General features: G+C 32.1%; 5 protein-coding genes and 1 non-coding gene across 7 annotated transcripts; 4 read left to right on the top strand and 2 right to left on the bottom strand.

The window, feature by feature from the left end:
* The first annotated feature begins 25,322 nt into the window (after positions 1-25,322).
* ICK5 (Cyclin-dependent kinase inhibitor family protein) lies at positions 25,323-27,524 on the top strand. Of its 2 annotated transcripts, none has more exons than XM_090313693.1 (4): positions 25,323-25,961; positions 26,386-26,435; positions 26,602-26,781; positions 26,921-27,524. In XM_090313693.1, exons 1-4 carry the CDS (start codon positions 25,605-25,607, stop codon positions 26,988-26,990), a joined length of 657 nt encoding a protein of 218 aa, XP_090169819.1. In that variant the 5' UTR covers positions 25,323-25,604; the 3' UTR covers positions 26,991-27,524. The 2 variants fall into 2 exon arrangements, with proteins under 2 accessions (XP_090169819.1, XP_038888351.1); XM_039032423.2 differs by having other exon boundaries at positions 25,324-25,961; positions 26,380-26,435.
* A 14,091-nt stretch (positions 27,525-41,615) lies between these two features.
* On the top strand, positions 41,616-54,141 carry LOC120077841 (B3 domain-containing protein Os06g0194400-like). The gene is made up of 7 exons (XM_039031908.2): positions 41,616-41,894; positions 41,992-42,093; positions 42,369-42,400; positions 42,484-42,646; positions 42,772-42,978; positions 53,352-53,778; positions 53,960-54,141. Exons 1-7 carry the CDS (start codon positions 41,763-41,765, stop codon positions 53,968-53,970), a joined length of 1,074 nt encoding a protein of 357 aa, XP_038887836.1. The 5' UTR covers positions 41,616-41,762; the 3' UTR covers positions 53,971-54,141.
* On the top strand, positions 54,097-58,048 carry LOC120077840 (Tetratricopeptide repeat (TPR)-like superfamily protein). The gene is made up of 2 exons (XM_039031906.2): positions 54,097-54,236; positions 55,812-58,048. Exon 2 carries the CDS (start codon positions 55,836-55,838, stop codon positions 57,618-57,620), a length of 1,785 nt encoding a protein of 594 aa, XP_038887834.1. The 5' UTR covers positions 54,097-54,236; positions 55,812-55,835; the 3' UTR covers positions 57,621-58,048.
* Positions 58,049-62,260: 4,212 nt separating this feature from the next.
* On the bottom strand, positions 62,261-63,343 carry CML30 (Calcium-binding EF-hand family protein). Its single transcript, XM_039032253.2, has one exon. The coding sequence runs from the start codon at positions 62,943-62,945 to the stop codon at positions 62,388-62,390; it is 558 nt and encodes a 185-aa protein (XP_038888181.1). The 5' UTR covers positions 62,946-63,343; the 3' UTR covers positions 62,261-62,387.
* A 20,972-nt stretch (positions 63,344-84,315) lies between these two features.
* On the bottom strand, positions 84,316-88,393 carry LOC120077042 (Leucine-rich repeat (LRR) family protein). The gene is made up of 9 exons (XM_039030880.2): positions 88,097-88,393; positions 87,454-88,009; positions 85,964-86,427; positions 85,653-85,788; positions 85,453-85,524; positions 85,295-85,363; positions 85,138-85,209; positions 84,658-84,726; positions 84,316-84,511 (listed from the first exon to the last, which is right to left on the bottom strand). The coding sequence occupies exons 1-9, from the start codon at positions 88,197-88,199 to the stop codon at positions 84,505-84,507; spliced, it is 1,548 nt and encodes a 515-aa protein (XP_038886808.1). The 5' UTR covers positions 88,200-88,393; the 3' UTR covers positions 84,316-84,504.
* Positions 88,394-88,422: 29 nt separating this feature from the next.
* TRNAR-CCU (transfer RNA arginine (anticodon CCU)) lies at positions 88,423-88,495 on the top strand. The gene has a single exon. It is a non-coding gene; the product is annotated as a tRNA-Arg (tRNA).
* Positions 88,496-110,217: the final 21,722 nt, after the last annotated feature.

Raw genomic sequence — 110,217 nt, 5'->3', positions numbered from 1 at the left:
TTTCACTTATATAGTCATGAATACTTTGGGGCTAAATTATTATTATTTTTAAAATCAGGTGTAATGGTTAGTTATTGCACAATTGGTATAGACATGACATGTATCTAAAGATGTTCCTTTATCTCATGAAGGCGAGGCCCCGATGGGACCTACTCTAAATAGAGAAAGAAATTTTCACTTTACACAGGAAATGAGGGAGGGAGTGGGAGGATTTTTTTTCCCATGGTCTAAATGGGAGTAGGGGTAGGAATTATATTCCCTATCCTCGTCTTTGCCCCATTTTCCGTCGTCCGTCCTTTTCTTTTTTTCTTCCAATTTTTATATATTGTCCTTTAAAATGAGGTTTGAATGATGACGGAGTTAGAGATATCATTTTTCAATCTTGCTTTGTCCTGTCAACATATCTACATAAGTCATCGACTATGAGGGTTAAAGGTTCCAATCTCTCTCCGACATGTTTGTTTGACTTAAAAATAATAGTAAATGAATAAGACCAGTGATTAATAGGTTGCTTAGTTATCTGTGATTACACATGAGTTACAATAATGCTCATTATTGATGATACTTAAAGATAAGATTAGTCTTAAACATTATTTTATTAAAAATAATGATTTAGAAGTTGATTTAAATGTATGTTTTTTCTTTCAATGCATGTGACTCTAGATTCCTGTCATCAGAACAAAATGTTGTCACACCCATCCATTATTTGTCATGTTGAATTCATATTATTAATAGAGGGATTACTCCTAAGTTTAGTAGGAATGTGTGTTGAATTTTAATCAAAATTTAAGGATGATTGTAACTTTTGGATTTGAACGAATAAGTTGAAATTATGGTTAGGTATAGAGAAAAAAAATTGTATTTAACTATATTTTAACTATTTAATTAAATAGTAACAAAAAATATGTTGTAACATCACTTCATCTATCTTAGCTTTTTATATATATGCAATCATATGACCTATTATGTGATGATAATTTATCGATAAAATATTATTTTAGTCCAAAACTTTCTCATTTCATTTTAGACTTTATATTTTCAACTTTTCAAAATTAGTTACTATTTTATCAAACTTGGTAAAGACAGGAATATTTATTTTCATTCTAGGAGAAGGGTAACAGAGACTTTTTTTCCTTTAATTTTTAATTTTTATTTTAAAAGTAGGTACTAAATCACTTTTTTCTAACATTTACTTTAATTTTAACTTTTAGAATTTATTGAAATTACAAAAACTAAACATAAGTTTCAAATAGAGAAGGAAAATATAATTGGGTTAAATTATGAGGTTGGTTTGTTTGGACTTTATACGTGTGTTTAGGTTTTTAAACTTAAAAACAGCAAATGTTGAGGGTTCCTCAAGGCAAGACTCAAAGGTCACGAATGCACCCAAGCCCATACAGTATTGGGAAGATGCATAGAAGAGCACGTATTCTAAAAGGAAAATGTTAACACCTCGAGATTTAGGTTGAACTTCCGAGTTTGTGAATATATATCAATAAAAAAAAATTACTGAGTAGGACCTAAATTGATACCTTGCAACCTCAAGTGCCGTAAACGTCTTTGACATTGTCAACGTTACACTTAACCAGAGTCATACGTGGAAGAATGACCTATAAATAGTCTCATTCGACCACTCTAAGGAAAGATGATAAGTAATCTTCAAATAATACCGGGTACCTTACCATACTTTCGGTACAATGCTTAGGAGTAGGTTTTACATATCAAACACATGTTAACATCATAAAACAACATACTTATCAAGCTTACGAGAATTGATTTAGGAGTTTATAATTTACCTTCCCTTTAGAGAAATTTTGTCCTCGAAATTTGCTTTGAGCTTATCATGTGAACAAATGTTGATACCTATTTTTCATCTGTTCCTCAGCTTCCCATGTGGCTTCCTCTACTCCATGGTTTCTCTATAAGACTTTAACCTACGAGATAGTTTTGTTCCTTTACACTTACTCTTTCTTGTAGGGGTGTTCAAAAAAATCGAAGACCCGAAAAAATCGAGCAACCCAACTAAACCCACCTAGTTTGGGTTGGTTAAAACAAAAATTTGTTTGATTTGGGTTTTTTCTAATAAACCCGAGTAGGTCAGTTCGATTTGCGGGTTATAGGGTAAAAATTTGGTTTGAACTGAACCGACCTAAGAACCACAAGGCCCAGCATAAATACAAATAAATAGTAAAATACCTTACCTTCGGCTTCAGTCTTCATTCACATCAAGTTCCAGCCTTTCAACATCAACGACATTTCCTTTTCGACACATGGCCCTTGAAAATTGAAAGTCATGAGGAAAGGAAAGTTCAGCCAATCAGCCTAGCCGTTTGGTTTCCTTCCTTTCAACATTTCGTTTCAACTTCTCAAATCTCAATAGGTCAGTGTCGTTTCCTTCCTTTCTGTCTTTTGACCGTCAGACGTCCTTAATCTCGAATCCCATTGGCTTCGACCGTCAGACGTCCATTATCTCCCTCTTCGACTCTCCTATTCGTTTCATATTCCCGAATCCTAGTCTCACATGTCCTTGCCATTGTGTTTCCATCTCCTCTTCAGTGTCTTTTTCATGTCTTCTTCTCTTCAGTCATTGCCTCATTGGTTACTCCTCCATCAGTCGGCTGTTTCTTCACCATCTATTCTTTATCCTCCATCAGTCGTCGTCATCTTCATGTTGAAATCTCACACCGTCACAGTCACATTGGCTCATCGGTTACTGGTTCACCATCTATTCTTTATCCTCCATCAGTCGTCGTCATTTGATAATATTGTAGATGGAAAATAGTGAGTTGATCGACACTGAATCACCACCTATAAATATTCCCAATGCATGTTCTAAACCATCGGAAATGACAGTCATTGGCAAGAAAAAACCAACTAGGCCATCATCTTCATGTGGGATCACTTTACAAAGATGGAAAGATCTAACACCGAAGGTATAAGATGCAAATGTAACTATTGTGATAAAGATTACGCTTGTGGCCCTTCTTCAGGTGGAACTAGTACCTTATGGAAACATTTGCGAAAACAATGCAAATATTATCTATTTAGAGAGCCACCTAAAGGGCAAACCATACTAAAATTTCAACTGAATGAAACTGATGCTAAAGGTGCTATCAATATGAATTTTTTGTCTACTTCCTTTAGTCAACAAAGAGTTAGAAATGCATGTGCTAAGATGCTAGTATTGTCTGAGATACCATTTAGATTTGTAGAGACAAAGGGGTTTAAAGAATTTTATAATATTGCATGTCCTAAGTTTGACATTCCTTCAAGAATCACAACTGCTAGGGATATTTATCAATTTTATGTGGATGAAAAAAAAATTGTTGAAATCAACTTTAATCAAAAGTGGTCAAAGATGAGCCTAACAACAGATACTTGGATTTCCCTACAGAACATCAATTACATGGTTCTTACTGCACAATTTGTTGATTCTGAATGGAATTTATAGAAAAGAATATTGAATTTTTGTCAAGTGCCTAACCATAAGGGAGAGATAATTGGTAAAGTAATTGAATGTTGTTTATTGGATTGAGGTATTGATAAAGTTTTTTCAATCACTGTTGATAATGCAACTTCAAATGATTCAACAATCTCATATATGAAGAGAAAACTAAATATTTGGAAGTCTCTTATTTTAGATGGTCAATTATTGCATATGAGATGTTGTGCTCATATCATGAACTTGATTGTCAATGATGGATTGAAAGAATTGCATGATTTGATAGCTAGTGCACGAAATGTTGTAAGATATGTTAGATCTTCTCCTAAGCGATTGAAATTTTTTTTAGATTGTATTGGACATGAAAAGATTGAATCTAAAGCCCTTGTTTGTCTGGATGTGTCTACAAGATAGAATTCAACATATTTGATGCTTGATCATGCTTTAAAATTTGATGCTTGATCATGCTTTAAAATTTGAAAAGGCTTTTCAATGCTTAGAAGAAGGGGATGAAGATTTTGTACATCACTTTACTGAAGATGAGAATGGAAAGAAAAGAAAGGGACCACCGACCTTAGCCGATTGGAACCATGTTCGAACATTTGTCAAATTTTTAAAGATGTTTTATGATCTTACATTGAAGGTTAGTGGATCAATTTATGTCACTCATAATACATTTTTTCATGAACTTTGTGGGATTCAACGACGTTTAGTAAGTTGGAGCCAAAATGTAAATAGTGTGATATATACTATGGCTTCCAATATGAGAATGAAATTTGATAAGTATTGGGGATCTCTTGACAAGAAGAACAAACTGTTGTTCTAGCTATTGTGCTTGATCCACGATATAAGTTGGATAATGTGTTGTCCTTTTGTTTCATAAGTATCTATGGGGATGGAGTTGCTAGAACAATGATCGATGAGGTGAAAGTTAGTTTGATGCAACTGTATGAGTTTTATAAGACAAGTGATTCAAGTGGTCATGCTTTTGAACAACCATGTCACATGGTTGAAATAAGTGAGGACTGTGATGACATGGAAATGGATTACAGTTGGAATACAAACGAAGAAGAAAAGAGAAAATTTTGAATGAAATAAGAAATGATGTGGAGAGATATTTGTCAGAACTTAATGAAGATCTGATAAATTTTTTTGATATTTTGAATCGGTGGAAAATAAATACTCTTAAATACAAAGTGTTATCATAAGTTGCTCGAGATGTCTTAGCTGTACCAGTGTCAATAGTTGCTTCTGAATCAACATTTAGTACAGAAGGTAGAATACTTGACTCTTTTAGAAGTTATTTAAGTTCTAAGATGGTGGAGACTTTAATATGTACACAAAATTGGCTACGTGCGAAACCGATGTTATTAGATCTTATTCCACAAACCGAAGAATTGGAACTTGTGATCAAGTTTTATTAGGTAATGTTATCTTTTATATATTTACTTTATAATCTATATTAATATATTGAAATTGTGATAATATTCTTATATAATTTATTGTTTAAATCTTGTTTAGGGTTCTTCAAGGAGCAAGTTTTGTCAGGATCATGGATGAATCGTTCAAGTCTATTGGATTTTGAAGACTTTTGTAGACATTATAGTCTTACTTATGGATTTTGTAGACATTTGAAAACATTGTTGCCTTTATTTTGAATTTTGTAGACATTATGGTCTTTCTTGGAAATTTTGGAGACTTGTTTTGTTATAATAGATTTTGGATATTGTTATTGTGGATTGTGGAATCTTATGTGTGTTTTTTATTGGTGATTTCAAGCTTTTTTTTTAAGAGAACCGATGGAACCGAACCAGCCCAACCCAGTTTTTACTGGTTGGTTTAGTTTAGGTTCATAATTTAACAGGGGTTAGTTTGGATTAGAAAAATACACAAACCGAAGCATAGGGTTAGGCCCAAAATATCCCTAAACCCAACCCAACCCAACCCAACCCACGAACACCCCTACTTTCTTGTCTAAAATTGTATAGGTTCTTCTTCATATGATAAATTTTCCTTCAATTATACTGGCTGATCTTGGAGAATATGGGTAGGACCGAGAACCTATTTTCTCAATATAGATACGTGAAAAACATCATGTATCCTGGATAACTTAGTAGGTAAAGCTAATTTGTAAGTTGTTGACCAACACTTTCTATTCTCTCATAAGGTCCTATATATCTTGGACTTAACTTACCTTTCCTACCAAACCCGAGTATCCCTTCCACAGAGATAGCTTTAGAAACACTCAATCTTCGATCTCGAACTCGAACTCTCTTCTTCGTCTATCCGCATAGCTCTTCTGTCTATCTCGAGCTATCTTCAAATTTTCTCTTATTAACTTAACATTTTCCAACGCCGTATGTACCAATTCTTGCCCTATCAACTTTCCTTCACCAACCCCATTCTAGCAAACTGGAGTTTAATAGGGTCTCCCATACAAAGCTTCGTACGGAGCCATACTAATGTTGGAGTGATAATTGTTATTATAAGCGAACTCTACTAACGACAAGTTTGCATCACATCTTCCCTTAAATAGTACACAAGCATTCAACATATCCTCTATGTTGGGATTGGTATCTTAATTCTTTCGGAGTCTCGTAGTTTGTAATATATACGTATTGTTATGAATAAAATAAGAGTTATTTTATTTGGCATTTACTCATATTCAATAAACAAAGCTCCATGGTTATCGTATGTAAACATAAGCATGTATATGAGATATACAAGTGGATCATGCCTTAAGTGATAACCTAAATAGGTCTGTAGTATAAGGATTAAGGAGGGATACCTGATCCTTGTGACACTAAATAAGTCTGTAGTATAAGGATTAAGGATGCGCTATCGTATAGGCTCTGAATTACCAAGCGATCGAATACAAAACACTCTGTGAGCTATTAAGCGCGTTCTTTGCAAAATGAAAACAATTTTCATTCTATACTTTAGTTATGAAAACCGAATTGAACTTCCCACTATCATATGGTTACAGAGAAAACGCCTGACAATTATCCCATAACTGTTCAATTAATAAAATAATAAATATAATCATATTATATTCATAACCTATAGTTTTATATCATATATCAACCATAGTATTTTCTACTCCACTAGATATCAATCATATTTATATCCAATTTCCTCTAAATTAATGTATCTCATATATAAAATTAAGTATATTATATATAATTAACTGGTTCAATTATATCATATATAATCGAACTCTCTCTTGTCAATTTGAACATTTCAAACTGACCCAAAGACTAATTCTCAACTTGTATCCAAGCTACCAATGGGACCTTATGAACCTATGGCTCAAAGCTCCAACGGTACGTGAATAGCTGACTAAACTCTATAGCCACGAGATCCACTATTCGTTAATTGCCAGACATTCCACTAAAGACCGACAATTGAACTCTTCTTACTATAGATATATTTCCGTGTCCATCGGATATAACCAATCATGAGTACGATAACCCTTCACATATGCTCGTAAGTACGGTTGGACCAATTTACCATTTTGTCCCTATAGTTACATCTTACTCCTTAAGTACCACTGATCCCTATAATGAACAATATAACATAATCCTACTATGTGTGAACACCTCTCGGGCTATAAGAAGATGTGTGGCGCCATATCGTTCAAGCCATGGAATCAGCCTTTAAGAGAGCAATCTATCTACTTACCCCTGCTTCGGGGAAGGAGTGAATTCCATCTTGTAGCTGAGTTCCCAGCTCCCAAATCATATGAATCCCTAAAGTGGTAGATTTGAGTCGACGACCTGGGTACTCGCACCCATGCAAATCAAAGAATCGCCTTCAATGGCAAGAGTTCCCAACTCACTCAGGATTGAGGTCATGTTACCTATGGTCATCCTAGTGAAGTGAAGTCTCTGTCATGAATGACGCTATATAACAAGACGTTAACACTTCATGGTCAGGACTTATACAAACTCTTTGTATAGGACACCCCACTCGTATATCCCCACACGAATGATCAGGATAGACTATTTGTAGTAAGTCACAACACTTGTAACTATCCCACAAAGTGGGTCGCATCCGTAGCGTTACCTGGATAAGGTTTCCCTTCTATATCCATATACTACAGACCATTTTGGTTATTACTTAAGACATGATCCACTTGTATGTCACCACATACATGCTTAAGTTACATAATGACAACCAGAGATTTTAGTTTATTGGTTTGTGGTAAAACAAATAAAACATCTAATATGCAAAGTCAAAGAGTGAAGTAAATATCATATATTATACATCACAAGCGTTCGTACAAACTGTTTACAAACTGCAGGACACGAGACTTTAGGGCATCATCGCCAACATGTATAAGACTGAAGCACGAGATGACTAGTCTCTGTATATAATGCTATTGATACTGAAGACTTATATCTCACCTAAACGACCATAGGTGACATGATCTAAATCCTGAGTGTTTTAGGAACTCCTGCCTTTAAGGGCGATCCTTTGATTAGTATGGGTGAGATTGGCCAGATTGCCAACTCAACATGTCTACCTTTTTGGGGACTTTTCTGATTTGGGAGTTGGGAACTCAGTTACACAAGATGGAATTCACTCCTTCCCCAAAGCAAGGGTAAGTAGATAGATTGCTCCTTTAAGGACTGATTCTGAGGCTTAAACATTGTGGCCACAACTTCTCTTTGGAAGAGAGGACTAAATTATAGTAGGACTATGACTTATGTTCATTAGAGAGATCAACGGTATTTAAGGAGTTAGATGTAACTATAGGAGCATAAAAGTTATTTGCTCAGCTATACTTACGAGTGATCTGTGAAGAGTTATCACACTGTTGATTGGTTAATATGGACACATAATATATCTGTAGTAAGGAGAGTTTGGCTCTCGGTCTTTAGTAGAGTGTTTGGCAGTTAACGGATGGTGGATCTTGTGACAAAAGAGTTTAGTCAGTTATTCACGTACCGTTAGAGCTTCGAGCTACAGGTTCATAAGGTCCTCTTGGTAGCTGAATGGATTCAAGTTGAGAATCAGTTATTGGTATTGATTTGAAATATTCAAATTGACAAGAGGTAATTCGATTATATATGATATGATCGGTATGATGTATGAGTTACAACAAGTGGGGGATTAGTGTAAATGAGATTTACATTAAGGACCATGAAATAGAAAAAGAGCTATGGTTTATATGTTTCATGAAATGAAATATTAAATCTATAGTTTATAAATATAGTATGGTAAGTTGGTTATCATATATATGTATAATAATATTGATTATTGGATAATTATCTCTTTTTCTCTAATAACCAATTGAGTGGGAGGTTGTTGGTAATTTCATAGTAACTGTGAGATAAAAGGAAAAATGTTTTCCTAAATTTAAAAGTTGATGATTGAGAGTTGCTATTCTCAGAAATTACTCACGGTGGTTGTCAAGTGAATAGGGTTCGCTAAACAACAGCTGAAGAGAGACTAGACGATCGTGGAGTGACTCTATACGATAGTCACTCAGCTGGCCGATTAGCTAAACGATCGGGAAGATTTTGTTAAACAATCACAGAGTTTCTTCTAAACGATTGGGCATCGTCTATACGATAGACTTTGTCATCTCCCACTTGCTCAATCGTTTACACGATTGTTCTTCCTCCGGTCTCATTCTCTAACCAAGTCCACATAGAGCCCACACTTCTGGATTCTCACACCGAGAATACAAAGGTAGCTATTGTGGTGGTGTCGTACTGAAATCTACATTGTCAAGGTTTATTGGAGGTCGTTCGCTGTGTTTGTGGTCTTGGAGTTCGCTGTGTTCATGATCTTGAAGATCTCTGAGTTTGTGGTCGTTGTGATCGTGCAGTGCAACGATCGTAGTATTCGAGCGTTTGTATTTGTAGTCTTACTGATTGTTCGAGTGTTCATGATCAAGGGAGATTGAAGATGAGTCTTCAAAGGTATGTGTAATTTTTCCCTTGATCTTAGTAAAACATGTTGAAATTTCGTTTTGTGCATAGCCTGTATGTTTCCATTTCGTGATTGTAATTGTGTATGTTCATATACGAATGAAATTTGGAACGATTATTCCACTGCTCATAGAAATCCTCATGTTCGATTTCCTTCACTCTAATGTCTAAATTTTTTGCTCTGATTGTCCATCCATCTGAGGATGAAATGTTGTACTAAAATGCAATTTAGTACCAAGCGCCTTCTGCAAACTAGGCCAGAACTTCAAGGTAAATCTCGGATCCCTATTTGATATAATGGATACTAGAGCCCTAAACTGGCTCACAACTTAATCGACATATTTCTTGCCCACCTGATCAAGGGTAGATGTGGCTTTGACGGGCAAAAACTTTGTCGTCTAAGTCATTCGGTCTACAATTACCCAAATACCATCATAACCACTAGGCGTCTTGGGTAGACCAAAAAAAAATCCATGGTCACATGTTCCCATTTCCATTCTAGTACTGGAAGTGGGTTAAGTAACCCTGCAGGTCTCTGACACTCTGGTTTAACTTATTGACAAATTAAGCATCTATTTACATAACCAGCTATGAATTTCTTCATTCCCGGCCACAGTAAGACCTCTTCAATGTCCTATATATTTTGGTGCTACCTAGTACATAGCATATGCAGAACTATGGGCATCTTCTAGCACTGCATTCTTCAGTGCTTCATCATCAGGAACACAAAACTTGTCTCCCTTCATCAAAGCTCCATCCCGTCTCAAAACATAATCTGATCTCTACTGTTGACTAACCTCTTCAATGAACTTCCTGAAATTAGAGTTTGTGGACTGAGCTCTGATAATGTCATCTACTAATATAGGCCTTACCTGAAAATGAGCTATCATTTCCTCCCAAATGGTCAACTGTCAGTGCTGCATTAGCTCCTTCTAATTCCTACAATAACCTTCCCCTTAGAGAACTCAACATATCTCTGGGACAGCTTGACTTCCTGCTCAAAGCATATGTTACTACGTTAGCTTTACCTAGGTGGTAGTCAATGGTGCAGCATAATCTTTAATAATATTTTTCCATCATATTTGTCTTAGATTTAATTCCTTCATATCAAAGATGTATTTTAAACTCTTATTATCTATAAAAATGCGACATTTCTCACCATATAGGTAATGTCACTAAATCTTTAATGTTAGCACTACAGGTGCTAGTTCTAAATCACAATTAGGGCAATTCTCTTCATGCTTCTTCAATTGTCTGGATGCATAAGCTACTACTTTACCATCATGCATCAATACACATCTTAATCCCTGTCTCGATGCGTTAGAATAAATCTAAAACTCCTTCCCTGGAACTGGAAGGGTTATGATTGGTGTAGCCACCAATCTTTGCTTCAAGTCTTAGAAACTTTATTCACATCTATCTGTCCATTCAAACTTTGCATCATTCCTGATTAGACTGGTTAGTGGGAGAGCTATCTTTGAGAAGCCCTCTACAAACCTCTTGAAGTAACCTGCAAGTATAAGAAAACTACGTACCTTCATCATTGTGGTAAGACGCTCCCATCTAACTACAACCTCAATCTTCAGAGGATCAACGCTGACATCTGCTGACAGCCACAATGAATAATACCGAGCTCAAGCCTATTTTTGCAAAAAATTTCTTCATTCAAAGGCTTGGTAAAAATATCCAATAATTGATTATTAGAGCCTATAAATTCAAGAGTAATATTATCATTTTGCACATGCTCTCTAATAAAGTGATGCCTAATATCAATATGCTTAATCCTAGAATGATGTATAGGATTTTTAGTCAAATTAATAGCGCTAGTATTATAACAAAATATAGGCACATTATCAAACTTTAATCCAAAATCACAAAGAGTTTGTTTCATCCAAAGAATTTGAGCACAACAACTAGCAACTGCAATATGTTCCGCTTCGTTAGTGGATAAGGCAACCGTTGCTTTTTACTAAACTAAGAAACTAAGAAATTACCAAGAAATTGACAAGTCTCACTAGTACTCTTACGGTCAAGTAAACTACCCGCAAAATCCGCATTGGAATATCCTACCAAATTAAATTCAACATTTCTAGGATACCATAAGCCTAAATCAATAGTACCAAGCAAATATTTAAAAATTCTTTTAACGGCATGTAAATGTGATTCCTTAGGACAAGATTGAAATCTAGCACAAAGACATACACTAAACATAATACCGGGTCTACTAGTGGTTAAATAAAGTAAAGATCCAATCATACCTCTATAAATTTTTATATCTTCATACTTACCTTTTTCATCCTTGTCAAGCTTAGTGGATGTGCTCATAGGAGTTTTTGCAATTTTACCTTCATTGAATTTGAACCTTTTGAGCAAATCCCTTGTGTATTTTTCTTGACTTATGAAAATACCATCCTTGAGTTGTTTGATTTATAGTCCAAGGAAGAGGCTAAGTTATCCATCATACTCATCTCAAATTCACTATGCATACACTTAGAAAATTCTTCACATAAAGATGGATTAGTAGAACCAAAAATAATATCATCCACATATATTTGTATTAAAAGCATATCATTTTCTTTAGTCTTAATAAAAAGAGTAGTATCAATTTTACCCATTTTAAATCTATTCTCAAGCAAGAAATTACTAAGTCTATCATACCAAGCTCTTGGAGCTTGTTTTAAGTCATAAAGAGCTTTTTTCAACTTATAGACATGATTAGGAAAATCAAAACTTTCAAATCCCGGAGGTTGTTCTACATAAACTTTCTCCATGATATAACCATTTAAAAATGTATTTTTCACATCAATTTGATACAAAATAAAATTCTTATAAGAAGCAAAAGCAAGCAACATTCTAATAGCTTCTAATCTAGCAACGGGTGCAAAAGTTTCTTCATAATCTATTCCTTCCTCTTAACAATAACCTTGAGCTACAATTCTAGCTTTATTTCTAATGATATTTTCATTTTCATCCATTTTATTTCTAAAGACCCATTTAGTTCCAATTATAGAAGCATGAGAGGGCCTAGGGACTAACTCCCAAACTTTATTCCTTTCAAATTGATTTAATTCTTCTTGCATAGCTAAAATCCAAAATTAATCATTTTCAGCATCTTTAAAATTTTTTGGTTCAATTTGAGAAACAAAAGCAAGATTATTAAACATATTAAGAGAGGAAGTTTTCAAACCTTGTTCGGGATCACCAAGAATTAATTCTTTGGGATGGAAAGGAGCATACCTCCACTCTTTAGGCATGGATGAAGAACCAACTTCATTCTTTTCGATTAAGCTCACCTCTTGCTTACTTGAAACAATTTCCTTGCCTTTGTCACTAACAAGTAAATCTCCAAAATTTCCTTCTAAAACATCACTATAAATAGGCTCATTAGAAATAACATTGCAAGATTCATCAAATACTACATGCATAGATTCCTCAATTACTAAAGTTCTTTTATAGAAAACTCTATAAGCTTTACTAGTAGAGGAATAGCCAAGGAAAATACCAAGATTTGTTTTAGAATCAAATTTTCCAAGTTTTTCTTTATTATTCAAAATAAAGCATTTGCAACCAAAAACTTTGAAATACTCAATATTTGGAATTTTGTTATGTCAAAGTTCATAAGGAGTTTTATCCAAAGAATGTCTAATTAAAACTCTATTTAAAACATAACAAGGGATGTTAACGACTTCCGCCCAAAAGTATGTAGGTAAACCATACTCATGCAACATTGATCTAGCAAATTCTTGCAAAGTACGATTTTTCCTTTCAACTACACCGTTTTGTTGAGAAGTTCTTGGAGCTGAGAAATTATGAGAAAAACCATTTTCTTCACAAAAAGTTTCAAAAGCATTGCTATCAAATTCTCCTCCATGATCACTTCTAATTTTAGAAATCAAAAAACCTTTTTCATTTTGAACTCTTTTTGCAAAACTAGAAAAGCTTTTCAAAGCATCATCCTTATGTTTTAGCATCAAAACCCAAGTAAATCTTGAAAAATCACGAACTATCACAAAGGCATAATAGTTCCCTCCAAAACTAGCAATTCTAGAAGACCAAATAAGTCTATGTGTAATAGTTGAAGGGGTCTAGTTGTAGATATTACATTTTTAGATTTGAAAGATGACTTAGTTTGCTTACTCATTTGACAAGCATCACAAACTTTGTCTTTTTCAAATTTAAATTTGGGAAGACCTCTAACCAAAGAATTCTTGGAAATATTTGAAATTAAGTGCATGCTAGCATGTCCTGGTCTTCTATGCCATAACCAAGAATCATTATGCAAAGCCGATAAACATTTATCATTAATAGGACAATCATTCAAATCAATAGTATAAACATTTTCATCTCTATTTCCAACAAATATAACTTTTCTATCACTAGCATTTTCAATGATGTAATTCTTTTTATCAAACATTACTCTAAAGCATTTATCACACAGTTGACTAATACTAAGTAAATCATGCTTCAAACCATCAACCAAAAGTACATTTTCAATTAAAATAGAAGATTCATTACCTATACTACCTTTACCAATTATTTTACCTTTCTTGTTGTCACCAAAGGTTACAAGACCTCCATCCTTTTTAGAAAGAAAGACAAACTTGGATGAGTATCCCGTCATGTGCCTCGAGCAACCACTATCTAAGTACCACTTGTTTTTCTTAGAGGCTTTCAAACAAACCTACAAATATAAATGTTCAAGTTTGATTATTTGGTACCCACACTTGTTTGGGTCCTAGATGGTTAGCATTGACAAACTTGGGAATCCATTTCATTTTTGCATAGACATTGAAGGCGTTGGATTTAGACAAGTAACAAGAATAAGTTGTATGTCCAAACTTGCCACATGAGAAACAAACAATATTATGCAAAGATTTATCTCTTACAACAAATTTTTGCACTCTACTTTTCTTGTAGAAATTATTCCTTGGAGTATTGTGAAACTTTGCCCTTTGAGAAAAATTTCTTCTTGGAGAAGTAGTATGAGCATATTTCAATTTAAAACACTTAGGTCTAATATGGCCTTCAACACCACAATAATGACATATAGGCACAAAGTTAGATTTAACATGCTTAGACACAACCTTAGGCATATTAAGCTTAGGCATTTTATGAGATGCTTTAACAAAGATAGTTTTAGAACTTGAAAGAGTAGAACATTCATCAATATAGTATAAACCTCTTTTATCACCAAAAGGCTTGCCTACTTCAATTATCTTGTCTAATCTTTGAGCACCTATTGTCAACTTTTTAATAGATTCTTTAGCCTTATCAAGTTCTTGCAAAGCACTAAATTCCTTTTCTTTGAGTAATTTAATCAAATTATCTTTTTCACAACTATCATGCTCAAGAAATTTAACTTTGTCAAGCAAGACATTTTTCTCATCACAATCAAAAGCATGCTTGTCACAAGAGATATTCATTTCATCAATATGCATAGCATCATGCTCATTCTCTTTTAAGCAAGCAATTTCTTCAAGTAAAGACTTATTTTTACTAGATAAAACATTGTATTTCTTTTTAAACACAACATACTTAGAACTAAGTTTTTCTAAGTCGTTTTGCATATTTTCAAAAGCTTCGAACAATTCATTATAAGAAAGAGGTTCTAGAGTTACCTCATCATTTTGTTCATCCTCTTTGTCACTATGAGCCATGAAGCAAAAATTGGCCACTTCTTCATTATCACTCCCACTTTCTCTTTCATCGCTATCATCCCAAGTAGCTTTCATTGCTTTCTTCTTGGATTTCTTGGATGATTTGAGAAAAGGACAATCGGTTTTAATATGACCCGGCTTCTTGCATTCATAGCATATTACCTCATCTTTTTTGCTCTTTTCACCTTTTGATTCTTTTTGGTTGGAGAGATGCCTCTTGAATTCCTTCTTTCTCTTGATGAAATTCTTATACTTACGTGAAAGATAGGCAATATCATCTTCATCAAGGTCATCTTCATCTTGGGAGTCAACTTCTAAAGAGATGGTCTTTAAAGCTATACTCTTTTCTTTCTTTTTCTTCTCATCCTCCATGTTTTTTTTTTATCTTTATCTCATGCGTCAACAACGAGCCCATGAGTTCATTAATGGAGAGAGATTTAAGATCCTTTGCCTCTTGAATGGCAATGACTTTAGGCTCCCATTGTTTAGACAAAGACCACAATAGCTTCTTTATCTTCTCAAGATTTGAGTACTTTTTCCCAAGTCCTTCTAAAGCATTGACGATATTAGTAAATCTAATAAACATATCAGAAATAGCTTCATTTTCATCAATTTTAAACATTTCATATTGATGAACTAACATGTCAATCTTTTTTTTTTTTACTTGACTAGTTCATTCATAAGTAATTTCTAATTTATCCCATATCTCTTTAGTGGTTTTGCAAATAGACACTCTATTATACTCAACTTCATTCAAAGCACAAAATAAGCAATTAATAGCTTTGGCATTTAAAGAGCATGCTTTCTTTTCATTTATTGATCATTCTTCCTTAGGTTTTATAGTGCTAACACCATCAACATCTTTTGTTGGAATTTAAAACCTTCCTCAACAATATCCCATAAATCATAATCAATAGAAAGTAAGAAAAATCTCATTCTATTTTTCCAATAACTATAATTAGTACCATTAAAGAAATGAGGCTTTGTAATAGATTGACTATCGGTAAAAGGGATAAAACCTAAAGGTGTCATAGCTAAAAAAACAATTAAGTTTTTCAAGAAATAAATATTTCAAGAAGAGCAACCCGCTCTGATACCACTTGTTGGATCGATATGGCAACCCTAGAGTGGGTGAATAGGGTTTAATTAAACTTTTTTTTCTAAATTAACCCAATTAAACTAATTAATACACTTTTTATAAATAATAAGAAAAATTCAAATTATGCAACAAATAAGATGACAAAAAATGTGATAATTTAATTCTATCAAATTTTAGCAAATAAATAAGAACAAACTAAAACATACAATAGATTGCTTAAATTAATTGCAAAAATAAAAAGGAAAGAGTTAAAGAAGACACCGTAATTTTTATAGTGGTTTGGTCAAATTCGACCTACTCCACTCTCCAAGCGCCTCTTGGGAATTTGAATAAAATCTTTACGACTCTTTTCATGGATTAGAGCTCAACCGTTACACCACCGCTCCTTTTACGGGTTCAAGAGCAAACCCGATCCTTTCCACGATTTAGGATCAAACCGTTACAAATGTTGGAATTTTTGAAGAACACAATACAACTTTCACTAAAGTGGATTTACAAGTTTAAGCACTCAACAAGTTTATCCTCAAAATACAATAACACTCTCTCAAGAATAAGATGAAAAGAGAAAAAAAAAAATTGGGAACTTAGAGAGAGCAACAATGGAACTTTTGAGTTTTGGAGGATTATGAAATGTAAAATTTGTTTGTTGGTTTATATAGAGATGAAAAAATTTTTAGAAACCACAATTAATTTGGACCATTGGATTTTGGAAAAGAAAAATCAATGGTGGAGATTTTAAACTAAACTAGTCTTTAGATACAAACAAAATATAATATTAAATTCCTGTTCTTTTGAAATTCATTTTCTTTTTAAAATTAATCCAAAAAATAAAAAAAAAACATACCATGTGTCAAAAACTAGCCGTTAAACACAAACATAAAATAATATTAAATTCATTTTTCTTTTAGTTCATTTTCTTTTTAAATTCATTCTCTTTAAAGTCAATCCAAAAATAAAAAACATACAATGTGTAAAAAAACTAGCCATTAGACACAAACATAAAATAATATTAAATTTATTTTCCTTTTAAATTTCTTTTTTATTTCAATTTTTTTTTAATTTTAAATCAATCCAAAAATCAAAAGTCTATCATATGTTAATCTCTTAATGATCCACCATTCAACCAATATGCTACCACATGTCTACATGCAAATGGTCTAGTTATGCCACGTCATCCACCACAGTATTTTCTCTATAGACTTGTTTCGGTCATATCGTCTTCGTTTTAGCTCCGATTTGAGTGATTCAAGAGGTGTTGGAATCGTTATTCCGAGCTCTATACTATGGATATATTAAAACACTAATATTTTCAGTAATTAAAAATTGAGTTTGTTATCATCAAAACATCGATTGATTAATTAATTAAAATTAATTAATTTGAGATTAAGGGCCAAAAAGCCAACATTAATTAGGCCAAATGACATAACCAAAAACTCATAATGTCCATATCTAGTCCGAAAGGTTGTTTTGGGAACATCCGCCTCCCGAACCTTCAACTGATAGTAACCTGATCTCAAATCAATTTTAGAGAATACTGATGCTTCTTTCAACTGGTCAAACAGGTCGCGAATAAGGTAACATATACTTATTCAATATAGTTACCTTGTTCAACTGGTCAATCAATTACATGACTACCATTAATAATTCAAGGATTTAAGATAAGACCCTTCAATTCATACAAGAGCATAAACATTCTGATATAATTAGTTTGAATCAGTTCCAGGTGGTATTTGATAGCACAACAAACAAAATTAAGAAATGTAGAGGTCCAGTGAATGATAGTATATGGAAGTATTGAAACTTATTTGAAAAATTGAAAGTTATTGAACGATGATATTATAGCTATGTGTTGCTTATATTAGTCATCTGCTCAGACTCTGAGGTCTTCAACTGTTCTTTCACTTTGTTGATGGAAATTTCATGTGGTTTATCAGATTTATATTAAACTTTTTTTTTTCTCAATTTCTCACACAAGAAATTACCAGTCAAGATTTTCTTGTGGTTCCTTTGTGACCACACTCAATGATAAAATTCTTTAACGATTCATTATATGTTTATAAGCCCAAACACACTATATCATTATAAACACCCCTTTTTCCTTCTATTCTATAAACTCAAAACTCCTCGCAACCAAAACCAGTGAGGTTTAATTTGTTTTTTCCCAATAGTAGAGATTCTGTTGAAGAAGCTAATGTATAATCATTTCAAGGTTTGCTTTATGTTTATTAGTGTAACGAACCAACCCCCTAGGACTTAAGTTAGACCGTTACTAAAATACATGCATGCATGACACTTAAAACGACGCTCCTTTATGTTGAAATAAATGCTAAATAGATAAGGAAGTTCAAAAGTTCTTTATTAAATGCAAACGTTAAAATAAGAATAAGGTACCCATAAATCATAAAGGTTAATAAATAAATATGAAAAAACAATTCTTACTAACAAGTTTCAAACATCAAAACTAACATTAAGAGAAGTATGAAAAGAACTTTAAATCTCATTATGCAGAAGCGTAAAAAGTAGTCCTACTCGACCACGAATTCCGCTTGTCCATCGCTGGTGCATCTCTACCCTTACCTGAAACAACAACATGAGAAAGAATAAGTATAAAATACTCAGGCTGGGCTTTATGTCCTCTAGATACCCATCTATGGCACATATACATATGAAACAAGAAGGAGACTGAGTCCTATCCTGCTGTAGTTAAGTATGCCCACTATCTCTAGTGAATCCCGAAAGAGACACAAATTGGTGAATCCCGAAGGAAACACAAATTGGTAAATCCCGAAGGAAACACAAACTGGTAAATCCCGAAAGAAACACAAACTCTAATGGGCATCTAACTAATCAGTACAAACATTCACATAGTCTCAACATCAAAATCATCACCATACGAATCTATGACATACATGTAAGCCTCGATACCATGACTCTACCACATACACATATACCTCAACAACATGTTCTACTACATTCATATATACCTCAACATCATAGTTCTACAACATACATGTATGTCTCAACATCATTAGGTCAGATACAATTATATGGAAACACATACCATCTTATACTAGCATTCAAGTATCTATGTGTAAATTTAAATAATTCAGATCTCGTTCTAGAACATACTTTGATTCAGATCACATTATAATTTATCATGCTAACATTTACCATAACATACACTTATAATACTAGCATACAACTAAAGCCTGGCACGTAGGCAGTTCCAGTAGTAAGATTACTTACCTTAATCGAAATTTCATAGATAAAATCAGACAACCAAATGATGACTACGGTTTGAAGTAACGACCCTAACATACGAATACAACCATTAAATTTCAGTCCAACAATAATTGCGAAATCTCATATTCAAATCCACAATACCCAAAAGCTTACCCAAAGAACTTGATCAACAATCACTCCCAAGATTTCGACTCCAAAATCTCCTTTTAACAGATTTTAAATCCCAATGGACGACGATTTGAAACCTTAAAGATACAAGGGTTAAGCCAAACTTAATTCAATATCAAAGCATGCCCACAAACCAACAATAAGAACCATAAATTTTACCAAAACTCTTGCTGAACGCTCTTAAATCCGCTGGACAGTCGCTGCTGTGATTTCTCAAGCTCAAATCTAAAATCAAAATAATGCGACTAATTTAATCTTTAATCCAACTTAGTGGGTATCCAAAATCTTTCAAGAAACCCAACCACCAAAATAGATCTTACCAAAATCTAAGAGTCAAGCTGCTGGAAGACGGCACGGCACGCGGCGGTCAGGAGGCTGGATCGGCGTTGGCGTGTGGTGGTTAGGGGGCTGGAGCGGCGGTGGCGAGAGAGGTCGTGACTAGCAGGAGAAAAATTTGGGGGAGAAAGGTTTCGTGCATGAGGGAGAAGGGATGGGCTTCTTTTTATTTTATAAAATAATAATAATAATAATTACTAAAAGGAAATAGTATAATTACATTTAAATCATTTCCTTAATCCGCTTTATACTATGTATTTCCTTTCCTTTTGAAAAGAAAATTAATTCATGCCATTAATTTTCAAATTGAATTTCAAAAATTGAATAATTTTCACATCAACACTTAAATTCCCGCACTTATACTTGAAATCCAAAATTCCAAAAATGCACTCCAACTAAGGACAATTACTGAATTTCCAACTAATAAAGTTACTGAAAATTACATTATTATTAAATAAAATGTGCGGGGTGTTACAATTAGTATGTCAGCCATAGACTTCTACTGCTCAGTTTACAAGGTCAAGGGTGTTTATGGGAAGAATCGTGCTGTGATAACGTTCGATGGTAAATATTTGCCCTACACTGAGCAGGGTAGTCTTCCTTTCAACATCCATGTCCATTACCCTCAATTTTTCATGAAAGGAATATAAAACAGAATGGCATCAATTACATAGCTGTGTTAACTTCTCATGGATTCTCATTCTAAATTTACCTATCTTTTTATTGATATGAATATGTAGAAGATAGAGCACATGATTTCCAAACGACCGTCGTAGGAAAGTTGAACGAGATTCTAAAGCCTGCAACACACTTGCGGTAGGAATCTACTCTTTTCCCCTTAGCAATATAATTGCTTTACATCTTTCATCTGAAAATCTTGTATCATTAAATGTGAAACTGCTTGTTTTTGTGTGTGAAAGCATTGTATCCACGTTCTTTTGGCTTCCAAGTATTTGTATATGATCGTGTCGTGGCCAAGTTTGTCCTAAAAAATTTTCAGGGCTGCTTGTGTTTAGTAAATGGCATGTCTTATAGTATCTTTATTTACATTGTCAGCTCTAAATTGATTGTCTATCAGGTCATGGACATGAAATTGTCTCTTGTTACCAAGTCAATGAAGGGTCGTTTAATTTTTTAGAAACATTGCCTACAAATTGTGCATTGTTGAAGTTTTTAAAGGAAAAAAAGAATCAAATTTTCATATTTTTCAACGAAAATAATTTGAAGTTTGTTAGATGGGTTTTTAACATTGTTTGTGTTCTCTGGTGGTGGTTGGATGTTTGGACAAGAAGAATGGTCTACCGGTGACAATATCTACATGGCACTAAAGGATAAGACTAAGGTTAGAAGTCTCTGTTTTCTAAGATCACTTAATATTTCTTGTTGGCATTCTAATTTTTTCTTTAAAGTATTTTTGTTGTTGAGAGAAAACACAAAAGGAATAACTGCTTCGAAGTTTTAGTTTCTTTTTCAATTAGGTAAACAACTTCGTATTTTCATTTCAATCTTTCTTCCATGTGTAGAGGCTTTTTTTCCCATTAGGCATTGATTCTTGTTGCTTGCAAGTACTGCTCGACCTATGATGATTAGTGTTTGGAATGGGAGTTTTACCTTACAACCCATATGTTAAAGTGTTAAAGATATCCACGGGGCGGGGTGGGGCCGGGGATGCCATTCCCCATTTCATTCTCCATCCCCGTGAAATTCCGTACGGGGGTCAGGGTGGGGATTCTCCGCAGGGAGTTCGCGGGGATCGGGTTCTCCATGGAAAATTTTTTCCCGTTACCTTTTTTTTTTTTTGTAAAAAGCCAATTAATTTAAATCATTAATGTCAGTGAATTTTAATTAAATAATTAACTTTATCACTAAATTGTTTATTATGTTAGTTTTAGATGACAATTTGAATTTAAAGATAAATTACCCAAATTTTGGCCTAAAAAAGCTAATTAATTTTTTAGTAGAAAGAAATAAATATAAATCAAATTATTCACATATTTAATCTAAATTTAAACATATTCATTACTTTTCCCAATAAATAATCAAATTTAAAATTTAAATGTAATATTTATATAATAATAATAATAATAATAATAATAAATAACATTAAATAATTATACTAAATAAATATGTAAAAGCTAATCGGGACGGAGTCGGGGCCGAGGGGCGGGGGACGGGGAACGTCCCCATCCCCGTTTAGCTCATGGAGAATTTTTTCCCTCACTCCCTCCCCCATTCCTCACCTAATCGGGGAATCCCCGTCCCGTTTGGGGCGGGGCCCATGGGGAAAATTGGACATCTCTAAATGTAACGTAGACACTTGGATATATGGTTTGTCGGTATGACAAGTTCATAGTTTTATGGTAACTTTGTGATTATGAAAGTTTGTTTTTTTTATCAACTTAAGAATTAAACATGACACGTTTTAAGCCTCAGTCACTTTGGTAATGTAAACAGGTCAAGAGCATTATTTAATTCTAAAAGGTGGGATAAAGACAAGGTATGAGTTCCTACTCCATGTTTATACAATGTAACATTTATAGTTGTGCTGCTTTCAATGATGAGGTAGTTAAGATAAATATGATATGTTACTTATTTGTAAGTTTTGAGGCTATATTATTTGTTTTGGCTTCTTTCTTAGACATTTGGATGTATAATTTGTGGGTGTGACATGTTTATAGTTTCGTGGCGACTTTGTGATTCTAAAAGTTTATTTCCTTGTTTCTGCTTGTTTGATCCATTGGTCAATCTTATTTAATTCTGATATAAACTTTGGAATTCTTTTTTTGTTGTGCGTTGGATTTTGACCATTATGACTTTGTATTGATTGTGTGTTTATTTCGCATATTTGGTAGGGAAAAATTGATGAAATGCAATATGATATTATTAAGATTAGTAACTTACACAAGACGGTAAGACAACTATCATCAGGATTCGAAGATCAAATCTTGTTATCATGGAATGGGTTACTGAAGATGATATCTCTAAGTCTAATTTTCTAATTCTTTGAGTTAAGACATTTAGTTTTGAATTTTGTTTTGCTAGACGTGCTTTTGGCTGTGTTCAGGTTTATGAGTAGTAATGTGGTCTACCTTAGACTTGTTTCACTTTTCATATCTAATATTTGTTTCAATATTTTCATATGAGGATGTACTTAAGTCTTTTTTTTCCAGCAAGGGTTTGGTCATTTGCCTAATTGTGAGGGTTCAATTATGCTCGTTGTTTAATGCTCTTTGTTCTACAGTTTGTTTGAATTTAATTACTGTTGTTTGACCTTTATCACTATTCTTGGCAGGTTTATTAGCCTCTTGGTTAATGTGGAGAACTAGTATACATAACAAAATGATGTTCAGACTTCGGAATGGTCCAATAACCCCTTAGAAGGTGATGGTGTCCTTTGTAAATATGGAGACCCAGTCTACAGAAAAAGATGTCATCCATAAGTTGCAAAAAAAATTTTTGAGGTAGTCTACTCTTACGAGTTCAACCTTCTTCATTTCTTGTTTTTAGGCAATCCCACACAAATATAGAGCAAAAGCTAATGAATGTGTGGATTGTAGGCTTCCCCAAGCATTTAATATGTTCGTGAAGATGTGCAGAATTCCCCAAGCAAAAGCTAATCTCTGCAGCCTAGTGAATTATATATTAAGTTTGTGGAGATTTGCAACATTGAAGAACAGATGACATATTTTCCTGATGTGCAACATTCTTTAATATGTTTTTATAAGTTCTTATTATATATTGTTTGCTCATTTTTCTCTGCTTGCAGGAAGTCATGCTTTTGGTTTAGATTAAATCTGTGATGGATGGTCGAGAAAACATAACGAAGGAGCAATTGAAAGACTATTTGGAAAACACTATATAATGACAACAAGTGTTGATTACCTTGGTTTTAGAGTTAAATTATCATTTCCAATTCCTCTTTTGTACCTTATTATTATGGATTTGTGAAAGCAATTAAGAATTTATTTTGTGCATATACAGGTTGATTACCTTGGTTTTAGGGACATGTCGTTTTTAACTTTGTGACCGACATTAAAATGGATTGGAAATAATTATATCGAATACACGGACAATAATTGGAAAAAAAAAAAAACAGACATGGTATTTACAAAAAATAGACAATAATTGAAAAAATGGACAATAATTATGGCCTTTAATGTTGGTTGACAACCGACATTGAAGATCATGTTATAAAAGGTCTTTAATATCGGTTTTAAATCGACATTGTACACCCTCTTCAATGTTGGTTTAAAACCGACATTAAAGGGCTTTAATAACACTATCTTTAATGTCGGTTGAGCCAAGAATTCTTGTAGTGAGGGTTGTTTTCAATAGACCTTCATCTTCTACAGGAAAGGAGTTGAAGTGAAATAGACAATTTTTTTAAGAAAAACAACATGATTTATTTTTTAAATTAAAGGCTTAAAAATGTATTCTACTTGCTTAATAGTTAATATGCACTTTAGTCAAGCTTATTTTTGTATAAGACATTATTCTATTGAAAGTAACGAGTTTATGAAAAAAAAAATTACATTTTTAATTTAAAAAATTAGTGAATAAATTGGTTGGAATTGAACCAAGGATCAAAATTGATGAAATTAAAAGTTTAGGATCTGATACAATCTGACAAGTTTAGAGTAAAAATTAATATTATCCCTTCAAGACATGAGCGTCTAGCATTTGACATAATTTACAAGGTCTTTAACAATTGAATTATTTTTAAGTACTTCATATTTTTATTCTAATTTACTTAAAACCTTATACATTATATTAATATAATGAAATAACTCACAATTCTTTTCCATATTTGGAAAAATATTGAAGATTCAAAGATTTTTCTAATCACAAGTAGTTCTTCTAAATCCATTCAAATATCTCATCTCAAAAAACTCACCTTAGTTTAAAGAAAGCTTTAAATACTGTATTGGTTTTTGTATTTTTGGCTTTTGTTCATTTTGGTTTATGTACTTTTAAGAGGTTCGTTTTGATCCTATACTTTCAATTTTTGTTCATTTTGGTACCTGAACTTTCAAAATGTTCATTTTAATTCTTGTACTATTAACTTTTAGTTATTTTGGTACTTGAACATTCAAATACGAACTATTTTGACCTCTTAAAAGTGAAGTAAAAATAAAAATAATGGACCAAGATGGTTACTTTTGAAAATCCAATGGTCAAAACGAACATTTTAAATATACAAAGACCAAAATGAATTAAAATTGAAACTATAAGAAGCGAAATGACAAAGTATACGACTAAAACGGGGTCCAGTTAAAAGTATAAAAACCTATTTAAATCTTAAAAGAAACTAATTATAACATAATTAGAAAAGACTTTGATTACTTCTTGTCTTACAAGCTAAATTTAACATTATTTTATTTTATCTTTAAATTTAAATTTTAATCAATAAAATTACCTTTTTTAAAAAAAAGATTGAAATTGTTATGATTATGAAGTTGGAGGATTCGTATTTCCAAAAGCTGCCCAAAATCTTCGCAACGACTTCGTTAGAAGCAATAAACAAAGTAAAATTGCCGCTTCGAAGATTGACGAATCTCAACCGTTGAAACAAGATCGCCGGTTCTCCGTCGCCGTCGCCGGTAACCATATTAAGCGGCAACTACTTCCCCGTCTTCCTCTCGGATCTCTTATTATTACGCTTTCTCTCGCTCTAGTTTTGTTTCTCTTTTTCTCTCTCTAAAAATGGTTTTGGAGCGGCCATGAAAGCAGAGTTCGAGCTGGAGGTGGAGACGGCGATGGGTGATTGCAAGCGCGTTGTGGTGATGACGGCGGCGAATAATGCAGGTTGCATGTCTAAGAGAATGAGAATTGCCGGTTCGTCGGAGAGTTTGCGGCCGTCGGCGTCTCAGTCTGACCTCGGCGATCGTTGTTTGTGGTTGGAGAATGCGACGACGTCTCTGTCGCGTTTGGAGAAGAAGAATTCTCTTGGCATTGTTTCTGGAGGTGAGATGAGTCATACTTTTTCAGAGGATGAGTTTCCGGTTTCTTGTAGCTTCAGTAACGACTGCGGGAAGGCCACCGCCGTGAAGGACGCCGTGAAATTCGAAGATCTAGAGGTGAATTTTGAACTCTTGATTGAGGAGTGTACTTTCTTCTTCGCTTGTGATTAGTTTTTTTTTTCTTCTGTTTGTTTGGAATTTGGAATCTAATTTTGAGTCTCTGTTTTTGGTTAGCGAGAAAACGGAAAAGTAGAAGAGAAAGTATTATTAAATTTAATCGGTTCATAAATCATGTAACTCTAATTTTTTCCGTTGAAATTGAAATTTTAGATGAATTGTTCTTCATATTACCGGTAACTTTTTCCTGCAAAAAATTTCAGTGATGAACAGTTCATGATTCGTTTGGCCCTTCGTCGTTTTATTGAATTCGATTCTACTCCTTATTGCGAATGTTTCTACAAGATGTTTGTTTAGAATTTGTTTATGTATCGATTTTCGATCGTATTTATTGACATCTATCTTCAATGCGCCATAGCTGCAGACCAAGAGCTTCGAAACCGTAGAGTCGATTCGTGTTAACGGCATTCAAAGGTGCATTGCACTTTACGATCTTCCTTTAATTTCCCCTAACGAAACGGATTCTGAAACGCTTCGTCTTCTCTTTCGCCAGTTCTCACTCCGTTTAATGTTTAATTTCTGTTTCTTTGTTTTTCCACTAATTTTAGTTTCGATACTAATAATTTGAGAATCTCTTCAGAGAGAGCACTCCAACGAGCAATCTCCTAGGAGATTCCGACGAAATGGATTCTCCGGCAACTAACTTCTTGACTGAAAAACAGAAGCCAACGGATCGTCCGATGAAGACGCCACCGATCTCTGAGATTGAAGATTTCTTCGCCGAGGCTGAGAAGTACGAACAGAAGCGTTTCTCAGAGAAGTGAGTACAATTTTTCCACGCGCATGATAGTCATCTCTGATTCGGCGCCCTTTAGCCAAACATGAACCTAACTAACTTTCAACTTCGTCTTCTTCTTCTTCCTCCGACTTTGAATGATTTCTTTTCCTCTTTTGTACAGGTACAACTTCGATATAATCATGGATGTACCATTGGAAGGCCGATACCAGTGGATTCGTCTGAAGCCATGAAAAACCAGCTAACCTCCTACGGAATCTGGATTTCTCCGATTTCCTTCACATAATTTTCCATAAATATCGAACTCTTTCCTTTTGGAAGAAAACACTCTGTTAATTTCTTCTTTTTGTACAGCTTTCAACTCCATAAAAGGATCCTCCGAAACTAAATCTTTTCAGTATACACACACACTGCACACACACACATCCATAGAACCCGCCGCCGTAAGCCGCAAGCCGCAAATTAAACCACCGCCGCCGTTCTTTTTATCATTTTCTTTCAGGAACTCCCAAAGCTGTGTTTTGTGTCATTTCATCCATAATTAAGCACAGATTTCTGTAATTCTCACCTTTAATTTACGACAAATGTTGGCCATGTTCATCACAGTGTTCCCCTTTGTTTGTTTGTTTCTTTCTTTCTTTTGTCACTTTTGGAGCTTGCGTTTTGTGTAAGAAAAGTTTGTTTTGTTTGAATGCTTATTTTCTTGTCAAGCACAAAAAAAGGGGAAAAAAGCGGGGGGAAAACGTGTAATTCCCTCCTTTTGCATATTTCTGAAATTTTTTGTTATGGATTGGATGTGCTGTTAAGATCTGAATGCTGTTTGTGGAATATTCTTTCAGAGTAAAAACAGGATATGATTCTCTTAGCTTAAGCTACCTTGATGAAGAACAAAGAAGCAAGAAGAAGAAAAGAGCAAGCAATTCTTTGGGGACCATTCAGAGGGTTAATTTGGTTCATCATCCCCTTCAACACAAAATGGTGAAAGGTAAACAAATTCTTTGTCCTTATGCAAAATTTTTCTCTTTCAAAATCTAAGCTTTGGGGCCAAAATTTTCACTCTTTTACAGTAACTGGAACTTCTTTTGTCACCTTCTTTTGTCACCTATGATTGTGTTACATTTGTGGAATTGTTTTGCATTTAAGCTTACTTAGATAATGAAATATGTTATTATCATCTTATATTAATATTCTTTTATACTGGATCAAATTTTTTCCTAAAATAACTTTTATTGCTGACCCAAAAGTTTCTTGTGGTGTTGATTTGGGTAATTGTCTATTCTTTTGATATCAAATGTTTAAATGAAAATATTATTTTTGCCCTTATATTAAAATTAGGGAGTCAAAACTCTCATCCTTTTACATCTTTTTAAGTTGTGAGAGAGGAGGAGGTATAAGTGAGGTGTAAAGAGTGGGTATTTTTTCTTATGAAGTATCATATTCCATGATAGAAAACTTAGCAAAGGATGAAATAGTTTGCATTAATTCTCATAGGCTAGAAAGCACAAATGTTTCGTCCTTGAACGTTAACAATTTAATTCAATTTAATTTAGGGTGTGTTTGATTTAATTTTAAAAATAAGTCATTTTTTTTTAAAAAAATAGCAATGATTTTTTGAAAAAAAAAATCTACTCAATTGACACTGCTCTAACAATTTTGTTTTTTATTTTTTATTTTTGAAAATTAAATTTATTTCCTCTCCATTTCTTAGTCGAATTTCTTTCCAAATTTCAAAAAAAAAAAAATCAAGTTTTTAAAAGCTACTTTTTATAATTTTCAAATTTTGCCTTGGTTTTTAAACCATTAGTAAAAATTAGATAACAAATTAAGAAATTTAGAGTTGGAAGTGGTGTTTATAGGCTTAATTTTCAAAAAATAAAAAATAAAAAACTAAGATCTCGTTCGTTAACCATTTTGTTTTTTTATTTTTATTTTTAAAAATTAAATCTGTATCATCTATATATATTTCTTATAATGATTTGCATTTTTCTTAACAATAATGGTTGAATTCATTTGGCTTGATTCTTTAATTCATTGATAAAAAGTAGATAACAAATGAAAAAAAAAATGGAGATGAAAATAGTCTCATAATAAAAACAAAAACAAAAAACAAAATGGTTACACTTATAAAAGTTTATTACTTGAATTTTATTGAGTAGCCCTTTAGTAACTGTATTTTATAATTTGTAAAAATATTATTTTGATTTAATGAAATCTTTTATATATGTATATTGATAAATAATCGGGATTAAATTTGTTTTATAAAGTTTTAAGTCACTATAAATTAACACTTAGTTTTGAAGAGCTTTTCTATGATAAAAAAAACTAAATTGTAGTAAATTTGAAAATATAGAAATTAAATGGTTGAAACTAAATTGGCGAAATTTATGGATCAAAAGTGTGTATTTTAATCCAAGTCAAAATTCTAGAGTTTCTTTGGTTTTTTTTATAATTTATTAAAATTTGGGTTACTATTTACTATTATCCATGTGTGGGTGGGTTATTTGGATTTCAGAATCCCAATATAAAAAAATATATAAAATAAAATAAAATAAAAAACTTTGCAACATTCCCTAAATTTGCAGACATGTTAGATTAGTTTGAAAGTAAAATGATTTTTTAAAAAAGATTTTCTGTAGTAATATAAGATAAGATTTAAGGGGCTCAAATTAATTGTAGTAAGTATTTATTACTGTTTTATAATTTTCATTTTAATATACACCAAAGCAGCTTACTTTACAGGGTGGATAATGAAATTGGCAGAATTTGGATTGTGGTGTTACACATGTCAAATCATAAACAAACTAAGAAGACGCATTTATCTTTTCAAGTTTCCAAAGCACATTTGTTCGCTTTTTTCTTGCTTATTCATTCCAATTCAGAATTCTTTTTTCTCTCTCTCTCTACTGTGAAATCAGATAATCTCTCTTACTTGTAAATGCGTTTTTATGGTCATTAAATTTGGTGTTCAATCATAACTTTATTGCAACCATGTTCACAATGATTGCGAAATATGAACCACAAAAAATCTAGTTTAAACTAAATATCAAGTTAAATTATAGGTTGGGCAAATTATAAAAAAAAAAAAAAAATGGATATAGTTGCAATTATATTCTTAAATTTTCAATTGTAAAAATTGAGCTATCGAACTTATACGACCTTCGAAATTACATGTAGAAATTGTAACAATGGTACGAATTTGAGTTTGCAACTTTTATCCTTTAGAGGTTCAATTTTAACTTTTGTAAAAGTTTAATTGTCCAATTTCTATAAATGAAAGTTTAATGGTGTAATTGCAACCTTACTATATTTTAGAGGTAGTTTTTTAATTTGTTCAAAGTTTTTGTTTATTTGATATTTTAAAAATATAATGACAAATTTGAAGATTCTGAAAAATTATTGATGTATATAAATTTGAATATAATGGAACCACCCATTTTTTTATTTTGTGTATAGCACATTTATAAAACGTTTAAAATTTCAAAATATGAGGTCCCGTTTAGTAACTATAACTAAATTTATCATTTGGATGGTTTTGATAGTTTTGGGACCAAATCGATGAATCTCGAAGTTGGGTGAGAGGGCGTTTTCCAGCTTATTTTCATTTCATTGTATTTTTTATTATTTTTAACAATCATTCTTGAATTGTAAGCATCTTTTCTATAGCTGTATTTAGTTTTCTTTGTTGCAGTTTTTTATATATGCACATATTGAACATTTTCAAGCAACATCAAATTGTTTATTGTTTAATTCCCATAAACTGATTATTTAAACAAATTATCGAAGTCAAACCAGATATTTTATTTAGGTTAAAGTAAATACATGTTTAATTACTTACTATTGGACTATTTGTCAATTTATTTTACTAGTTAATGTTCAACATTTTTCAATTAAGCCTCTCACTGCCTCACTTCAAATTGATTGATGATAAACTCATAAATAAGTCACCACGAAACTAGTATATGAGATTTTCATCTCATTCTAATTGAACCGTCTAGTAGCCGGTTCCCTCCGATCCGAAGTTTCTCTAGAATAGTTGGATCCCACAAGAGTTTTATTAGGTAAAAGCCAATAATTAGAGGCATCGAGGGTGCAACACCCTCGACCTACTCTCAAATAGATATTTTGCAATCTCTTTTCTTTTTACATTTCATCCCGATGAGCATTCAAATCAATTCAAACTCTAATGAGATTATAAATTGATACAATTATTAATTCAACATCTTAATTTCTTTTTGACAGTATATGGGGTTAGAGGATTGAACTCCTAATCTCGAAATTGATAATACATGTTTGATGTTAGTTGAGCTATGATTATTTTCTGTCCTTAGTATTATTTTGATATTTTTTCAATAACATAAAATGGGCCCAAAATTCAAAATATATTATTTTAGGTCGTATAGCAAACACTATTGAAATTTTAAGTTAATATTCAAAATTCCCTCCAATCTTTTACCAAAACCAAAAAAGAACACAAGAAAAGAAAAAAGGGGAAATAGTTAAAAATGATGGGGTGGAAAAATAGGGAAGAAGGGAATGGGAATGATGGAGGAAAGAGGGATGCACGTGGAGTGGTGTGGGGGTCTTCCCAGCACCCTTTGCTTTGGATCTGCTGCCCCCCCTTCTTTCCCTAATAATTATTCCTTTTTCTTCCCTCTCTTTTTTTTTATATATATATATTAAATCAAATATCAAAATTATATAAAAATCAAGATTTAAATACTCATTTTGATCCATTATATTTTTTGTTTTGGTTCTAGAATAACGAAAATAAAAAGTCACTAATAATAACATCTCACCGATCTAATTAAAAAATTTAGCAATCCAACTTCTTCTTAAATATTATATAACGACCCATCCTCACAAGGACAAAACAACAAAGATGAGTTCATTGATTACATTCGTAAAATTTGACAAGCAACTATTTATTTGTTTTCCTATTTCCTTAACATTAGATTTGACCACGATAGAGGGAAGAAGTGAATTTCGAAGGAAACCATGATATGTATTTTAAAGAATATTCATTTTATTCTTATACTTTCAATTTCATTTTTTTATTAAAAAAAAGAAAAAACTTTAGTTCATTTTGATTTTTATACTTTCAAAACATTCATTATGATCATTGTATTTACAACTTTGATTCATTTTGGTTCTTGAACTTTTAAAAGTAACTATTTTGGTTCCTTAAATATGAAAAAAAAATGAATGGACTAAAATGACAGATTTTTAAAAATTTAAGGACTAAAATAAACAAAAGTTAAAAATATTCGGACAAAATATGAAATACAGAACTAATAAGAATTAAAACCTATATTCTAAGGGGAAAAAAAGAAAAGAATTAAAATCAAGAGGATAAAGGAACAAAGTAGTATTTAAACGATAAACTTAAAAATAGATAAAATAAAAGAGGGGAGAGAAAGTGAGATTGGGAGAGAGAATGTTACATTTTAATGAAGGAGGTTGGTTCCTTCCTTCCAATGGTTCTCTCTCATCCTTCTTCCTCACCCTTTTCTTTTTCCTCACTCTTTCACCCAACTATATATATACATATATATAAAAATAAAAAAATAAAAAAAAAAATTATAATCATACACTCTTCACCGAACTAACTATCATTACCCCACTTCAATATATACCTTAAAAGAAAAGGTTAAAAAATAACTCTCATTCCGAATTTTCATAAAAGTAACAATTTAATCATTTAATTTTGGTTTGTAACGATTTAGTCTTTATATTTTTAATTTTATAACAATTTAATCTTTATACTTTTAAATTCATTACAATTTAGTCTCTAATACAAACAAATTTATCTATCAAAATTAGATCCAATTTATGACTCTTCTCTATGGTACCAGTTGTTGCTTCATTGAATTCGCTTCGTTAATAGGTTCACGATTTATGAACTGGTACCAAGATCTAGGCCTAGACAAGCAGACTTAATTTCAGCGGCAGCACGGTAGCAATGAAAATGACTCTTTCTTTAGTGTCAATTTTTATTATTTTATGATGTAGACTTTGGATTTTTATAAAAATATTGAGTCTCTAATTAGTTTATTGATTTATTTATGCTATAAATCTTATTAAATCTTAACTCTAATTTTTACAATAGGGACTAAATTGTTACAAATTTGAAAGTAGGATTAAAGTGTTACAAATCAAAGTCGATGATCTAGATTGTTACTTTTATGAAAGTTCAGAGACCAAAAGTGTTTTTTAACCTAAAAACTGGTTTCTGAAATTCAAATCATGTAGAGACATTTAGGACATGCTAAGAGCTGATTATAATAGTCTGTATTTGGAATGCATACTATTTTAGTCTAATAAATAAACACTAAACATTGCAGCAAAGAGAAAAAGATAGAAAGAGTAGGAAACTGTAACAAAGAGGAATTTGAAATGGTAATATTATAAGTAATCGTAGGTTATAATAGTTTAAAACACTGATTATTATAATTGAAGTTCTAAATATAAAGTAAACAGCTCAGTCTACTCACTTGAAGTTGGGGGCACAAACAACCACGTATAGATTATAACCTTAAAAGTTGTTAACAAATATCTATTTTAAATTAACTTTCAACGATGCAGGTCTTGTGTGCATCTATGAGCTTTAAAAAAAAAAAAAAATCGAAGGATCAAAAGTGTCCAACTTATCCTATATTTCATATTAAATTGTAAAATCAGTCATTGAGCATGTAATTTTGTTTTTTTTTTTATAGGTTCTTGACAAATTTAAAAAATCATTGATTTATTAAATGTAAGTTTGTCTAACAAATTTGTAAATTTTTAAAAAATTAAAACAACAACTAAATTTATATTTTGAAATTTCAATAACTAAATATAAATAAAAATTCAAAGTTTAGGAAGTAAATTTATAATTCAATTAATAATGCTATAGTTTTAGTTTTTAGTTTTTTTTTATTCTTTAATGCAGTTCAATATATGTGCGCTTAGAATTTAGTCGATCTTCTAATCATATAAATTAATCAATTGAGTTACATCTAACTTATTTTTTATGTTTGTTTATAGTTAATCAAATCGAGTTTGATTAGCGATGGTTATGATTATAGTTCAACAATATTTAAGAATCATGAAGAAATTTTCCTTTTTTTTTTTTTTTTTTTTTTTATAAAAGTATGAATTTTCTGTTTTTTTTTTTTTTTTTATAAAAAAAAACATATATGCCAACCAATGATTCATCATTAGAGGGCTAATTTCAAATATTGATCATATTACTGACAGTGGGACCAACAGAAAAAAATGGCCAGCATTATCTTTGACAAAATGTTTCATTTGTTAATTGTAAAAGGGACATAATTTCTTATACTATATGCATTATCAACAAAAATCGACCTATATTATATGGTATGTTGGAGAGGGAAAAGAAAATCCATTAAATTAAGGGAGATTTTTAAAAATAAAAAAACAAATGAAATTATTTATACAAAATAGTAAAATTATTCTTTTTTAATATAGATTGATAGATGCTAATAGATGTCCGTCAATATCTCTCAATAATAGAAATTGATAGAAATTTATATTGATACTATGTGATAGATGTCGATAGAAATCCATCCGTCTCTATCAATGTTTTTTTTTTCTTTTAACTATTTATATAAATAGTTTAACTTTTCTATTTGTGAAAATTTTCCTATTTCAATTTTTATAATAAGAAAAAAAAGTATTTTATTTAAAAAAGTCTTGATTTTTGTTTTTGTTTCTTAAATAAAAGGGTTAACAAATAGAGAAATTGGCTACAAATTCATCTGAAGTTATGGTATATAAATTGGAGCAATATAAACACATTTAAAGAAAAAAAAATGAAAACTCAAACTTAAAGTTTCATTGAATAACTATTTGAGTTTTTATTTTTTACTTTTGAATGTTCGAACTCTTAGACACTATTTTTATCTATTGATTTATTTGTTTTATTATCTACTTCTTAGAAATGTTTTTCTAAAGTTAAGTAGGTTTGAAAAAAAAAGGTAAATATAAATTTATATCCCTAAACTTTGGAGTTATATCAATTTAAGCTCTAAACTAATAACGGTACCAATTTAAACCCAGAATTGTAGAGGTTGTATCAATTTTAAATCCCAAACTAATTATTATATCAATTTAAATCCTGAACTTTTATAAGTATATAAATTTAAACCCTAAACTTTCATCACATTATCAATTTAAACCCTCCATTATGTTTTATTTGAATGCACTTATGAATGTTGATGGTATAAATTGATATATTTATAAGAAAATTAAATTTTAAATTGATACAATTATTCGTTTGGGATTTAAATGGATACGACTCTCAAAGTTCAGGGTCTAAATTGATACAACCTACAAAGTTAAGATTTATATTGATATAATTATTAGTTTAAGGTTTAAATTGATATAACCTAATTGATATTTAAAAAAAAAATTAAGAAGGTTTGTTTTTTAAAGTTAGCTAACAGTTCAAATGCGTTTAAATAGAAAAGATGAGATATATAGTAAAGATGTTGTAAGAAACGAGCAAAACTAGAAATAAAAATAAAAATAAAAAATTTTAAGGTATAGTCTGACAACAAATTCAATTATTTATTTATTTATTTATTTTTATGAAAATGATTTCAATTTTTTTACTATTGTTTCTTAAATAAACAAATTTGGGATTTTAGCTAAATTTCAAATTTCATTTTTTTTTAAAAAAAAAATTGATTATATGAACTTATGATCCGTTTGTGTATGAAACATTCAGAACTTGAAAAAATGCTTTACAAATTCTTAAACTTTCAATTCTGTTTTATCTAATCCCTAAATATTAAAAATATTTATTAATTCATAAACTTTCACTTAATTTTGTTTCTCCCGAATAACATTATTAATAGAATATTGATTTGACATATCTATTAAATAAATTTTAGATAAGTCAATAATGTAGGTGATGAGACACTTTCACACTTGACATAGTTATTAGATTTACTCAGATTTATTTAGATGGTTCAATTTTAAATCCTGTAGCTTGTTATATCTTTTCCTCATTTTTAGGAAAGATTATTATATCTTGTTCTCATAGATGCTTCTATTCCACCAAATTATCAAGCAAACTCATATTGAAAATTAATTTATGGTACAGAATTGTTGATCCACTAAGATTGACAATTCCTTGTAGGGGTGGACCCGATCGGATTGGAAATCTCCGATTTGACCAGAGATGGGGTCAAATCGGGAACCCCTTAAGCTCCCCGTCCCCTACCCCACCCCTATATATATATTAGGTATTTAACTTTTTACATTTGACGTAGTATTTAATTTAGCTCAATCTAAAACAACAAAATAGAAAATGGGGAATGGGTCCCCGTGGGAACCCGTTTTGAAAGCGGGGAAGGAGGTGGGGATGAGGGTAAGATCCCTGTGGGGACCGGGAACCCTCCTCCGCTCCACCCCAACCCCATTGCCAACCTTATGACCCACATCTCCCTTACAATGTCATTTTCTTCTTCTTCTCAACCCAACCTCAATTATAATATCATGTGACAAGCCATTACTTGAAACGAAACTATACTACTCTATGATCAAACATGTAGAATTTGCTGAAGTAGGTTGGCTATACAAATTATGAGTTGAGTAATTTATTGATTCCACGAAGGAGTTTATCAAAGAGAGGTACAATCCAAGCTAGATTTCACACGTATGCCGACACAAGGAAACAAAAATTTGACTCGAAAATTGCTCACAATAAGTGGCTACTGTCCTAAATTTTGATAATTTTCATCCTTAGGTTTTTCGTTTTCAATTTTTTATGCTAGAGATAGGACCTATTATTTAAAGCTACTAATTAACTTAATAACTTATGACCATCAAGATATTAAACACTTTTTTTCAACATAACAATTGCAGGAGTGGGAAATTAAATCCCGATCTCTTAAATCGAAATATATGTCAATATCACTTAATTAAATTCACTTTGATCAAGATATTAAATACTTGAAGAAAGATTAATAATACTTTACATTTTATCATAGAGCAAAATATTTATCTTCCAAATCATACAAAATAATAAATATTTATTCATTGAACTATACTCAATGATAAGGATCTAATAGTAATTCTACTCATTATTAAAGCAATAATACTTTACATCAAATAAAACCTAAAATAATGAGAAAGAGAATTGTTTGAAAATGTGGAGTCAGAAACTTGAAAAACACACATAATTTTAATAAAATAAAGAATTGGGATTTGTGATAATGTCACCCATTTTGTTGTCAACCAATACTCTTGTTTCTACTTTGTCAAATTACTTTGGTTTTATAGTAGTATTATAATTCAAATTCAAATGTGTTGAAAATATAATAACTTTTTCAAATTATTTGTTCCAATCTTATTGTTATCTAGTCGATGTAGAACATTGCTAGCATGCTCCACAAAATAAATGTAGAGACTCGCATCTTCGATTAAAAAAAGTTATTAATATCTTAATTAGTTAATTTATATTTAAAGTATTTCTAAAGTATATTATTTGAAGAAACTAGTAGCGTTGACTCTTCACATTTTTATGTATAACCTAGTAGCAACAATTTACTTTTAAATTATATTTAAGCAGTTAAGTTTGATTAACCTCGTGTATATGATAATAATTCGGATATGCCAAAGTGAGCTTAACTTAGTAGTATTGACATGCGCTCTATCTCTAGAGGTCGGAGGTTTAATCCCCACCCCCACAGTTGTTGTACTAGAAAAAAAAAGATCGAACATGTCACCCATAGGGTCCAATCTACCTATTCTATATGACCTAATTAAAAACAATTATATATTAGTTCAACAATTGCAGGGTGGGTAGGAGATCAAATCATCTATCTTTAAGACGATATTTGTCATCTTAAGTCGTGCTCGAGTTGACATATCTTCCATAGATTATTGTAGAAATTAATCATATACTAAAAAACAATGTTTTATGTTGATACACACCAGCACACACGTCAAGCAATTGGATGATTATAGAAAAGAGTCAAATCCAAGATTATACAAATTTGTCAAGCAATTTTTGAATTCCATAACTCATATTCCATTTTTTTTATATATCTATATATTTAATTAATTTATGAACTTGTAAGGATATATTTGTGTTTTTTTTTTTTTATATTTAATAATATGATACTTTATTTACAAGGGATAAATATGTTACCTTAACAATGAGGAATTGAGGAAAAATGCACAAGGAAGAAAAAGGAGAAAATTCCAAAAACTAATTATTAATTTAGATGGTTGTAAAATAGTTGATCTATAAACTTTAAGCCTAACTCCAATCATATTTTTTGTTTAAATTTAATTTTTTTGTTTAAATTTAACTTAGAGTTATTTTAAATAGTAAAATTGCTGAAAACATTTTTAAGTAAAGTAAAAATGTCACATCTAGTCGTGATATATCGTGATAGACTTTTACCACTGAAAAATAATATTTTGCTATATCGATAAATAAATCGATTTATTTTTCTTTATTTGAAAACAACCTTGAAATTATGAGATCCAACGTTACAAATGGAATAGTTGCAGTTATAAATTTAGTTTAAAAAAATCAATCACATTTTTTTCTAATGGAAAATTCAATCACATTTTTTTTTTAGAAAAGATCAATCACATTTTTAATTTTTATATTATATTGCTATTGCTATTGTTTAATGTTTATTTTACATAATCGAATTGTTGAACGACATGTGGAATGAATAAATTCTGGTCCCTGAATAAATTGAAACGATTTTTTTTAAAAAAGGGGACAAAATAATAATTTTCATGGCACAACCGTTATTTATTTATTTATTTTTATAATAATTTAAGGAAAAGTTTACCCTTTTTATCATTCAGGACGGATATAGTGAAGGCCCCGTTTTAATCTATATATTTATAAAAATTAACTGTAAAAATAGATATCGAAAAGTAGCTATACCGTGGAAGAATCACCGTCCTAAAAGTAATTATGACACAATCTCGATACTAATTGCTAGTGTCGGTTGCTCTTAAGGTTAACACAACTTCTAATTTCAGGTATGCATTCGTCGAAAAATGATTGGAATTAAAAAAAGAATACTTAAAACAAATGAAGAGAAGATGAAAAAATCATAATTTTATTGGTCTAGGTTTATGAAGAAGATGAATGCAAAAACAACTAGGGTTGAATAAGAAGAAAAACGGGCATAATATGGAAAAAAATTGTCAAAATAATGAATCTCATTTAATATTCAAACGGTTGATTTATTTTAACAAAATCAGATTAAAAAATTAAACAGATAAGTATTTAAAATTTATTTATTTATCATGCAAGAACGATGACCCAAATCCACCCTTTTGATCAAACAAACAACAACAATATACACGTAAGAAAAGTGATACTTTTACCACTACCACATTTTCACCTTTTCATTTTTTAACTTTTGATGTAAGCTTTGATTTTATTATAGGCCTAAGTCCAAAAGTCATTTTCAATATCAATAATCTATACCTAATGGATACTAAATTCAAGAAGAAATAAAAGAAAATAAGATCTAAGATTTAGGGACTAAAAAATACTTTTTAGTAGCTCTAGCTTCAAAGACATTATATGCATTTAACCACTCAACTAGGTTCTTGATGGCAATAAATAAATATTCAATTTGCCCATTTGGGGATATTTAAATTTTTGAGCTATTCTTTTTATTGTAAAGAGAAAAAAAATGTTAATCTAAACAATTTACTAGATTTTACTCACCTCATTATGGCCAAAAGTTTCTTTTATGCCGAAATGATACTAAATTTTTTTTTGGAGAATTTGTCTTCTGCAGGTTGAAATTTAGGCCGGAACTTTGAGGTTGGTGCTATTTCGTTGTTTAAATTTTAAATTTTAAATTAATTTTGTTTAGGTCAGTTTGATAATCATTTATTTTTTTCTTTTTTTTTAAATAATTAAGCCTATTTTATCTATATTTATTATTATGATTTGTATATTTCTTAAGTATAATAGTTGAATTCTTAATCTAATTCAAAAAACAAAACAACTTTTTGAAAGTTGCTTTTTTAGTTTTTAAAATTTGGCTTGGTTTTTTAAACCATTGGGGAAAAATAGATAACAAATTAAGAAATTTAGAGGTGAAAGTAGTGTCATAGACTTAATTTTTAAAAACAAAAACAAAAAATAAAATAGTTATCAAACGAGACCTTAACGGTTGGTTTAAAATTTCTTACTCCAAAGTATTGTTTAGTTTAATTAATTTAAAATTATTCTCTAAGTTTCACTTTAATATGAATTATTTTGACCTCGTTTTGTAACTATTTTATTTTTTATTTTATTTCTTTAAAATTAAACATATTTCATCCGTATTTCTTACCATGATTTGTATTTTTCTTAAATAAAACGGTTGAATTCTCAGCCAAATTTCAAAACCAAAAACAACTTTTTGAAAGCTACTTTTTTAATTTTCAAAATTTGACTTGGTTTTTTAAACCATTGGTGAAAATAGATAACAAAAGAATAAATTTAGAGGTGAAAGTAGTGTCCATAGGCTTAATTTTAAAAAACAAAATGGTTACCAAACGGAACACATTTTTAATAATTTTTAATTCTTAAAAATTTTAAAACTTGTAGATGTATTAGATATAAAATTGAAAATTTAGAGATCCACTGGATATGAAATTAAAATTTATATCTACTGGATCAAAATATTAGATACTTTTGGTAATCTATCAAAACAAATTATTAAAGTTTCTTTTGATAATCATTTAATAACCATCTGATTTTTAGTCGCTTGAAATTTGTACTTGTTTTATGCTGAATATTTAGAATGGTCTTTTTCCTTCCTAAACGAATATATGAATTCTCAGTCAAATTTAAAAAACATAAGTTATTGAAAATAGTTTGGTTTTTGTAAATACTTATAAAAAGTTAGATTGTGTAATAAAGAAATGATGTATTTAGAATATATTTTCAAGTGTTTAATTTAAAAATAAGTCATTTTGAAGAAACTGAATTGTTTGACAACCATTAAAATGTATTTGAATAAGTTTTTATCAAAAGTGTTTAAATAAAAATAAGTTTTTTTTTTTAAAAAAATATTTTTTTCTCAAGTGAATCCAAACATATTCAAACTTAAAGTTCTAGTAGTATTTATAAGCTTGATTTTCAAATTTTTTTTTTAAAAAAAACTAAGACCCTGTCTAATAACTATTTGGGTTTTAGTTTTTTAATTTTAAAAATTAAGCTTATAAACATTACTTTCACCTATTGGTTTTTTTATTTGAAAATTGAAAAAAATAGTTTTTGTTTTTCAAATTTAATTAAAATTCAAGTATTTAGTTAGGAAAGATAAAAGTCATAGTAAAAAAATGGTAAGAAAACAAACATAATTTCCAAAAATAGAAAACTAAAAGCTAATGTTTATTTCAGTTTTTTGATTTTTTTTTTTTGAAAATTAAGCCTATAAACACTAATTTCACTTCTAAATTTCTTATTTATCTACTTCTTACCAATGGTTTGAAAATCAAGCCAAAATTTGAAAACTAAAAATAAGTAATTTTTAAAAATCTATTTTATTTTTTGAATTTGACTAAAAATTGTAATTAAATAATTGTAAGAAATAGAGAGAGAATAGACATAACTTTCAAAAACAAAAAAGAAAATAGTTACTAAAGGGCCGTTGGTCGTTAAATAGCCTAAATTTTTCCATCCAATCAATCCCATGGGCTTTCCAAATAAGTCAAAAGTAAATGGGCTTCCAATAGCAAGGTGTAGAGCCCATTAAGCCCAGGTCCAGGCCCAATCCACTTCGTCGTCTTCACTGTTCACTTGTTATAGAGCTGAACTTCGGCCTTTATCAGCCCGGTTTAAATTCAAATCAAACTCCAGAGCTCTCTATATTGGCGCTCGAAATTCTCTCTCAAGAGCCCATAAGCGGAAAATCGAAGGGAACGAGCTTCAGTTCACTGACAGATTCTAACTTCACTTTATTGTTCTTTTTGTTCTCTTTGCCGATTGAGGGATTGACTGTTTGGTTTCCAGGAAAATGGTGGAATCGAACCTGACTTACGAGGAATGCCGACGCCAGAGGTTGGAGGAGAATAAGAAGAGGATGGAGCAGCTTAATCTGAACAAACTCGCCGATGCTCTGAAATCTTCCAGCCCTAAATCCTCTCCGGTAGGTTTCTATTGTTTAAAATACTTCATAATCCAATGTTTTCCACCATGAGAATGGATTTAAAGCTTGATTTCTCTCTCTGTTTGGGTTCTGGAAGACGAAACAGCTAAAGCGTCCTCGTCAGCCACTCGATAACTCGTCTTTCAGTGTGAGAAGGTCTAGTCGTTTTGCTGATAAGCCCCTTCCGAACTATAAGGAGGTAGGATTTGAACTCTTGGTTTTGAATTTCACCCCATTTTTTTTTATTGGAAATGTTCCACGTGAGGAAAAGAAAATGTAGTCTTCGAACAGCAGCCATTTTGAACGTTACTTACTTTCTTACTGAAATGACACGTTTATTTAAGCTGTCACAATGAAGAAATGTGTAGTTTAATCGTTGGTCAGTTTCTAATTTAGGCATTTAGATGAACTATCTTGATTTCAGTGGATTGTTATTTTTCTTAGCTTAATGCTCTGTCATATTGGTATTTGCAGTTGCCCATTGAACCACTTTCAAGTTTAAGAAGGTATGCAAGAAAATCCTGTTTCGAATTACTTCGACATGAGACGATTTGGTGTCTTTTCACTTATACAAATATTGGATTTTCAGGCCTTATCAAAGGAGAGATTTGTTGAGCCGGATTTATGCTTCACATGAAGAAAGGCAATATGCTATTAACAGAGCACAAGACCTTCAATCTACCCTGGAATCTAGGTATCCAAGTTTTATAAAGCCCATGCTTCAATCACATGTCACAGGGGGATTTTGGCTGGTCAGTTTATGATATTATTTTACTGAAAATTTTCAGCTTTGATTGGTTATATAAAGCTTACATTGGACAAAGTATATTTGACGGTTAGTGTATGTACTGATGTTGTCTTTATACATATCTTATAGGGTCTTCCAGTTCATTTTTGCAAGACACACCTTCCCCATGAGGATGAAATGCTAACTCTGGTGGACGAGGATGATAATGAGTTCCAAACAAAATACCTTGCCGACAAAACAGGTCTTAGTGGTGGTTGGAGAGGGTTTTCCATTGATCACCGGTTAGTAGATGGGGATGCTTTGGTGTTTCAGTTAACTAAGCCAACTGAATTCAAGGTGATTACATGGGAGAAAAAGAGTCAATTGCCTGATTGAATGATTCTGCATTGGCTAAGCATTATTTATTTATTTTTTCATTTGATTCAAGTTTAATGATCACGCAATTAGTCTAGCACAACACGCACGCACACACATGCACACGCACAAGCACTTGCACATGCGTGCGTGTGCATACACACACATTACGTTATAGCACACATATTACGTTACACACACACACACACAACGTTATAGCACACACATATTACGTTATAGGATTTGGACTTCTGACTTTAAGGGAAGGAGCATATAATCACAATGAGTTGTACTTATGTTGGAAAGACTTGTATTAGAAATAGATATATTTTCTGTTATCGGTAAATAACTTGATAGTTATAGTTTATGATCTTTGTATGTGCTATTAGTTTGTTACCTTTTGTAACTAATTATTGTTTGGCCCACACTTGTATATGGCTAAGGCCCAATTAATAAAAAGTGTGAGGATGATTTATTAAAATTCCCGGGTTAATATGGTATCAGAAGTTCTTTAATAAAAATCTTCTTTTATTTTCAACCTTCTGCTTTTCATTCGTTCACCTTTAACCTCCCGCCATGTCTAACGGCAATCATCCTATCAACTCTGAAGAACCAGTTGATCCTAACACGAATTTTTCCAACAATCTTGAAATTCTTGTTCCTCAGAACACATCATCTCCATCTCCGATCTCTCAATATCAATTTGAAGCATATCTCAATCTGTATTACTTTCATCATAATGATAACACAAACCTTGTTCTAGTTATGGAGCCTCTTACCAAAGAAAACTATGTTTCTTGGAGTCGAGCAACGGTGATGGGATTATCTGTCAAGAATAAACTCGGTTTCATTGACGGCATTCTTGCATGACCAATTGGGGAGCTTCTTCTGACATGTATTCGAAACAACAACATAGCTATTTCATGGATTTTGAACTCTATTTCAAAACCTATTTCTGCTAGCATTTTTTGCTGATTTTGCTCGAGCAATCTGGCTCAATTTGCAAGAACGATTTCAAAGGAAAAATGCTCCATGAATATTTCAACTCAAGAGGACTTTTGCTACATTGTCTCTGTTATAGTTCTATTGTTAGAGTTTTCAATTATTGTAAATATTTTGTTATATTTCTTTCCTTTTCTATGCTTTGTACACTTGTATATATTCATATCTTTGGTGAATGAATAGAGTATTCTTATTCTCTGTCAAACTAGTTTTATATGGTAGCAGAGTCCTCTAAACAAATTTAGGGTTTTGTGAATCTTAGGATTTGAGAATTTAGAACCCGTTTGTGTTACGTTTAGGGTTCTGTGGAGGGGTGAGTTTAAACTTTTGCTCACAGCCGCCGTCTTCGGTTCGTTCGCCGTTGTTAGCCGCCGCCGTCGACGGAAAAAAAAGGTATTTTTTTCGACATAGCCCAGTCCGTCGAGGAACCCATCCGTCGATCTACAGAATCCCAAAGTTCGGACTCCATCTGACTAGCGCGTGAGGATCACGCGCCACCTTTTCCCTTCTGTCGTCGATCCACGCGCCGGTGCGTGTAGGCGCATGTGCCACCTATTTTGGTTCATCTTCTGTGAGTTTCCTTGGTTTTGTTGACTCTTCTTGGTGGTGTGTTCGCTTGGGCTATATACTCATTGCTTGTAAAGACATCTCTTCGGTAAATTAGGGTTTCTCTTCTGTCCGGTGTCTATTTTTTGAGGTAATGGCTGATAAGAAACCAGTAGTCATGTCTGAGATGGTTCCTATGGTGTCAAAAGTAACTGAACATAAGTTGAATGGATCCAACTACTATTCATGGAGATCAAATGTTCGCCACTTTATTAGGAGCATGGAGATGGATGATCACATCACGGAAGAGCCACCAATTGATGCTAATAAAAAGATTTTGTGTCGAGATGATTCAAGAATGCTTCTACAAATCAAGAATTCTATTGACCATGAAATTGTTGAACTAGTAAATCACTGTGAATCAGTCAAAGAGCTATTGGAATATTTGGATTTCCTTTATTCTGGAAAAGAGATAATAGAGTGTTTGATGTTTGTAAGACTCTATATCAACCTGATCAAGGAGAAAAATCTCTTACAAGCTACTTTATGGAGGTTAAAAATACATGTGCGGAATTCAATGCCTTGTTGCCAATCAGCACAGATCCAAAAGTTCTAATGGCTCAACGTGAAAAGTTGTTTATCATGAGTTTTTTAGTAGGCCTTGCACCTAAATATGAGATGGCCAAAGATCAAGTGTTCTCAAGCTCAAATATCTCATCGTTAGAAGAAGCTTACACTCGAAGACTTCATATAGAGAAAACACCAGCAGTTATGTCATCTGATTCTAGTAGTGCTTTGATTGGGCTCACAAATGATTATAGAGGTAATAAGGGGGTTGAATCAAATAGCTCCAAAGGTCATCCCAATGATATTACCCAGTTTATTCTCTAATCTTTGTCCAACTACCTCTTCACCTAATGTCACTATAGCTGATGAAACCTCAACTCCTGTTTTAGGATCATGAACCGTCCATCTTACTGAATCAATTTCTTTGTCATCAGTTTTAAATTTACCACATTTCTCGTTTAATTTGATTTCGGTCAGTAAACTCGCTCATGATCTTCATTGTTGTGTCTCATTTTTTCTTGGTTATTGCTTATTTTAGGATCTTACGACGAAGCAGACTATTGGTAAAGGGCGTGAACTTGGAGGTCTTTACATCTTTGAACCACAAACACTTACGGCTATCACATGCTCAGGCGTGTCGTCTGCCTTTGAAGAGCCTTGCCGTTTGGGTCATTCATCTATCTTTTTGTTGAAGAATCTTCATCCACAACTTCAACATTTGTCTTCTTTAGATTGTGAGTCATGTCAGTTTGCTAAATTTCATCGTTTGAGTTTGTATCCTTGAGTCAATAAACGAGCTAGTGCTCCTTTTGAATTAGTCCATTATGATGTTTGGGGTCCATGTCCCGTTGAGTCCAAAGGAGGGTTTAGGTATTTTGTTACATTTGTCGATGACTATTCTGGTGTTACGTGGTTATATTTAATGAAAAGTCGTTCTGAGTTACCTTTTCATTTTCGTAACTTCCATGCTGAAATTCGAACTCAGTTTAGTGGTGCTCTTAAAATCCTACAGACCGATAATGCTAAGGAATATTTCTCTCATACACTTAAATCTTATTTAGATGCCCATGGCATTCTTCATCAATCTTCTTGTGTCGATACTCCATCTCAAAATGGGGTTGAAGAACGAAAGAATCATCATCTCCTTGAGACAGCTAGAGTTTTGATGTTTCAGATGCATGTTCCAAAATCCTTTTGGGCTGATGCTGTTTCCACAGCTTGTTTCTTAATAAGTCGCATGCCTCTTCCATTCTTAAGGGTGAGATACCTTTTCGTACTTTATGCCCCAAGTAACATTTATTTTCCATTCCACCCAAAATATTTTGTTTTTACCTGTTTTGTTCAGGATGTTCGGTCTCAACATACCAAGCTGGATCCAAAGTCCTTAAAATGTATTTTCCTTAGCTATTCCTGTGTTCAAAAGGGGTATCGATGTTATTGTCCTAGTCTAAATAAATATTTCGTCTCTCATGATGTCACGTTTTTTGAACATTCCTCATTTTTTTCATCACCATCTTTCTCTTTGAATAAGAGTCAGAGAGAGCATAAGGAATTAGAGGATGATTTCCTTGTCTACACAGTTATTTCTCATTCCAATCTTCTTCCTGATTCATCTCTATCTGTGGCTACCTCTACTTTTCCACCCATCGTTAAGGTCTATACTTGATGACAACCTCCTTCAGTTCCATGCGCTGTACCAGAGACTTCTTCGTCTCCTTCGATTCCATGCCCTATACCAGAGTCTTCTTCGTCATTGGATCCAAAAACAAATGATGATCTTCTTATTGCTCTTTGTAAAGGTAAATGTATATGTGCTCATCCTATTTCCTCTTTTGTTTTATATAACCATTTGTTGCCTTCCACATGTTCATTCATTGCAAGAGTCTATATCCATCCCTAAAACTGTTCATAAGGCTTTGTCCATGCTGCAATGGTGGAGGAGATGACTGCCTTAGATGGTAATTGTATTTGGGATTTAGTTTCTCTTCCTACAGGAAAGAAGGCTATCGGTTGCAAATGGGTGTTTGCAGTTAAAGTCAATCCTGATGGTTCTGTTGCTCGGTTAAAAGCGTGCCTTGTAGCAAAAGGCTACGCACAAACTTATGGCATTGACTATGCCGATACTTTTTCTCTTGTAGCAAAAATGGCATCTGTGAGGTTGTTTATTTCATTAGCTTCAATCAATCATTGGTCTTTACATCAACTTGATATTAAAAATGCATTTCTTCATGGTGATCTTAAAGAAGATATGTATATGGAGCAAACACCAGGATTTGTTGCTAAGAGGGAGAATGGAATGGTGTGTTGCCTTCGTAGATCTTTGTATGGATTAAAGTAGAGTCCATGGGCTTGGTTTGGTAAATTTAGTCAGGTGATTGAAAGCTTTGGAATGCGGAAGAGCACGTCAGATCATTCGGTCTTTATCAAGAGATTTGAGGGTGGTGTCATCTTGTTAGTCATATATATGGATGATATTGTGATTACTGGTGATGATGCTTTAGGTATCCAGTCCATAAAGACCTTTCTTCATAGTCGATTCCATACAAAAGATTTGGGCAAGTTGAAATATTCTTAGGAATTGAGGTAATAAGAAGCAAGAAAGGAATACTATTATCACAGAAAAAATATGTACTTGACTTGTTGATTGAAACAGGGAAGCTAGGGGCTAAGCCATGTATTATCCCAATGATGCCCAACTTACAGCTCATAAAAGATGGAAAATTGCTAAAAGATCCTGAAAAGTATAGGAGGTTAGTAGGAAAACTTAATTACCTTATAGTGACTCGACCTGACATAGCCTATTCAGTAAGTATTGTGAGTCAGTACATGTCATGCCCTACAGTTGATCATTGGGCTGCATTGGAACAGATTCTGTGATATCTGAAGGGTACTCCAGGCGTGGTTTATTATATAAGGTTGGTCATACTAATATTGAATGTTTCTTAGACGCCGATTGGGCAGGATCTAAAGAAGACATAAGATCAACCTCAGGGTATTGTGTTTTTGTTGGTGACAATTTGATTTCTTGGAAGAGTAAGAATCAAAATGTGGTGTCACGTTCAAGTGTGGAATCAGAATATAGAGCAATGACACAGTCTGTATGTGAATTGATTTGAATATATCAACTTCTTGTTGAGTTGGGATTTGAAACCGACAAAGTTGTGGTGTGATAATCAAACATCACTTCATATTGCGTCTAATCCAGTATTTCATGAAAGGACTAAATATATTGAAGTTGATGGCCATTTTGTACATGAGAAAATTCAACAAGGGTTGGTATTTGTAGGATATGTGAAGACTGGAGAACAATTAGGGGATATGTTCATGAAAGCATTGGATGGAACACGTATAGATTATCTATGTAACAAGTTGGGCATGATTGCATCTAAATATGCTGTTTCATCCGCTGAGACAAAAGCATATGAATCAACTGTTTCAAATGAAGAACCACTAAAAAAGAAAAAGAAAAGACGTCCATTTATATTCAAGGGAGTGCGGTGAATAAGGCGTATATAGAGTACGGAAAAGAAGGACTCCCTCTGCCTGACAACCCCAAGTATACTCTTTCCCATAACTTCTCATACCAGACCAACCCACTAAAATGCAAATAGGGATTAGAAATGTGGTCAACATCACGAAGAATAAAGAGATATCGTCTATACCCAAATCAAAATTGATGTTTTCATATATGCTCCAACTTGAGGGGGAGTATTATAGTTCTATTGTTAGGGTTTTCTATTATTATAAATATTTTGTTATATTTCTTTCCTTTTCTATGCTCTGTACACTTGTATATATTCATATCTTTGGTGAATGAATAGAGTATTTTGATTCTTTCTCAAACCTAAGAGTTTTACAGTCTTAAAATCAAGACTTGATTAGTATGTACTTCACCAAATTTAAAACTCTCATTGATGAATTTAGTACGTATCGTCCTTCTTGCAATTGTGGAGCATGTTGTTATGGAGGAATTCGTGATATGGCTAATTTCCTTCAAGCTGAATACCTGATGGATTTTCTCATGGGACTTAATGAGTCATTTTCTCGTGCTCGTGCATAGTTGCTTCTAATGGATCCTATTCCATCTAGGAAGAGCAATAGAGAGCCATTGGATCTTTTCCAATAGTTTCCCCTGCAGTTGCTTTTGCCGTGTCTACTAACAATTCAAAGAATAGTTCTTCTACAAAGCAACGTGAGGATCATCCTGTTTGCTTTCATTGTAACCTTGTAGGACACATGGTTGATAAGTGCTACAAAGTCCATGGATTCCATGCCAATTCCACTCCTAGTCCATGGATTCCACGCCAATTCCACTGCTTCTGTCAATGTGGAATTATGCGAACTTAGTTGCTATTCAACCAATTGATCGTACCAATGCCACAAGCATCGCCGATGCTATCTTACAATGCCAAACCTTTCTCAATCAACTGCAATCTCAGCTCTCTATTGCATCACTATCTGGATCTTCTTCCTCTCCAACTGCATCCCATGTCGTAGGTACTAATCCTATATCTTCTTGGATAGTAGATTCGGGTGCATCTGCTCATGGATGTTGTTCAAAGAGTCTATTTGGTACCATGGCTGATTGTTCAACTTTTGTCAAGAAATGTTGGCACTTCTACATCTCATTAACATTAATCCTTAAGAATGTGTTCTATCTACCCGAATTTTCATTCAACTTATTGTCAGTCAGTGCTCTCATAAGGGATTTACCTCCAGTTATTGTTCAGTTTGATACTAACGGTTGCATCATTCAGGACAAGTGCACTTCGAGGAAGATTGACAGTGCTAAGTTTGTGCGTGATTTATATCTTTTGGATCTACCAGGCCTTGACGTTCCACTAAACCACTTATGTGCTGTTATTGATGACAAAGCTAATGTTTGGCATCAAAGATTTGGTTATCCTTCTTCTGAGTGCATAACCTCTTTGAATGATGTTTTGAATTTAAATTCGAGTTTACTTCATAAGAATTTTCCATGTATTGTTTGCCCCTTAGCCAAACAAAGACATTTACCTTTTGTTTCCAATAATCACTTGTCCCTTAATGCCTTTGATTTAATTCATGTTGACATTTGGAGCCCATTTTCAACTACTACTCATGCTGGACACTCTTTTTTTCTCACTATTGTTGATGATGCAACTCGTTTCACTTGGGTTTTCCTGCTTAAACATAAGTCTAATGTTTCTATGGTTATACCTCAATTTTTCAAGCTTGTTGAAACCCAATTTGATAAAAAAAAACCAAACAATTCAGATTAGACAGCCCCTTATTGATGTTCATTGAGTTTTACAAACAGAATGGAGTTATACACCAGTTCTCATGTAGGCTGCCCTCAACAAGACTCTGTGGTAGAGCGAAAGGCATCCGCACATTCTCAATTATTTTTCTGGTCACAAGTTGCTTAATTGGAAGTCCTCTTTTCAGATGCTCACTAGTTCCACACTGAATTATCATGCATTAAAAGTGTTTCGTTCTCTATGTTTTGCATCAACTCTAACCCAAGAAAGGCACAAGTTTCAATCGGGGCTATACAAGCTGTTTTTGTTGGGTATCCTCCTAGAATGAAAGAATACATGCTGAATGATATTGAACATAAGAAATTTTTCTCCTCAATGGATGCCTTTTCCATGAGCAAGTCTTCCATTTCATAGCATCTCAAGCCATAAAAATGTTGTTAACTCATTCCCTGGAATTGTCTTGCCCAAGTCGTTTATTGATTATGCAGACTCTCCTACAATGGAGAAAAATACTGTTGTCCCAACGGTTTCTACAATAGCTCCTAATCCTGTTATCAGTAGTGGTAATAGTCACAATATTTAAACATCCTTACCAGAATCTAATCCAACATTCCCTTCATCACACGCCACTAAACCACCTGCTGAAATCTCCCCTTCAATAATTGTTGAAGAACTTCAAAACCCACCAGTACAGCCGTTACCTCGAAAATACACAAGAATTTCCAAGCCTCCTTCATACCTGTAGGCATATCATTGCAATTTGTTAACCATGACACCATGTTCAAAGCCTTCTACCAAACATCCTATTGATCAATACCTCTCATATAACAAACTATCACCAAAATGTAGAAACTTTACCCGGAAAATTTCTACTACTCAAGAATCGAATTTCTACCATGAGGCTGTTAAATGTGATCATTGGAGACAGACAATGAAGGTTGAGTTGGATGCCATGGAAGCTAATTATATGTGGAGTATTGTTTCTTTGCCTAAGGGTAAAAATTTGGTCAGATGTCGTTGGGTGTATAAAATCAAACACAAAGCTGATGGGTCCATTGAAAGATATAAGACAAGACTCATAGCCAAAGGTTACACTCAACAAGAATACTTTGAGACTTTTTCTCCTGTCGCCAAAATGGTTACTGTCAAAACTCTTCTTAGTATTGTAGTTTCCGAACAATGGCCACGTCTTCAGCTCGATGTCAATAATGCTTTCCTACACGGTGACTTATTTGAGGAGGTATACATGGATCTGCCTTTGGGCTATAAACCACTTGTTCCACTTCAGGAGAAGTACATGGTTTGCAAGCTGCACAAATCCATTTATGGGTTGAAACAAGTCTTAAGGTAGTGGTTTGCCAAATTTTCTGCCTTTTTGTTGTCCTTAGGATTTCGACAGTCAAGAGTAGAATACTCCTTGTTCATTAAAGGCAAAGATGAGACTTTCCTAACTCTCCTTGTTTATGTAGATGACATCATAATAACAGGAGTTAGCTATGTTTACATGGAGCATCTCAAGACCACTCTCAACAAGGCTTTCAAATTGAAAGACTTTGGCTCCTTGAAATTTTTCCTTGGTCTTGAATTAGCTCGATCCAAGTCAGGATTGTTTTTGTCCCAACAACATTACACTTTACAACTGATTGAGGATTTTGATTTGCTTGGAGCAAGGCCAACTGTTTTGCTAATGGATCCTCATATAGAAAGTTGATGATAATGACCTCCTTAAAGATGCATCTGTTTATAGAAGATTAGTTGGAAAGCTCTTAGTTTTGACAATCTCGAGAACAGACATCACTTTTACAGTCCACAAATTAAGTCAGTTTATGGCTAAACCTACTCGAGTGCATCTCAATGCAACTCATCACTTAATAAGGTACTTAAAAGGTTCCCTCGGCAAAGGTATTCTTTTGCCTAAAGTCACAGACTTTTGCCGATGTTGATTGGGGAGCCTGCCTTGGTACTAGACGATCCATAACTGGTTTTTGCATTTTATTGAGCAATTTTCTTGTGTCATGGAAGTCCCAAAAGCAACAACAATCTCGTTCATTAGCTGAAGTTGAGTACTGTGTGTTAGCTGTTGCAAGTTGTGAGACCATGTGGCTTTGGAGCCTTCTTGCTGAGTTGCATATTATGTCTCCTTCATCATTTCTCTTTTGTGACAATCAAGCAACCATTTGTATAGCATCTAATCTTGTGTTTCATGAGAGGACGAAACATATAAAATTGGATTGTCACGTTGTTCGAGACCGAGTCACTGACGGTTCTATTAAGCTTTTGCCAGTCCGTTCCTCTCCCCAGTTGGCTGATGTATTTACAAAGCCTTTGTCTGTAGCTTCTCGCTTTCGATTATTCGGCAAGATGGGTTTACAGGACATCTTCTCCCCATCTTGAGGGAGAGTATCAGAAATAGATATATTTTTTGTTATTGGTAAATAGCTTGATAGTTATAGTTTGTGTTCTTTGTAAATGGGTTGTTAGTTTGTTACCTTTTGTAACTAATTGTTTGGCCCACACTTGTAAATATGGCTAAGGCCCAATTAATAAAAAGTGTGAGGATAATTGATTAAAATTCCCTGGTTAATAACACGGTTATATTGTATCTTAGAATTCATATGCAAGAGAGTTAGATGCACGACTTTAACAGCACTAGCTTCTTTAAAACATATAGGACACTGATTTAAAGCTTTTTGTTGCTACGAGCATCGCCTAGTGTGGGGAGGCAGGACTGGGATATTCAAGACGGTTCATAAACATTCTTGAGCATTCTTATATTTAATAGTTCAACTCACTTTTTCCTTCCTCAAGAAAGCATGATGTGATTGAGATGGACTTGGAACCATTGATACCAGCTCGACATAAAGATTCCCTTCTCTTAATTTCACTAATCTTGGCATCTCACAGAAATGACCAAACTTTTTTGTTCCCAACTTGTTTACATCCCTGCTGAAATGCTGTCTGAAGATATCTTTACTAATGACCTTAGCCTTGCATTCATAGGTATATATCATCAGAGCATACAATTTAGAAGACAGAGAAGATACCAATGAGGATTCTGATGCCATCCAGTTGGAAAGAAGTGGCAAAAAAAATACCAGATCATCAGGGGATAAAACCAAGGCAAATAATTCTGAGGATAAAGGAGATAACGGCGAGGATTCAGATGTCTCTCAGTTAGAAAAAAGTGGCAAAAAAACTACTAAATCATCAGGGCGTAAAAGCAGGGCAAATAAATCTGAAGATAAAGCAGATGAGGGCAAGGATTCCGACGTTCCCCAGATGGAAAAGGGTGGCAAAAAAACTGCTAGAACATCAGGGCATAAAAGCAGCGCAAATAAATCTGAAGATAAAGCAGATAATGGCGAGGATTCAGACGTCCCCCAGATGGAAAAAAGTGGCAAAAGAACTACTAGATCATCTAGTAAAGGTCATTTTTCATATATCATATAGACCTATTTTTACTATTATCACAACAATCTCTTTCACATGCTTTGAATTGGTAATAGATGTCTGAAAAGAGACTCAAACAATTAATGCATTTGAATTTATAATTAGCTTCCACTTTTCATTTCTCATATTCACTAGTATTCTCTTCGTTTTGCTGGCAGGGAAAAAGTAACTCAAGGTTTTCCTTCGGCACAAGGTTTATTAGAAGTATCCCTATCTAAGGCTTTTTGACAAAAAAATTTGGGAGCTTTCAGGAATTTTGTCAGTCTTAGCTCTCTCTGGATTGTTGTAACTGTAAGCTGTAACATCAAGATATATTAATTAAATGACCCCCTTGTTCTGATGATCTGGAGCAACCTCTCTCTCTCTGTTGAGTTGTGGACCGCCAAGAGTTTCTGGAAATCATGCTAGAAGTTTGCATATTAGCCAAACATAAAGGTATTTCTTTTCGCCTCTGTTAAGTTCATTATATATGTCTGTTATGGAGAGTAAAATATGGCTTAATCAATCTTTGCCCAGCTCTTCAGAAGATAGTTTAATTGGTTAAAATATATACCTTCCATCTAGAGATTCGAGATTTAAATCCTTGTGCTAAGTAGAACTTAGAAAGGTGCCATATGAGAGATTTGGGAGCAAACTTTCAAAGTGCTGCGTCATTGAAAACCATGCTTTTAAGTCGCAAGTTTAACTTCAACCTAAACTGGAAGAGAGAAAATGGTAATAACAATAATAAACTATTATGTAACATGGCTAAAGTGTGTATTATTTAGTTGTAATTGACGTATATTTTTTGTTTTGAAGTTGGAAGTTCAAATCTCTAAACCTCCGTTACTAAAAAAAACTAGTTACCTACGAAAGTATCAAAATCTATACAAGAGTACATAGATATAAGTTATATTTAGTTAATGTATGTTATCAATATTTTGGATACATATCCATGAAACAGAAATATATAACATTAATATGAATATAAATACTAATAATAAGATACACAACTTATTTAGTGAAAAAAAACTCAAAGTTTCAGTCTACCTTCCAGTTTAAGCATTTTTTTTTAACGAAAGCATTCAGTAAAAATCAATTTATAAAAAGTGCCTTAAATTTTTCCCACTATATTCAAAAGTGGTTCTATTAATTATAAATATTGTTTTATTACATATTTTGAAGATTTATATATGGAAATTCTGTCTCTGTAAAGTGTTTCTTTTTAAATCAATCCATATATATTTTTTAAAAAAATTATCTTTAATTGTTTTGTAATTCCTATGGTATCCTCAAAGTTGTCGCTATATTTTGAATGAAGAATGACTCTTTGCCATTATCATAGTATAGTAATAGTGTGTTTATTATCTATAATGCTTTATCTATAATGCTTACCACGATTTTAATAATGAGAAATTAAGTTCATCCGTGTAATAGTGTTCTCATATGTCTGAAACCTTCATCCCCTTGCTCGCATTTAACTAATTTAATACAATAATACTCTCACACACTAAGACTCTTCCCTCTCACTCCCTTGTGCTTATGCGTCTCCTCGTACTATCTTTTTTGTGCTCGTAGTTCTCGCTCTTTCATTAGCACTACCCTCTCACACTTGTATTTGTTCTTCCTCTTGTCCATTCTTGTCGTTTTGAACCATAATTAATTTTATAAAGGATAATATGGATAATTAACATGTTCTTAGTGTATTCTAATAATGGTGGGAGATCATCAATCAATATTTTTATAAACGGGAGAAAATGACATTGAGTCATTGACCATCAGAAAGGTAGTCCGTTCGTTAAAAAAAAAAAAACCACGAAAATATGAAATTAAGGGGTAGTATGGATATTTACTTATTTGTTCTGAAAATGTTAAAACGTATTTCTTTAATATTGGGCCGCCTTAAAAAATGGGCCAAGGTCTAAGGCCACATCAAGCCCAATGTAATTTTTCTGTAAAATAGTTGATCTAATTTTTCGTCTTCCTCGATCAAGCTTTCAGTAACTGAGGTTTCTCTGAACCTTTCCTTAGGGTTTAGGCCTTTCCCGATCAGAAATGGCGTCTCTCATGGCGGCCCGGCGTGCTCGAACCCCCATTCTTCTCTCCTCCTTCTTCAAGGTACGGTCTCCTCTCCCTTCTCGTTTCACCTTCACTTGCGGAGACCAAACAGATACCCTAATCAAAGCCCTAAGCACCTCAGCAATCCCTAACGATTTCTCAAATTTTCCTCCTCCGCCGCAACAACCTTCTTCGTCTGATCCTCGATATCGTCAGGCCCAGCGGGGGAGCCAGGTTCATCCTCCGAATGGAAATTTTAATAACCAGTCGTTCTCGGAGTTTCAGAATCGCGATTATGTTCAACAGGGAAGCCCTAGTAATCAATTCAATTATCGAAGTCAGAATCAGAGCCCTCAACCCAATCCTGGATTCTCTCTTCAGGGTCAGAGATATACTCAAGCCGGTAACCCTAATTCGTGGAATCCTCCAAATCAAAGCTACCCGCAGTATCAAAATCCTTCACAGCCGAACCCTCAAAATTTCAAATATCAGCAAGAAAGAGGTCCTAACCAATGGAACAATCAAAATCAAGGATACCCACAGTCCGGAAGGCCTGAACAGCGGAACCCTCAAGTAGAGTATTCTAATCAGTTGAATAACCAAGCTGGGATTCAAAGGCTTGGTGCTCAAAATCAAGAACCAAATGCTTTTGTATCTCGTATTGATGAACTGCGGCGCGTTTGTGGAGAGGGGAAGATGAAAGAAGCTGTTGAATTATTGAAAGAAGGTGTTAAAGCTGATGCTGATTGTTTCCATCTGTTGTTTGAACTATGTGGGAAGTCTAAATCATTTGACAATGCTAAAGTAGTTCATGATTACTTTTTACAGTCAACTTGTAGAAGTGATCTGCAATTGAATAATAAAGTGCTCGAGATGTATGGGAGATGTGGAAGCATGAGTGATGCACAGAGAGTGTTCGACCATATGCCTGATAGAAATATTGATTCTTGGCATTTCATGATGAAAGGATATGCTGATAATGGATTGGGTGATGAGGGTCTGGAGTTATTTGAGAACATGAAGAAGCTAGGATTGCAACCCAATTCACAAACTTTTCTTTTTGTTATGTCAGCTTGTGCTAGTGCAAATGCTGTGGAAGAAGGATTTCTGTACTTCGAGTCAATGAAAAATGATTATCATATTACCCCTGACATGGATAGTTATTTAGGGCTTTTAGGTATTCTTGGAGAACCTGGACATATCAATGAGGCTTTTGAGTATGTTGAGAAACTGCCAATGGAGCCCACGGTCGAGGTGTGGGAGACTTTAAAGAATTATGCTAGAATTCATGGAGATGTTGATCTTGAGGACTATGCGGAGGAGCTAATTGTTGATCTGGACCCAACGAAAGCTGTCTATAATAAGATACCGACGCCACCGCCCAAAAAGCGGTCTGCAATTAACATGCTTGATGGGAAGAACAGGATTAGTGAATTCAGAAATCCAACTCTCTACAAAGATGATGAAAAATTAAAAGCTTTGAAGGCAATGAAAGAACAAGGGTATGTGCCAGATACTAGATATGTTCTTCACGATATCGATCAAGAGGCCAAAGAGCAGGCATTGCTGTATCATAGTGAACGATTAGCAATCGCATACGGATTGATAAGTACTCCAGCACGGACGCCTCTTAGGATCATTAAGAACCTAAGGATCTGTGGTGACTGTCACAATGCCATCAAAATCATGTCTAGAATTGTTGGGAGAGAGTTAATTGTAAGAGACAACAAACGGTTCCATCATTTTAAGGATGGTAAATGTTCTTGTGGGGATTACTGGTAAACCATTTATTCTACAACAACCCTCAACATGTACCTGATGAGTTTATCTTCTCAATAGTCGAGTGCCAAACCATCAATATCCTTATGCGAACCCGGGAACAAGCTTACTGATCGGAGATGAGCTAGCCATTTCTTTATAATGTACGGTCTGCTTATCCTTAGTCTTATAATCATATTTTTTTCTTCTTTTCCAGCTTTTTATTGTTGAATTGAATTGGAAAGCGCTAGTTTTATTCTCCCTGAAAGATGACATGTAAGCATTTTGCAAAAAGAAAACATCCCAATGGCATTCCTTGAATCCTTCTTAAAAATGTGGTAATTTGTTAAACATTTTAAGAGGGACATGCTTTGGATTTGTTAAGAAGAACAGCAGTTACTTTCATCCATCTCTTCTGTCTAATAGATATATCCTACAAAGCTTGGATACAACCCCTTTTTTAACATCCATTTTTTGATTCTCTTTATTACTGTTCTGAATTGCATGAACAATGCCCTTGCATTTTATAAACATTTCATGTCATATCCTCTAGGATTCTTTTCTTCCACTGAGCAGAAAGAGTCAGCATTTTGTTGGTTCACTGATTTTCCATGGTCTTCCACTGTCTTGAGTGATAATGTCTAACTACTTGAACTATACGTAGATTGGTATGGAATGAATACTTAGATTGGTCTGGAATGAAAAGTCTATCTATTTTCAAATTTTAGTTTTTTTTCCCTTTTTTCTCTTTTCGGTTCCACAATTATAGGGTAGAGACAGATCATCGGTCTTTTAGATGATAATTGGTGTCTTATTTATCTTGGTTCATGTGTAGGGCGATTTTGCTTTTGGAACTATATTGGGACTTCTTTAGAATGTTTAATTTCTCTATTTTTCTAATCAATTTCATGCTTTCCTTTTTCATTGGTTAATGTGTCCTTTTAATCTCGAATTATAAAATCTTAATGCTGATTTGATTCTTAAAATTTAAAAATCGATTAAAAATTTCGTTAATGCTCACTTTTCAAAATGATTAAAAACTTTTCGGTTATTTTAAGAATATCGTTTGTGCTCACTTGTTTTAAAAATGGATCTTTTGCTTGATATACTTATTGATGGATAATAGAAATGAATATAATTTTAGAGTCAAAGAAAAAGAATATTTTTCAAAAACTAATTTTTATTTAAACACATTTGGTAAAAATTGTTGAAAATATACTTCAAAAGTTATTTTGAGTGCATGTCATACATTTCAATTTTTTCTAAAATCACTTGTTTCTCAATTAAATATTTGAAAATGCATTTCAAATCCGTATTTAGTCCCGAAATGTTTGAATTATATCATGATTGGTTAATATGTTTTCAAATTGTAATTTGGCTTAGCCTCTGGTCCTTTCTTTCTTTTTTATTTTTATTTTTTAATAGATTAAAAATATTTTGAAAAATAGATTAAAAAGATCTCTAATGCAATTCTTTAATTATTATTTAAAATAATTATGACACTTTAAATTAATTTTTTTTTTTTATAAAATCAATGATTTAAAATGTCATACAATTATTTAAAAAGTGCTTTTAAACCTATTCTTAACAAGTGACTAAGAAAACATCTTAAAAACTCAATACACCCATTCTTGAAAATTTTGTAATATTAGAGCATCTAATGACAATGACAAACAATAAACTTTGACTTATTTACAAAATTATTACCTAAAAGTATTCCACCAAGAGTTAATTCTATTTTGGAAAATTGAATGGAATATGATGCATATTGACATGTTTATAAATGATATTTGCGTAGAATTTTTACTTTGTTTAAAAACTATGTGTGATAGGATAGGAATTAGGATCTCTCACTAACACTAAGACTTCATCTTTTTTGCTTTCAACTCTTATAATGCAAAAAAAGCTTCAAGAATATTTCTTAAATGTCTTTTACATATTTGTTAGCGATCAAAAAGTCTGTTTTGAATCCTCCATTTTTATTGTACTAAAACAAGTTATAGCGTTACTTTCGTAAATTTAGTATAGATTGGAAAATTTAATAGTAAGTTTATAACTTTGTAAAATGTTAAACAAACATGTTACACAACCATGTTATCCAATTGTAATACATCAAAGACATTTCTTTGAAATGTAAAAGATCAATTTTCTGAGAGGGTTAAAATAACGTAATAATGTCTCAATTTTAGGAAATGATGAATGTGAACAAATAATTCTTAAACAATAAAATATTTAAAAGATTACTTTAGTTAAGATGTTGTTGTTTACTTTTAAGGGTTATTTGTTTCATGGAGATTCCCATGGAATAGGTATAGTTGCTTTATGGAGGACGTCTCGAGAGTTTTTAGTGCCCTTTTGAAACATGGATTTTCTGGATTCTCATGTTGTGGGCATCTCCTTTTTTCTTTTCTAATCCCTCCCTTTTTTTTTTTCATATATACTTAATTATCACTCTTCTTTATTTTCATTTTATAATTAAAAAAAAATACTATTAACTATGTTTTCACTCTCTTCAGTTATATTGTAGTTATTTTTTTTAGAAAGATATTCAAAATTAATATTTATTCTATAAACAATGTTAAATAAATATATATTATTTTGTTGAGGAAAATCAAATAAAAAAAAAACTATATTAATTTAAAAAAAAAATCAAATTAATAAAAAAGATATGCTATATAAGTTCAAATTATGTTAAATTAGTGTAAAAATATTTTTAGAATATTATGTAAATTTAAGACATTCTCGAGTAGATCAAAACAAATACAATCATCCAAATATTTCCAGATATCTTAAAAAATATTCCTACAAAACAAACATAGTTATCTAAAGACGATGAAGGACATCTAAAATTTCGAGCATTTATAATTCCAAACATAAATTTTTTGGTTATCTACGTTCTCAAGAAAACAAATGACCCCTTAGGTGTCGGTTCATTTTAGTTCTTGTACAGTTAAAATGTTTATTTTAGTTTATGTAATTTTGACTTTATTTATTTTGGTTTTTGTAATTTTAAAAATTGACCACTTTGATTTCTTTTATAATTTTTTTTTGAATGAAACTGTATACACAATATAAATCATCTAATAAAATTTTATGGCTATATTTTAAAAAAAATTAGATCCCTTTTGGTAACTATTTCGTCTTTTGTTTTTTATTTTTGAAAATTAAGCTTATTTCCTCTTAATTTCTTATGATTTTCATTTTTATTTAGTACAATGGTCAAATTTTTAGCCAAGAACAAAGTTTTAAAGTTATATATTTTTTTTAGTTTTCTAAATTTGGCTTAGTTTTTTAAACTATTGGTAAAAAGTTGATAACAAGGAAGAAATTTAGAGGTGGGATAGTATCTTTAGGCTTAATTTTAAAAAACAAAACTAAAACTCAAATGATTACCAAACGAGGCTTTAGTTAATAAAATATCATGCTAACATTTTGATAAAATGAAAATGAAGAGATAAAAAAAATGTCACTTTTTAATATATAAAAACCGATAAAAAGATTTTGAAAGAACAAAAACTAAAATGAACAAAAGTTGAAAATATAAGTACCCAAACATGTTTTAGAAGAATAAATGCTAAAATAACAAAAACTAAAAATGCAGGGCCTTAAATAATATTTAAACCTTCTAGTTCATTAACTATTACCCTTTTGAGATAATTATAATAGACTCAATTCCAAAGGTAAAAATGATTTTTGCCTCACCTTTTGAAACTTAAAAGTTTTGCCCTCTTGCTTATATCATCATCGATCAAAATTATAAAATTACCCTTAATTTCTTTTCCACTCTTCCTCTTCCTTTTCTTTTCTATTTTCCTTTCTCCATTCGTTGTGCCCATTCTCCATTTTCTTTCCCTTTCTACATTCGTCGTTGGCCATCAAAATATTGCAAAGGTATCATTGGTGGCCATCGCGGACATTAGATATAATGGGGTGAGAAAGAGACCGAGAAAGAGGAGAGCGAAGAGTGAGAGAGTGAAGCGAGGGAGAGAGGAGACTGAGAGCGAGTGAGAGGAGGAGACTTATAGAGAGAGGAGATCAAGAGCGAGTGAGAGCGAGAGAGCGTAAAGATTTAGAGAAAGAGGAGATCGAGGGAGTGAGTAGAGTGGGAGAACGAGAGCGAGAGGCCAATTTGCGTAATTGAGGTTCCGTTTTGGAAATCTCAAGCAAATATGACGTATGTAAAATATCAAAAACCCTCAATTTTAAAAAGTAGATGATAGTTCATTTTTCTCCCAATTTTAGGTCATTCATATGCTAGATCCTACTCTTTTCTTTATTAAGTCATAATAAGTCTTCTTATTAGCACATATATTATAGTTATTTTGACTACTTTTTATCAACATTTTTCATATGAAAAATACTTGGGTGCATCTTAGATTGCGCCCAAATATAGAAGGAGATGCAATAGAGATGGATAGAACAAAGTATTATTCTATTCAAATTTCATTAATATTTGTACATTGTATTTAAGGACGAAGATATTTATAAACTCTGACCGGTTGATGTAGATACTTAACTTAAACACTAAATATTAAATCGTTACGATCAAATTGAAACCTAATTTAATGGATTAGACACCAATTAAATCTAAAAAAGGTCAATTGTTCTAACCTACCCTCCTATAACTAAAAAAAGGAAAGAAAGAAAGAAAAAGTGAAGTTGAATTGTTATGAAATGGAAATAGTAGTAATTCCAAATTAACACAAAGCCTTTACATTATACCAACAATTTTACAATCTATGAAACGCCATTAAAGATCCCTTAAAGCTCAAACTTAGAAAGACTCATTCTCTAATACTTTGCAGAGCGAGTCATCATAGTCATAAACTCATTAATGTCCACCATGCCGTCGCCGTCGTTATCCACCGCCCTCACCATCCGCCGGCAATCCTCAATGCTACACTTCTCTCCCAATCCCCTCAACACCCTCATCACTTCCTCTGCACTAATCTTCCGATCCCCATTCAAATCGAACGTCTTGAAAGCAAATTCAATCTCTCTCGCCTGAACTCCGCCGCCGCTCCGGTGAACCTCCATAAACTCGTTCAAGTTTATGTACCCATCGCCGTCGGCATCCACCGCCCTGAAAATATTCTGCACCTCTTCCATTGAATTCTCTCTCCCGAGCGCTTTCAGAATTCCCCTATATTCATTCTTTGAGATCCTCCCGTCTCTGTTTCTATCGAACTTGTTGAAGATCTGCTTTATCTCCTCCGTGCTCGGCTGCAGCGCCCGCCGGAGCCCGGAGCTCTGCCGATCCTTGAAGGAGAACAGCCGGGAAGGTTCCCTGAGGAACTTTTTCTTTGAGACGTTGTATTGCAGGTCAAGGAGATTCGGGTTTATTGGCATTTTGTTTTGTTGGGTTGCTAGATTGTTCTTCAAATTATAGAGGAACCCAGATGGATTTTCAGTGGTTTAGTAGTGAAAACAAGGTTGCTCTGGTTTTTGTAGTTGAAACAGAGTAAGATCGGCGTTGAAATTTAAGAAGGAGGCAGATGGATTTGAAGGGTTTAAATAGTGAAAAAAGGATTTTTATTCGTTGAAAACTTGTGGTGGTGTTCGAAGGACAGCCACAAGGAACAAGAGAATATGTAAAAGGAAAGAGACCCAAAAACCAGAGGTAGAAGAAAGAAAAGAATATGATTCTGTACAAAGTTTATACTTTTCTCTGCCCATTGTTCATCCTCTGCTTGCTTTATATTTCTATGCCTTATTTTACCCACATTTGAGTTCCATTTTTCTTCAAAAAAAACTTTTTACTTAAAAAGATATATATATATATATATATATATATATATATATATATATATATATATATATATATATATATATATATATATATGTATATTTTTTACAACCACTTGAGGATTGGAATCCAACTTTTCGCCCACTAGAAAGGAATTTAATTATAGTTACCGTTGAGTTAGGCTTGGATTATTAAAGTGTTTATATTTTGTGAAAAAAAAATATCAATAAAGTTAGTATAATATGGTTACTTTTTAATAATAGAAAAGCATCTATATTTGTACTAATCTAATCAAAATTTATCATGTGATATATATAAATATATATATACGATATAACAAAAAGACGACTATATAGAATAAATGTAGTCGAGGTAGCATCTAATCCTCTTAATAATATGTGGATGTAGATGGAAAAATAGACATGCCCTAAGTATTATTATTAGCATTATTTTATCCTTGGTCAACCGAGTCACTAGCACAATTTAATATTGAAAGAGTTAGACTGTGTCGAAGGATAGAATTTTCTAGATTTGCTTTAAACTTTTCAATTTTTTTTTTCTTTTTGTAGATTGATTCATTTTTCTCCTTCGTTAATTAAATATAATTTTGAATTATTTTTACCATTTTTCTCTTTAATTCAACCATAAATTCATGATTGGGGTAAAAAAGAGTTGAAGTAGTTTAGGGTTTGAATTTTTTGTATTTTTTTGTACAAACATAACTCATAAATCAAATAGGTTGAAGTATTAATTTGAATAAAATTGTAAAATTATTTATTTATAGAATTTGGATGTGTATGTGAGCATTTTTGTGTCTAGTCATAAAATAAAAATAAAATAATAATGATAATAATTGTTGCTAGGTTGAAGGTTCATTTTTGCCAGGTTTGAACATTTATTTCTGCTCAATTTTGATTTGTAGTTAGATTTGGATGGTTTTACTGGTGGTTTTTTTTAATCTTAAAAAAGAAAAAGAAAGAAAAAAAATTTGGTACTTTATCGTTACTTTTTATACTTGATTTTAAAGAAAAAGTATTAATTTAATTACTGATTGAAGTTTAATTCAATTTTTTTTTTTAAAACAGCAATACTTAGTGTATCCCATTTTAACCGGACACAAAATAGAAATTCAAAAAGAAAAATACTTAAAAGTGCGTCGTTGACAACATCTATCCTTCATCAAATTGTCTAATAATAATTTATCATGTCAAATTCTTCCTGCTTTCTTTTTTTTTTGAAATATTTTGATTATTATTATTATTATTATTATTATTTTTATGTTCGTTGAGATTGGGATGTAGAAGTATTACGCATTAAAAAATAGACCGAACAAGAAGTAAGAAGATCCCTTTCTCAGGATTTTTGAACAGATGACTTCTTTTAAGGGACCAAATGAGATTGTTTTGAAAACGTAAGTTTTTTGGCCTTCTACCTACTTCAGGGTGAAATTACCAAAACAACAAAAATACATGTGTGATGGGCGAAGATCTCACTCTCGCTTCTTGATTCTTACTCCTCAATCTCGCTCCTTCTCAATTTGCTTCTTTAATGGTCATAAATCTTCCCATTACTCAATTCTTGCATCATTTCTTGATTCTAGATGAATAGATTTTGCTTCTTGATTTCGAAAGAGTCCGATTACAATTCAAGCTCATTGAGAAGAGGGAAGAGGAAAGATGGAATAATGTGCTCAAAGAGCATAGAGAGAGGTTGTAGAACGAGGAAAAAAAATCTAAGAGATTGTTGTTGGATGAAGGAAAAAAAATCTAAGAGGTTGTTACAAAACAAAGAAGACAAATCTAAGAGGCACCCGAACAAAGAACAAAAAAAAAAAAAAAAAAACAAAAAATGAAGGAAGCTTGAGGAGCAAGAATCGGGAAGCAAAACCCCATCATGCGTTCATTTTTTATCGTTTTAGTAATTTCATTACATACGGATGTTAGCAAAAGATCAAAAAATCTAGATTTTGTACAAGCCTACATGCGATGAGTGTAATCTAAAATACACCTAAATATTTTTTTAATAGAAATTTTGTTTTAATATTAAATTTGACTCATGATGTCATTGGCATGCATGAAAATAGTAGAAATCTCTAATGATGCTTAATTGATAAACACGACAAAGACTTTGTTAGGACTTTTTTCACATCTAATAATGCTTTGGAATAAAATTTGGCTGGAAAATCATCCACCTTGGACACATGATGTCATTTGCATGGATGTTACCTTCAATTCTTGATACCTGTTTTGTTCAATTTTTGTACTAAAAAAAAATTATAGAATAAAATACACTTTCAGCCCTTCATATTTAAACTTGATGTCTATTTAGTCTCTAAAATTTTAAAACAAACATTTTAGTCTTCGAGATTTGAAAAATGCTTCTACACATGGTCCTTGAACTGTTAGTTGACTAATAAAAAGAATTAAAAATTAAATTATGTGACAAGAAAAAGGGAAAAACATATAAATTTTAAAAAATCGGAATAGATTTTCTAACTCATTAAAAAATCTAGTTCATTTATATATTAGTCGATTGAAAGTCTAGAAATTGTTTATGATCATTGTTTAAATCTTGTAACTAAAGTATTTATTTTGAAACCTATCCTATATATATTTTAAGCCATTAAAAGCTTGCCACAAATTAAGAACCAAAAAGTTTACAAAAGCAAGTTATTGAGGAAAATGTAAAAGTGAGTGTGTTTCTAGTGATCTAAAAGGGAAGCTTTGGGAATAAAGTCTACTTTTTGAAGAATGTTTGAATAAAACATTCTTGTGGTTATCTTCTTTCATATGCACTAATAAAAAAGTTTTTTTCCTTTTCATTTTTTTTTTTTTTTTTGATAAAAGTGAATTCACCCCAAAATTAGGAGTGTATATCATTTAAAACTTCAAAATAATTATATTAATAAAACCCTAAATTTTTACAAGTACATTAATTTATACTCTTTGTTAAGTTTTCATTTTGAAATTTGTGTAAAAATAGCATAGCCAATCCGATAGTAATAGTTTTTCATTAGTATGAGTGATTTTTCATCTTCGTGTCTTACTCTATTATTTCAACTTATTTAGAAAAATGATGTCAACTTTTTCTACTTCGATAGAATTTTTGGGAAAAAATAGTTTTATTGGAGTTGTGTATCATATTTAATTGGAATTTAGTGAAAATATTTATAAATTACATCATAAAGGTTTTAGTTGTCGGTTTTAGATTTTAGCGGATACAATCTTTAAAAGTTTAAGAATAAAAACTGATTTCTCCCTTTTTTAAATTTAAAATACCATTTTAATTCTTATACTTTGAAATGCCTAACTTTATTCCTATGCTTTCAATAAATCTTAGAATCAGTCAATATTGTTGAATATTTGAAGTTAAATTTTATTCAAAATAATTAAATAATAATAATAATTTTCATGAAAAAAGGACGTAATGTGAATATATTCCAAAATTTGTGGAGAAAGGCTAATATGAACTTTTTGTATTAGAAGAAGTTAACGATAATTTAATAATAAAGATTAATTTTAAGATCTATCGATAGTATATAGATTAAAATTAAATATTTTAAAAGTATAGAGATTAAAATGAAATGATATCCAAAGTTTAGGGACCAAAATAATATTTTTAAGAATTTTGTTTTCCTTTTAAATTTGGGGTTTTGTTGGATCAATGAACCATTTAAAGGAATTGGAGCTTATGGTTTGGTTTTGAAAAATGACAAAATAGTAAATAATAAGATTTGTGGCAACTCACATGACATGTACATGATTGAGAATTTTCAAATCTCTATTTTACCCTTGTCTAGTATGTTTCATACAAATACATGGTAAGTATAGAATCATAAACAATGACAGAGTTTCGTATACAAGTAATTGCTGATACCTTAGTTCTCCACTTTCCTTCTAATTGATTCATTTCAAAAACTAAAAATTATCGCCTTTCTCAAAATAACCACCCTTCTTGATTTTCTTCACGTAGTTAATGTTCAATGCATACTTTATTATTAATTTAGATTATGTTTAACTACTTTTCAAATTAATCTCGCTTGAATCGAATATCTAGATTTTTCTATCAAATTTATATTTTAAATATCTATATATTATCAAATTTTATTTATCTAATCAAAATTTAAATTTATTCAAATATTTGAATTATTTTTCATTATTTTATACATATTCTTAATAAATTATCGGATATTTTTTTCTTCATATTTTTCAAGGTTTAACTTGTTTTGTATATGTTATTAGATTCAATTGTACATATTTCATATTTAGTCACTCTCACATTTTGATAATACCTGACTTGCTCTTAGTTGACTTGTATGTCTGAAATATTAAATACAGTGTAAGTGTAAAGTTTTATTAATAACCAAAATATAAATAAGTGGAGAGCTTAATTAATAACCGGGATATAAATAAATGTAATTGGAGAGCTTGATTAATAACCAAATTAATCATTATTATAATCTAACAGATCCAATTTCAAAATTGAAAATGAGTGTCATTCCGTAGTTTTTGTCATCTTTTGGAATTTGAATTTATTTTTAATATTCAAATTAGATTTTGATAACCACCTCATGAATTGATTTAAAATAAACTAATCTCTTTTTTTTTTCTCCCCTAATTGATTCATATTAGCTATTTTTTTTGATCTGATTTAACTACTTTTCAAAAGTATTTAGAATTAATCAATCTTTAATTTGTTTATCATCATTTTGTTTTTATTTATAATATATCTTTAAATTTTACAGTATTATTTTTATTATTTTTATTATTTTAAATTCGAATTAATTTTTTTTATCTTGATTAGAATATTACTTAATGTTTTATACATACTATCATTTAACAAACTATATTTCATTTAAATTTTATCATTTTTTGTATTTTTTTAATCACCTTTTATTCATTATCATCTTATTATATTATGGGGTCTTTTCAAGTTTAATAAAAAGGCACAAACTATTTATCGTAGATAGCAAAATTTAAATAGAACCCAAAACCGATGGAAGAAAGCCCAGCCCAAAGAGTGAAATACCAAAACTATCTTTGTCCACACAAAAAATCGCGACCCCATAACGATTAAATTGGACTATCCAAATCCGACCGATACCCACGTCCGTCTTCCATGTCTTCTTCTTGCAACGACAAAAGATCTCTAGTCTATTGCCCTCTATCTCCCTGCTTCTACCTTCGTTCCTTATTTTTTTTCTCCCGCTGCTTTCTATATCAACAACGAAAGATCTTTGTCTGCTTCTACTGATACCCATGTTGCTTCATCTTCATCTTCTTCTCCGTTACTACTTTCAATTTTTCAAGGTTACAATCTATCGTCATATCCTTCAAGGTAATAATTATTCTCTTTTCTTTTCATTTCATTAATTCTTCTATGTAATCATACTTATTAAACATTATTGAACCTATTTTTCTTTAACTAGATGGTAAGCAAAAAAATAATTAAAGTTGATGGAAGCAAAGACAAAGGAAAGAAAATAATAAAAGTTGAATCATCAATAATCAGAGCAAAAGCAAACAAGTCTGAAGAGAAGAAGAAGGTAAAATATCAATAGAACTTTAACATTTATACATACTTGTTGTGCATTATGTAAACTATCTATCTTAGGGATTTTAGCAAAAACTTTAACTTCAATCAATCTATTATTGATAAATTTGAATTAAGATAGAGAGAGATAGAGGACTATCTCTGTCTATCTTCTATCACTGTCTATCATAGATTACAAATAGACAAAGATAGTAGATAGAATACTATCTTTGTCTATCTCAAATAGACAAAGATAGAACTCCATCTCTGTCTATCTCATATAGACAATGATAGACATTGAACACTAACATCTGTTTTTATAGTTTCTATATGGTTTGCACTCTATATTTATTTAGTTGAGTGGTTCTATTCATAATTTTGAATTGAGATAGATAGAGATGAGATAGACAGTGATAAAGCGTTATCTTTGTCTATTTAAGATAGACAGTGATTCAGATAGATAGAGATACTCTATCTATATTCTACCACTGTCTATCTGAGATAGACGGGGATAGAATCTCTCTCTGTTTATCTCAGATAGATAATGATAGAAGATAGACAGGGTTAGAACTCTATCTCTATCTATCTCAGATAGACAATGATAGACGTTTAATATTAATATCTGTTTCTATAGTTTCTATATGGTTTGCACTCTATATTTGTTTAGTTGAGTGGATTTATTCGTAAGTTTGAATTGAGATAGGTAGAGATGAGATAGGAGATAGATATTAATGATAAACACTAATATATGTTTTTATTGTTTCGTTTCTATATGATTTGTGATCTATATTTGTTTAGTTGTGTGGATCTATTATTGATACATTTGAATTGAGATAGTAAGAGATAAAGCACTATCTCTATCTATCTGAGATAGACAGTTATAGAGTTATATTTCTGTTTATCTCAGATAGACAGTGATAGAGGGTTATTTCTGTCTATCTCGGATAGACAGTGGTAGAGTTCTATTTCTATTCTATATGAGATAGACAGTTATAGAGTTCTATTTCTGTTTATCTCAGATAGACAGTGATAGAGGGTTATTTCTGTCTATCTCAGATAGATAGTGATAGACTTCAATGGTAAATACAAATATCTGTTTACTATATGGTTCACACTCTATATCTGTTTAGTTGAGTATTATTGTTAACAACTTTGAATTGAATTAGACAGAGATAGAGCACTATCTCTGTCTATCTGAGTTAGACAATGATAGAGTTTTATCACGTTTATCTCAGATAGACAGTGATAGAGCAATAAATATTGTTGAATATTGTTGATAGTTATCTTAATAGCTGCTGGTGTTATTCAAATTCAATTTTCAAACATATTGTCAAATATATCTTTTCAACAGGTGGAACATAAATTGATCATAGAAAATGAGAACAGACACTTAAGAGTTACAATCTACTTTAATGTAGAGGTCTTAAATTTGATAAGAACAAAATTAGATGAAATAATTTTTTAAAAAGTTTTAAATGACCCATTTGGACACATTCTTAATATTAAAATGGCCAAAATACCCAACCAATTCCTTAAATACTTAGTAAGAAGACAATGTTATACAAAGAAGCCAAATGTCCTTGCATTTAACTTCAATGGCCATATAACAGAATTTGGGTTGAATGATTTTTGTTTAGTAACTGAATTGAAAGGCCACAAATTCCTTCAATAGATTTAGGCTAAAGAAAAGTGTCTGAACTTAGGAATACTTTTTTTTCTTCATGACGATCATATAGTTAGGAGAGGTATAGAGAGAACTTTCAAAGCATTGCGTAAGGAGGAGGAAAGAGTCGTTGAAAGTTAAATTAGCTAGTCTCTTCATCCTAGAAGCCCTTTTAATCCCCAAGCAACTATTAGGTTGTATGTCCTCAAACTCGCAGTTTGTATTGTTAAACATATTCTATTATGAATAAATATGTTATTGACGTTTATTTAATAAAACTGTTGTTGAATATATAAATTGCACTTGTAAAGACTAAATCCAATAAACTAAATATCCATGATTATAATATGAATACTTGAACTTTATGTGGAAACATAAAAGTGGATCAAAGTAAATAGCCAAAATGGTCTATAGTATACGAATAAGGCTGGGTACCTTATTCTAGTAACACTATTGGATGCAACCCACTATGTAGTTGTTACAATTTTGTATAAAGTGCTACAAACGAAGTGATCTTGATTCGTTCATGTATTGACATGAGTAGCAAGAGCGTTCTATGTAATGAGTTTGCATAAGATCGGATCAAGATATAAGTCACTCTTACTTTATAACACTGTTTACTGTTTAAGACTGACTATTTCAAAGCGATGACCTAGGTAACTTAACCTTAATCCTGAACTAACTATGAACTCCTGTTTATTCGGGATTATCCTTAGATTTGCATGAGTAAGGGTTGGCTCAATAGTGTTGGCTCAATAAGCCACTCATTTCAAGGGTAAGATTAGGTAGATAGCTGGGGACATAGGGTGTAAGATGAAATTCACTCCTACCCGCTTTTAGGAATAGTAGAGAGGTTGTTCCCTTAAGTGCTAAATCTGGGTCTTGAACAAGGGGCCCTACCCTCTTATTGGCTCGAGAGGGACTCAGTTTAGTGGTTGGATCACAAACCAATTGTTCATTAAAGGATCAATGGGACTTAAAGAGCAAGATGTAATCTCGGGGGTAAAACAACTATTGACCCAACCGTTATTACGAACAATCTGTGAAGGGTTAACTTACTAATCTTGGTTATATCGAGTGACACAATATATCTAAAGTAAGGGGAATGCAACTACTGGACTTTAATGGAGTGACCCGATAGTTAACAAATGGTGGTTAATTAGGTTAAATAGTTTAGCCGGTTAATCTCGGATCATTGGAGACCATGATCTGTAGGTCAATAAGATCCCTCTACTAGCACGTAAATCTTGGATTAATATAGTGAGTGAATTTGAAGTGTTCAAATTCAAATTGGGAATTCAATTTGAAGTGTTCAAATTTTAAATTAGGATTTTGAATTTGAATGGTTCAATTTCAAATTAGGGTTTGGATAATTATATTAGACATAATTAACATTTAATTTTTCGAAATTAAACGTAATTGGAGAGTTTAAAATATTTAAATATTAAGTACATGAATAGGATTCATGTATGATATATGTGTTTAATTAATTTAATATTTGATATTAAATTATTATTTAATTAATTAAAATCAAATTAATTTTCAATTTTCAAAATTTTTTTTAGAAATTGAAATTTGTATTTGATTTATTTATTTTTTTAACTAAATCAATTGAAATTGAAGATTAATATTTGAGATAGTGGAAAAATCCACATTTTTAGTAGCCTAGTGGATTTCTCCACATTTGGACACCTATCTCACTTAGTTAGTGGACTTTGATGTGTCAATCAGCGTTATAGCTTGGTGCTTGCATGTATTAGATTCATAAATACTTCAATTTTTGGAAATTGAAGTGGGATTTGCATGTTGAACTTCAAAGAAATTTTGCCGAAACTTGTTTCTGCTTAACCCTCTCTAGATCCACTTCAATTCCCCTCAATTATGAGTTCCACCACTCCAATCCAAGTTGTAGAATAGTAGAGAAGATACTCTTGGTGGTCCAAAGTTGATTTGCAGCTCAAATTCGTGGAGAGCAGCTTGAGTTTCGTGGAAGTCTTCAAAGGTACAAGTTCTGAAACCCTTCTCTTTTGAAATGTTTTTCATGCATGCTTTTATAACTCAAATTAAGCATAATTAAAGTGCTTATTGATTCTTATTTCTTTTACTGCATGTATGTTCTTTCCATTAGCAACAATACAACCATGTCAATTTTAAATATCTAGACATTTTGGATGATGAACAAGTCTTCAATGACTATCCTTGGGGAAGATTATCTTATAACCTAACCTATCAATTTTTTAACAGAGCATCATATACTAAGAAGTATTGGGTTATATGTCCTAAAACTCACAGTTTATAGTTTGTAAATATATTTTATTTACAATAAAGATGTTATTGAGAGTTTTTCAATACAATTGTTATTGAATATATTAATTGCATTCATAGGTTCATAAATCCAATAAACTAATGAACTCATGGTTATAATATGAATACTTAAACTTTCTGTAGAGATATAAAAGAGGATCAAGTTTTAGTATATAGCCAAAACGGTCTATAAGTATATGGATAGGATTAGGTACCTTATCCTGGGGACACTATGGATACAACCCGCTTTGAATATTGATATAATTGATATGATCCCGAAGTCGTTCATGTGGAGACATCCTATGCAAAAGATGTTTGCATAAGACTGGACTATGAAATAGTCACTTTTCTTTATAATGACTGTTTACTGTCAAAACTAACTATTTCAATTTGATGACATAAGGTAACTCGATATCAATTCCGAGTTAACTATGAACTCCTGTTTATTCAGGATTATTCTTTAATCTACATGGGGTGAAAGTGGCTTAACGTCGCTGCTCAATAAGCCTCTCATTTTAAGGGTAAGACCAGATAGATAGTTAGGGACATAGTCCTGCAAGACGGAATTCACTCCTATCCGTCTTAGGGTTAGAAGATAGGTTATTCCCTTAAGTACTGACTCCTGATCTTGAACAAAGGGGCCCCGCCCTCTCGATGGCTGAGATGGACTCGATTTATTGGTAGGACCATAAATTAATTGTTCATTAGAGGATTAGTGGAGACTGAAGGAGCAAGATGTATTATAAGGATAAAATGATAATTTTGACCTAGCTGTAAATACGAACAACTTGTGAAGGATCGACTTACTGATTATGGTTAAATCAATTGGATAGAAATATATCTTTAGTGAGAAGAGTGCAACTACTGAGCTATAGTGGTGTGTCCCAGTGGTTAACGAATATTGATTAATTTGGTTTAAAAAATTTAGCCAATTAATCTCAAATCATTGGAGCGCATGATCTATAGGTCTATTAGGTCCCTCTTAGCTCGAAAAAGGATTAAACCTTAGAATAGCGTACTGAGAGAATTTAAAATGTTCAAATTTGGTTTAGGGTTTGGATTATTATATTCAATATAATTAATGTTTAATTAACATAAATAATTTTTGGAAAGTTGAAAATTTTTAAATAAGATTTTAATATCAATTATATGAATAAGAGTTCATGTTTGGATTATGTTTTTAATTAATTTAATATTTGATATTGAATTATTTATTAAATTTGTTTAATTAATTATTATTTAAAATAAAGTATTTTAAATAAATTTGATTTTGAAATTTCAAAAATCAGAAATTAAGTTTTTATTTTAATTTAATTTTATTTGATTTTAAAATTAAAATTAATTAAAAGGGGAAAATTAATTTGAAATTTGGAAAGTGGTTTTTTCCCATTTTTTCCAATAAGCCTCCACCTAATCCACTTAATTAGTGGAGTTTTAAGTATCAAATTCCCCTTCTATTTAGAGTTGCATACTTTAATTCTACAAATACACGCTCATCATGCTGAATTGGAGTCATGCAACTTGAAAATTGAAGGAAACATTATGTCTTTTTCTTCTTCACTTCAACTCCCAAAATCACACCAAATCTCTCTTAATTTAGGTTCCACCACCCAATCTAAGGCCTGAGAAAAGTAAAGAAGACTCTTGTGGTGGTGTACTACAGAGATTGAAGGAGAAACTCGTGGAGATTTGAAGCAATCAAGAGGATTCTACAAATGTTGTATACTTGAAACCCTATTCTTGATATTTTCTTAAACATGCTTACTAATTCATTAAAATTAATATAATTAGAGTATTTAAGATACTAATTGCTTTCGTGTATTGATTGTCAACTTCGTCAATTGGTATTAGAGCATGATTTAAGCACTCAATTTACGTTTAAATTTAGCTTGGTGGGTGTTTTTCATGAATTGCATAAAATTGGTTTTGAAATGGATATATTATGGTTTTGACAATAGATTTCTCTTCAATTGCAATAATTGTTGTAATTAGCTCTTTGTTTATGGCCTTACTGTGTGATTAAGAGTCTATAAATTTATTAGAGTTAACAGAATTGCAATTAGGTTGTAATTGAAGAAGAATCAAAGTATCATCAGCAGCAGGTGAAGCTACTATCTTACAGCGTTGCAACGCTCCAAGGGCAACATTGCATTGAAAGTATGTTACAATATGTTATAATATATAGTATATTACAATATTAGAGTCCATAGAGTTGCTCTTGGAGCGTTGCAATGTTGTTCTTCAGCCAACCTAGGTTAGAAAGAAACTCCCGTGGCATTGCAATGCTGGGATGAAGCATTGCAGTGCCGTTCATTCCAGGCCAAAACGTGTGCATGCGATTAGACCGGTGGTTCAACTGAATTGGTCTAGTTGGTTTGTTTCTTGGAGGTACGGTTCAACTTGTTTCAGACCGATTCAACTAAAATTTCTCCTTTGGAGGTTCGGTTTGGGTGGTTCGGAGTTGGTTCGGGCGGTTCAAGACTTGTTTCAAATTATTTTGTAATAATTTTAGGCTTTTATTTTCTTAGAATGTCAAAACCAGTCCATTTCAATATATGTTTAATTATTTATGCATTTTGAATGTATATTTAATTAAATTAAATCTTGTATGTACATAAAGTATGCCATGTAGATTTAAAATCCCACCATAGGAAGTATGCTTCATGCATTGAAAGTATGTTACAATATGTTATAATATATAGTATGCATGATATAGGATTTCATGTATTTAATACAAGTTGATATATTAAATTATGAAATGCTTGATGTATGTTATAATATGTCTATAGTTTTATAAAGTGTTACAAAATGAATTATACATTTAAAATCTATAACAAAGATAAGATGCATGCTCACCCAGGGTTAACAAACAATAACTTGTTTTGGTCGTTAAAATAGGTTGTTATCTTGTAAAACCTTGGTTACAAACTCAACCGATCTATAATCCTGTCTAAGGCTGGAGGTACTTAAGTTGGTGGTTTACGGAACACCTGCTATCTGGGGATTATAACTGAATTATTGAGCATTCTTAACCCGGTTTTATGAGCATGCGTGAGTGGTATGAGGTAGTAAAATAGTTTTATTACTTAGACATCGTAGGTTAAATCCAAATATAATCATTATACTTGGATAATCATGTAGACTTAGGATGTTTTAGTCGACATATACCTAAGTAAATAGATATACCCAATCATTCAGAAGAATTCAGTGGGAGATTAACATTATATACGATATATTGTTGTTAGCTTTCATTTTCCTAAGAGTTCACACCGTGAGATTCATGTTCGGCTTCGTGTCACTTTTACCGTGACTGCTCTATTCAGAAAGTGTTTGTATAGGTCAATAATTAGGTGAATAGGGGAAGTTAAGTGGATGAAGGAGAACGTGTCAGCATATCCTACGGTCTCTTCCATTAATTTGAACCATGAGATTCTTATATTGCGTCTACTGTCGTTTTTAGGCGGCATTAGTTAGTCGTTTTTCTAGCGACTATCCCCTTGGAGGATTGTAACATAGGATGCGGAACAATTCAAACTTTAGAAATGAATAGGGTTTTCTTAGTTTCGTTTTCAGTATCTATTCTGACTCACTAAAGTATCGTTGCAAATAAATAATGAAGTATGGGTACATTATTAATTTTTCTAAAATAAAATTGGATTTAGATGCAATTTCCTAATAGAATTTGTTTATGTTTCAGCATGTCGAATTCAATTATCCAACTTTTAGCTTCCGACAAATTTAACAACTAGGGTTATTCCAACTAGAAATCAAACATCAATACGATACTATAGTTGTAGATGATTTAAGGTTCGTTTTAATGGAGGAACGTCCTCTAGTTCCCAACTTTACTCCAAATCGAAATGTTTGGGATACATATGACAGGTGGGTTAGGGCTAATGAAAAATCCTGAGCCTACATCTTAGCTAGCATATCTGATGTATTAACTAAGAAGCATGGGAGCATGGTCACTGCTAAGGAGATCATGGAGTCGTTACAGGCGATGTTTAGACAACCATCCTCATCCGTTCGACATGAGGCTATTAAATACGTTTACAATTTCTGTATGAAGGAAGAGATCTCTGTTAGAGAATATGTCCTGGACATGATGGTCCACTTCAACATCGCGGAAGCAAATGGGACTGTCATAGACGAAAAGAGTCAAGTCAGTTTTATTATAAAATCTCTTTCAAAGAGTTTTCTAACATTTCGCAAAAATGTTATGATGAATAAAATAAAATATAATATGACTACTCTTTCAATGAGCTTCAGACTTACCAATCCCTAATGAAAAAATAAGAATCATGAAGGGACAACAAATGTTGTTAACCAGAGAAAAATTTAGAAAGGATCATCATTGGGGACGAAACCTTCTGATAAGAAGTCTAGACCTTCTAAGGATAAGAGTATCCAGAAAATCTTGGAATCAAGGTGTATGATTCAACTGCATCATCTTTTAACATTTTTACTATGCGTTCTTTTGCTCTCCAAGTTTTTTGATAACTTATATTAACTCCAAATTTTGTATGAGCCTTATGGATAATGTCTCTAGGAATGGATTGATCAGTAGACCTGAACCTAAAATTATCATAAAGCAATTGTCAATTACTGATGAAGAAGTTTGCCTATGACAACTCTGAGTTGTATTCAATAGACAGTCATGCTCAGAAATGTACTTCCTAAGCATCCACAACGCATTGTTCTTATACCGAGATATACTAACATACCAATTGCAACCTTCTTACAAACATTTAAACTCAGCATACTTTGAATTTGATCTTATAGTCCTAAATTGAAAATTATTCTTCATTACATTTATGTAAAAAAAAAAAAAAAAAAAAAAGACTTTGAAAACTTCTTTACTTTCAAATACACTTTTACCTTCAAATCACCATAAACAATATCTCTTATATCATTTGAAGAAGAAGAACCTAAATATCACATTCTATCACCATCATCACCTACACTACTAATAGCATCCGCACTACTAATAGCAGTAGAAGACCCCTCAAAGGAACAAACACTTACACAAGCAACTAATGGATGTCTACTGATTGCATCTTTAGCCAAAGTTAGATACCAAAAAACATATTTGTCCCTTTTTATTAAAACCACAATTTGAATATTATTTTTGCCAAAATCCAAAAAAACTGCCAAAAGTACCAACCCATTCAATTGAATCTATTCATGTATTAAACCAACTAAACCATTAAAGTCTATACAGTCATCTACCAAAATTTCACTAACCTCATAATTCTTATAGCAGTGATAATCATTCCACTGTCCTTTATAAAAAAAACAACTATAGGAATAGTCATGGGATCATGCAAAATGAAAAAAAATATTATATGAGAAACTCATAATGAAGCTATATCACTAAAATTTTGTAAGAAATTCATAATTAAAATATCTAATAGTGATAGATAGAAATGGAGTTATATCTTTGTCTATAAGTGATAGACAAAGATAGAACTCTATTAGTGTCTATCAAATAGACAGTGATTGAGTTCTATCTCTGTCTATCACTAGATATATGTATAGTGATAGACACAATTTATGTCTATCTCTGTCTATCCGATGTTCCCACCATATAAGCTATTATAAATCGAGTGAATATCAATCAAAGATAAAGTTCTACCTTTTTCTATCCCTGATAGACAAAGATAGTCACCTATATTTGTCTATGGTAAAGCACTATTTCTATCTATTTGGGATAGACAAGTAATAATACAATACATCGTTAATCATTTATGCACTTTCAATTGAATAAGATGTTGATCACGTTCAAAATTTTAAGGATCCGATGTTCCAACCATATAAGCTATTATAAATCGAGTTAACATCAATCAAAGATAAAGCTCTATATTTGTCTATCACTAGATAAAAATAAGCGTCTATCTCTGTCTATCTGAGATAGGCAAATAATAGTACCATACATCATCAATCATTTATGCACTTTCAATTGAATTGGATGTTGATCAAGAATCCGATGACCATATAAGCTATTATAAATAGAGTGAAGATCAATCAAAGATAGAGTTATATTTTTGTCTATCCTTGATAGACAAAGATAAGTGTCTATCTCTGTCAATCTGTGATAGACAAAGACAGAGTTCTATATCCTAATAAACAAAGATAGGCATCTATATCTATCTATTTGAGATAGATAGAGATAGAGCACTATCTCTATCTATCTGAGGTAGACAAATAATAATATAATATATCATCAATCATATGCACTTTTGGTAATAAGATGTTGATCATGTTCAAAATTTTAAGAATTCAATGTTTCAACCATATAAGCTATATTAATGGAGTGAATATCAATCAAAGATAGAGTTATATTTTTGTCTATCCCTGATAGACAAAGATAGGCATCTATATCTGTCTATCTGAGATAGACAAAAATAGAGCACTCACTCTGTTTATATCGACTCCTTTCGATCCAGTCCTGTACTAATTTAGAATTTTCAACTAATTGGCTTCTAAAATAGCTTCGCAGTGTTATATGCAACAACTTGTTGGAATTGTGAAGCAAAAGTTCAATAACTTGGTTTATGAATTGGTGCAAGAACAGTTATTGTCCTTTAATTTTATTTATTTATTTATTTATTATTTTTTTTTTTTGTAGAATAAAACATTAGAATGAAGAGAATATGGTGAAATTCGAAGAAGAAGAACTATTATTCACTCGGTAACACAATGTAAGATATTACAAGAAACAGAAGAAGGAGAAGAAGAGGTACCTGTGTGATCGATCGAATCGACAAAGAAGAATAAAACCTCTGAGTTGTGTGGTGACAATGAAATGATCAATTGAATTGAAATTGGAGAAGAAAATGAATTGAAATCGACGATGAATGGAACTGAATGAAATTGTTTTGGAATTGAATGAAAATGAAACAAAGAAGAAGAAGAATTGTTGCAGGAAATCGAGGGTAGCTGTAGGAAATTGAGGGTAGTTTTGGATTTTTTTTCTAAAAATATCCGTTGATATGATTTTTTGCCATAGTATGTAAATACTTTGTATTTATTTGAAATCGAGGGTAGTTTTGGATTTTTTTAAAAAAAATATCCATTGATATGATTTTTTTCCATAGTATGTAAATACTTTGTATTTTTTTTTCTATTTTTGACCAATTTTCTTATATTATTATACCATCAATTTGTCTTTTTGAAAAATAATTGTCTTCTTGACAAACAAACAAATATTCACTTTTCCAATCTTGTTTTTGTTATGCCTATACAATGAGTTAGGCTTCTTTCGTAGGTATTGTGGTTGATGGAGTTATAAATACGGTGTAATTATTGAAGCTTAAATGAAAATGGAGTTATGAATACAGTGTAATTGTAAATAAATAAACTCCCTTACTGATTTTTCTCCCTAGAATTATATTTGAATTTATATTTTATTATCAAATTAGATTTTATCTAACTACTTATCAAAGTAATCACAATAAATAAAAACTTACTGATTTTTCTCTCTAATTTATATTTGACTTTATCTTTTATTATCAGATTTTATTTTATCCAACTAACTTTTGATTTGTTTAAATGTTTATTACAAATTCAATTGTATCTATATATATATATATATATATAAACTATTTTATACATTTTGTATCAAATTAATTTGATCTTTTTTTTCTTAATATTTTCGATGTTTTCAACTTTCATATAGAATTGCGTAAAAATGGTTTGTTGTACTTAAAAGGAAAATGGGAATTAAACTTTAAACGTTTGAAATATGTGCATGTATATATATATATATTTGTTTAGTTTATTATTAATACTAATATTAATATTGATATTATTAAAATAAGATAACAAAAAATCCTAAATCTCATGTTCTCCATATTTTTCACTTAGTCGCCTCCCAAAATCTCTTTTTCTCCTTCTCATTCTCATGTATGCAATCGTTGGTTCAGCGAACCTTTCTTGAATTCCATCATCTTGGCTAGCTTTTGACGAATACTCTCGCAAGTCATCGACTTTTTTCGCTCGTACACATGTTTTCTACTTTTATTTCTATTTTGAACATCGTTTTCAACAATGACGTTTTGGGATTGATAATGTTTAAAGTTGGCTTTCAAGATCCTATGAGTAAAATGATCATATGGAATGAAGATGATGAAACTCCCTACAACTGATTTGATGTCAAACAAAATCATATTTCCAATAGTCACATCCTCCTGAAGTTTTAATTCCTTCAATCACTCATTTGCCTACAACAACTTCATTGGTACAATCAACTTTTCTCTTTCTCACCTTGGAGGGAGTCCATCGTTGTAGACATCCATAAGTTTCTAATGACCTCCACTGCCTGGTCGTCATCTTCCCTCGCAATACACGCATTCTACAGTCAGCTAGAAGCATTAATGACCATATTGGGTGATTTTTAATCTTTGCTTCTAGAATGTTAGATACCATGTATTTGTAGTTCTATAATATTTAGGTAGAGTGTATTTATGGGATTCGTATTGTTTTTGAAGCAGTATATATTCGCATTCTCGTTTGTACTTAATTTTATTGTTTTAGAGTAGTTTTGTTATTTACTGATTAGTATTTTCTATTATATAAATTGATTTTGCTATTTTTATAAATTTGAAACATTTTTGCCATTTTTCCAAATGAAACTTTAAAATTTGTTATTTCTCTTGTCAGCCCATAAATTTAAACACGAACACGAATAGCCTACTTGCTATGACTTGGATGCTTCAAATATATGTATATTTAAAGTTAGCAAAGTGTATTGTATTTCAAAATGATATTAAATCTGTTCTTTTCTTTTAATTGAAGTAATTGCAGATGTTTTTTTAGTACAACAAATATGGTATGAAAATATAAATTTTCAACCTCACCAAATGAGTGCATATCAATACTTTTGAGTTATACTCACTCTACCGATAATGTAGTAGATTATATCTTTGTAGTGTTCGTAAAATTTATAAAATTAATTATCATAACACATCTTTAGGCTTTGTGTAGAGTTATACTGATTTTTACTCATCACTCGAATACAACTAAATAAAATCTTGACGTGGCATTTTATTAGATAAAATTAAGTGAGATGTATAATCACTAATCAGTAGCTAGTTTGACTAATGACATGATTGAATTGGACAAATGTAACGAATCAATACTCGATAAGATTGGTGAATAAGTACTTGTCGTCATAATTTGTAACTCTATTAACCGTTACAAAAATAAATAAATAAACAAACAAACAAATAAATAAATAAATAAAGGGAAAGAAATAAAGAAATAAAGGTGAAAAATGAGTAAGTGAATGGCAAAAGAAGGCAAGTCAACGACTCAACAATAACGAAGTACATGTCTTCTCATGTTATGATTTTGGAGGTTGAAATTAGAGTAAAAGTTTAATTTCTCGATGTAGCCGTGTTCGGATTGCTTTTGAGAGTGTTAAAATTGATTATGTAGACCCATTTAATAACGTTACTATTTTCTATTTTTTGTTTTTCATTTTTTTTAAAAGATTGACATTTTTTATAACTATTTATGTTTCTTATTCTTAAAATTTGAAAAATATTTCTAAAAATTGAGAAACTACTCTATTCCATTTTTATTTTATTTAAAATTGTTTCTAATAAGTGAAAAAGTATAGATTTAGCTAGTCTGCGGGTAAGCAGGGCCAAAATACTTGTCAGCTTCATTGTGAGACTTTTTTTTATTATATTTTATTATTTTTTTCTATATATATATATTTTTTATATTTCTTTGATAATTATTTCTTTTTTTCTTTATTATTTTTCTATATCTATATGTCAATTTAATTTTAAATTTCCAATTTTTAAATATTTAAATTTCAATATTATTTTGGTTTTCAAATTTCAAATTTTTAATAGGATTGTTTTCAAATATAAGAAAATTAACCAAAATATTTATAAATATAGAAAAAATTTCATTGTCTATATGTAATAGACCACAATAGACTAGTATCTATGTCTATTTATGTCAGGATAGACACAAATAATCTATCGTGATCTATTACAAATAGACTCTGATATTTTACTTTATTTTAAGGTATTTTCAATAGTTTTGTTATTTAAAATAATTTTCTTTTTCAATATGTATATATAAATATATTTTTTTTAAATTTGAATTTTAAATTTTTCAATATGCATCTTTACATATTTTTTTTAACTTATTATTTTTTTATTTTTCTTACATACAAAACTAGTTATAGTTTTAAAATATATAAATTTTGTTTACTAAGATATTCATTTTAATATTTTTACAACCATGACATTTACATAATAATATAATTGAGTTAGATTTGAGTCTACATCATTTAAAATTTTAAAAAGATGACTCAAGTGAGAAATAATATTGTAAGTCAAATTTTAAATAGTTATTTATTGTTATTAATTTTATATTGAGACTTATGTGTATTTGATAATTATCTTTTATATTTTAATGCATGTTATATATATATTTTTATTTTATATAATTAGATTATATTTAAATTATAAAATATGGAAAAATGTAAGAAAAAAATACAAGAAAAGAGAAACAAGAAATAACTATCAAACAAGTTTATGTTTTTTTTTTTTAAAAAAAGAAATATGAATAGTTATCAAACATATTCTTGTTTCTTGTTTTAAAAAAAGAGGAAACGGGAAACAAAAAAAAAGAAGAAACGGGAACGTTATCAAATGGGCCCGTAATAGTCTTTACCGCTTTGAATATTTGGTAGAGTTGTTAAAATCAATTTTTTAATCCTATGCTAATTCTCACCTTGTAAAAATATGTTTCTACTAGCTTTTAAAAGTAGATTCAAGTAAAATTAGCATTTGTTAATACCCTCTTCTTTTGTTATGCTCCTTATGAGGAGAACAAAGTTACTTATGCCTTTGCGACATTAGCATCTTTTTAAGGTGATTCTTTGATCTGGAATTTTCTTTTTTCTAGATAATATTTTCTCCAACATTCTTAATGAGGAGGTTATGTTATACTTTTTCTCTTATTCATATAGTATCTATTGATCTTAAAAATAAAAAAAAGGTAGAAATGTATGAACATATAAAAATGTAGATATCTCGATGGTTGGCTGGTTTTCTTTTTTTTTGGGGGGGGGTTGCTAAAATTTTAATAGCATAGTCTTAAAAGGAGTCTTAATTTACATTTTGATAAACTTTGAGTAAATTTAGATGAAGTTGAAGATAATTACAGCGTATGTTTTAAGTTATAAGATTCATTTTGATGAAATTATTATATATATATATATATATATATATATATATATATATATATATATATATGTAGGGACCATTCATCACAAAAAGAAGAAAAGAAAAATTTCCAAATAGCCCTTCAAAAGAGAAACTTAATTGGCTTGGCCTGTTGGCTTGAGTAAAAAGTTTCAAAGTTTTATTCCTTGTAAACTCCAAGCACCTGTCAGAAAACTTAATCAAATAAAGCATCTTATTCTTTCTTAATAGCAAATTAGGCAATAATTACCAATCAATCAATCAATAAATTAGACGATAATATGGAGATAATATGATTCTCATACTACAGTAAATACTGCAACAGTTTATTGCAGAAATTCTGATAAATTACAAAGCCCCTTTTCTTTAAAATTACACTTCTAAGCTTTATATATTCTCTTCCATCCTTTGAGATAGCCAAATAGATTTCTGATTCTACAACCTAAAAATCAACAAAATGGAGAGAGAACAAAAAAATGAACAACATTAGTTAACAAGTGTATAGAATAGTAGAGAGAAGAGGCTGATAGAGTAGAGAAGCATTTGCTAATGGAGCCAAACTTGAAGAACTCAGATCCATTTTCTTACTCGACGTGTATGCCTAGCTTCTGCAGTGCTTGGAGAGCTTTCGACTTCAGATCATTATTTTGGAGAAATCTGTAGACATAAAAAGTCACCAATTAAAACCATTGGATCATCTCTTGAAACTTTATGGAGGGAAAGGGAGCAATTGTTTTTCCTCCTCTATCGAGTTCAACATTTCGGTTATTTTTATAACCGCTTCCTAGCCATCGAAAATGAGAACATGTGCAAACTTGTGATGACAATGTTTGAGCATCGAAAGTGAAGGCTAAAAATGAGTCCGAAGTGAGATAGTTTAGTTTCAAACTTAGTGAGGGCAGTTCAGATGGAAAGAATATCATGCATGTGTAATAATCGTAAGTGTTGCAGCTAGCAAAGCATGATATTGCTGTTCTTTTATGGACTCGGTTTATCTACTTGTGTTGTTATATTGTAGGTACAAAAAGAAGGAATAATTCCAGGTGTATAATCGTGGCCAAAACTTACATTTCACGAATATGTGGAAGCTTCGAGAGTGAATGAGGAATTGGCCCTTCAAATTGGTTCTTTTCCAGATGCCTTCAATCAGCAAAACAAGCAGAGTTATAAAATAGGCAAGAGAGTTCCAGATTAGTAAACGAGAGGTATCGACTACAAAACGTACAGTGTTTGCAACTCCTTCAATGAACCCATTTCTGGAATAGAGCCTGAGAGTTTGTTGCTACCAAGCCAACTGCAAATGCCAATCAAGAAATAGCTTTTTAAGTATGATGACTCAAATAGCTAAGCTAAGTTTGACAATGGAAAAAACTTTTCACTTACAGATGAGAAAGGGCAGTTAAATTGTTTATGCTTGAAGGAAGCGTACCAGATAAGCCAAAGTTTGTCAAGTTCCTTCACAAATATTAAAAATAAGGAGAAAAAGTTCAATCATTTTATTAGTTTAATCGGAACATATATAAAATGAAAGTATAAAGAAATCAGAAATTTCTCTGCTGGCTTCTTGAGGTGAGAATACTTACAAATTGACAACTCGAGCAAGTTTTCCATCGGAACAAGTAACACCGGTCCATGAATTCTCCTTAGGCAAGCAAGGATCACCACTCCAATCATGGGGTGGATTGTTGAAGCTTCGTGCCAAGTCCACCATTGTCATCACTGCCAAATTATTCAAAGAAAAAAACAAAAGCTTTGTCAAAAGAAGAAGAACATGGCTTCTTCAGCTTTCTTGCATTAATCTCAACTCAAGTGAACGGTTGATATTTTAAGAAAATAAAAGAAACCGAATACATTATCCCGAGGAGGAGGATATGTTTATGAGGAAGAAAAGTACCATCTCTAGTTAATGTCCTTCCACCGAGACGAAAAACTTGAAGGATCTCAGCAGCATTAATCACAGGCCCAACGGGCATGTCATCTGCAGGAGTTAGTTCTATGTGGGTCTGTCCATACAAAGGCCATCTCGGACTGGAAACAGACACGCCATTGGCAGTGACATTGAGGTTTGTAAAGAAATTCTTGCCATTTATTGCAACATTAAAGACCCTCCAGCTATACGGACTCGGAGACCGATTGTCCTGAAAGTATAGCGAGATGTAGTAGTAGGCTGCTGGAAGTGGGAACGGAGGCCAGTTAATTTTGAGCAACTTCCCACGGCTGGTCGTAATGGCAGTGTTAAAAGCCTTTGCTGGTGGGAGATTCCAAAAGGTTGAAGGAGTAACGTTGGCATGGCATGTTACCAATGGGTTCTCATCAACAAATGGGTGCCATTGTCGGTTGAATGCATCATCTGGAAAGCTAACTCCACATTGAAATTTCAAGTACCAAAAATTGATCATAAGTTTAGAGATAGCTTACTTGAAATTACAAGTTTGTAGGTGAAGTTAAGTCCCCTTTTTCAAGTTCATTCATCAATTACATATAAACAACCTCCACAACCCAACACACAGAGAAAAGAAACAAACAACTTTAGGCATATAAAACAACAAAAGCTTAAATCTTATTTTTTATTACCTAAACTTTGAAACATTTCAAATAATCTATTTTAATCTCTAAGGCCTCGTTAAATCTTATTTTTTATTACCTAAACTTTGAAACATTTCAAATAATCTATTTTAATCTCTAAGGCCTCGTTTGATAATCATTTAGTTTTTATTTTATTTTATTTTAGGTTTATGAAAATTAAGCCTCTTTCTTCTCAATTTCTTACGATGGTTTCATCTTTCTTATAAAAGATAGTTGAATTCTTAACCATATTCCAAATTAAAAAAACATGTTTATAAAACTACTTTTCTTAGTTTTCAAAACTTGGCTTGGTTTTTGAAAATATTTGTAGGAAATACATAACAAAACAAGAAATTTAGAGGTGGAACGGGTATTTATAGACTTCATTTTTAAAAACTAAATACGGAGCCTAAACTTGGCATATACATTGCTTTAGTCCTTACAACCTTTCTATTAAATATTTAACAAGACCTCAAACTCATATGAAAACCTGTCATCTAACCTACCGCATGTGACTTCAAACATTTGTAAAATATTATAAATGAACAAAAGAAGTATCAACATCAAGTTTCTACTAAATATATTCAAGAAACCAAAAGATTAATCTAAAATGGTCTTCTGCATGGAAAAACTCAACAACAAAGATAGAATGTTAAGACTATTTTCCCAACATTTTGGATTCATATGATTTCTATCCAAACAATACCCATTTCAAATCATACCAATGCCAATCTGGGTCTTCAACACAACTACAAAATATCACAATCCTGAAACAAAATTTAGAAGAAAAATTAGTTGCAAACAAAGAAGTTTACCTACCCAATGACATCAACATCATGTCCAAAGCTGGTTCTAGCAACCAAACTCAGAGCATGGTTCTTGAAATCTGTGGTGTTATAAACAGAGTCCTCCAGAGACTCCAACTCCAGAGCCGAAATGAAAGGGCTAGAACTCGAATCCGTATGTTGATTCCTGGCCAAACAAACACTCATCATTTTCCCCATCGCCACCGCCACAACCTCGTAATAAGACGACATCCCATTGGCGTAATCCTCCGTCGTGTTCACGGTGCTCCATTTCGTCCCTTCTACAATCTGATCGAAAACCGGCGGCACCTTCCCGCCGTCGTAACCACCGTAATAATACGTGGTCCTCACAATGTATTTGCCTCCTTTAACCACCGGAATCTCATAGCAGTATTTCCGAGCCGATTTGTCAGGAAAATAACGCAATGTCGAGAGAATCGGCACAAGATTTGGATCGTGGAGCTTCGTGGTGTTTCCGACAGAGATAAAACCTTCATCGGTGATGTACTGAAGGTTGCCGACGGTTGTCTTGGCGGCTGAATCGGTGGCACCGCAATTGAGAAGATAGCCTGCAAAGATTTGGGGGAAAAAGGAGATGGGGTTAAAGAATTAGAGGATGAAAATGGAGGAATGTGAAAAATTGGTGAAATGGGTACCTCGAGGAACGGGAGGAGAAGCGGTGGAGAAGCGGAGGAGGAAGAAAAGAAAGAAGAAGATGGAATTGAGAAGGGTCATTTTGTTTTTTTTGGATTTTTTCATGGAATCTTTTTGTGGTGGAGAGGATGAATTTTACTCCACCAGAAAAAGATGGGTCTACTTTTTTTGTTTGTTGCAGGTTTTTGTTGAGGAGAAAGGAGACAGAAAGGGAGAAGAGAAAATGGCGATTTTGGCTGAAGCTTGAGAAAGAACTGACACGTTCGTGGCTGTAGGTTGAAGATGAAAGTTTTTAAAATAATTAAAAACTTTTATTATCAGAAAAAAAGCGCCTGTAGCTCAGTGGATAGAGCGTCTGTTTCCTAAGCAGAAAGTCGTAGGTTCGACCCCTACCTGGCGCGTATTCATTTTCTCCTATAATTTTTTTCCTTCTCAATTTGGTTAAAATGTGTAAAATAGTTTTCTAATGTTTATTTTTTTAAAAAAATAGGGAAAAATATCTTTTTTATTTTAGATTTTGGGTTTAGTTTATCACTAGATTTTAAAATATTACATATTTAGTCTTTAATATTTGAATTTGATTTTAATTTAGTTTATATATTTCAAAATATTACAATTTTACCTTTGACATTTGAATTTTGTTTCAATTTAGAGCCTAGATTTTAAGATTTACACTTTTAACCTCGATTTTTTTGCTAAATAATCATTTTTCAACTTTAGTATTAATGTTGTTGATAAATTTAAAATAATTATGATAATGATAATTAATTAAGTTTCATTATTTTTCATCATTTTTAAAATTAACTTTAAAACTTCACATCATAATTATTTTTAATTAATTAAGAGACAATGATGTCAATGATTGAAAGTGAGTGTCTAATGAAAAATTGAGGTTTAAAGTGTAAAATCTTGAAACCTGAGAATCAAATGGTTATAAAACTCAAATCTAAAGAATAAGATTGCAACATTTTGAAATTTAAACTAAATTGAAACAAACTCTATACTTGAATAAAAGGTCTGTTTGAAATGACATAGGAACAAAAATGTTTGGAGTTTTTGGCCAATAGTTGTTGTTGGAGGTGGTGGTTGGAATTTTCCATACAAATTAGGAAGGGATTAATATTAAACTTGTTAGCATAAATTCTTTATATCTATATTGAATAGATAAATCCTAGGATCATTCATGTCAAATTGTAAAGAATAACATACCGGATTCCATTGCAAAATTGATGATAGCTTCAAGATGATGATGGATGACTATGGTTTTCCTCAACCAAAACTCCGAATGTCCTTAGTGGGATCTCTCTCTAGATAGGATTCAAGAAAGACTGAGTGCTTATTGTTTTGGTATATCGGGGACCATAGCCCTAAGGTCTTTTTATATACTAGTTCAATTAGGGTTCCATTAAACCTTAATTAACTAGGAATAGGCTTCTACCCATTAAGTCCATACTCAATTAGAAATCTAGGACCTTAATTAATTAGATCACATAATAGGGTCCAATCTAATAAAATAACCCAATGTGATAAATTACTAATCCACATACATAGCCCAGACTTTAATTAAACATATTATTATTTAAATATGTCTAACAATCTCCCACTTGGGCTATGTCTATGTACCTAATATAATTAAATCACATAAACCTTAAGCGCACATAAACAGGTTATTTTAATAATAGAATTTCTCTTTAGTTCAATCTGATCCATCTTCTGTATTAGCATGGAATCAAGGTGGCTTTCGTCACTACCCTTGTAACTAAACCTTCCTTGATCACCAATTCCAATACATTCAATGACATAGATCAAGTATGGATGGATAGCATGGAAACTACATGTAAAGTGATCTGGATCATGCCTGTTTCCAACTGGTCCAAATTCCTTAATGAGATCATTCTAAAAAAAAACTTTATGCTAAACTGCATGCATGATAAACAAGTTCAGATAATAAAACATAAACCATCAACTTTATTCTATATAGAAAATAAACAAAATAAGGTCAAAGAACATCCTCAATAACAAACTCCTATTAAACCATGGAATCAGAAAAGTGACTAATACCCATGTGAGCAATATGCTCATGAAAAACTTTAGGTGGTAAACCTTTAGTCAATGGATCTGCCACCATAGAGTTTGTTCTTATGTGTTCTATCGAAATTTGACCATTCTGAACTTTTTTTTTAACAACCAGAAACTTCATGTCTACATGTTTGACTTTGTATTGCTTCTGTTATTGTTGGAATACATCACAACCGACTTATTGTCACAAAATAATTTTAGTGGTCTTTCTATGCCAACCACTATCCGCAGCCCAATGACAAAATTTTGCAACCATATTCCATGATTGGATGCCTCATAACATGCTATAAACTCCGCATCCATGGTAGAAGAAGCCATAAGTGTTTGTTTAATACTTTTCCAGGATACAGCTCCTCCAGCCAACATAAAGACATAGCCTGAAGTGGATCGTAAAGTGTCTTGATATCCAGCATAATCAAAATCAGAATACCCAATGATCTCCAAAACTTCTATCTCCAATAAGTGAGCATATAATTTTTTGTTCTCTGTAAATACCTCATAACCCATTTGGCTGCTCAATGATCGGTTACTCAAATATTTGCTTAACACTCCAACTATGAAGGCAATATCTGGACGCGTACATACTTGAGCATACATTAGACTTCCAATGGACGATGCATAGGGAACCTTCTACATCTCCTTAGTCTCGAGTGTGGTCTTGGGGCATTGACCTAAATGAAATTTATCATCTTTAGCGATCGGGGTATCTCCCGGCGCACAGTCTTTCATGCCAAATCTACTCAAGATCTTTTCAATGTAGTTCTTTTGTAACAATCTCAAAATATCTTGAGAACGATCTTGCAGTATTTCAATTCTTAATACTAAAAAAGCATCACCAAGATCCTTCATCTCAAAATTTCTTTTGAGAAATCTCTTAGTGTCATGCAATAAATCTACATCATTACTACCTATGAGTATGTCATCAACATATAACACCAGAAAGATTGATTTACTCCCACTGAACTTATGATATACACAATCTTCCACAATATTCACCTCAAAACCAAATGAGGTTATCACTTCATGGAATTTGTGATACCATTGACGAGAGGCTTGCTTGAGACCGTAGATGGATTTCTTTAATTTGCACACCATAAATTTTGAATTATTAGACACAAAGTTTTCTGGTTGCACCATATAAATCGTCTCATCAATGTTCCATTGAGAAACGTAGTTTTTACATCCATCTGGTGTAGCTCTAAATCAAAGTGAGCTACCAGTGCCATGATTACCCTAAAAGAGTCCTTTGATGAAACCAGAGAGAAAGTCTCTTTATAATCAATGCCTTCCTTTTGAGTAAAACCCTTTGCAACAAGACGAGCCTTATATCTTTCGATATTGCCATGTGAATCCCTTTTGATTTTAAATATCTATTTACAACCTATGGGTTTCACTCCTGATGGCAGTTCGACAAGTTCCCAAACGTCATTATTTTTCATGGATTTTATTTCCTCTTCCATAGCACTTATCCATTTTTGAAAGTTAGAACTTTGTAAAGCTTGTTGGAAGTTGATTGGATCATCTTCCATTAGGCCCACATCATCCTGATGTTCTTGAAGAAACACAATATAATCATCTGGAATTGCACTTGCTTTCTCTCTAGTAGATCTTCTTAGTGGCACTTCTTGAGGTTGTTGAGTTTGAACTTCAAGTTCAACAACGGGGACTTCAATGTTGTCTTGTTCTATAATTGGTTCAATAATGAAGTCAGGAATTGGAGCATGAACATCATTTATAATCACATGAGGAAAAGAAACCAATTCCTCTTCAAAGACAACTTTCTTTATATTATCTTCCCCCCAAACTCAACATCCTCAAGGAGTCTAGCATTTTCTGTCTCAAACAATGATCTAGAAGTGGGATCATAAAACTTGAAACCCCGAGAGTACTCAAAATACCCAACAAAATAACAGCTAATAGTTCTTGAGTCCAATTTTCTTTCATTAGGCCTATAAGGCCTAGCCTCATCTGGACAATCCCATATGTGAAGATGCCTAATATTAGGTTTCTTTCCTGTCTACAACTCATAAGGGGTTTTAGCTATTGCTTTACTAGGTACCCTATTAAGGATATATGTTGCAGTCTCTGGTGCCTCATCCTAAAGGGATTTTGGTAGAGAAGAATGACTAATCATACTTCTTACCATATCCTTAAGTGTTCTATTTCGCCTTTCTGCTACACCATTCATGTTGGGTTTTCCCGACATAGTGTATTGCGAGACGATTCCATATTCCTCTAGGTATTTGGCAAAGGGCCCTAGACGTTGTTCACCTGATCCATCATATCTACCGAAATATTCACCACCACGATCAGATTTGACAGCCTTAATTTTCTTTCCAAGTTGAAGTTCAACTTCAGCTTTGAAAGACTTGAAAACGTCCAAGGATTGAGACTTCTCATGAATTAAATATAGGTACCCATATCTTGAATAGTCGTCTATGAACGTAATAAAATATTGTTGTCCATTCCAAGAGGCTGTAGGGAATGGACCATAAATGTCTGTATGTATTAGTTCTAAGATGTCTGAGCATTTGTTGGCACCTAATTTTCTTATGTTTGTCTGTTTTCCCTTAATACATTCCACACAAATATTGAAGTTACTTAAATCAAGAGAATCAAGAATTCCATCTGACACAAGTCTCTGAATTCTCTGTTTAGAGATGTGACCTAAACGCTTGTGCCATAACATAGCAGAATTCCCATTTAAGTTACGCTTTGTACCACATGAATTAGATAACAGGATCTTGTTAAATGAAGCAAAAGAATCAAGCATATATAGATTGTCAATTAAAGAACCGGTACCAATAAGCTTAGAATCTTGAAAAGACTAACTTTATTATTTCCAAAAGAACAAGAAAAACCAAATTTGTCCAAACTGAAAATAGAAACTAAATTCCGTCTAAATGACGGTACAACAAAAGTCTCATTCAGATCCAAATAACAACCAGTTTTAAAAAGTAATCTAAAATTTCCAATAGCTTCAACTGGAACTGCTTTGCCATCGCCCACATAGATGAATCTTTCAGCATCACTTGGCGACCGACTCCACAGGCAACCTTGCATTGATATACTTATGTGAGTAGTAGCACCAGAATCTACCCACCAAGTATCTGTAGGTACAGAACCTAAATTAACTTCAGAACAAACCAAAGTAAGAAGTTTACCCTTCTTTACACGCCACTTGGCGTACTTGGGACAATCTTTCTTGAAGTGACCTTTCTTTTTGCAGAAAAAACAAGGATTTTCAGTAGCTTGTTTCTTGTTTTTATTCTGCTGAAATGTCCCTTCTGCAGCATTCACAATTCTTCTTTTCTTCTTATCACGAGAACCTATTGCCAAATGAGCACTTTCTGTCCTTTCTCTCTTAATCCTATCTTCTTCTTGCACACATTGTGAGATAAGCTCATTAATACTCCATTTATCCTTCTGAGTATTATAACTTATCTTAAACTGAGTGAATTGTGCAGGAAGAGAGAAAAGTACCAGATGCACGAGTAAATTTTCATTTATCTTGATATGAAGTGCCTTTAATTTACCTGCGAGATTGGACATTTCCATAATGTACTCCCTTATGTTTCCATTGCCCTTATACCTCATAGAAGTTAAATAAGTCAAAAGACTACTTGCTTCCCTTTTCTCATTTTTAGCAAAATATTTCTCAATTTGAGCAAGGAACTTATTGGCATTTTCACTTTCCGTGATAGAGCCCCGAAAAGACTCCAGAATGGAGTGCCTCATGATCATCAGACACATGCGATTTGACCGTTTCCACTTCTCTATATTAGCCGTATTTGGCTATTTCTCAGTAGAAGTAGGTTTATTGATCCTTAATGCAAGGTCCAAATCCATACACCCAAGAAGTATCTCTAGGCTTTCTTTCCAAATCTTGAAGTTCGATCCATTCAACTTAGGGATTGAACTTAGATTTCCAAATATTTGAGTAAGACCAACTGAAACAATAAACAACAAAACATATGCTCACAATTAAAACATAACAAAATAATTTCACATATGTGGTGGGCTCTTTTAACAAGATACCTAACACAACATTGATGTCCAGCCTTTGGGCAAAAAACACCAATTGTAAATGGCACTCTCAACGTAGTAATCAAAGTACTGACAATTAATTCTGTAAAAAAAAAAAAAAAAAAAAGCCTTTCTTTGGACCAAACTTTTCACATGAGCAATCATTATAATTGCTACATACTCATTACCACACACATACCCACAATTTGGCCAAATAATTATCTTCATTTGGACCGATAATTATCCGCATAAATTCATGAATATGCACATCTTATATTTCATAATTAAAACGATCTAGATAATAGAGGCTGTTTTGGTAACATATTATTTTTGACCAATTCAATCTAAAATATAAGATACAATAATATAATAATATTATTGTACAAAAAATAAAGGAGGAAGAACATCAAATAGTCTTTTACAAAATTCACTTAATAATTGCATACACATAATATAATTAAAGTAACATAAACATGTGAATATCACAAAAACAATCAAATTATAGATTTTAATTCACAAACTTAGTTATTAATCAATAACACTTAGAAACGCAGGTAAGAAGTTCAATTAGCAATTAATCCAAATAGTTGACAAATTCAATATTATCAAACTATTAAAAAATAAATTAACTAAATTCAATCAGATTTTTTTTAACTAAAAAGTTATGTTAATCCTTAATTGATGAATATGAGTTTCAAAAAAAAAAAAGAAAGAAAAAGCGACAACATTAACTTTTCCATTATTAAGCAAATTTAAAATCGAACTCATAAAGTCATTCATTAAGAATTAAAGAAAAAAAAACTGATAATTAAAACCAAGAACCACCGGTAAGACTTTAATCGGTAATTGACCGATACCTTCGCCCAACGACAACTCCAGTCAGTCATTAACCGAAAGTCTTGATGGATAAAACTTGCAGCAACTAAAGACCTAACTCCTTCGATCGGTCTTTAACTTTTTTCCAGTGGATTTCATCACATTGGTGGACTTTTGTCAAGAATGTTGAACTGAACATCCTTAATTTTGATAATAATAGAACTAAGATTTTTTTTCTTAAAAAAAAAAAAAACTTTAGGAAACCATGTTCAATCAAAATAATCAACAAAAAAAAATTTCACTTTAATCCACCACTAGCACATCATTCATAATCTGTGATGGATATGCCAAATACCGCAGACAAGAATACAGGATGCAAGAATACATATTGCCAAAGAAAAAAAATGACCGCCAAGATTTCCATCCTATCGTCAATGAGTTTACAACGCTGCTATAGTAAGCCGACCATTTTTTTAAAAAAAATTCTTTAAATTCTTTACTGAAACCAAAATTTAATCAACAATGCTAATGAAAAATGCATAAACTAACAATCCAACATGAAATTCATGCTCTGATACCACTTGTTAGCATAAATTCTTTATATCTATATTGAATAGATAAATCCTATGATCATTCATATCAAATTGTCAAGAATAACATCGGATTCCATTGCAAAATTGATGATAGCTTCAAGATGATGATGGATAACTATGGTCTTCCTCAACCAAAACTCTGAATGTCCTTAGTGGGATCTCTATCTAGATAGGATTCAAGAAAGACCGAGTGCTTATTGTTTTGGTATAACGGGGACCATAGCCCTAAGATCTCTTTATATACTAGTGATAAATTATTAATCCACATACATAGCCCATACTTTAATTAAACATATTATTATCTAAATATGTCTAACAAAACACTCAACATTCATTTTTCTAAAAGTTGGTTTTAAGTTTTTATCCTAAATCAACTTATTTTATAAACTTATTTATTTCAAAATCTATTTTAGGTGGTTTTCAAACCCTTAAATTTTTTTTTCAAATGTCTTATTTTTTAATTTAATCACTTAGAAAGATATTTCAAACACACATTAAATGTGTAACATTTTGAAATCTAAGACAACATAAAAACTAGATCAGACCAATAAGATATTTTTCTCAAAAAGGAAAAAAAAAGTCCACTGTTCAATTAATTTTGTTAGAATTATATGAATGTCCGATTTCAATCAACTTTTATTTACGCCTCTTTGTTCCATCCATATTAAAATTTAAAGTACATTTAACTTCATGGAATTGATATTTTTAATTTAAATGGTAGAATAATCAGCTTCTGATAAAAAGCTAAAGTGGTTTGATAGAATTTTAATTTTGAAAACTAAAAAAAAAAAATGTTTTTTTGTTTTTTTGTTTTTTTTAAAAATTTGACTGAGAATTCAACTATTTTAATTAGAAATATGCAAACTATTAATAGAAATTAAAAGGAAATAAACTCAATTTTTAAAAATTAAATGATTAGCAAACGAGACTTAGTTTTTTATCTTTATTTTTTTTGAAAATCATAATTTTTTTTCATCCTATTTTTTTAACGTGTTATACATTTTGGTTAAGAAAACATTTAAATTCTGAGTCAAATTTAAAAAACAAAAACAAGGTTTTTGGAACTTTTTTTTTCCTAAACTTATTTTTGTTGTTGTTTTTTTTTTTTTTTTTTTGACTTTGACCAAGATTTTTTTTTAAAACAATTTAAATTATACCAAAGAAATAATGAGTAAACAAGCCTAGAGTTTTTTTTTTTTTTTTTCTTTTAAAAAAATAAAAACAAACTTGGCAACAAATGGAGACTTAATTTTTGGTTTATGAAAATTGTGCTTGTAATTTTCTAAAAAATTCTTTATCATGTTTTCCTTTTTTCTAAGTAATAAGCTAAATTCTAAAAATAAAAGGGAAATTCTTATCAATAGAAAAATCTAATATTTACAAAGCACTTTTAAAACTTTTACTATAAAGTATAAATATTTTTAAATATTTTTTATTTTTAAAAAGGTCCCAAAATGAAAACTAATTTTTAGCAACTATTTTTTTAGATTTGAAACTATAGTTTGTATTTTGGAAGAACACTTTGAAAGTAGGCAACAAAACAAAGAAAATCAAACAAGGCCTAAAATTTTAATTTTTTGGATAGACCTAGAATGACTTTTGGTGAAGAGAGTGAAGGAATAGTGAAGTTCTACAGCGGAAGCGAGATCGGTCCCAATTTTTGTTTTTCACAGAATCCCAGTTTATAGACCAAAAAATTATGCATTATACAACAAAATACAACATACTTAAAAGGAAGTAGGGAAGAATTGAAACTTACCCGATCTCGATCTCCAAAAAACTGAAATCTCAAATGGCCACCACTACAAATGAACCTCCTGTATTCTCATTAGAGATTGAGAATTAGCAGGAGGTGTGGGCTCTATTATGTTATTTGGGAAGAGGGAAACGATTTTGAGATGAGAGAAAAAGAAAACTTTTCTTCTGTGTTTTCTTTTTCAAAAATCCAAAAAGAATCACTCTAACACTCAGGGGTTGTTTGGGGCGTTGAGATGATATAGGATGTGGGGAGTTCTGATGTCTGGAGAGTTCTAATGTCTGGGGAGTTCTGTTGTCTGTGTTTGAGTGTACAAAGTTGTTATGTCTGAGTTGATATGTTCGTGTTTGGGTGTGCAGAGTTATTATGTCTGAGTTGATATGTCTGTGTTTGGATGTGCAAAGTTGTTATGTCTGTGCTATCTGGTTCAGTTTTTATACTCTAGAATAATTTGCCTGTATAGACATTTTTTTTAATCTTATAATCCAATTATTGTATTCATCCTATTTGGAATAAGACATTGATTACATTTTTTTTATTCTTTCCAATCTCAAGATCTGGTATAAATTCAATTTTATATTATTCATTCCAAACTTCTCATCAAAGAAAGCCAAGTGGTTTTACAAAATAGTGTTAATTTAGACCGGATATGAAATTAATTAAATTCATTCCACTGATCAAATAAAAAAATTAGACCGGATATGAATTTCATTAAATTCATTCCCCTCAAAAGATTTTACATAATTTGATGGTCCTATACATGACTATTTTACAACTTGGTTAGAAATATTTTCATCCATATCCAAGGGCTACATACCATGGGCCATTCGTACATGTCACAAAAAATCAGGAAATATAAAAAACCTATGGAATAAGAGATTAGGGGAAGTTACAAAAAATAATAACAAACTAATTTGCAAACGCCGACAAAAAATTAGTTAGTCTTGCCCAACAAACACATGCAATACCTTTTCCTTAATGGTGGTGGAATGTCTAGAAAACCATTTGTTTGCTGAATATCGTTCACCAACATATCTATGAGGGTCAATTGATCATCCTCCTCTAAACCCTCAACTTGGTAGATCTATTTGATGACCTCTTGACTCCTCTTGAGCTCCAATTCATATTTCTCTTTCTGCCATTGTACAAGTTTCTCCATTTTACTTTCTTGCACATCCATTGCTGTGCGTACAATGTGAAGCATTTCAGATTGGAAGGGATTCCTCTTGCGTTTTGTTCCTCTCGTATCGTTACTTGATCCAGTACGCCTACTGATGGGTGTATCTGGGAAAACTTCATCCATCCCATCAACGGTCGGTATGTTCATGTTAGGTATACTTTCTTGTTGCTCATTAACCTGTGATCCCAATCAAATATCCTCCAAATGTGCATCTGTTACAGATGCTTGATCGTACGAGATTTCATTGCCTTCACCAGTGGCCCTATCTTTCCCAAATACGATTAAAAGCTCATCATAGTGGGGGAGTGGTTTGTGTCTCAAACCCTTCACGTTGGGATGGGACTACAAATAAGAAAGTATATTATGTTAGAACATAATATTATATTAGAAAGAGTTCACCATTGTAAGATAATAATATTATAATGTGTTCTCTTACCCGAACCCATACATCGAAAACCTCTTTCTCTACTTCCACACATTGGAACTCGTCGTTCCAACCAAATCCACTACATGCATTACTTGGAATTTCAACGATTGCAAAATATTGTCGCTTTAAAAATATACCTTGCACTCTATTGTCGACAGTCCGATGGAGCAGCTAGGAATTTTTTCCGTAAGTAGATGTTGTAGTTATTGTAGATAGCCAGACTTGAATGTTCCATTATCAGCTTGCCAACCTGTTTGTACCAAGTGCAATAGTGACTCCACTAATCGTGCATCTTCAACCTTTTTCCAAATGTGTTTTGTCATTTTGTCACGTTCTGCGATTTAGCTACATACATAAGTACAACTTAATAAAATAAATTAGGCACATTTAGATAAACAAAGTTTGAGTACGAATAATGTAGAACATATTTCATCATTCACATGAACCAATTAACACAAAATAAATTAAGATAATTCAATACAGTAGATTGTTTGAACCGAAAGATAGCATAGTCTAAAAGTAGGAAGAAGTTATTCATAGTAAAGCTAATTGAACAAGAAACTTTGTGCTCATGATGCTTGTTCCCATTCATCAAACATTCGCATCGCTAACTCATCCCTAAAACTGGTCTATTCGTCGGATGTTTCAATAAATTGTATATTTTCATCATCGAGCTCGTTAGATGTAAAATCTTCATCATCCGTTGTTCCGGACATTGTAGTCTGGCTTATCTCCCTCGTTATCAGGTTATGCAGTAGGCAACATGTCATTATTGTTCTATATTGGATCTTAACTAGATAGTAGAACTTCCCACGTAGGATCGCCTAACGACCTTTGAGTACGCTAAATGCTCTTTCTATGCAGTTTCTAGCGGATGAATGTTTCATGTTGAAAAATTCCCGTGGATTAGTTAGTGCATTTCCAACACCATGCCATTCTGAAAGATGGTACCGCTCTCCATTATATGGTGCCAAGAATCTCTCGACATTGGGATATCCAGCATCACATAGGTAATAATAACCTAGGCATGATATATAGAAAATTAGTTGGCAAACTATTTGGTCTTGAATCCAGACAATGGAATCACAAAAGTCTATACCCTTAGGAACCTTCAACCCGTGTGGTCGAGAAATTATATCCCTAAGCACTCTTGAATCAGCTGCAGACCCTTCCCACCCTGACAGTACAAATATGAACTCATCAGTTGGTGAACAGACGACAAACACATTCGTGGTTATCTCACCTTTTCGGTATAATAGCGAGGATGATCGGCTGCACTTACGTTGACCTTTATGTATGTGCCATCCAATGCACCCGGACAGTTTTGTATGGGATTGTACATTGACAAAGGGATAAACATTTCCTAGTTTCCTAAAAATCTAGAACATAATATTTAACTGAGAGTGGAATTAAAATTGTTGTAATACCTCAAACCATTTCCACCTACTATCAGTGCAGTCGCTCGTGATAGGCTCTGGTTTTTTCAGTAGTAACTCATGAAGTTGTAGTACTGCGGTCAGAACAAACCTAAAATGCCTCGAAACAGTTTCACCAGACCATGCGAAAGGATAGTAAAGACTTCTTCATTTTCCATATTTTGGGTTAGAAACCTAAAACCCTAGGATACAAAAGGAAAAATAGTTTTGTCAGGGATTAAGCCTTAATTGAAATTTAAGATTAATCGTAAATAGTCAACGAAATAATTCTTACTAAAATAGTTTTATCGGGGATTGGGCCTTAATTGAAATTGAAATTTATATTAGAATTAGTACTTAAGATTATTTTGATTATTATCCCTTTCTTCAAAATGTCTTTCAAATAATTCTTTATTATTGTTGTTTAAAAAAAAAACTCAGCCAAAATTTAAGATTAATCGTAAATAGTCAACGAAATACCGACTTTTGAATACTAAATTGAATAATACGTGCCGACTTTTGTTTCTAAAACAATTTTCCACTTTTTAATACTAAATTGAATAAGGTGTATCAATTGTACTATATTAAGAAGTTTTTCCATTTTTCCACTTTTAATGCTAATATTTTCATTCATTAAACTGTACCTTAAATTGAACAAGGTGTATCAATTGTACTTTTCTAAAATATTTTTTCACTTTCATAATTATATGTCACACCCCGCCCCAAACCACCTTTTTAGCCTAGAAAAAGGCGTGACTGCAGCAGTTACCAACCCTTGGGCTGACACTTACTGCGGAATAACTCTTGCGGAATAACTCTGATACCAATTATAATTCATATGCAACGGGACGTCTTTAGGCCCACAATTTATTGACTTAGAAACTTAATATGTTTAGAGTATTTATAACATTAGATTTACAAGTCCCAAAACCTACAAACCCTAGTCCCTATATGAACAATAGTAACATGTGTACAATATTAACAGTAACCACCTAGCAAACGGTTACAAGTCTTTTGGTCCTTTAGTGGCAGAGCAGATACTGAGCTGTCTTCAGAGAATTTGACCGCTACCTGGGGGAGGGGGGAACAAAAACATTTGAAAACGGGGTGAGCTTATGCCCAGTGAGTGACCGAGAAAACATAGTAAATTCTCATGCATAATTTCAGAAAATAGTTTTATCTGAAATATAAACTTTTGCAGCATAAATATTTTCCAAGCGTAAATTATATAAAATTGTTTTAAACATAAAACAGTAAAATCATTTCTCAAATCAAAGTACTGTATAACTGGTAAAATAATCCCAACACCAACTACTAGTCCAGAGAGAACCCTTTTGCTCAATCTCTGACTTTATTCACCTGTGGCCACATTAGGTACTACTGCTCAGATACCTTCTCCTTGTACTTCAGTATCGAGCTACTAGGATACCTTCTCCAACGTACTTCAGTATCCCGTTGGCTTGGTACCTTCTCAAACGTACTTCAGTACCAATAGATACCTTCTCCTTGTACTTCAGTATCTAGTTGGGTGGATGCCTTCTCCTTGTACTTCGGCATCGCATTTTACCAAAACTATTTATAAACAACTTTTCTCTTTAAAGCATGTACAGTATAACACATATACAACATGGCTTTAAAGATGGTAACGCATGCTGGATAAAATCAGTACATATACATATGTAAATAGTTTTTCAACAATATGCATGCGTTCAAATCACAATTCAAACTTGCTTGGAAACCACTTTAGAAAACTAGTAGGCATGAGAATTATTTTCGCAAACATGCTTTCTGTAAAATGTTTGTAATCAAAACAGTTTAAAAACGTTTTAGTTCGAAAACATTTTAGCCACTCACCTCGAACTCTTAGGAACTTTTCACTCTAGTAGCTCCTCGGGTCCCTTTTTCACCCCTAGAATCCAGATTCAACTTACAACTTAGATTACTTATAGTTCCGAACCTTATTTGGAAATACTTCCTTCTATAAACTTATTCTAAAATGTCTTAGGAATCTTACCCTAAATTTTCAGCTCAGAATTCCTCGTGGTTTGGCCGGAATCTCAAAATCTTCAAGACTGGCTCAGACTGATCTAACAGTCTGACCCTTCTGCATTCTTCTCAACCTCCAGCCCAGTTCCTTTGAGTCTTTTCCTCCAGCAGCCCTACTCTGAAAACTAGACTTCCAGAGCTTTCAGATGGCTTTTTAAAATTAGGAAAAACATACGTAATACACGAACCTCAAACTAATAGCAATGTTATTAGTTTGGGTTGCAAAAAAACAAAAAAAAAGTATTTAGTTAGAAACTCACGGTATGTAAGACTAATAATTTAGGAATACATTCTGGATAAACGTATACATACCTATTTTACTTGGAGATTGTAGTTTGAGGATCAACGAACCACCGGATCGACTCTAGTACTGAAATGGTGTCGCTGTTAGTACCCATCAAATAAACCATGAACATGTAGATAAGCAGAATTGAATAGGAAGAAAATGTATATAATCCAAAAACAATGACAGTAAAGAATAACTCATCAGATTAACAAGGAGGGCAGTAGATTGAATGGGATACAAGTGATTTATATGAGAATAGATGTGATGGACCACATTTAAACTCAAGTAGAATACGTATAAATATAGCCGGCCTCAGACATCCATGACATGTAATTCATGAGTACGAAAAAAAAGGCATTGGATAGTTGACACCATAATATATGAAATATAGTACTAATTCACACATACAAGTAGAAAACAACTCATACAAATACTTTTAAAATACTAAAGTATCAATAGAAAAATTTTGCAAATAGAACCGTGGAAAATCAAACCACTACCATATTAATATATGAAACCCCAATAAATGATAAAAAAGACAAGAAAGTAGAAGAGAAGTAAGTTTGAAAATAACTCACCTGCTTGAGAAAAAACAAAAAACAATGGAGGATTCTCAAGTTAATTTAACTTGGATAGAAGTCGTTTTATAGAGGGAGAGGAGTAAAAGGGGGTGGTTGTTCACCCACTGTAATAATGGAGGGTTATATAAGTAGTTCAACATTACATCAATAGATAAAATAATCAGAAGAATGGTAAAAAGGGAACCAACTTCCCATTAATTTATTTCTGTTCATGGAATAAAAGAACTGACTCCTATTAATGAAGTGGTCGAGTCATTAATCAAGTGTAAAAACGCAAACAAGTCAATTAGCAAACAAAGGCAATCAATAGAAGCAAGTCACATTAATGAAGTGGTCGAAGAAATTGTTTTGGTGGAGTAAATGTGCAATCAACACATACCAATAGGGATCAAAGAGAAATCAGTCAAAATTATAGAACAAATGAGAACGAATTGAAATGAACAAATAGAAAATGAAATTGATTCAAACAAATACTTATAAAACTAATTCAAACAGACCTCCACAGAACAAATGTGCAATCAACACATACCATAAGATACTATGAAACTCATTCAAACAAATCTCATCTGAATAGAGAACCATCGACTCGAAAAGAGATTGAAACTGAATGAATGAGAAGGAATAAAGAAAAACAGACCGAATATGAAAATAGTGAAGAAATTTCATAAGAAATCATAATAGGTATTCATCATCGAAACTTTTGAACAAGATTCATGGATAGGTACTTGTCATCAGTCGACTGGGGTTTAGAAAATAAACCTGGATGGTATTCTCCCCCACCAAGCTCCAATGACTAAAACAAGTCCCCTACCAAGACTTTAATGTCGAACATTCAAGAAGCAACATGTATGGAGCCCCATAAACCAAACATAGAATGGGTCATGGGAGAACAGAGGACCATCGAATCAACAAGATATTGGTTTTAAGTTTTCATTGAAGTGGCGAGGGTGAAAGGGGGATGGTACTCATCACTGGCCGACTGGGGTTTAGAAAGCAACCTTGATGGTATTCTCCCCCACCAAGCTCTAATGACTAAAACCAGTCCCCTACCAAGACCTCAATGTTGAACATTCAAGAAGCAACATGCATCGAGCCCCATAAAACCAAAACATAGAACGGGTCATGTGTGAACAAAGGACCATAGAATCAGCAAGAGATTGGTTTCAAGTTTTTATTGAAGCAACAAGAAAAAAAAAGGAAATCCTTCTCCATGGAAGAACCAACGACGAGGAATTGAAGCAATTTCAGAGGGTGAGAAAAAAAAAGAATGAAAGAAAAAACAGATCTGAAAAAGAAAACCCCCATTAAACTTGAAATAGAACACTCATTCCATGGGAACCCTTCTCCATGGAAGAACCAACATTGAAAAGTGTTTGAGGAGATAGAAATGAGAGAACCAAACAGGGGGTGGGAAGACGAGTGATGTGCGAAGATGAGATACGATATCGGTAGGCAAAACCTAGCCTGTGGTGATGTGGGGGATCAGATGTGGATAGTTGGGATGTTAGTGGCCCAAACAGTGACATCTAAGTCACCCACATGATATGTCTTCTCAACTTGGGCCCCCAAACAGGCCCTCAGAGATTAGGGAAAGAAGCTGAGTAAATTGATAACTGAACAAACCCTTTCCCTACACGTCTGAATGAGAGAGAGGATCAAGGGAAGGGAGTCGTAACTCCCTCCCTTTAATTTTAAAATTAAATTAAATTAAAATAAAATAAATTTAATATATATATATATATATATATATATTAACTAATCTATTATATGTATATATAACTATATGTTATATCAAATATAACACATAACCTTTAGTTTTCATATTGTATCAAATACAATATAACCTATAGTTTTATTTCTCTCAATCATTCATGATATTTAATATAAATCACATTTACACTAAATTTAGTAATATGAATATCAATCATATAATTAGTATTTGAATCACATTCAAATACTTAATTCCCCTCAAAATAAACTTTATATTATAATGTATCAAATACATTATATTAATTATATCACATATAATTAATTTAATTAATTATATCACATACAATTAATTTAATTAATTATATCACATACAATTAATTTAATTAATTATATCACATACAATTAATTTAATTAATTATATCACATACAATTAATTTAATTAATTATATCACATACAATTAATTTTCTCAATTAATTTCAACAATTCAAATTAATCCAAAATTAATTTTCAATAAACCCTGTTGAGCTACAGGGGGACCTTATAGACCTGTTGAAACTCCAATGGTACTTGAATAATTAATTAAACTCTTTAATTAAATTACTCAACATCTATTAACTTCGGCCACTCCAGTAAAGCCCGACAGCTGCACTCTTCACACTACAGATATATTTTCGTGTCCAATGGATATAACCAATCAACAGTATGATTATACTTCAAAAATTGCTCGTAAGTACAAGTGGGCCAAAATTATCGGTTTGCCCTTGTAGTTACATCTAACTCCTTAAGTACCATTGATCCCTTTAATGAACAATAAGTCATAGTCCAACAATGACCAAATTTCTCTTGGGCCAAGAGAGGGTGTGACCACATTGTTCAAGTCCTAGAATTAGCCCTTAAGGGAGCAGTTTATCTACTTACTCAGACATTAGTTAAGAAGTGAATTCTGTCTTGTATAGTTGTGTTCCCAGCTCCCCAACCAGATGAATGACCAAAATGGTAGACATATTAAGTCGACGATTTGGCCATCCTTACCCATACAAATCAAAAGACTACCTTCATAGACAGGAGTTCACAACTCACTCAGGATTTAGGTCATGTCACTATGGTCATCCTGGTGAAATGTAAGTCTCTATTATTAACGGCATTATATAATGAGACTAATCATTTCGTGGTATGATCTTATACAAACTCTTTGTATAGAATGCCCCCGCTCACATGTCTCCACATGAATGATCAGGATTAAGTCATTTGTAGTACTTTACAACACTTGTAACATTTACAAATAGGGTAGTATCCGTAGATTCACCAGGATAAAGCACCTAGCCTTATCCATCTACTATAGTCCATTTAGGTTATCATTTAAACATGATCCACTTGTATGTCTCTACATACATGTTTAAATTACATAAAATAACTCAGGATCTTTGTTTATTAGATTGAGTGTATGCTCATAAAATAATATTTATTTTATTAATAACAATTTATTTATATAAAGTTTACAAACTACGAGAATACAAGAGAGATTTATGATGTCAATCCCAACATAGAGGTGATACAATTTTTGAATAGATGAGTCGATAACAACTATAAAAGGGGAGGGGAGGAAGGAGACAACAACATTTGGATGGAGAGAAAGAATCATAGTTGGATTGTTGGAGAAGGTAAGAATCCCCCCCCCCCCCCCCCCCCCCCCCCCAAAAAAAAGAGAAGGAAAAGGGAAGAGAGAAAAAAACACATCATAAAAAATATTTAATTTACGTACTTTAATTAAAATGATTATTTTGGTCCCTATAATTTTTCAAAGTGTTTTTTTTTCTTTATTTTCAAAATTATAACCCAAATTCTATAACTAACAAAAACTTTTAATACAAAACCACAATAATCTTTCAAGAAATTTAAGATATGTAGTGTTATATTATGATCGAAAAAAATTAAAAGAATTTATATGGACAAAGGTAATCAAGCTTTAAAAGTACGTAAATTAAAATGGACTCTTTGAAAGTAAAAAGATTAATGATGTGTATCAAACCTTGATCAAGGCCAATGTCCAAAAGGAAGATTGGGCCTGAGGAGACCCTCGAAGCTCGCACTACTAACATAAGAGAAAAAGGAGTCCTTGAACGTCAAGCTAGACATACCAAGCTCGAAACCTCTTAAGACGAGTAATCATTGGGTCGAGCTAACTGTTCTTGTTGCCTGACTACTTCGACATATTTACCTTTCACTCTATTGTTAAAACAAAATTCTTAAGTGAACAACAACCAAAGGAGCATATAAAATAGTCAAGCTCTAACATCCATAGAAACATGTAACTAATAGATACTTTAGCCCTATTAAACACTCAACTTTGCTAACTTAGACATTGAAGTGTGTTTGGCACGATGCTGTACTAGTGCAATATCTTATGTAGGTTCAACTTGGCTAGAAAGCAATCGTACAAGGACTAATCACTTAACAAGATTCACATATCAACAAATAACCAGAGCCAACTTTCAAACTTCAAAGAAAAAAAATTAGATTAGAACTTAAACTTTATTATTATTAAGAGTACAAACAAAGTTTCACATTGATTAGGGAGGATAATTATCTATTAGAATAGATGCTACAAAGAGTTATTGCGCCATAGAGGAACCACTATCCTGAAAGCAATTGCGGCGCGACCTCGGTGCTAATCGCTATGCTGATTACTCCCCAAGGTTAACACAACCTCCAAATTCAAGTGGTTTGGTGAAGATAAAACGTTCATAAACGGGTAAAAAAAATATTCATAAACGGGGAAAATAATAAACGGGTAAATAAAACGTTTATTTTTTTTTAATAAACTAGGTTAAAAAATTAAACGAACAAGTAATAAAAATTTAGTTCTTTTTCACTCAAACGTGGTGACCCAAATTCAGACCTGCCCGCTTGTCCGATTGGACGGTGACAATACATGCGTGTGACTGGATGGTGGCGACGCACGCGTGTAGTGCAAGGGTTATACTTCCACCACCAATACACTTGGGACTCATATCTAGCATGCCTTGGTATTTATATCCTTTAGACATTGCTAAATTTTTCAATGTCGGACAAAACTCTCCCACTCCCTTTTAACTTTTGCTATGGGCCTAAGCCCAAAAGTCATTTCTAAAAATCCCCCACAAATGACTATTACGGAAAAGTTAACAAGTAAAACATAAAATAAAATAATTTGAAGAAATTGTTTTGAGCAAATAAAAGGGATCAAACTTAAATATCAATGTCTAACGATTTGAATTAATGCATAGTGAAGCAGGGCAACAACCTTATCAGAGAGAGTAAGTTACCTCTTGAACTTGTAATAACAATGGTTGAGATCCTCACAACACGCTTTACTCCTAGTCCTTTTTTTTATTATGCGATATAGAGTGTGTTTTTTATGGCCATGCACATAAACCTTGGGTCACATTGAAAGCTTTAGAAAGAGACCTTTAAACTATTTCATAAAAAGCAGCCACACCTTCACTATTACGTCAAATGCTTTATCAAGTTTGTTAGAAACAAATCGCTCGTAAATGAGCTATGAAAATTTTGTCATCTAGTCCATGTTAGGACCATCTTCATCAAATCTGTCAAAGAAAAACCACTTAAATTGAGCTACGAAAATTTCGTCATTATCCATCAAGTCCATATTAGAACCACCCGAAGAAAGGGCTATGGATCATTAAAAGGTTTTAGTATTATCCATCAAGTACATCCTAGGACCACCCTCACAACGAGCCATGGACCATCAAGCCTATTGCAATAGACCACCCAGACAAAGAGCTATGGACCATTAAGTCTATCGCAATAGACCACTCAGACAAAGGGCTATGCATCACTATAAAGGTTTAAGCCCCATGTTTACTGAGGATTCTAAAATTATTTTCCTTCTTAGGCCTTTGGTTAAAGAATTAGCCAAATTCTTCTCAGACCTCACATAGTCCAATGAAATAACTCCTCCATTTAACAATTGTTTCACAGCTCCATGTCTAAGACGTATATGTCTCATTTTACTATTATATACACTATTCTTGGAAATATCTATGGTAGCCCGTGAATCACAGTGTACAAAGAATGGTACTGATGCACCTCACAATGGTACATCTCCTAGTAAGCTTCTAAGTCATTCAACCTTTTGTCCCTGATTCTAGAGCAATAAATTCAGATTCCATGTTGGATCTAGCTATGCAGGTCTTTTTGCAAACTTCCACGATATTGCTTCTTCTTCGAGTAAAAATATATATCCATCAGTAGAACTAGCCCTGTCACTATCATTACCCAGTTTGCATCACAATAACCTTAGGAAAATTGTTGAAATACAAACAATAGCCTATTGTGTCCTTAAGATATCTTAATAGATGACGAAGAGCACCCAAAATGATTCTTATCAGGATTATGGGTATATCTATTCAATCTACTCATAACATATGCAATATCAGGTCTAGTATAGTTCATTACAAACATAACACTACTTATGATCTTTGCATATTCAGATTGAGACACATTATATCCTTTATTTTTCTTAAGATTTACACCAGCATCATAAGGAGTTCTTACATGAGGATCACCAAAACAATAAAATCTCTTTAATAGTTTCTTGATATAGTGTGATTGACATAGAGAAAATCTACTTTTCAGTTTTTCTTATCTTAACACCAAGTATTATGTCAGCTTCCCCTAAACTTTCACTTTAAAATGCAATGATAATAACAACTTGGTATTACTTATTGTCTCTATGTTTGTTCCAAAGATGAGTGTATCATCAACATACAAACATATGATCACACATTCAGCTCCAAACAACTTGGAATCAACATACATATCAAAGGAGTTTACCTTAAACTCAATGTTTATTAAAGTATCATTGAATTTTTCATACCATTGTTTGGGAGCTTGCTTAAGATCAAGAGATTTTTTAAGTTTACATACTTTATTTTCCTGACTGACAACTGTAAAGCCTTCAGGCTGTATCATATAAATCTCTTCTTCTAAATCACCATTGAGGAATGCTGTTTTTACATTCATTAGGTAAATTAGAAGTCCATGGATGGCAACTAGTACAATCAAGGTTCTAATTGTAGCTATCTTTGTTACAGTGGAATATATGTCAAAGTAGTCAATACCTTGTTTTTGTGTATACCTTAATACTACTAATCTAACCTTGTATCTTTCAATTGAACCATCTAGCTTTGTTTTCTTTTTGAAAA

This window comes from Benincasa hispida, chromosome 5 (assembly GCF_027475165.1).
Source record: "Benincasa hispida cultivar pf3 chromosome 5, pf3_genome.v1.1, whole genome shotgun sequence".
Classification (NCBI taxonomy): domain Eukaryota; kingdom Viridiplantae; phylum Streptophyta; class Magnoliopsida; order Cucurbitales; family Cucurbitaceae; genus Benincasa; species Benincasa hispida.
The sequence above is the reverse complement of the archived record's forward strand: the minus strand, read 5'-3'. Positions and strand labels throughout refer to the sequence as shown.

Bases quoted from the DNA above. Each gene is read 5' to 3' on its own strand.
- LOC120077841 (XM_039031908.2), top strand. From the start codon at position 41,763: ATGGTGGAATCGAACCTGACTTACGAGGAATGCCGACGCCAGAGGTTG. The intron at 41,895-41,991 runs GTAGGTTTCTAT...GGGTTCTGGAAG, and splicing joins CCAGCCCTAAATCCTCTCCG to ACGAAACAGCTAAAGCGTCC. The intron at 42,401-42,483 runs GTATGCAAGAAA...TTGGATTTTCAG, and splicing joins CCACTTTCAAGTTTAAGAAG to GCCTTATCAAAGGAGAGATT.
- ICK5 (XM_039032423.2), top strand. From the start codon at position 25,605: ATGAAAGCAGAGTTCGAGCTGGAGGTGGAGACGGCGATGGGTGATTGC. The intron at 25,962-26,379 runs GTGAATTTTGAA...AATGCGCCATAG, and splicing joins TGAAATTCGAAGATCTAGAG to CTGCAGACCAAGAGCTTCGA. The intron at 26,782-26,920 runs GTGAGTACAATT...TCTTTTGTACAG, and splicing joins CAGAAGCGTTTCTCAGAGAA to GTACAACTTCGATATAATCA.
- LOC120077840 (XM_039031906.2), top strand. From the start codon at position 55,836: ATGGCGTCTCTCATGGCGGCCCGGCGTGCTCGAACCCCCATTCTTCTC.
- LOC120077042 (XM_039030880.2), bottom strand. From the start codon at position 88,199: ATGAAAAAATCCAAAAAAAACAAAATGACCCTTCTCAATTCCATCTTC. The intron at 88,010-88,096 runs GTACCCATTTCA...AAATCTTTGCAG, and splicing joins TTCTCCTCCCGTTCCTCGAG to GCTATCTTCTCAATTGCGGT. The intron at 85,210-85,294 runs GTACGTTTTGTA...TGCTGATTGAAG, and splicing joins TTGAAGGAGTTGCAAACACT to GCATCTGGAAAAGAACCAAT.
- CML30 (XM_039032253.2), bottom strand. From the start codon at position 62,945: ATGCCAATAAACCCGAATCTCCTTGACCTGCAATACAACGTCTCAAAG.